We start from the raw sequence: 124,651 nt of genomic DNA on the forward strand, positions 1-124,651 counted from the left end.
CACAAATACGGTTAAGGTACATGAACCATGAATTTTTACTTTCAAAATCTTTTCTTAAAGAATTTACTTTATTTACTAACGATTCACCAAGAACATTAACACATTTAATCACACTAGGTGTCCGCAGCTCTTGGTCATGCAGTAGCACTCTCGCTTCCCACGCCCGGGTTCCCGGGTTCGATTCCCGGCGGGGTCAGGGATTTTCTCTGCCTCGTGATGACTGGGTGTTGTGTGATGTCCTTAGGTTAGTTAGGTTTAAGTAGTTCTAAGTTCTAGGGGACTGATCAACTGATGACCATAGATGTTAAGTCCCATAGTGCTCAGAGCCATTTGAATCACACTAGGTGAGCATGGAAATAGTTGCCAGGAAGTAACTGATGGAAAATAAAATGACCTTTAACAAATGTGAATTTTATTCCTAAAAGCCTTTTCAAAACAGATTTAAAATTACAATCAGAAAGCACCCTCTAAATATCAATTATTCAGAGGCAGAATAACAATTTTTTTTTTTACAGGTGGAGCCTTCAGGCTGAGAAGCTTCCGCTCCCTTTCAACGTGGCCATAGTCACGACCGCCCACAACGACCTCTGAAAAACTACATTGGTGCAAATCTGCAACACACCAGATTACTTTAAACTAAAAATTTTAACAACTCACACAAACGCATTAACTATGCACCCTGTAACAGGGATGGAAATGATACAAACACTCACACTAAGAAATTATTTGCCACCAAAAGTGTAATTTGTTTTTACAAGGGCTATTATGGTAGAAGGGTGGCAACTTTATAAAAATGACTATTTAAATAAAACCCATGAAATTCAGACTTACATAAAATGTACAACATGCTCTACATTACACATATACCGTCTCGCAAGATGATAGGCAAGATAAAAACATATTTCAGGAATTCGGCCTTTACCTTAATTCTATAAATTCGTTAACTAAAAGGGATTAATTAGGGGAGAATTAATATAGCTTCCACCCCAATGTATGCTTTGCTTATCAAACTCCGTGCTGAGCCATGGTAAAATTTCCTTAATCCCTCTACAAATTCGCAGCTATTAACGTACGGCACACCGACAGACAGACAGACAGCCACTAACTGCCTAACCATTGTGGACGAGAGACAGACGAGCAAGCTGGGGACGAGACACTGACCAAGAACACAAGTAGAATTTAACAAGTAACTGAAACAACATATCACTAATCACTTAACTTCTAATAACTGCGATTTCTGGCAAAGACCTGGCGCAGCACCCCCAACACGCTCTCCCGAACCGACCGCTGCCAGCCGCTTCAATGGACGCAGGAAGGCTCGCCGATCTCCCGCCTCACGGCGTCGCAGCTCGCCCGGGCCAGACCAATGTCGTGGGTTGACTCCTGTTGCTCTCGTGTTGGCCGCGAAGCCACTACACCTCGCTATACGGCGCGCCCACTGGATTCACGTGGCGACCTCACATGCGCCGACGCTGCAGGCGGACAAGTCATCTTTTTCCCCAGTGCACGACCCACCAACCGATCGATCCAACCGTCAATGCGCATTGCCTGAGCAAACTCGAGCAGACTGGCGTCCTAACACATACTAGCACTCTGGACGACCGACAGACACTAACCGCCTCACCAGGCGCAGACGAGAGACAGACCCAGACTAACTTGGCTGACCAACTGATCAGACTCGCCCAGACTGACAGACTGCCCTGGCTGACCAACTGCCTCCGACTGACTGACCCTTTCACACCAGAGGGAGACACCAAACTGCGATTGCAACAATGGCGTCACCGCCAGAAACGAAGGGCGACTGCTTTACATTACGTGCTGTAGCGCGCTCTTCAAAAGAGGAAATTTTACCATGGCTCAGCACGGAGTTTGATAAGCAAAGCATACATTGGGGTGGAAGCTATACTAATTCTCCCCTAATTAATCCCTTTTACAATGCAATCTGACATTTTCACGTGATTCCACTGTGAGGCCCAACTCTATTCAAATGAAATAACTACGATTGGGTATACCACAAACACTGGTTCACCTGAGAACAGGGAGCTGTGAATATCATTTAACAGCCCTATGCCTTTGTAGTGATGATTTACCCTTTCACCTTGATTAAGCAGCGGCGTGAAACAGTGTGCGGTGGGCGAGGAGCAGTGCACTGTGGCAGCTGTATGTTGTGACGCATCCAGGAAAATACGCAAACTATGCGGCCTGGCGTTCTCATTATCAGAACTCAGGAAACTTCCCTATCAGAACCCTGAAATCCTGGCGTATTTCAGTGTGAGTTGCTTCCCTTCACTGATATGGGCAAACCCATTTGATACATAGGAACGACAATGCGTGCTGGAATTGTCAATCGTCAGACTACCAGTTCAGGGTGAATAATTTCACCCTCGTGACACACAATATATCAGAGATGATACGCAGTTCCACTGTCAGTACAGTTGGAAACTGACATTGACTCATAGTCCACCACAAGATACAGACCACAAGTCTTATGCACTAGGGAAAGACCTGTAGTTCTCCACCAGGGGAGAACCAGAACATGATGAAGGCAAAGAATCGCAACCGCTTTCCACCAAGCATCGGTAAGGGAGCCGAATTACAGAAACGAAACCGCCTCCGCATTGCACATACCAATCAAACTACCCTCCACTCATTGAATCTCCTCTCTTGACTGTTCTGTTGGCCTGGTAGCCAATCCAGACAGAGCACCAGGGTTCACACGCTGGGGGAGCAAGCCTCTACTTTGCATATCCTGAGAGGAGCCAATCAGTAACTGAAAATCTGTCTTTCCTGTAAAAAGAAGATTTTAGACTACGGAGGCATTGTTCTCAAGATGCACAGGAGCATTTATGGAGTGATCTAATCTTTCTGGGTCAACCATTTCCAGTTTCTGAAATAAAGCTGTGAAGCTTCCCAGATAGTCATGAAATATATGTTTTTGCCGCTCGCTGAGAGACTTCCTGTCATGGGCGGGGGGGTGGGGGGGGGGGGAGTTTACAGTCCTGCCTCCACTAAACACATACACGAGAAGCTCTGTCTGTATTGTCACAGCTTCAAACATGAGAATGCACAGAGTTTTATGACATCCCTTTACAGCAGTCATTCTTAAATGGCTTCCTCCACCCCCTTTCAGCCACCCAGCCACCTTTGCGACGGACTGTCGCCTGGCCCAGGTAAAATGTTTTATGAACTGACGCCCTTTTGTCCGACCCTAAGCGGAAGGAGGAAGAACTTTTGCCAGAAGTCCCTCTACAGGTAAGATCTACTGAGTGCTGCTTCCCAAAATCACTCACACCGCCAGGTCGCTGCATTCAGCACATCGCTCCCTATTCATCTCTCTTCATGTTCTCCATCACTTCCACTATGGCCCCTCAGGTACAAGTTCTCTACAGACTACACAGGCGGTTATAAGAACACACTGTCCACAATTTCCCAATGTAGAAAAAGTCATAAACCACACATAGCAAATGTAGTATTCGAGAACACCAAGATCATGACGTAAAATATGTATGTTAATCTGAATGAGAACGTTATTAAAGTGAGAGAGTGGCGAGTTCACTCCTTAGTTTAACTGTGGCAACCTTCCATTGCTGTAACGAGTTTGAGTTTGCTGTACCCCATAGGCGTAGTCTATTGGAAACATAAAATCTCCACTTTTTAAGTTTTTCTCCTGAAACAACCGGATGCCCCACTTTCCGCTCATTTCCCTAGCTGACCAAGTCCCACACATACAGATCGTTTCACCTCTGGTAAAAAGTCATGGTGCACTATACAGTTAAAATGGAAGAACACTGTGAGAAGCACAAAACTGGCATTTGACCGCTCTTGTCAAACATTTATCGGTCTTGGCGATACAGAATGGTACCAATGGGACCACTGAACCTTAGTTTCAACGTTAACTCATGTTTCATCTCCTATTATGACCCATTTCTTCATCTTCACCTTCTTCAAAACGTCTATACGAGTTGCAAACCCTTGTTTTACTCATACTGGACCCACCAAAGGCGGCATTTAACGTCTAATCGGCGATACTACTAACAACAGACTAAATATCCAAGATGCCTAACCTTATATAATTCTTTTCAGACATGTTTACCAACACAACGACAAAAATGTCGTGCGAATCGGACTAATAAAATACGTCACCTTTATTAATTCCCCATTACTTCTGAACAGTTTTCACATATCTAAAATTGTTACGTTTCAACACAGCCCCTGCAAAGAAAACTTCTACCCCTTAGCAGGAAAACCACATATGTGTAAGCCTTAAATTGTACAGTATAATTGCAATATATGGTATTCAAAATCCTATTGGAATATATCCATCTGTTTAGCAGGAGGTACTAGGTAAACATACATACAGATGAATAGGCATTCAATTCTATATTTGTAATAGATATAGGGAACCTGCCTTATGCCTTATGCTACTTCGTTAATTTAATTTATTCTGTAATATTGTGTTTTGGAAGAGACCAAACATCTTCTGTATATTCCAGCAATGTTGAGCTGTTTATCTAAAAATAAATGCTGCCCATGGTATCAGCACACTGTGTAGCCACTGATTTAAAACATGCACCATGGGAGGATCAGTACAACATTATGAAATACCATGTAGAAGCACCTTGTGACATAACTGGATAGTCAGAGTGGGGACTCACTCACTCAGACTATACCAGGTCTGCTGCATTGGTCCATATATACCTTACAATAATCGGAATAAAAATACATTCATGGTTAAAACAGTTATTGTGAAGTTTTAAGTTAGAAATTGATTAGGTTTCTAAAAGGAGCTGCAGAACTTGAATTTACAATTTTTAAGATATTTTCAGAACAATAAACATGCTAAAATAACTCACTTATCATTTACAAAATATATGAATTACCTTTCCACAATAATGTTTGATTCAGAGAAGCTAATAGCTCCTTAAATGCAGGTTTGATTTTGATACTAACATGAATCCTGGATCTTTACACATAGCTTAACTAAAATTACAAGTAGGTTTCTCTGTAAGAATTTTGTTAGTACAAGTTTTAACAATTGTTTGTATTTGATATAATGTTTTCGAATAGAAACTATATTTCATCATAATTGTACTATATTTCATCATTGTTATGTTCTAGGAACCTTAATTTAATTAATTCTGTCAACTAATGTCATTAAAACAAGTGCACATTTAGTTACATAGCTTTACATATTCATCACAAAATAGTATCCTGTACTGCAATATGGTCTATATCACACTCTTCTGTAAGTGTCGACCCATTTTGTTATTTTACACCCTAACCCCTTCGCCATGCACACACATAAGAACTATGGGCCAAACTTTGCTGTAGTATGCATGCACCAGAGCAGGAGCATACTATACTCTGATTTAGACATCTACATCTGCTTGTGTCTAGTTGGTGGGGAGTGTTATCAACCAAGTATATAACACAAGCATATAAAGCAAAGAACAGTTTAAACAAATGTATACTCATTGTCTTTACATAAGTTTTTAAATATTACTTCATTTTACAAATGTGTTTTCTCCATGTCCTTTCTCTTCTCCATAGAATCATTAGTACTCAACGTTCATCAGTAGGCATCTTACTTCTCATTGAGTCAAAACACAGCTGTAGATAATTTATAATGATTTTTTACATGATCGCTGCATGAATAAAACCTTACAAGTTTGAGTAGCATACAATTAAAATCTGTAGTCTCAGACAAGCTTACTGTCTACTAATACTGACATAAGACAAATGGTATCATATGTACATTCTTAACAACTAGATTATTTGTTCTAGCAATGGGGATTCATATGGGTATTTGTAAATAAAGTTTACAAAATTAGTTAATCATTAAATGTAATACTAACTACATACAATTCTGGTGTTTTGTCAACTTATCCACTAGTAAGTACTGTGTGGGTAAACTTATATTAGAATTTTCCATTTAATCTGAATTTCATATCTATTACATGGTAACATTTTCCACATCATAACCATCATTAGGAAAATCTTGTATTCGTATTTTTAATAACCATTTCATCATCTTGAAAAGGTGTAAATTGCATTTACCCTTAATGACATTTACTGAACTTCAGCGTTATGCAATATTTTCCAAAATTGTATTTTATAGAAATAAGTATTAATGTATAAGTTCCTCTGTATATCTTCACAAGTGTAAAAAAAATGTTTGATCCAAGCCTAAAATTTTTTTAGATTTATTTCATTTTTTTCACATTGGAATTAGCGAGGGTGGGGAGAATTTATTTGGAGATCGATGTAGTTCACATCAAGACTGACATATAATAACTTGACAATAATTAATAACATGAGTAATGGTGAATCTTTATGATAATGTAAACCTTTCTGTTTTGCAAAATAAGTGAATCGTTGTTCATATGGAGGCACATTAGTGGAACCGTCGGACCCGAACGTGAACCCATCACCCACACAGAGGAGAGTTTTGATGAACAGGTTGGTGGACCAGTCAGTCTATGTTTGGGAGTGTTTACTAGCAGACCTTGGTGCACCCTGTCTCAGTGGATACTTGTCTTGTTTCAAGTAAGTACATTTCCTGACTTAAAATATGTGATGTAGTTGAGCGACACACTGCAGGTGAGTGAACAATATATCTGTAATGTATGGTTTATTTTTAACACAATCACTTATTTGTATTACATGATCATAACTGGTTTCATCCCATAATGGGCATATTCAGATGCTGCATAAGTCATTTGGACAACAAAGTTCATTGTTGAATTTTGTCCACACATGATCATTTGTCCCACATGCCACACATAGCATATGGAGATGGCCATTGTGGGCCAAAACCAGTTATGATTGTATTGTAAAAAAAGGTAATTTTAAAATAACACATCTCCTTAAGGGGACATTGTACGTGAAATTCGTTGAAATTTGACATTCTCTGTTTTCTACTGTAGGTTAGTTAGGTACCTGTTCTTTTGAAAATGATGATGATGTTTGGATTATGGGGCGCTCAACTGCGCGTATATCAGCGCCTGTGCAAATGCCCAACTCTTTCTCAGTCCAGTTCTGCCACTTGCATGAATGATGATGAAAGGGGACAACACAAACACCCAATCATCTCGGGGCAGGTGAAAATACCTGATCCCGCCCAGAATCGAACCAGGGACCATGTGCTCGGGAAGCGAGAACGTGACTGCGATACCACGAGCTGCAGACTCTTTTGAAAATCACTCCACAATTTTGTTTTGTTGTCAGCTGTGACGAGATTAGTTACAAACGCTAGACGATCTATAATCTGCTGTCCTCATTCGTCGCATCGACGATTTGGCACTTCAAGAATCGTTTCCTTTGCACCCAGTGAGTGCACTTGGTGCACATTACTCATTATTCCTTCGTTATTGAGGCAGTTTCTTTTAGTGCTCGATAAATTCCTCAGTGATATTATCTCCACAGAGGAAACAAATATTTTGGGGGTCCATGGATCCTCTTGATAACACTGAAGACGATAGTTCAGGAACTGTATTGCCTCCACGACATACAGTCGCCGCAACGTTACTTTCAGTACCTCTTCCTGCACGCATCATGCACAATAACTTCATCTAACGCTTGTTGACTCTTCTTAAGGCCATGCTGCACACTCTGTTCAATTAGCGAAATTACACTATGTGATCAAAAGTATCCGGATACCACCAAAAACATTCGTTTTCCATATTAGATGCATTGTGCTGCCACCTGATGCCAGGTACTCCCTATCAGAGACCTCAGTAGTCATTAGACATCGTGAGTGAGCAGAATGGGTCGCTCTGCAGAACTCACAGACTTCGAACACTGTCAGGTGATTGGGTGTCACTTGTGTCATAAGTCTGTACGCGAGATTTCCACACTCCTAAACATCCCTAGGTCCACTGTCTCCGATGTGATAGTGAAGTGGAAACGTAAAGGGACACGTACAGCACAAAAGCGTACAGGCCGACCTCGTCTGTTGACTACTAGAGACCGCTGACAGTTGATGAGGGTCGTAATGTGTAATAGGCAGACATCTGTCAAGACCATCACACAGGAATTTCAAACTGCATCAGGATCCACAGCAAGGACTGTGAGAGTTAGGGGGGATGTGAGAAAACTTGGATTTCCTGCTCTAGCGGCTGCTCACACACACATCACGTCGGTAAATGCCAAATGACGCTTCGCTTGGTGTAAGGAGCGTAAACATTGGACGATTGAACAGCGGAAAAACGTTGTGTGGAGTGACGAATCACGGTACACAATGTGGAGATATGATGGTGGGGTGTGGGTATGACGGATACCTGGTGAACGTCATCTGCCAGCGTGTGTAGTGCCAACAGTAAAATTCGGAGGCGTTGATGTTATGATGTGGTCGTGATTTTTGCGGAGGGGGTTGCACCCATTGTTGTTTTGCGTGACACTGTCACAGCACAGGCCTACATTGATGTTTTAAGCACTGTTGAAGAGCAATTCGGGGATGGCGATTGCTATTTCAACACGATCGAGCCCCTGGTCATAATGCACGGCCTGTGGTGGAGTGGTTACACGACAATAACATCCCTCTAATGGACTGGTCTGCACCGAGTCCTGACCTGACTCCTATAGAACACCTTTGGAACGCCGACTTCCTGCCAGGCCTCACCGACCGACATCGATTCCTCTCCTCAGTGCAGCACTACATCAACAATGGGCTGCCATTCCCCAAGAAACCTTCCAGCAACTGGCTGAACGCATGTCTTTGAAAGTGGAAGTTGTCATCAAGGCTAAGGGCTGGCCAACACCATACTGAATTCCAGCCTTACCGATGGAGGGCGCCACGAACTTTTAATTCATTTTCAGCCAGGTGTCCGGATATTTTTGATCTCATTTGTTAGGTCATTTCACATTTTTCACCACTGTTACATGATCTCCCTTCAGTGCTCTTCAGCAAAGAAAACAAACACCTGACGCAATCGATATTTTACAAAACTCGCTGAGGAACTTACAGCGCTCAGAACTGAATGCCACTAAAAGTTGAAGATGCAGGGAATGGGCAACAGAACTTTAATAAGGAACCTTTTGTTGCAGTAGACAGGGCAGCATTACAACATTATAAAGAAGCGAAGATTTACTTTATTTGTTCAAACTTGTGTGGGTCCACAAAACTTACCAGTTTTTATAACATGCGTAATTCATGTAAACATACAATACATACTTGAAACACCATGCTAAGCATTTTACTTTTGTTGAATGCCCACAATTTCTTATTAGATGTGTTTAGGCTCATTTCTTCAAATAATTCACTTATCTGACATTTTATTATTGTACTACTTCAAGAGAACTACTAGGTATGGAGACTTAATTTTCTGCTTAAATGAAAGTCAATAAAATTTTCTACAACCTCAGTTCTCCTGACGTTTCTCGCAGGATGAACGGGTATGACGATACTCGGCCAGAAACAAGAGCAAAACTTAAATATTTTGGTAAAAAATAGCCGATATTCTCAGAAATTACAGAGTTGCAGTTGGACTTAAAATGTTGCATATTTAGTGAACATTAGAAATCGCAATAACGATTAATATATTAAAATGCATTGTTTATGAGTAATAAAGCAACAACTGAAAAAGACCAAAAATTTTGCAGTTTCTCATGTGTTACTTAGGAAGCACACGTTTTTCTAAGTTGCATATGTGGATTACCTTACTGTAACTGATCCTAATAACATATCAAAAAATCAGAACTACATCATTCTTTGCTAATTGAGCCTTTTTTGCCTATGTTTTGTCTGGCCTATCACAGCAGCTCCAAATTCCGATTACAAATATGTCCTTCTAGACATTATTGTTACATTTACCTTATTACTTTTCGGAAAATTGCTGTATGGCAACAAAATTGTTTGTTATATTATCAGACAATACAACCCTCGACATCTTTTATACATCAGTAATAGTTTTCATTTTTGATTACAGAATGAACATCTCCCAGTTCGCTCACAAACATTAATCTGTTCAGATAGTTCAGGTTTGCTGCAAAAATTGCTCAGTTGGTGTAAAATACTAGTCAACAATATCACTTCATCTCAGGCATTTTCCAAAAACCACTTTTGTATAACTTTTCTATACCTCAAGATGTGTTCTGTCACGAATTCACCAATTGTTGTTAGTGTGCAGTACAGACCTTCATCTTATTACCAGGTAAAATAATTTACTACGTGATGTAACTGATCATCACATACCACATTACACAGTAAAATTCCCTAGCACACAGCAATCTAATCACCATCATCATCTCCAAAATACTATAACATATACTGTATCTCATCATATTGTGAAGAAATTCGCTACATATCATCACAGCATATACATAATTCTACCTCACCTTACTGTCACAATACTCATAATCAACTTCTGATATATAATCAAAAATGCACAACTTACTTCAAATGGCTCTGAGCACTATGGCACTTAACTTCCGAGGTCATCAGTCCCCTAGAACTTAGAACCACTTAAACCTAACTAACCTAAGAACAACACACACATCCAAGCCCGAGGCAGGATTCGAACAGGCAACCATAGTGGTCGCGCGGTTCCAGACTGCAGTGCCTAGAACCACTCAGCCACTCCAGCTGGCGCACTACTTACTGTCTCCTTATTATAACATATTCTGACCACAGTGTATCAACTCTCAAATCATTGTCATGCAGCACATGTTCAATACTGTCAAAAATGACAAAACATATTTGATGTACTTCCAACATTATTCCAGTTCACACTTAACTTAATCATATATAACGTATTTCTCACCTGTTACAGCTTTCCAATATTACATATGTTGTCTAAAAAAAATATTTTCACCCTAATCATCACTCATAATAAAAAGTACTTGAGATAATAGACACATTTTCTTTTGGTTTGAAATTTTCAGTGTAGTATTCACTTCTCATAACAAATTTTTATAAATCCACTCAATACAATAGTTATATTCAATCTTTAAAATGACAACAGTAAACTAACATCTTTCTTTACTTTAGATTTACAAATAAAGTAGAAATGTTTCCTAAGGTATTGTGAGATATGAACATCCTCCCCCTCTACACCATGGAAATTGCTTTATAGACATATGGTACATCAGGTACCGTTACAGGTAATATAATATTATGAGACAGAGTTTGAATTGTCAACTACACACTAACAATAGAAACTATTTGGGGTAACTATCATTTCAACACACCACAGATTCGGAGTGCTGACTTCAAGCTAGCTGTATGTCCAACAAGACAATTTTATCATACACGTATTATTTAACTGGAATTACAGCTAATGAACAGAAGAGTCACATGAGGTAACATTATGCTCATATATGAACTATGGTAAGTAAACAGTCACATTTATCGAACCATAATTTGTATTAGGGTGTTCAGTAAATAATGATCCCGTCTATTTATAGGCATTAACTCTATATATGAAAATTTCCTGCCAGGTGCTTCAGATTTGATATTTCTTCTGCACATGTGCAAAGTTTCGATTAATTCGTATCTGCAGTGAACAATCAAAATGGCGTCTATGTAAGTCAGTCATTACAAGAAACATCCAGAAATTAAATTCGTGGTTGAGGAAATGAGTCTGTCGCAACAAAAAACGTCTTGCTATCCTACCCACTCGTATAGTAAATGGTTGTGAAAACACACTTGACCTCTTAACAACAAATAACCTTGGGCTAATTAAGGGCATCAAAACAGACACTGAGATTAGTGAACATGGGGTTGTCGTAGCGAGACTGAATATTGTAACTCCAAAATCCTTAAAAAATAAACGAAAAATGTACCTATTCAAAAAAGCAGATAAAAATTCGCTGAACACCTTCCTGAGAGACGATGTTCGCTCCTCCTAAATTAACAATGTACCTGTAAGCGTAGGCCGGATGTACTTGAATTCGAAGAAATAGTACCGACAGAAATCGAGGGACTTATACCAAATAAATTTACAAATGACGGAGCTGATACACAAAACAGGCCAAAAGGCTGATGCAGAAACAACGAAAAAAGCATGCAAAATTTAAGCTAACGGGAAATCTCCAAGATTGGTGATTTTTTACAGAAACTCGAAATTTAGTGCGAACTTCAAAGCGAGGTGCTTCTAATGATTCCCACAACGAAACATTGTCTCGAAGCCTGGCAGGATCTCCAAAGAGATCTTCGAACAAGCAACGTGAAATAGTAATTAGACAGTAGATTACTATCTCACAGGAAATGAGTAGCTATCCAAACATATTGCTTTATGTTTTCTACAATTTCCTAGGCCTCTCCCGACGAACGGGTGTACTGGTCGTTGAGTATCGCTTCCTGCTTTTTTTTTTGCCAAGCTCACTTGTGAACTAATTCTCTGCCTTTAACAATCTTTACATCGTAAGAAGCTTGAATTAGGGCATATACGGGTGCTCCTGTAAAATATTACTACCTATAATCGGTGTTTATATAGGTGATGTTGGCCTTCTTAATTGGTTGTAAGCATGTGTTTGCCGATTTAAAAAAACCGCGTTTCGCAGCTGAGAGCATATGCATGTCATGATATAATCTTTGTATTTGTTTTGGAAGTCAGTTGAATGCTGTAAAAGAAAATTTACTGTTCTTACCTTCACTTTCCAATGATTAAAAAGTAAATAAATGTATTTATGTTTTTCCGTATGTGAACCACTGTCCACTAACATTTTTTTAAAAAAGGGAATTTCTTTTGACTAATGTAAAAAACACACTTGGTAGAATCTGTTCCCACGTGCGGGAGATTAAGGCTGTATTTGTCATTGTCATGTAATTTTGATCGACTCGTTAGTTTACAAACATGGTTCAGGTATGGGTTTTAATAAACTACTTCAGTTTGAAGTTTCTGAACACCTGATTTGTTTCCTGAATGAGAGGAATGCTGTAATTTTTTAGTAGTGTTTCTGCCATGTTAGTAAAATGGCAGGTTTTTTAACATGAAATAAACAACAAAATGACATGTGTACATTATAGTGCCTGGAAAAATACGTGTGCATGCATGGCTTATTTCGCCCAGTTATATTATCTTGAAGGAGAAGGCTTGTGTAACCGGTGTTTTAATACAATTGAAACATTTTCATGTTTAGGCAACAGATGACATCGTACCCCAGGATTTGCCGCAGGCATTTCAGTTATTGAAGGAAATGAATGAAAATGTGCAGCAAGTTGCAAAACTTGTTGACAATATGCTAGACAGAGTAAAGAGGGGAGAAATGTCAACGGATAAGGTAAGCTCTAATCCAGATCACAGTAAATTCCCACTTGTTTACGATAGCCGTTTACCGGCGTACGGTGTGTGTGTGTGTGCGTGTGTAATAATAAATATGCCCGAAAGTAGCATTTACAAGCCTTGCGTTGTACAGAAATTTAATGTGAGCCTTGAGGAGTGCACTTTAGTTATATTTCATTCCATTCGCGGCGATATGTTTACTGTGGAACGTAATTTCTTTATGATTAGGATACTTCTTGGAGACTTTATAACAATGCCAAGAAATCGTTAGATAGGTTGGTTAATCTACAGATAACTGCCTGGTAGTGATAAGAATAGTTTGTAGATTGTGACCAAAACATTATACTTGAGGTTAATTAGCGTCGGTACAAATTCCCAATCCTAAGGAGACATTGTAATCACAAAATATGGCTGTTTTATGGGCAGCTGCGTCTGTAGAGACTAGTGTGTTGTAAAATACCATGGATTTGTTTCACATTTCGTGATTTATGCCAGACACATCACGGTTTTTCTACAGTAAATGATACAATTCGGCGCTAACGTCTCTAATATGTAACCGGTATTCCGATGCGTGAAAGCGTAAGGGCGATAAAGAAGAAATATCTAACAGGCGCTACTAAAACACTGTGCTAGTAAATTAGTGTATTGTATGAACTACCCCAAACTGTTTTGGCTTGCCTGGTTCAGAAGTTAGAATCTGGACAGTTTAATGTCGTTAATGGAACAGTGGATGAGCTACAAGAGAGCAGTTACACGAAAACCTAATACAAATGAGATTGCTAGCTTGTATTCTGAAAAATTTTGATAGGCTGTCAAATATAATATAAGTGATAATTTGAAAGCTATTGTTTTTAGATTGTATTCTACCTCATTATTTCAAATATGAACAAAGTTAGACTTTCTGACAAGAAGGCTGCCTGCTTGTATTAGATTTTGTTGGTTTCTGTAAACTTTCGCTGCCGCCAGCTTCTCAACTTCCATCGACACCAAGAGCCCTTAAAATATCTGAATACAGAATTGAAAATGGCCCTTGTTATGTATGAGCTTCTCTAAGAAGGCCGTGGACAATCATTGGTATAAAGTAAAGAAAATATTTAATTTTCATTGTTTTTCGCTTATATTGGTTAAGAGGAATGCCACTACCCCAATATTATCAAGTGGAATACAGGGACATTCATATATTTCTGCTGCTTCTCATAGATGTCTGTCAGAATGCAAAACCCCTCCGTTATTCAGTTATGTGTCACCTGCATAACCCTGATTGTATTCATTCATTTTATGTTGCCCTCTTAGAAAGTGCATTCCTTGGTTTGCCATCTTCTGATAAAGCTAAAAAAATCTATTACTATTTGTAAAGTTTCAAGAACCAACATTAAATTATGAATGGGAATATACACAACCACTTATGTATTGCTCCTATGTGAGTCTGTAGGACAAGATCAGAAGATTAATTACAACATTCTTCCTTCACTCCATACATGAACATAGCAGGAAAAAGTCCAAATAGTGGATACAATGGGGCATATCCTCTGGAACACTGTTAAAAGTGGTTTGCAGAAAATGGATGATGATGATGATGATGAAGATTTAATTATAACACTTTCTTGATTATGTTATTAATGATGCAAGGGTTATATAATGGGCAGTCTATGAAAAAACAACTATTTTGGGACTTAAGTACAGATGTCTATCTTGCAAACAATGGAAAATCCAGGATGGAATGTAACATTATTATGAAAAGGGTAGTTGCTACTCATCATATAAGGGAGCTGCTGAGTCACAGATAGGCACAACAAAAAGACTGTCACAAAATGAGCTTTCGGCCAACAAGCCCTTGGTCGAAAACACACGCTTCTACACACGCATGCAAACGCATCTCACTCGCACATGAGCACAGTCTCTGGCAGCCAAAGCCAGTTTCTGGCTTCAGCTGTCAGAGACTGTCGTCGTGTGTGTGTGTGTGTGTGTGTGTGTGTGTGTGTGTGTGTGTGTGTGTCATCTTTCATAATGTCTGGCTTTCAGTAGCAGTTAATCTGATTGAGCCCTGCAAGCACAACTAAATCAAATATTCAGCTGATATTTGTTTTAATATTCTTTTTGCTTTCTTTTAATGTCTGGTCACTTTTTGAAAATGAAGACAGTGTCCAAAAAACAGCTGAATGTTGCCTTAAACCATTTCTTCCCCTTTATTCTCTCTTCATGGATTTCATTCCTAGGAAGTACACTACACATTCAATGTAGTGATGGGAGGGATATGTTGTCACATTTAAGTTAATTTTAGAGTCTCGGGTATCTCAGTTGAAAGTCATTTATCTACGTTCTATATTCCAATTAAACATACTAGATGTTTCATCAAGTCAAATGATACAGCCCAGACTCCATTTACTCGTAGTTCATTTTCGAGCACTACGTGCTATCTGTCTTTCTTGTTTTGTAGGTTACATTCAGCACTCTGTGAAGTGTTGCTGACTGCATGCTGGCAACACTGGCCCCCACCACTACAATCTGTAATCACTAAGTAATTTTGATTGCAGTATAGTCATATTCCAAAACTGAATATAACCTTCTAACTAATTTTCAGAATTCAATCCATTCACATTTATTTCCAGTCTCATTGTGGTTAGAATTGCAGTAACTTATATACCTCCAATGCCTTGTATTCCTCCAATTAAGAAAAGAGTATTCCAACCACAAACTCTCAGAATCAAGGAAGTCGTATATGTTTCTAATGCCTTACTAACATAGTTTACAGAAAATTGTCAACAATTTCAGCACTTGCCTAATCGCTCTTGCTTATAGGGACTTCAGGATGAAGGGATTTGTAATTGATACCATTTTGTTAAACTTCTGTTGGCATACAAAGTGCGAGTGGGGTGTGGAGGGTACAAGTTTTGCCCCACCCAGAGATTTCCAGTGTTGGCAATGAAGTGATGTGTAGGGGACAAGCTGTGCCTATCTTATTTAATGCAGACATTACACATGCTTGTGGTGTGCCTTTTGCCAAGTGTCAGCGTACAAAAGTAGAAAATGCACAGAAAAAATAATATTTATATGATTTGTGAAAGTGCAATATTGACATATTTGTCCTAATACTGATACTTATTTATTGCAATAAGTTGTTTGTCAGTTCTAGGAAGGTGTGTTCATCAACACTGGTAGTTATTTTCCTTACTTCATTCTCTTGGTTATTCCAACAATACTTTTCCATGGAGTTGTAGGTGGCTCCCAAGATGGATCTAAAATTGCTTCATTTTGAAAGAAACAAGTCTATGTGTGCAACATGGCAGTCACTACTATGTGGAATGTCTACTGCAATGCTACACATAATGTTATTAACTTGACATCTGCAACACTGGCAGTAATTGAACACAAACTCTAGCACCACAAAGTTTTGTAACTACTGTCGCATCAACAGAGTAGAATCTGTTATAGCTTAGCTTCCACTGATATCAGTACATGTTTATTTTCATAAATTTTAACAGAGTCATCACCCTTTTTATATGTCTGAATTTCTTGTCTCACCATCACCACCATTTGTTTGGGAATATTTATTGTGTATTTATATGGCACCCCATGAACCATGGACTTAGCTGTTGGTGGGGAAGCTTTCATGTTCCAGCAATACAGATAGCCGTACCATAGGCGCAACCACAAAGGAGGGGTACCTGTTGAGAGGCCAGACAAATATGTGGTACAGGAATAGAGGCAGCAGCCTTTTCAATATTTGCAGGGGCAACAGTCTGGATGATTGACTGATCTGACCTTGTGACATTAATCAAAATGGCCTTGCTGCACTGGTTTTGTGAATGGCTGAAAGCAATGGGAAACTACAGTCATAATTTTTCCCAAGGGCATGCAGCTTTCCTCTATGGTTAATTGATGATGATGTCCTCTTGTAAAATAGTCCCCCATTCGGAACTCCAGGCGGGGACTGCTCAGGAAGACGTCATTATCAGAAGAAACAAAACTGGCGTTCTGCAGATCAGGGAGTGGAATGGGCAGGTAGGTTAGAAAACTTAAAAAGAGAAATTGATTTAGTTAACGTTAGATATAGTGGGAATTCATGCAGTTCGGTGGCAGGAGGAACAAGGTCAGGTGAATACAGGATTATAAACACAAAATCTAATAGGGGTAATGCAGGAGTAGGTTTAATAATGAATTAAAAAAGTAGGAGTGCGGATAAGCTACTATGAACAGCATAGTGAATGCATTATTATAGCCAGAATAGACGTGAAGCCCACGCCTACCACAGTAGTACAAGTTTATATGCCAACTAGCTCCGCAGATGATGAAGATATTGAAGAAATGTATGGTGCAATAAAAGAAATTATTCAGATAGTGAAGTGAAGTGATAGTGAGTGATGGGAATTTGATAGTAGGAAAAAGGAAGAGAAGGAAAAGTAGTAGGTGAATATGGAATGGGGGTAAGGAATGAAAGAGGAAGCCACCTGGTTGAATTTTGCGCAGAGCATAACTTAATCATAGCTAACACTCGGTTTAAGAATCATGAAAGAAGGCTGTATACATGGAAAAGGCCTGGAGACACTGGAAGATAATGGTAAGACAGATATTTCAGAACCGGGTTTTAAACTGTAAGACATTCCAGGGGCAGATGTGGACTCTTACCAAAATTTATTGGTTATGAACTGTAGACTAATACTGAAGAAACAGCAAAAAGTTAGGAATCTAAGGAGATGGGTCCTGGATAAACTGAAAGAATCGGAGGTTGTAAAGAATTTCAGAGAGAGCATTAGCGAACAATTGACAAATACAGGGGGAAAGAAATACAGTAGAGAAAAATGGATAGCTTTGAGAAATGAAATAGTGAAGGCAGCAGAGGATCAAGTAGGTAAAAAGACGAGGGCTAGTAGAAATCATTGAGTAACAGGAGAGATATTGGATTTAATTGATGGAAGGGGAGAATATAAAAATACAGTAAATGAAGCAGGAGAAAAGGAATACATATGTCTCAAAATGAGATTGACAGGAAGTGCAAAATGATTAGAGGACAAATATAACCATGTAGAGCCATATATCACTAGGAGTAAGATAGCTACTGCCTACAGGAAAATTGAAGAGACCCTTGGAGAAAAGAGAACCACCTGTGTGAATATTAAGAGCGCATATGGAAAACCAGTCCTAAGCTAAGAAGGGAAAGCAGAAAGGTAGGAGTATATAGAGGGTCTATACAAGGGCTATGTACTTGAGGACAATATTATGGGAATGGAAGAGGACGTAGATGAAATTTAAATGGGAGATACAATACTGCATGAAGAATTTGAGAGAGCACTGAAAGACTTAAGTCAAAAAAGGCCCAGGGCGTAGACAGCATTTCATTAGAACTTCTGATAGCATAGGGACAGCTGTACATGACAAAACTGTACCACCTGGTGAGCAAGATGTGTAAGACAGGTGAAATACCCTCAGACTTCAAGATGAATACAATAATTCCAATCCCAAAGAAAGCAGGTGTCGACATTTGTGAAAATTACCGACCTATCAGTTTAATAAGTCAGGACTGCAAAATACTAACACGAATTCTTTACAGACAAATGGAAAAACTGGTAGAAGCTGATCTTGGGGAAGAAATTCGACTTGACGTATATAGCTCAAGTGAAGTCAATGATACCACAAACACACATGTAGCTCCAGAACCCCAGTACTGGAAATTTCACTTGGCCTGTATAGCTCAAAAGACATCCACAATATCGTGAACCCGCACACAGCTCTAAAATTCAGTACCATAAATTTCATTTGGCCCATATAGGTAAAGCAAAGTCCATGATACCACAAAACCACACACTGCTCGACAGTTCCAATATCTAACAGTTTGCCTGATGTATATAGCTAAAAGAAGTCCACAATACCACAAAACTAAAAGACTCTCAATGCTCAGTGCCATCCAAATAAAATAATAAGATGTCCATTGATCTTCTTCAGGCATTGGTCAGATAGCAGTAGTATTTTCCTCAATAAAAGCAGTTGTTGGGTGTCCTCCACAAAATTCATCACTAAGGAAAAAACTTCTCTCTTTTTGAATTCACTACTGATTGTAAGTTGTTGCTGTAAGGGACTTCTTCGCCAAATGCATTTCTAAACCGATTTTCACGTATCATTGTTTAGGCATAAACGATGATTTAAAATCATAGCTCAATAATGTGTTACACAAATTCATTTGTTGGTGCCCAAAGAATATTTAAATGATAACTTACAAACTATCTGTGGAATTTCAATCTTTGCTGCATTAGTCCATTGTGAAATCCAGCTGTTGCTTTAAATTTTGTTTTTCATAAAGGAAGTGTGAAATGTGACGGTTATGGAGTCAATCATTTTCGTTACACAAGCTATTGGACACATCTAGGTATTACAATTTAAGAACCACAAAAAAATATCATTAATTCAAGTCTGCAGGCAGTTACATATTTATATGTCTAGTTTGATTAGAATTAGTCAGTCAGTGCTTTACATCTACATCACTAGTCTGCGAACCACCAGGAAGTGCATGGCAGAGGGTACATCCCACTGCAACAGTTATTAGGGTTTCTTCCTGTTCCATTCACATATGGAGCCGAAGAAGAATAATTATTTGAATGCCTCTGTGCGTGCTGTAATTATTCTAATCTTGTCCTCACAATCCCTATGGGAGCAGTATGTAGGCGGTTGTAATATATTCCTACAGTCATCATTAAACCCGGTTCTTGAAAATATGTTTGCAGACTTTATTGGGGTACTTTACATCTATTTTCAAGAGTCTACCAGTTCAGTATCTTCAGCATCACTGTAACACACTCCCACGGGTCAAATAAACCTGTGACCATTTGTGCTGCACTTCTCTGTATACATTCAGTATCCCCTGTCAGTCCTATTTGATACAGGTCGACTCACTAGAGCAGTATTCTCTGCTGGTGGTAAGAAATCTCCACACTGATTGCACTTTCCTAGTGTTCTACCAATACACTGAAATCTACCACCTGCTTTACCCACGACTGAGCCTATGTGATCATTCCGTTTCATATCCTCACAAAGGTATTTGTAGGCATTAGCCAATTCCATCTGTGACTCATTGATATTGTAGTCATACGACACTGTGTTTTTTCCTTTTTGTGAGGGGCACAATTTTACATTTCTGAACATTTACAACAAATTGCCAGTCTTTGCGCCACTTTGAAATCTTATCAAGATGTGACTGGATATACATGCAGCTTCTTTCAGATAGTACTTCATTATAGGTAACTGGATCATCTGCAAAAAGTATGAGGTTACTATCAATGTTGCCTGCAAGATCATTAATATACAGCATGAACAGCAAGGGTCCCAGCACACTTCCTGAGGCACACCTGAAGTGACTTCTATATCTTACGATGACTCTCCATTCAAGATAACATGCTGTGCCCTCCCTACCAAAAAGTCCTCAATCCAGTCACAAATTTCACTTGATAGCTCATATGGTCGAACTTTTAACAATAATGCTTTTCAGAAATCAATAAATACAGTGTCTACCTGATTGCCTTGATCCAAAGCTTTCAGTATGTCATGTGAGAAAAGTGCAAGTTGGGTTTCACATGATCGATGTTTCTGGAATCCTGCTGGTTGGCATTGAGGAGGTCATTCTGTTCAAGATACCTCATTATGTTTGAGCTCAGAATATGTTATAAGATCGTACAACAAATTGATGTCAGAGATATTGGGTAGTAGTTTCATGGATTTACTTCTACTATCCTTCTAGTAGATGGGTGTTACCTATGCTTTCTTCCAACTATTGGGCATGCTCTTTTGTTCGAGGGATCTACAAGAAATTATAGTCAGAAGAGAGGTCAGCCACAAATTCAATATAATACCTGATAGGGATTCTGTCGGGCCCTGGAGCTTTGTTCAGTTTTAACAGTTTCAGCTGTTTCTCAACACCATTGACATTAATACTGATTTCACTAAAATCTTTTCAGAGGTACAGGGATTATATTGGGACAATTCTCATAGGTTTTCCTTTGTAAAGGAACAGAGCCATGCTTTCAGCTTTTGTTTTGCTACACTCAATTTCATTTCATGTCTCATTCAGTAGGGACGGGGGTCATGACTTTGGTGCCACTAACAGTCTTTACAGATGACCAGGATTTCTTTAGGTTTTATGAAATATCATTTGACAATATTCTGCTTTGGTAGTCATTGAAGGCTTCATGCATCGCGCTCTTGACAGCCAAATGTGTTTCATTCAGCATCTCGATCTACAGTCCTATGCTTTGTTTTATACCTATTATGCAGTAGACTATTTCTTTAGTCCGCAGCTCGTGGTCTCGCGGTAGCGTTCTCGCTTCCCGAGCGTGGGGTCCCGGGTTTGATTCCCGGCGGGGTCAGGAATTTTTCCTGCCTCGAGATGACTGGGTGTTGTGTCGTTTTCATCATCATCATTCATCCCTACTAGGACTTGCCTAGTAAGGCGGCGCGTCTCTCCCACGTTGTTCCCCTACGCTTTGTAAAGAAGTATGGGACTTCATCATCATCACTATTTCTTTAAAGGTTTCTTTACAGTGACTGTATACCTTGGAGGATCTGTCCTGTTGTGAACTGTTCTGCTGGGTACATATATATGCAGTGCATTGTCAACTACAGTATAACCTCGTTAGCGCAAACTCGCGGTTAACGCGAAAAAAATATTGGTCCCAGGAGGAATAGATTAGTTCTTATGGTATGTTTTATCAGTTAACACTAATTTTGGTTAAGGCGAATTACGAACTCTGTTTCATTTCCTAGCGTAATTAAATTTCACTGTAACACAAATTTCCGACCTTAGAGTATTCTACAGCTTAATTTTTTTTCCGAAATGAATGTAGGAAATGTAGCTACAAAGCTAATTATACTTATTGTTGACTCGTTTTTAATGTATTGTAGGTCGGTAGCTGCGATTTATCACCTCAACAATCAGCGTATGCTGTACATTGTAAGACATTCAGTAATGTGTGCTGCAGCATTTAGGAACGTACTAGAGATGGGCAAACTGAAACAATGTAACTGCTTCGAAACAAATGAAACAGTACAATGTAATGTTTCGATATGCTGTTTCGAAACAGTGAAACAGTTTGTGTTTTGTAATCTAATAAACCTACACATTTTATCATCTTATCTGTCTACTGTATAAGTGTGTCCACATAAACACAAATGAGTTGCGAGAGTGCTAATCATATCGCAGAAATTATGAAATTATCACTTAGGCGTCTTGGCAGTTTCGTATTTCTGCAGCAAATGCGCTGCTTTCGTGTCGTGTGACTTTCATACTTTTCAATTGGCTGAGGACAGCCATAGCTGAAGACAGAAAGGCCACCACAAACGGAACTGGAGGTGGGAGCAAACTGCAGAAACAACGGACATGCTGCTGGAATTCCCACATTCCGTTAGTATGGGTAATATACCCATCCTGCTAATTTCCATGCACACAAAGGGAATCATTGAGGATAATAGGCACAGTGACTAAAGACTCACAAATAACGCCAAATAATTCAAATAAATAACAAATTATAACAGAAAAAAATTTTGTCTTTCAAGGTGTTTCGAACCGTTACTATAAATTCACCATGCTTCCTAGTCCTTCCCGTTCACCATTACACTATCAGTGATATGTCAAACAGATTGCTTGCAATTATACCTACATCAAATTTATGTATATGTCTAATAACTGTCACGCTAAGCCTTTTTTTATTCAAAATGTTGTAGGCTTACTTACGTTTCTTAATACGATTACTGTACATGAACAGAGAAGCGTATGTTATCAAAAAGTGTAATTTAACTGAATGATTTTCACATATTTATTATTTTGAATGTGAATAGTATGCGTTGTTTTATTGCTTGGTTAGTGTTTATAAAGCAGATGTTACGCCATTTCGGAATATGACAGTCAGCTAGAAACGAAGCTTTATTTTCGGATATCCTAAGCTTCATGCTATTGCTTGTCAAAAAGATTTTGACACTCTTGGAAGTGTTTCATGAAGTGGTATGTTAAATGTGTTTCAGTACCTGTGCCAAGCCCGAATCTTGTCCGACACAGAGGGGAATGAAACATCACTGTTTTGATACAATTAGCCCATTCCAAGCTCTGGTGGACTGAAACAGCCTTATTTTGAAACAATGATACCGTTTCTGTGTCTGGCTCGAGACCGAATCCGGTCCAGTTATCCGAGACGGGTGGAATGAAACACCACTGTTTCGAAACAGTGAACCGTAGCCGTTCCGAAACACTGAAACAGTTCCACGTATCGATACACTGTATCGAAACATAGAAACAGCGGCCAAGTCTAGAACGTACTCAGTGCCAGATTTGAGAGGTGTTCTGTCAGTCGTAGCCGTATCGAGTTGGAATACTGAATAAAAACTACAGTTACAACCGGTATCGTAGCACGCGAAAATGTCAAAGAGGAAACAGACAGCTCTAAATGTACACTTAAAGCTTAAGATTCTAGATGAAGTGGACCATGGTACCAAGAAAACAGCAATTGCAGAGCAGTTTGGGATACCTAAATCTGCTTTATCTATGATTATTAATTGTTGGGTGATTAAAGTCTCCACTTATGATTACAGCATGATTGGGGAACTTACGTACAAGTGAACTGAGGTTTTCTTAAAGTTTTTGGTTACTTCAGGAGATGTGTCTGGTGGACAATAGAAAGATTCAACTGTCATTTTATGCTCACCCGTGACACTGAGTCTCGCCCAACCAATCTCACATGCAGCTTCAGTTTCTGTCTCGATAAAATGAGTTTCTTATCTACTGTGACAAGTACACCACCTCTATTTCCCATTTGCCTATCCTTTCAATGAACACTTAAATTTTCCCCAGAAATCTCACTGCTATCAGTTTCAGGTTACAACCAGCTTTCTGTACTTAGTATTATGTGACCATCACTACTTTTCAGGAGAGCTTCAAATTGTTCCACTTTATAATGAAAGCTTTGGGAGTTAACCATTAGGATCGCAATATTCTCAACCAAGGGAGGCATTTCTTTCAATCTTACACTGACAATTCTGGGTTTCCTACAGCTGTCGTTTTTCTGGATAGGATGGATAGACACACAACTTTCGAAGTCTCTGGTTCCAATGCTTCAAATTATGAAATTCGTTGAAACTCCATGCGCAAGGCTACTGTTCTCAACATTCTCTGCCACTTGCAGGAATAATCCAAGTATGTCATCGGAGCCCAGACAACAGGCATCATTTGTTCCAATGTGTGCCACTATCTGCAGTTGCTTGCACCCTCTACCCTCAGTGGCTGTTGGAATAGCCTCTTCAACATGTTGAATCAGGCCTTCAGACATACACACTGGGTGCACCTGGTGCCTTTCCTGTCCCTTGGTGCTATTTTCTGAAAGGGTATCTTCATTCACCATATGTTTGAACTGCCAATGATTAATAGACCCATATCCTTTTGTTTCCCTCCTTACATTATACAAAACAGATTTTCCCAAGAAAGGTGAAGTGAGTCGTACTGGCTCAGTCTCAGTGAATGACAGCACCTCAGACTTGGCGGGGGAATCAGTATAACACCCTGTCCACACTGTACAGGACACCTTGATCTACCATTGAAATGGCACCATCATTTATTTTGTATGGTTTCACTCTGTTTGTACACAGCTCTGTGAGCAGATGTTAGTGACACACCATCGTGCACAGTGATTTTCTCGGACTGCTTTCCAAGGCCATTCCTAACTCATCTAGTTCAACTGAAACCCATATAGGCTACGTGGAATTAAAGTGGCCTACGGTGGCTGCTTCCACATTTTAATGTGTACATTCACTCAGTCCATGTCCCTGAAGGCTCTACAGGTGAAATTTATGGAACACAATGCGTGAATGAATGAATGTGAATGTGTCCACACACTGTTGGCTATAAATTGTATGCATGAAATTAAAAATCTTCAAGGCTTTATCTTTTAGGTAACATTTCTGCCACCTCGAATTATCAGAAGTATTTAGAAAAAAAAATTATGTTGAGAGAGGTCTGCAAAATAAAATCTTCTTAAAAGAGCGTGTAACCTGTTGTTAAGAAAGTGCTTCATATATTCTAAAATCATATTAGCAAGCGATAATGGCTACTGACTTGCAACTTGTCAGTAGCATTGAGAGTTGACTTTAATTACTCTGTAGACTAGAAGATTTTAGATCATAGAAGAATTTTCCAATAAAGTAACAATGTTTAAGGCTGCAGAAGGATAAATGTAGCTAAAATGTGGAATAGTAACAATATGCGTAATTATATGACATTTGAATATCTAAGATAAGTGTGTTGGTGTGTAGGTCTGTTTATTGAATTGGACAACTGCTCTTTTATTTTTAAGCTTCTCTTTGTTTTAAGGAAGAGATTTATTTTAACTGGTGACTTCTGATCCATTTGTGTATTAGTTACTGTCCTTGTACTCATCCGTTTAATGACTTCATTGCAATGGCACAGTCATCCTAATATTCCTTCTTTCTCTTAAGTCCTTATTCTTTCTTTACTTTTGTTTACGAATTCAGAATGGAAGCAATAATATCTGTTTCAGGGCCTGAGTTTCTTGGAAATGAAGTATCATATGTTGTTAAGCTACTTAATTAACTTGACATATGTTGTTCTGCGTAAGTGCTCTGGAAGAAAGATTGAAGGAGATCCAGCGATAGGTAAGTAATGTATTCTTTACCATTACTACGCCACTGTATATTTTACTCTGTGTAGAAATAATTAGTATCTTCTGTTTTTTCTGTAAGAAGAAAATGGCTTTGGCGAGTCATGTGTCTGGTCATAGACCTCCCTAAGATTAACAAGAACATAGAAAAATATCAGGAATTGCTTGAAAAAACTTTCGACCATATCTGAGTGTGCAAGAACTGAATAAAAAATGAGAAAGGAAATGAGTATTGGGGAAAATGTTGTAACAGACAAAAAAAATATGTTTTCAGATTATGAATTGGAGTGCCTTGTCAGCACCCCCCTTCAGGATATGAAATTCTTAGTACTGCTGACACACACACACACACACACACACACACACACACACACACACACACACAAAAGTAAAAGAAAACCATCCTAGTTTGTGGAACTATTAATTCCTTTGTCAGTGAGGAAAGAGGAATAAGTTAGTGAAAGAGGTATAGGTTGGGGAAGGTCTCTCAGATCCCAGAATGAGAATAACTCACCTGTGTAAATACAGGAGGTGGTCTTAGATAGTATATTGGTAAGTGCTGTGCCAGCTTCAGTCTAGAAGTGACGACTATATGAGAAATAGAGATGAATTAAGAGGAAAAGAAATGAAATTAATAGTGCAATTAAGAGCTAGAAAGAAGGTGGGGGGGGGTTAGAACAAAATAAGAAAAATACAATAAATAAAAAATAGATTATTAAATATTATTTAATTATTTTCTTCATTGCTTTTTATTTTTTCACTTTATTCTCATTCAACTTTCCCTCTCTCCTCTCCCTCCCACCAATCTCTCTTCTTTTTATGCATCTCATTTCTTCTAGCTTTTAATTGCAGTGTTGATTTTCATTGCAATATTCATATCCATCTTCACTTTTCACATGGTCTCCTTCACCCCTAGGATGAAAGACTGAAGGTCACACAGCGCTTACCAGTGTACTATCTTTGACCACCTCCTCTTTCTGGCATCTTTGTCTCCTCTCTTCATCACAACACGTGGGCACCTCACATTCTGGGCTCCGAGTGACCTGCCCTACCTTTTCAACCTCCTCAACCTGTCCTCCTTGCCTCCCCAAGGAAGGGGAGACATGTCTAAAAAGTAACCTGTTCCTCAAAAATCTATACAGTCAGTGACAGCATATTTTCACAGTATCAGCAAAACGAGAGAGAGAGAGAGAGAGAGAGAGAGAGAGAGAGAGAGAGAGATTATTGAAGGATTCCACAAATAGCAATAAATCCTTTGAATTTATTTATTTATTTATTTATTTATTTTTTGTTCATCCTTTCTTCCTTCTTTCTTTCCTTGACAGAGAAATTAGATGTTATTGAAGGATTTCACAAATAATAATAATAAGCCCTTTGGATTTTTTTCTTTCTTTTGGTCTTTCTATCTTCCTTCCTTCCTTCCTTCCTCACCCCTCCCCCTTTTCCCACTACCATGACTAATTTCAGATAACAATAATGGAAATTCCTGGCCAAGACAACATGTAAAATAATTTAAAGTCAACTGCTCCCCTATAACGGACTGGTGTGTGGAGCATAGAAAAATGTAACAGAAAGCAGTATTCACACAATCTTTCAATCTCTTGCTCTTTTTTCTGTAAAATTACACATATTCTACACAAGACACCCAAGCATACACTCTCACGGTTACAGCAAGACTGATTATTGATTATACTGCAATAATTAGTCTTGCCGTCGCTTGTTAATTGTATGGAAATCAAAATACTGACACCTCAAATATTCACTGTTCGCAGATGGATTTGGTGCATGGTAATATGTGCGTATTGGGTTCAGTATGCTTGCTATGCGGTGAGACGCTTGGCAAGCACTTTTTTTTATTCATTGAGGACGAGGTCAGTGCTTGTTGAATAGTGTGTGTCTGACTCCACCTTAGTGCTCCGATTGTATCATTAATTTGATAATTATGTGGATGTAGGAGATGGCTGTCCAGTAACTTATAAATACCTCTTTCATTTTATTTCCTTCATAGCATTTAAAAATTCTGGCTTCTCATCTTCTGTATTACTTTTGCATTTAGCATTCAGATTCCGTATATGATTTTTACAATGAAATTGTGGTGGTCTAGCCAGAGCTTACGTTTGGGCATTACAGCACAGAATTCAGCACTGTCATGGGTCACTGTGTTGGTTACATGGTGAGAATAAATTGAGGAAATATTTCCAGACCCATGAATGCAGATACAGCTGAGTCGAAACAAGATTCAGTCAAATTATTGGCAGGAGTGCATTAGTTGTGTAAATGCAACTGTAATTTACTCGGAAAGTTAAGGAAAAACAAATTGAAATTGAGGTTTAATGTCCCATAGATCAAGAAATCTCCAACTTTTCCCATCTTGTCCCCCTTCTGAAACATTATTTTGCACTCCCCTCCCCACCATTTTTCTTTCCTCCTTCACCAGCGCTCATACTTGGCGCAAAAACAGCCCACGATACTGTTTACTTCTAATTATATGCAACTGTCAGTTACAACAACAACAGTAATAATAATTAGTGTCCTTACGAGTACATAAGAGTTAAATGTTTTTTCAACCCTCAAGTGGGCACGCCAGTTTTCATATCATGAGCAGCCGCACAGCTTATTTTGTACACATGTAAAGAATAGCGCTTTTATGTTACCGAGATAGATATGTAAGAGCAAAATTGTAGTTTAATCTTAGTTTAATTAAACAATAATGAAATAAACTTACATAATATGAGCTAAATCACAGTTCAGTTAAGCAATAATGAACTAAACTTTCATGATATCACACTGTTGCCATGGAGAGGTGCTATCCCACAGTAAATGACCCTCTTAAAGCATAAGAGTATAGTTGCATCAGATCCCAGCCTACTGCTTCTTTTATTACCAATTATCTCATAAACAACAGCCTCATTGTGGGATTGTGCTGCTAGCTCGTAATCTGGGCCATTTTCTTGCACAAATCGTAAAGCTTTTGTGACCTAACTTCCTGTCTATTTTATATTACTGTTGCGCATTTGAATCTTTGACAACACAATTTATCACCATGTTAACTGAAGCAATGGTGAAGGAATAAGTATGGGCTCACAATTGTGAAACAATAATGGAATGGTGAAAAACAATTTTATTTGTATTTGGTGCACATTATACATAAATGTGCCAGCTCGAGGATTAAAATTGTCATACATTTATATTATTGAAAGGTAGTGAAAGTTAACAGTTACAACTAGTTCATAAATAACCACAGGTGTGTGTGTGTGTGTGTGTGTGTGTGTGTGTGTGTGTGTGTGTGTGTGCAGTTATTGGAACTGAGTAATTATGTGTGTTTCACTAAATAATTTTTTTTTACAAATTAGTTAGTTAAAGTTCAACTGTTTCCATGTATATAGCTTTTAATTCGTTTAGAATGTTTTAATATTTGAAATATTGCAATGTACAAATGGCAGTAGAACAATAGTTAACATTTAAATGCCAATTTAAAAATGGTTATAATAGAATTGTTTATCTAAGAAGGAAATAAATGCGAGTAAAAAGGCAGAAATTCAGAAATTTTCTGACATTGGCACATTTAGTGTGATATGTGTACTTGAATTTGTCAAGAAAACCAATCCAGTCTCCAGTCCTGGTTGAATCTTTGAAACAGCAACTCAAAGATCTCCTTCCAGCTGCAGTCATGACCGACGTTTTGTCTTGAGTGATACACTTAAGTTGATGTGAAGAGTAATAACATGTCCACTGCCTTTCTTGCTAAACTGGGATATTCGTTCAGAGTCTGCCAAAAGTTTTCAAAAGATTTAGATTTAAATTCATTTCAGAGTGTCCCATCACTTGAGAATTCTATTAACTCCTGCTGTTCTACTGTTAACAAGTGGTCTGTTGTGATCACGTCAAACTAATTGTAGATCCAGGGTTCTGGAATTTGTCCCAGAATTGTTGATGAAAGTTTTCTAGAAACACTATGCCACTTGTACAAATTTTACCTACATCCAACTCATTTCCCATTATGGAATCATTCAGACAAGAAAACATCTCGCAGGTACCCTTCTACACCTGAGTTTTCCAAAGTGTAAGTTTTCTCGTAAACTTTTTCTCTCTTAGAAAGATGATATTACAATTTCGGTCTTGAAGTGATACTGATGTATCATTCAGTTTCTCGAGAATGATGGCCAAGTGTCACAATATTAAGAAGCCTTTTCATCCAGAAATAGAGCCACAAGTGTAAGGCTGCTGTTCTATAGGAAAAGACAAAAATCGTCCTTCAGCTTCATGACCTGATGAAGAACTTTACGACGAGACAACCAACATACCTCCTTGTGCAACGGAAGTGAATCATGAGTAGAACCCATCTTCTCACAAAGAACGTAAACAGCCTACTGTTCAAAGCTTGTATGATCTCACAAAATTTACAACACTGCCTGCATCATTCAGCACTTTACTGACTTCTGGTTGTACTACTTTAGGAAGCCAATGCCTTTCCTGTTGCCATGAACCCTGCTTTACTTCCACTAAATGCTGTCGCACCATTGGTACTTATACCAAAACAGTTTGTACATGATACATAGTTGTCAACAAAAAAGGAATTCACAAGAAAGAAAATATCTTTGCTTTAGTCCTCTCTTTCAAACCTTTACAAATTAGAAACTCCTCATGCATCCATTTTCATAACAGCAAGATACAAAAACAAGAAGCTGGGAAAGATTGCTGATACCAGTACTGTCATAAAGTTGCAGGGTGAATTTTGGGCTATCAAGAAGCAGGTGCGGTGTTGGTGTTCCCCCACCCCCTCCAGTGGCTATTGCATCAATATGATGAGCCACAGTATCAACTGAGAGTGGTATTGTCTTTAGACTCTAGCCCAACTTTTGTCCACGCGTTATGTCACACATTTTGATTCCTGCGGAAAGGAGTAATGTCTCACCAGTAATGTGTGGGAATTTATATTCTGCCATTAAGTAGAGATACTCCTAAGGCTCTCTTAGGAGCTCATACCTCCATGTGAAGAATCTGACATTTCCTTTTAGTTGCTTAAAAGTTTGAAGGAGTCTCTGTAGTTTTATAGGCTTCAAGTCATCATTGGTAAAATCTACAAACAAGGAACACTTTGTGGTAGTTCCTCTTTATTCAAAAGAATGCTGGGAAATACTCATGTCCGATTACCTACATGATATTGATGCTCTTTTGTTTTGTGTTTAGAACTAATTTTGCTAATAGGAACAGAGGAAGATATGAAAGAACATCGTACTTTGATTAAATTCAGATCGTTTTCATTATGAGAACTGCATACTTTTGAAGGAGAAGAGAGACTCTGTGAATCACATCTATTTGATCTCTTGTTACCACTGCGAATCCGCCACTTATCTATGGAATGGCGAAATTTCTATCACTTTATTTTAAATCTGGTAAACTACTTCAACTCAACACATAATGAAATTCAAGTTCTGGCCAACTCCAAACCTTTGAATTGAGTACCGAAGTGTGGGTGAAATCGAGTGGACAGTTGCAGCAACTGTGATTAACAATCTATTCTTGTGCTTAAATGTTTGATAAGTGGCTAACCCTGTGGATGATGGGTGACAGGGGCTGTGCGATGAAATATTGCTCGTGACTTTTCTCAGCATTCCTGTTGTTTAGAGTCTGAGCACAAGTTTGGATAGTGTAAGGTTGTGAAGAGAAACTGGATAGTGTAAGGTTGTGAAGAGAAACTGAGTTTGTCCTATTGAAAGAAACCTCTCCAGCATTATTGAGAGTTTATGATACACCTTTGATGCGATATCATGCAGAATTGTACAATGAAGTATCAGTTTATACACTTACTGACTAATATAAAAAGTATATAAGACAGTGGAAGCATATATAAGTGACAGATGCTGCCACTGGTAATGATTATGTTCTTGACATCAACAAGAACCTTCATTTATTCTGATGTAATAACATTCTGGACATGAAGATGATCACTTGACTGAAACTGATTGTCAATACATAAATACACATTACTGCGGCTTTTTTGGTGATTTCATGATGCTGTTCTTGAAGTATGTTGAAGCTGTGCAGCATTGTTTACAGAAAATAGTTAGCTTTATTTGATTTAGCAGAAACATAGGAAACAAAAATATGTACAGATGGACAAGGACTACAATAACAATCCTTTGAAATTTGATTCCTGTGCTGCCGACACACTTATTATTGTTTGGTAGAATATTGATGATACAATAAATGCCAAAGATGTAAGAAGCTATTGTTTATATTTGAAGGACAGATCTAGCTACCACCATAATACTTCTGTATATCACAAAGAATGTGTATATCAATTGTTAGAGTTGTCAGATTGGTTTTGGCCAGTGGCAGCACTCCTCTGGTTCGTTCCAGATTATTGCATATTTGTTAAGAGGTAATGTGTATTCTTGCTACAGTGTCATTCCATGTTTTTAATACCAGCATTTATGTCTGCAGATCGCCTTGTTGAAATTCGTACAGTTTTGGAGAAGATCAGACCTATTGGTCATAAGTTGAAGTACCAGATTGACAAATTGGTTAAGACTGCTGTCACTGGTTCTGGAAGTGGTGAAGATGCAACAAATTTCAGAGCTAATCCTGATAACATGATAACAAAGGTATGTTCAGCATAAAATTATGCAATCGATGGAAATTAAATAATATTGATATTAGTGCTATTTCTTGACACACTCTTTTGTAATTTCTCATAATGGCAGTTGAGGAATGGAGGAGGGGAAATGGTTTATGGTAGAATTAAAAGCTGTGTCAGAGGAAACGATGCACAGCAAAAACATGTCAAATAAGTTGTATGTGTATTTGTGTATTCATATACACATTTTGTTACTGTTTGTAATATTTTGGGGGAGGAGAATTAAAATACTTGTCTTGCCAGCCAGATAACAGTTTTTATTGATTTCACTCAATTGACTATGATTTAAAATGAATATGGCACATTTCCTTCCCTGTTCTTTCTGTATTAACCATGTCATCAACAAAGTATTGCCCCCAATCTTCTTTCCTTTCCTTTGCATTTATAGAGTGGTTCAGCTTTGTGATTAAATTGCATGGCAAAAGTTATAATAAAAATTTAGAAAATAATTCAAGTAACATGCTTATTTTTTTAAGTGTACCTCACCACAAATCAAATACCATGAGTTTTATTGGTACTGAAAGTTAACACTTGCAGAAATTTAACTTCTTCTTACAGTTGGATGATGAAGATGAAAGTGATTCTGGTAGTGAAAAAGAAGAACAAGCAGAAAAAGCCGAGAAGAAAGGCATATATGTTCCTCCAAAATTGGCTGCTGTGCACTATGGTAATTAGCCTTTTGTTTGTATCTTGTAGAAGTTTGAAATGTGTGTTTGCTAAGCATGGTGGGTTATTGTAGAATGTTTAGCAAGTTGCAATGTTGGCTGCCTTTGCTAGCTACACGAAAAGACGGAAAAGCATAAAGAGACTGCAAAGGAAAGCCAGTATCATAGAGATTGCCAGAACATTAGCTGATACAAATATGAAAAGTAATATAATGGGGTATGCAAGGGTTGGCTGCCAGATATCTTAATTGCTTGCAACAGCATAACAAGGACCAATTAAAAAGTACAAAAAAGGAGTGAGTGAGAAGTAGCAAACATCATGAGGGAAAAATAGGGTTGTCACTAAAACAAATAACTAAATAGATTAATAAAAAATAAGTATGTATTGTTAGGATGATGATTTAGATGCACTGGTGATAGCTATTACAGTTCTTCTAACAATAATTCTTTAATATCTTACAATCAGAATTTAAAACTGCAAAAAAGAAGATGCTTTCTTTAGAAGTGAACACCTTACATAATGAATGTCAGTTAGATTAGTTATTAAGGCAGTTACATTATGGCATTACTGAAGAGTTGCAATGAGAGTTGAATTTTACTACCGTATTTACTCGATTTTAAGCCGCACTTTTTTTCTGGTTTTTGTAATCCAAAAAACTACCTACGGCTTAGAATCGAGTGCAAAGTAAGCTGACGTTCTGAAAAATGTTGGTAGATGCCGCCACAACTAACTTCTGCCGTCAAATATATGTAGCGCTACAAAGGCATGCTTTGCAGGCACAAAGATAAATACTGGCGCCAAAACCTCTGCGTCAGTAAATAAATTAAAAAAAAAATACATTATCCAACGAAGTAAATACAGAATGATTCCAGAATACAAATTCCATATTGTTCATCTTCGAATGTAGCAGCATTTCAGTGTACTACGAAAATCCGACAGGCAAGACTGTTTGGGATGTTTGGCAATATGGCCAACTCTACGTTCTGAATTTTTTCCTACCTGTGAGAAGAAATGGTTGCTAATAGAAACTATTATGAATTGTGAATCACATGCAGTATTCTCTTCACATAAGAATAATACGAATATAAACATTTTGCCACGTATTCTTTTGTGTTTGCTGCTATCTCATTTAAATCCTGTCTGCCTAATAAACTACGAAACTAGAGTGAGACAACAGCAAATGGGGAAAAATATACATATCATGTCATGTTTATATTCATATTATTCTTATGCCTAATAGTGATAGTCAGAAATGAAGCATGGCAGTTGACTAGATTTTTAAATCTATGATGCCTCTAATTTCTGTGCAGATTGTAATGTACTAAAGAGGCGTCTGCAAAGATTTTCAAACGGAGAAAAATTTTCGCTACAGTCTCGTTCAGAACATCTTTTATCATACGCAGTGTATTATTTGGTTCTTGTTGATCATTATCAAAGAAAGCAGCAGTGTAAGTAACAACAAATAGCAGTCTATTGCCATTGTTTCACTAATGAGATGATTCCTCTCCTTTTTTTTTTTTTTTAATTGTGAGCGGCGGTAGCCTGCACAAAAGCAAGCCATGCTGCGAGCAGCGACAGGCCGTAAACACTCATTATCAGAATGCGACAAGCAATGCATGACACAGTACAGCAATGCATTTTCAGCTTAGAGTGACGTAAACACCTATAACAAAGAGAAAGGCACTTATCAGATCAAAGAAAAATAAGCAATCAATTCAAACCAGATGAAGCACATGAAAAAGGAAGGGTACCCATATAAATACGGACGGAGCGCCTGACGCATAGCAATGGCTGCCTGGTAAAGCTTAGCTGCTAAGCTTACGACTCGAACCAAACTACTGTAGCTGTATCTTCATTCATTAGACCTAAATTGTGTCTCATATTACAATGGACCAACTTTGTTTCGATTTGGAGGTGCGGCCTAAAACTTTTCTCTCCCCTTGAATTTCGAGTCTCAAATTTCAGGTGCGGCTTAGATTTGGGAAAATTTTTTTCCTTGATTTCGAGTCTCATTTCTCAGGTGCGGCTTAGATTCGAGAAAATACGGTAATCTTTTTTTGATCAGGAGCACTTTAAGTCAATAGGAAGACGATAAATATATGGAAAGATGGCAGTGATCTCGAAAAAATATGTACAAGGGGTGTTCAATAAGTAATGCAACACATTTTTTTCTGAAAGCAGGTTGGTTTTATTGAGAATTCCAATACACCATATTATTCTCCATTCTTCTGGCTACAAAATCCTATTTTTCAACATACTCTCCATTCAAAATAACAATGTTACTCCACCTAACTGGGAGGGCCTGTAGTCTCACATGGTACCACTCTACTGGTTGATGTCAGAGCCAACATCTTGCTGCATCATCCAAGAACTGCTTCTCATGGAATGCATCCTTTGTCAGACTGAACAGATGGGAGACAGAAGGTTCGAGAACTGGGCTGTAGGGGTGGATGAGGAAGAACAGTCCATTGAAGTTTTGTGAGTTGCTCTCATTTGCGCAGACTTGGGTGAGGCCTTGCAGTGTCATGAAGAGGTAGAAGTTTGTTTGATTTTTGTGGGGACGGACATGTTGAAGTCATTTCTTCAGTTTCCTGAGATCAGAAAGATTTGCATGACCTTGTTACGATGATGAAACACACCTCTCCTGACGAATCACTGTGCTTTTGTTCGCTGCCAGGTCTACGTAGACATTCTGCAAGTGTCTGTGAATATCTGCAACACTCTTGTTTTCCGCCAAAAGAAACTCAATGATACCTCTCTGCTTGGAGTGCACTTCTGTTGCAGACATCATTTTGAAGGCTGTGGTCAGTTCCACCACCTATCTGAACTTCATGAAATTATAGCGGCTGAAGTGGGAATACTCCATAGTTCCACAACAAATTTGACATTTTTTCAACTGAAATTGGCTGAGAAAAAAAAAGTGTTGCATTCCTTATTGAATGCCCCTCATATACAGGGTGGTCCATTGATAGTGACTGGGCCAAATATCTCACGAAATAAGCATCAACGAAAAAACTACAAAGAATGAAACTCATCTAGCTTGAAGGGAGAAACCAGATGGCGCTATGGTTGGCCGCTAGATGGCGCTGCCATAGGTCAAATGGATATCAACTGCGTTTTTTTAAATAGGATCCCCCATTTTTTATTACATGTTCGTGTAGTACGTAAAGAAATATGAATGTTTTAGTTGGACCTCTTTTTTCGCTTTGTGATAGATGGCGCTGTAATAGTCACAAACATATAAGTACGTAGTATCACGTAACATTCTGCCAGCGCGGATGGTACTTGCTTCGTGATACATTACCCGTGTTAAAATGGACCGTTCACCAATTGCGGAAAAGGTCGATATCGTGTTTATATATTGCTATTGTGATCAAAATGCCCAACGGGCGTGTGCTGTGTATGCTGCTCGGTATCCGGGATGACATCATCCAAGTGTCCAGATCGTTCGCCAGATAGTTACGTTATTGAAGGAAACAGGAAGTGTTCAGCCACATCTGAAATGTCAGCCACAACTTGCAACAAATGATGATGCCCAAGTAGGTGTTTTAGCTGCTGTCGCAGCTAATCCGCACATCAGTAGCAGACAAATTGTGCGAGAATCGGGAACCTCAAAAATGTCGGTGTTGAGAATGCTACATCAACATCGATTGCACCCGTACCATATTTCTATGCACCAGGAATTGCATGGCGATAACTTTGAACGTCGTGTACAGTTCTGCCACTGGGCACAAGAGAAATTACGGGATGATGACAGATTTTTTTGCACGCTTTCTATTTAGCGACGAAGTGTCAGTCACCAACAGCGGTAACGTAAACCAGCATAATATGCATTATTGGGCATATGTCATTCAATATTAATTTCTGTTCAGTTCAGTAACCGTGATGCTGATGACAACTTTTGACTAATCGGTGTACTTGTCTTTCTTCGTGTCTTTGTTTTATTGTGTCCTACTCAAGACTGTGAATTGTTTTTCTGTCATTGATCCATTGCTCTCAAGATTTGTAACTGTTCATCAGTACGAAGGCTAAGTTCGACAAACCAATATCACTCAATCGAAGTCTAACACTCTTCTTACTATACCGTTGCGTTGAGATTAACTTTCATCAGTCGAATGACTGAGCAATACTTCAACCTCTACCTCATGAATTATCAAACTTCCAAAACTGAAACAATCTAATAATGTTTGCATCTAGACAACTATCACAAAAGTACTCTAGAGCGACTCAAGAGCAACCAACTAACTGAACATTTCCATGTCCGAGTTGCATTGTAGTCGCATTGAATTTCCTTTTCGATGCAGCTACAACTCTCTTCCATGGTAAATGTTATTTTTGACTGAATTATTTTCTTGGATTTAACCTTCGTTCATATGATTTTGAATTTATTCTGTAGATGTTTGATAAAGAATCTATGATAATCCTTTCCTTTTATCTCCACTTTTTGTATGCAATTCTCAGTATTTGAATAATATAGAGGTTAATCAAAAGATTACCAGTGTAGATTTTATCATCAGTAGTTGCCGCCACTGTCAAGATGACTCACTCCCCTACTTTAATTGGGATTTTCTGTCCTTGGGGCATTACAGTGTCCACCAATTGTGACTAATGAGGGGGTGAACAAGATCATAGAAATGATTCATGCTGATCTGACCACAATGTTTCCAGAATCTCCACATTCTTTTCTGTGAAGTTGTTAAACTGAAACACTTGGTGAATGATTCCTGGACTCTTGTTGCAACTGGTGCTGAAACATACGTGGCTTATTACGCTCAAGAAATGAAAATAAATAAATAAAAGCAAACAAATTCAAAACCGTTTCTTTGGTGAGAAAAATTGTGATCTTCGTATTTTGGGACTGTAAAGGGATTCTCCTCACTGAATTTTTGCTCCAGGGGTAAACAATTAAAGCTGTGTGGTTCTGTGAAACCAAAAAAAAACTACAGAGTGTGATACAGAACAAAACAGTGAAATGTTAACAGAGGGACAGTGAATGCACATTGGTGCGTGACTTTGCACTTCTCCATGCAATCAACACCACAAATCAGATTTTGTAGTGTGAAACTTAAGTTTATCCCAGTGTATAAAATGTTCAAATAACTTAGGGGCATGTAACCAGGTGTCATTTTGGACAACCCCCCATATTTCAACAGATGAACACCCTGTCATTTTCTAGGCACAAATACAGTGACAGCACTGTACAAGGAAATTTAAAACCTTGGTTTGCAGAACATATGTCGAAATGTAAAACACTCTCTCTCTCCCCCTCTCTCCCTCCCTCCCCTCCCCTCCCCCACTCCCTCCCTCCCCCTCGCGCACGCATTGTGTGCACTAGTGCTACCACACAATCAAAGATGACTGTCAGACATTATCAGTAGTGAATATTGATAACCAACGGGTGAGGTAGCATTAGTTCAATTTCTCTGTTGTTTGAGGTGAAAGAGAGTGTAATTCCACACAGAATTGAGCAAAAACCTTCATCTCTATTTATAAGGTCATTTACTAACTTAGTCTCAACTGCTTCCTTGATAACACTGTCCCAGTAGCTGGAAGTGAAAGCCAGAATCTACACGTTGTTATATTACATAAAATGACTAGTGACGGGGTGATGTTCTGCAATAACAGATTTGCGTGGCTGTTGTAAACTTGTTCGACACTTGGTGCTCAATACACCAGTCCTCCAGGGTCTGATGGTCTGATCGGTGTATGATATGCCACAACTGCAAGGAATATGATAGACATCTGCCTTAGGCAGCCCAAGATCATCCATTTTGGATCCTAAAGGTGCCCTAATCTTAGATGGTGTTTGAAAACACATTTCATGTCGTGTTTCTGCAGTATTGACCAGTCATGTTGAGACTGTTTCCTGCGGAAGAAAAAAAGGCAGTAGATGTTGGTGCCACCTCACTATCATCATTAATCTACCTGATTCACAGTTGATCGACAGCCCAAAACGTGTGTGATCTTTCACTATAACCATTCTGACAAAAGGTGACTTTGTCTTGGGCTAACTCAGCTGACAAACTTTCAGGGTCTAAGATAATATGGGCCCTATGGGCCAAGGTATGAAGTCAGACAGTAACAGCTATCAGCCAGTAGACACACATTAGTGTGAGGTGGCTTCCCGTAAATGACATGCCCTATGTACCATCAACCTTCCTCCTGACTATCACTTCAAGGAAGGGAAGGCACCCATCTTTTTCCACCTGCATTGTGAAGCAAATATTCAGGTAGATCGAATGCAGGTGTTCTAAAAGGTTGCTCAAATTATCACTGCCATGAGGCCAAACGACAAAATTATCATCAACATATCTGAAAAATCACACAGGTTTCAAAGCCACCAACTCCAAGTCATATTCCTAGAAGTCTTCCATAAATAAATTGACTATAACAGGTGACAATGGGCCTCCTGTCACAACTCAGTTTGTCTAAAAATGGTACTAACCACTGAACAAAAAGTAAATGGAAGATAACATGTGTCAAAACAGGTTTGTTAATTCAACACCAAACTTAAATCACAATTAACAGTAATGAGTCAGAGTAACACGAGTGAAGAGAGAGACCACACCAAAGTTTACTTAACTATCAGAGTCATTTATATGTATTAACTTTAATTGATATAAGAAATCCACCGAATTCTTAATGTGTTGCTCACATCAACGTGCTAGTGGCCAAGGTGTTTTGCTACATGTGGGCCGGGAAGGCCACATAACCTTGGAGGAACAGCACAATAAGAATTAAGATTGTAGATAGTCTCCTGCACCAAGGAACTTTCCTGCAGGAGGTTTTAGCTTTTCTGTCAACACTTTTTGCATGATCAGCACTGATCCTGCCATATACTGATTCAGGCAGTAAACACTGTATCTTTTAAATGTAATTATGCTTGTCGAAAACAGCTGTAGCATTGCCCTTGCCTACAGATAAAAAACAATGTCAGATCAACTCTTAAGTGAACATAAAGTAGCCCTCTCAGCTGTTGTTGTATTACTCTTTGATGAACATGTCCCAGTTACATGACATGTTAACATAGCCAGCATGATAAGATATTTTAAAACATCCTGCTAGGCAACTTATAAAATCAACAACATGTAAACACTTAGGCACTGATATAAAATTTAAACCTTCCCTAGCCCAGATAAAACTGAGTCGTGCAAAATTCCTCTGTGAGATTGACTCAGAACATCTAAATGTAGTATTATGCCCCAAGCTATGGAAACATTCAAGCATCAGAAAATGACGACAGTTACAGAGTGAAATTCTCAATCAGATTCCAACCAAAAAGCACTCACCAGCCAGTCCCAAGAAAATGCTGAAATTTTCAAAGTGATCAGTGAGTATAATGGATCCTTTCAGAGCTAAAACAGCATGTTGCTCGATGTAGTTAGTGGCAGGAGAATTAAAATGATGCACAACTTTGGGATCTGTTGGGACACCATTATAGTCTTGACACCATAACAAAAATGACAATGAATATTTTAATCACTCTCTACTTACATGAATTTCCTCCAACCTCCACAAGCAATAATACATTTCCTCTTCATAGAGATGAACAGTGTGAAACTTAAGTCTCTCGGCATATGAAATGTTCAAATAACGGGAATGCAGACGGGTGGCATCTTTGATGATCGCCAATGTTTCAAAAGGAGCACACCCTGTCATTTTCAAAGCACAAATTATTTCAGCTTCATGTAATGATGGCTTCAAAAATTTTAGCATTGGTCACAGTCTGACTGGGAATTTTGTTCTATAGCTGCCATCGTTTGAAGAAGTTTGAATGTTTCCATGTCTTGGAGTGTAATACTCGAAGTGAGCCCACAAAGAGTGTTGACGGAAAGACTAACAGCCTCCTGCAGGAAAGTTCCTTGTTGCATGAGAGTATCAAGAGTCTCAATTCATTTTTGCTATTCCCCCGAGGTTATATGACAAGGGGTTCCTTGTAGGCTGATTGTTAGTAATGTTAGTTCTCTGACATATTGTGTAGAAACACACTTTGTTCACAAATCGGTCAGTGTAAGGATCACGTTAAGAACTCAGTGGATTTCTTATGTTAATTAGACAAAATGCATCAGACTCCAATATTCTAGTAAATTTTGATGTGGTCTCTCTCTTTACTTGTGATACTCTAATTCATTACGGTTAATTGAGGTTAAGTTTGGTATTGAATCAACAAACTTATTTCAATGTGTGTTGACATCCTCTTACTTTTTATTCAGTATGAAGTACTGTGAAAAGACAAAATCAAACGATGGAAAATCCAGAATGGAATGTAACAATATTATGAAAAGGAAAGTTGCTACTCACCATATAACAGATATGCTAAGTCGCAGATAGGAACATTAAGAACACACACACACACAACTACTGTCTTTAGTGTTGTTTCAGTTGCCTGAGACTGCAATTGTGTGTGTGTGTGTGTGTGTGTGTGTGTGTGTGTGTGGGCGGGCGCGAGCGCGTGCACGTGCATGTGTGTTCTATTTTTGACAAAGGCCTTACTGGACGAAAGCCTTATTTGTGACAGTCTTCTTATTGTGCCTATCTGCAACTCAGCATCTCTATGGAATTGCGATGGGGTGCCTATTGATACTCATTATTGCCAGTTTGTTTATGGAACATTTCAAGGAATGTGTCCTGAAGTTGACACCATTGAAACCTGTGTATTTTTCAAATATTTGGATGATTCTTCTGTTGTTTGGCCTCGTGGTGATGGGAATTTAAACAGTTTTTTAGAACATCTGAATTCAATCCATCCACATATTCACTTCATGATGGAGGTGAAAAAGGATAGCTGCATTCCGTTTCATGATGTGCTGCTCAGGAGGAAAGTTAATGGTGCATTGGTACATGTCATTTATAGAAAGCTGACTGAAACTGATTTTTATTGCAGGCTAATAGCTGTCACCATAGGCTCAGTGTGAAGGAATAATTTGACCTCGGTTCATCAGGCTTACAGCATCTCAAGCCCCTGAAAGTTTGTGAGCTGAGTTAGCCCAACTCAAAATCACATTTCATCAGAATGGTTATAGTGAAAGACAGAGCGACATGCGTTGAGGTATCAATCAACAAAGATAGCACCGAGGTGGCACCAAAGTCTACAGCACTTTTGCCTTATGCAGGAACCCTTTCATATAGGATTGCTTGTATTCTGCAGAAATATGAAGTGAAATGTCTTTTTCGACTACTATCTAAGATTTGGGCCCCTTTGGCTTCTTTAAGGGATGATCTTGGTTTGTATAAGGCAGGTGTCTATTGATTCCTTGCAGTTGCGAGCATGTCATATATTGATCAGAGTGTCAGGATCCTGGACCACTGGTGTGTTGAGCATGTTGATGTTGTTGTTGTTGTTGTTGTTGTTGTTGTGGTCTTCAGTCCTTAGACTGGTTTGACGCAGCTCTCCATGCTACTCTATCCTGTGCAATCTTCTTCATCTCCCAGTACCTACTGCAGCCTACATCCTTCTGAATCTTCTTAGTGTATTCATCTCTTGGTCTCCCTCTACGATTTTTACCCTCCACACTGCCCTCCAATGCTAAATTGGTGATCCCTTGCTAAATTGGTGATCCCTCAATGTCTCAGAACATGTCCTACCAACCGATCCCTTCTTCTAGTCAAGTTGTGCCGCAAGCTCCTCTTCTCCCCAATTCCATTCAATACCTCCTCATTAGTTATGTGATCTACCCATCTAATCTGCAGCATTTTTCTGTAGCACCACATTTCGAAAGCTTCTATTCTCTTCTTGTCTAAACTATTTATCGTCCACGTTTCACTTCCATACATGGCTACGCTCCATACAAATACTTTCAGAAGCGACTTCCTGACATTTAAATCTATACTCGATGTTAACAAATTTTTCTTCTTCAGAAATGCGTTCCTTGCCATTGCCAGTCTACATTTTATATCCTCTCTACTTCGACCATCGTCACTTATTTTGCTCCCCAAATAGCAAAACTCCTTAACTACTTTAAGTGTCTCATTTCCTAATCTAATTCCCTCAGCATCACTCGACTTAATTCTACTACATTCCATTATCCTCATTTTGCTTTTGTTGATTTTCATCTTATATCTTCCCTTCAAGACACTGTCCATTTCGTTCAACTGTTCTTCCAAGTCCTTTGCTGTCTCTGACAGAATTACAATGTCATCGGCGAACCTCAAAGTTTTTATTTCTTCTCCATGGATTTTAATACCTACTCCGAATTTTTCTTTTGTTTACTTTACTGCTTGCTCAATATACAGATTGAATAACATCGGGGATAGGCTACAACCCTGTCTCACTCCCTTCCCAACCACTGCTTCCCTTTCATACCCCTCGACTCTTATAACTGCCATCTGGTTTCTGTACAAATTGTAAATAGCCTTTCGCTCCCTGTATTTTACCCCTGCCACCTTCAGAATTTGATAGAGAGTATTCCAGTCAACATTGTCATAAGCTTTCTCTAAGTCTACAAATGCTAGAAACGTAGGTTTGCCTTTCCTTAATCTTTCTTCTAAGATAAGTCGTAGGTCAGTGTTGAGCATAGATGTCACCTACGCTTGAAACAGCCAAACAAATTTCCTATTGCAGGAACATTGCCTTGGCAACGGTCATCCTATGGAAAATAACAATGTTTAGGTTTTGGCATGCATTTCCATCCATTGGGATAGAGTTATTAAGGAAGCAGTTTTGTGTGTGTGTCGGGGGGGGGGGGGGGGGGGGGGGGGGGTGTAATCTTCTGATATATGCTCTGCATACTGAGATTTTATCGTTGCATTTGTACTTGAAAATGACAGGGTGTGAACTTCTCGAAATACTGGTAGTTGTTGAGGACATTGTCTGGCCACATTCTTGTGAGTTATTTGAAAACCCTTGGATTTATTCAGTTGGTACATTATTAACCATCCCACTCACAGCCCCAATCTGACATCTTCAGATTTTCATCTTTTCACCACTCTGAAGTTGTTCAATAAATTGACAACACTAGTGGATTAATCCTAGCTAAAAACCTGAATATCAACAATAGTCCAAACATATAGGGGGCCAACACTCCGTTCATAAAATTATATAGATAGTAAGAACCAGTTGGCATATCTTTTGACAGAGTCGCTTGAGTTTTGTTTAATATGCTACATGTAGGAAGTTAAACAGTAATTTGTGTTTTTATTTTATTGATTTTTCCTTTTAGATGAAGTGTTGTAATAAAAGGAAAAATATTTGAGAGCTCACTGTAAATTGCTATTAAATGGTCTTTTGAAATATTCTTGATTTTTTGTGAGTACTCTGTGTAATCGGCTTTGTTGTCAAATAGTTTTTATCCTGTGAATAAATCATTTGTAAATGAAACTGTGTTGTTTGAACTTAATACTTTTGTAATATTTCATGTGGAATTGCATGCCATCATTGCAGTCTTAATTGCATACTGCTGGTATGAAACTACACAACATCAAAGAGTTCAACCTCCTCCTCCTCCCCCCCCCCCCCCCCCCCCTTTCAGTATATGTTTATTTTTGTGGCAACCAATAGTACAGTGTAATTGAAAAATAATTTGTGTGTTTCCTTATCCATTTGTTTCAAAACATCCTCATTACATGTTGTACGAATGCCACACAAGAAATGTCTTCATGGTAAAACCTAGATAAGCGAATACATCCAACATCAATTTTTACATGTTCTCTGATCTTCCTTAGTATTAAGTATGTGCTATTTTTGCTTCAGTTATAATGAAATCAATCTTAATAATATAATTGTAAAAGTATGTGTCACCTCAGTGTGATAACAAAATGTTTATTTCGGAATTTATGAAATATATTGACACTTACAATTCAGATGGTGATGAGAGCAAGGCTGAAAAGCAGCAGAGAGTAGGAACGGGCCAGGAAGCATGCACTACATAGCTCTGTGATGCAAGAGCTACGAGATGAATATCTTGATACTCCTGCAGAAGTTTCACATGTCAGTTCAATGCAAGCTGTCCTCACTCGTCACAGGAAGGAGAAGGAAGAGTGAGTATTGCTTTGTAGGGTTAATAAAATAACAAAAACTGTTTCATGCTTATGGTTGCTTTTTTAAAGATAACACTTGCGTAAAAAAGAAAAGAAAATGGACAGTGATAATAGTCAGAGTAATTTTTATGACATGGACAAACCATACTTTTCTCCATCTGTTACACTTGATTTTTGTTGAGAATTTAAGGAGTAAAGTTAACAGTGAATTAAACGGTAGAGAATCTGAGTCGTCGATAAGCAAGTGAGAGTACTGTATTAGCATTCCGATGAATCCTTCTGAGCTGGCTTGTGCACCCAACGGCTTGCCCCCCCCCCCCCCTCCTCTCTCTCTCTCTCTCTCTCTCTCTCACTCTCACACACACACACACACACACACACACACACACACACACACACTAGCCCCCTGAGGGAAGATTTGTCCAAAAGGTAACTAAGTCCTATATCTTGTTTATGCGCCTGACGAGAACTCAGTACCTCAACTATTTAGTGAGTGGTTACCTTTACTCCTTAAATTATTTATTAGGGCTTCCCATTACCGCATTTGATTCCCCCCCCCTCCCCCCCATATTTGACTCCAAAGATTAGTCTCTTAAGATTTGTTATATTTCTTCTTAATCATACCATTTAATATTTTTTATGTGAACATGGCTTCCCCCTTGCATTTTAGTTACAGTGTTATTACACATTGTAAGAAATCATGACAGTTAGTGCTATTTTTGTTTAACAACTTGGAAACAGTCATACAAAGCGTTTTCCTGTAGTTGATCCTGAAAATGTGCTCCTTCTTCTACACTTCAAGACTTACAAAGAACTTTGTTGGGTCTGTGTGCAAAGAGTATACGTTTCTTGTATTTACAAAAATGTTTGTATAGTTGAAGACATGAATAAGGAAAACAGATAATTGATAATTAACATAAGGACATTCCAGAAGTAATGTCAGATCTGCGTAAAGCCATTGAAGACATGAAGAAAGGAAAGGCAACTGGGGATGGTATTCAAGAGGGACGATTAAAGCTGGAGAAAAAGTTAAGTGAAAGAAACTAGAAAAATTATTTACAGAATATTATCAGAAGAAGGCAATTCCCCAGAACTTGAAAAATGATATAAATGACTCCTTCAGAAGACAAGGGACAAATAAGATGTATTGTAGATCCATTGACGTCCTCCCCATAAGGTAAAACGTATTCACCGAAATGATCAAAATCTGCATAGAATTTCATTTGATTTCAATCAGGCAAAGGAAAATGAGAATAAATTTCCGCTTTCTTTCAAATTTGTAGATTTGTTTTGACACAGTTTCAACAAAATCTATACTGATGGGCTTTTAGAAACAAAGTGTTGATGATCCAGCCTATGCTGGTATACTGTAGAATACATACGTGGTGTATTCACAAAGTTTCAAGACTGGTCTCGGAATAAAACATATACTAAATATTTGTGTACAGTGAACTAAAAGTCTTCAAAATATAACCCTTGGGCATCAACGTACCACTGCAGCAATTTTTCCATTGTTCGTAAGCTCCCAGGAACTCTTTGCACAGAATGCTGTCAAGGGACTTTGTCGAAGCTGCCTGGACTGCTGGAATTGTATCGAATACCATCCGTTTCAGGTCTCTCTTGATTCAGGGGGACAAAAAGAAGCCACTGGGAGTTAGTTCAGGGCTGCAGGTTGGCTGCAGCAGTGCTGCCATGTTGAACTTGGGCAAAACTTCACCAGCATCAAGCGGTGTGAGAGAGGTCGCATTGTCATCGTGAAGAACTAAATCATCTTTGATCTGTGGGCAGACACATTGGATCGATCCTTCCAACGGCGGTGCACTGCAGTGTAAAACTGACCTGTGACAGTCTGCCAGACAGGAACACTCTTTCCCCAAATTTCCATCAGTTCAGCTTGTTGAAGGTATCCCAGTGTGGTCATCATCTTGAAAATCCTCACTGCCATCTTGCAATCTTTGAACTTATTATGTCACATAAAAATCATTGGACACAATATGTCTTTTTCTTTGTAGACCTCTCGCATTATACCAGAAGTATCTCTAGTGGTTTTGTTCAGTTATGCACAGAATTTTATCAAATAACACTGCGACACTGCTTCAAATGACACATTTTCCATTATCCGATTTTTGAGGGGGGGGTCTCTTACACACACATGCCATTAGCGATCTGCTCACACTGACGACTCAGACACAACTGCTGCTGGTATGGTCAGTTACCTGACATACCCTACTACTCCATCCTGTTGGCGGAACCAGTCTGTGCACCCCACTTTCCGTATGCACCGAACATGTCAGTGATACAGTTTTTCATAAACTTATTCAGGATAGTGAGAAATTAAAAACTAAATGAGGAATCAAATAGGGATTCCATACCCCTGAAACTCATCTCGGCAACCTTAGTGAAAATCGAGAGATCCTTGGAGCATTGATTTGAAGTACAAAAACATTAATGGAACATATCTGAACCTTACCCACCTTGTGGATGAAATTGTACTGTCTGCATCTTGTGCAGATGAATTTCAGCATTGAAAGGAAGAACTTAATAGAACAAGCTTGAAAGTAAGCCCGAAAAATCTTGTAGATTAAGACTGCATTCAGGTGACAAAATCCATGGGATACCTCCTAATATGATGTCAGACCTCCTTTTGCCCAACATAACGCAGTAGCTCGATGTGGCATAGACTCAACAAGTCCCCTTTAGAAATATGGAGCTGTTCATAATTGCAAAAGTGTTGCCGGTGCAATATTTTATGCACAAACTGACCTCACAATTTTGTCCCATAAATGTTTTATGAGATTCATATTGGGCAATTTGTGTGTCCATATAATTTGCTTGAATTGCCCAGAACGTTCTTCAAACCAGTCACGAACAATTGTAGCGTGGTGACATGGCGCATTGTCAGCCAAAAAATTCCATCATTCTCTGGGAACATAAAGTCCGTGAATGGCTGCAAATGGTTTCCAAGCACTCTTACCAGAGGACCCAGTCCATTCCATATAAACGCAGCCCATGCTATTGTGGAGACATCACCAGCTTGCAAAGTGCCTTATCGACAACTTGCATCCATGGCTGCGTGGGGTCTGTGCCACACACAAACCTTGTTATCAGCTCTTACCAACTGAAATTGGGATTCATCTTACCAGGCCATGGTTTTCTAGACTAGGGTACAACCAACATGGTGAGGAGCTGAGGAGAGGCATTGCAGCCGATGTGCTGTTAGCAAAGGTACTTGCGTCAGTCTTCTGCTGTTGTAGTCCATTGACACCAAATTTCGCTGCACTGTGCTAACTGATATGTTTGTTGTACAGTCCGCATTGATGTCTGTGGTTATTTCATTCGGTGTTGCTTGTCTGTTAGCACTAACAACTCTACGCAAATGCTGCTGTTCTTGGTCAAGTGCAGGCCATCAGCCACAGTATTGTCCATGGTGAGAGGTAATGCCTGAAATTTGTTATTCTCAGCACACTCTTGACACTGTGGATCTCGAATTCCGTAAAGATATCTGAAATGGAATGTCCTATGTGTTTAGCTCCAGCTACCATCCCGCATTCAGTGTGTGTTAATTCCTGTTATGCGGCCTTAGTCACATTCGACACAGTTTCATGTAAATCACCTGAGTACAAATGACAGCTCCACCAATGCACTACTCTTTTATACTTTTTGTACACAATACCAATGTCAAGTGTATATATAGATATAAGTATCCCATTACTTTTGTCACCTTAGTATATAATAATAACCAGCTTAACAAAAAAAATTCATGTGCATTAACAGTGAAGCCATAGGCACAGTTGATGGGTTCTTGTATGTAAGGCAGTTGAACACAGCGATTGAATGGACAGCAAAAGAACTTAAGAGAAAAATGGCTTAGGTTGCTTGTGTGAAATTAAATAGGGTTTTCAGAAGTGAACTTCCAATGACTCTGAAAACGAAAGCTTACAATCGTGTGTATTGTCAGTAATGACTTAAGACAGAAATTCATGAACTTTAAATGTAAAGAACATTGAAAAACTGAGGGTTGCCCACTGAGCACGCCTATTTGGAATTACTAGGACAGACAGAAAAACAAACATGTAGACTGGAATGGAAGACATAATTATGACCATAATCAAACAATGGAAAACGCAACTTGGAATAATGACAATATTATGAAAAGGATAGTCACAAGACCAGACTGTGAGCAACTGTGCATGTTGGGAGAAGCAACTTGGTTGGTGGGAGTAAGGAGGAGGGGGAGGGACAGCAGGGACATTAGCCACGAGGTAATGGGTGGGGTAGGGATGGACGAGGTTACTGTAAATGTTCGGTGGTTGGCAGACTACCACTGTGGGAAGAAAAGTGAGTAGGATATTCCTCATTTCACGGCACACTGAGAGGTAGATGAACCCTGGTGGAGAATGTGATTCAGTTGCTCCAGTCCTGGATTGTACTGAGACACAAGAGGAATGGTCCTTTGTTGCTGGACAGTGGAACTTTGGGATGTGGTGGATGCCTTGGAAAGGGACAGATAAACCGAATAGTCCCACAAATGCCTTCATAGACCACAGTTGCGCTCCCAAGCTTGTACAGAAACAGATCTCCCAAGCCTTATCCCCCCTCCCGTCTAACCTCCCAACTACACCAACTACCCTACCCTGCCCCCACCACATTCCTGTATGCTCCTAGCATCTATTTTGCACAGTTCACTATTAGTTTTGGTCAATGACAATTATCAGGCCTAGGTGGCATGTGGTTTTGCTCCTTGACAAAAATTATCATACACAGTTATCATTGTAAGAAATTTTTTACGTACTATGGTGGGCTTAAAAGAGCAAATGACAGTATAACCTCGCTTTTACATTCCCGGAATTAACATTCTCTCACTGTTAACAGTAGTGTTTACGGGTATTACGCGATTAAGTTTCTTGACACCAGGGCACCGTACTCAGCGGATTTGAACCGGTAAACGTGTTAAAGTTGGAACAAGTTGTGTCATATCTCCCACCACTGCCAAGCTCTATTTAGCATGGTAGCTGATGGGAGTAACTAGGTTCGTTCGAATGAAGGTATCATGACCAATCACAACCATTTCCAAACTGCTTCTACTGTGCAAACCCAGTTTTGTGATTGTTGTGATCGTCGTGACACCTTTGTCAAACCATATTTAGCATGTGTCGGTGTATGGCCACTTGGAGCGCTAGTTGACACAGTCATTCACTTTGAGTTGCTCAAAGTTTTTAGTGTAGACACAGTGCTGGTTACATATTTTATTCATGCTGAGCAAAATGTGTTTCGAGAATTTAATCTCATTGTCAAGTGCAGTATTTACGTACGTATTTTTTGTGATGTTACGCAAACAAACAATGTGAGTGATAGTTTGCATGTGAGTGTGGTTTTCTGCATAACTGATGAGGCACAGTACCTGATAACCTCAAAAAGATGACTACAGTGCAAGAGATGCAGAATCACACATATTCAAACCCTGCACAAAAGACTATGTACATATTTGCACTTGAAAATGAGAAGAAATTCTCGAAATGCATAATGTTAAGCATGAAAAAATACCTAACTAGTGCTGTATTTCATTATTTAAATAATGAATGACAGCTGCAGGCTTTCAAAAACATTGATTATGGTATATGAAATTGAGTCAAACATTCCTACTTCCCAGACAGTTATCAGTTCCAGTTACATTGACGGTTTTCATTACACTACTGGCCATTAAAATTGCTACATCAAGAAGAGAAATGCAGATGATAAATGGGTATTCATTGGACAAATGTATTATACTAGAACTGACAAGTGATTACATTTTCAGGCAATTTGGGTGCATAGATCCTGAGAAATCAGTATCCAGAACAACCACCTCTGGCCATAATAATGGCCTTGATACGCCTAGGCATTGAGTCAAACAGAGCTTGGATGGCATGTACAGGTACAGCTGCCCATGCAGCTTCAACACGACACCACAGTTCATCAAGAGTAGTGACTGGCACATTGTGACGAGCCAGTTGCTCGTTTTCAGTTGGTGTGAGATCTGGAGAATGTGCTGACCAGGGCAGCAGTTGAACATTTTCTGTACCCAGAAAGGCCCGTACAGGGCCTGCAACATGCGGTCGTGCATTATCCTGCTGAAATGTAGGATTTCGCAGGGATCGAATGAAGGGTAGAGCCACGGGTCGTAACATGTCTGATATGTAACATCCACAGTTAAAAGTGCCGTCAATGCGAACAAGAGGTGACCGAGAAGTGTAACCAATGGCAGCCCATACCATCACGCCGGGTGATACGCCAGTATGGCGATGACGAATACACGCTTCGAATGTGCATTCACCGCGATGTCGCCAAACACAGAGGCGACCATCATGAAGCTGTAAACAGAGCCTGGATTCATCCGAAAAAATGATGTTTTTCCATTCATGCACCCAGGTTCATCGTTGAATACACCATCGCAGGCACTCCTGTCTGTGATGCAGCGTCAAGGGTAACAGCAGCCATGATCTCAGAGGTGATAGTCCATGCTGCTGCAAACGTCGTCGAACTGTTCGTGCAGATGGTTGTTGTCTTGCAAGCGTCCCCATCTGTTGACTCAGGGGTAGAGACGTGGCTGCACGATCCGTTACAGCCATGCGGATAAGATGCCTGTCATCTCGACTGCTAGTGATATGAGGCCGTTGGGATCCAGCACGGCGTTACATATTACCCTCCTGAACCCACCGATTCCATATTCTGCTAACAGTGATTGGACCTCGACAACGCGAGCGGCAATGTCGCGATACAATAAACCGCATTATCAATAGGCTACAATCCGACCTTTATCAAAGTCGGAAACGTGATGGTACGCATTTCTCCTCCTTACACGAGGCATCACAATAACGTTTCACAAGGCAACGCTGGTCATTTGTGTATGAGAAATCGGTTGGAAACTTTCCTCGTGTCAGCACGTTGTAGGTGTCGCCACCGGGGCCAACCTTGTGTGAATGCCCTGAAAAGCTAATCATTTGCATGTCACAGCATCTTCTTCTTGTCGGTTAAATTTTGTGTCTGTAGCACGTCATCTTCGTGGTGTAGCAATTTTAATGGCCAGTAGTGTAGATAATAAACAAGTCCCTGACAAGTCTTTTGATGGTTCAAACAAATTTCGGGCTTGCAGCCGGTCATCGTTCAATACTTAGCACGATATTTCAACTGGGCACCTGCCAGTTATCTTCAGGTGAGCCGTCGCAGACTGGCGAAAACGTTGTCCGTTCCGCAGTATATAGCGTACTGTAACTATTCTGCGCATGCGTCGAAAACTTGATAGTTGAACCACACGGCCCGCCGGCAGCGCCCTCGCTGGTGGAATAGCGGAACTCAGTCGCCCTCTGCATTGCTGTTTGCCACGGCGGTCGACGCAATCTGTCGTCTTCGATTTGAGCAAATCGTGGAGATGATGGGATTCCATGCACTGTCCAGCTAGTAGCCGCTGTCACGGTTTAACAGATTTTCCGTCAGTCGTATTTCTACGGATTCTTTAATAATGGAGTCCCAGAAAGACGTTGCTGTGGATAAAATCATTGTTTTCTCATACTCCATTGAATGTCCAGTAAAAATACAATGTTCAGCAATAGCGGACTTGCTTGGCTGCAAAAGGCGGGTGTAATGTTGATGTTCAGTGCAGCGTTCTTTCACGGTGCGTGTGGTTTGGCCTATGTAAGCCATACCACATTGGCATGGTATCTTGTAAATTCCGGCCTTTCGTAGTAACAGATTGTCCTTAACTGATCCCACAAGGTCCGCAATCTTCGATAGTGGGCGGAAAACCACTTTTACCTGAAATTTTCGGAGGATTCTTGCTATTTTAAACGAAGTGTTGCCAATGAAAGGAAGAAAAGCTAAAGATTGTTCCAGCATGTTCTCCTCATTATTCACTTCCTGCTTCTTAGTTTTAACTGTTAGTGTCCTGTTAAACTACCGGATGGAATACCCATTTTCGCTGAATACTGTCTTTAGATGGGCGAGTTCTTGAGGTAAGCTATCTAGATCTGAGACAGTATGAGCTCTATGAACAAGTGTTTTAAGCAAACTCATGGTTTGCGATGGGTGATGGCAACTCGATGCTTGCAGGTACAAATCAGTATGAGTGGGTTTCCGGTAAACTGAATGCCCTAGAGAACCATCATTCTTCCTTCGAACCAGGACATCCAAGAAAGGCAAACAACCATCTTTCTCTATTTCCATGGTGAACAGGATGTTGCTAGGAATGGAGTTGAGGTGATGTGGAAACTCCATTAATTTATCTTCTCCATGAGGCCACACTATGAAAGTGTCATCCACATACCGCCAAAAAACTGTTGGCTTCAGGGCAGCTGATTCAAGCGCTCTTTCTTCAAAATCCTCCACAAAAAGGTTGACCGCCAAAGGAGACAGGGGACTACCCATGGCAACACTGTCGGTCTGTTCAAAATATTCTTGATTAAACATAAAATAAGTTGAGGAAAGAGCGTGCCTGAACAAAGCAGTGATATCAACAGGAAACATGTTACCAATCAGTGTCAAAGAATCTGCAAGAGGAACTTTTGTAAAAAGTGAGACCACATCTAAACTTACTACTAGAAGGTCTACACTGCTAAGACGAAGAGCCCCCAGTCGATTGATAAAATCAGCTGAGTTTCGTATGTGATGTGAGCACTTGCCTACGAAAGGCCTCAGTAAGGAAGCGAGATGTTTAGCTAAATCATATGTAGGAGCTCCAATGTTGCTCACTATTGGACGCAAAGGAAGACCCTCTTTATGAATCTTTGGAAGGCCATACAATCTTGGAGGTACACAACCATGTGGTCTTAACCTCTTGATGGTCTCTTGCAGTAAGGAGAAGGAATTTAATAGTGCTGAAGTTTTTCGTTGCACACGTCCTGTAGGATCGTAATCAATCCTCCTATAGGTAGAGTCACTTAGCAGACCATACATCTTATCTTTATACACACCACGAGGTAACAAAACAGTTGCATTCTCTTTGTCAGCTTTCAATACCACTACGTCAGGGTCCTCTCTCAGATTTCGTAATGTAGCCCTTTCTGCAGAGGTTAAATTACTGCGTTCAGTAGGAGCCTTCAACAGAGCACGGCAAGTTTCCCTTCATATTTCATCTGCAGCATCCAAAGGAAGACATCGTACAGCTTCTTCAACACCACTCAAAATACTTATTAATAGCGGTGCTGTAGGTGTAGGTGCAAAATTAAGTCCCTTGCTTAATACAGACAGCGTAGCGTCGTCCAAATTCTTCTCCGTGAGATTGACAATGGAACGTCGTACCATTATCCCTTCTGGTGACGGCTCCTGTGGCAACAGTCAATCAAATTTTGATATCTGCCGACAATTAGCATCATTGTGGATCCACTCGAACTTGGCCGAAGTCACTCCATCAACCCAGTCCCATGATACAGGAGAAAGATACCTTGCAACCTTCAGATATAACTGGTAAAGTTCTGCTGAAATAGCATGTAACCTTCGTCTTGTATAGCAAATCCTCTCCTTGACAATAGCATGACTAGCCTTCTCAGTAATCTTCCGTGCAGTAGCGGTCTTAATGAAATGAGTCACTCTAGCAAATTTTGGTATAATGCCATGGTCCCGACATCTCAATAAAAAGTTTAATGAACTTAAAAACTTTACTCTTTTACCACGTAGCTTCTCGAAACTTCGGATATGTGAGGCCATCTCCTCCCTGTAAAGGCGTCTGATGTGAAAATTCACACAAGTCTTTTGATGTCTGTTATGTATACATATCGTACATAAAGTACCAGGGGTATCCTGTACGTAACTTTTACAGCTTAAAACATTATTTCCCACATTTTACATTTTTCCGTGTTTTACACCATTTTTTGAAGTCCTTTGAAAAGTGTAAAAGTGGGGTTTCACTGTATTTTCGTTCAAATTATGGTATAACTTTCCGGCCATTTATGCCAGCTAAGCATGATAATGGTCATTGACCAAAACTAGTAGCGAATTGTGTAAAATAAATGATAGCTGAAGGTTTCACCAAGAATTTTAACAGTTATTTGGCAGTTGAATATCCCCACCTGCAAACATACCTAAAGTCTATTCACTGAGAGGTGGGACGAAACATAAACAGTGTCACGTGAGCAACTACGCTCGTTTCTAGAGAAAGCATTCGGTGTTCACGTGATACGTAGGGGTGTGGAAAATCCTTGGCGCACGCTTTGCAGCTGGCGGTGTTTGGCTGGCTGCCGAGCTGTCACAGCGGACTGTGAGAAACCTGGGCAACAATGTACGAAATAAATTTAGAAGCAGATTTATTTTCATTCAGGTTTCTAACGAAACGCTCGATTAAAACACAATTAGTTGTTAATTTTAATAACAATACCAGTAATAATAATGAGAAATGACAAAACAAGGTTCACTCTGTCGAACTTGAACTGTTTTCATTGAAGTTTATAATAAACCGCTCCTCTCTCTCCTCTATAATGCAATCTAATTTCCACATTTGAGTTTCCACTTTTTCTACGACATGGAGGACGCATTTGTTCCAATCCTCTCCAGTCACTGTTCTTACTGCTTCTTCTAGCAGTACTTTAACTTCCGGCATTCTGTATGTTTTCTTTTTCGCTGCAACATAGCCTTTGATTCTGGCCCACACTAACTCAATGGCGTTTAATTCACAGTGGTACGGAGCAATTCTGAGAACAGTTTTCCCTGCATTCTTCGCCATTTCATCTATTGCGTATTAGTTGTGCGCTGTTCTGTGATTTTTAACTATATCTAAAAGTTCTTTCTTCAACATACCGTCTTCGAAATCGATGTTTTTAGATTTTATCCACTCTGATATTTCGTGCTTATTGGAATTCGCATTGGGAACTTTCTCTTTTCTCCGAGAATGGTACGGCGCATTATCAAGAACAATAACTGCATTTTCCTGAAGCCGAGGAAGAACATCTCGAAACCACTTCTCGAAGGTTTCGGCGCACGTCTCCTCATGATAATCTCCACTTTTCTTGGATTCGAAAGTCCACAAACATCCTTCAACGAACCCTGCTTTGCTGCCAATGTGTGCGATAATCAGACGATTCCCTTTACCTGATGGGCCCTTGCTTCCGGTGGATAACCCTGACAGAAACGCTCGTTTTGAGGAATTTATAGTGTCATCTACCCAGACGTAACTTCGGGTATGTCCTGCGTTCATCCACGTCTCGTCCAAATAGTAAATGGGTCTGCCTTCATCTCTCAACCGTTTAATGGTTCAAAGATAACGCCGCCTCCATAAAAAGATGTCATCCCTGTCTATTAGCATGCTATCGTGCCCACGCCGGACATATTTGAAATTCATTTCTCTCAATAACTTATAAAATGTAGTTCTCCAAAAATTGCCCAGATCTGCATCTTCGTTCACGACTCTAAGCACTTTGTCATTTGATGGCAATTCGTTATGAAAAAAGAAATTCGTGTACTTTCCTTCGTATCGCATTTCTATCGAAGTCATCAACATTTTCAGAAAGTTTGTCGTACTTTTCCTTTCTTGGGAGACTTCAAAGAGTGTGTGGCCTTGTACTCACTTATCACACAATGCACTGAAGAACGTCCAACACCTGTAGCTGCAGCTGTTTTCGAAACAATGTCACTCATCGACTGCTCTGGATGTAAGAGTTCCGTTTTATATACATTAAGCACCATGTGCTTCTCAGAAGAGCTTAATGATTTCTTCTTTGCTCGCTTCTTTGGTAGACTTAGAACTGAAACGTCGACCTCGCTCGCTGAATCCGTGGATGACATAATGAGGACAGCCGTATGTGACGCTAATGAAATAAGTGAATATATAAAATAAGAAACCATGCGATGCTATTGGATGCGCACATAAATAGTGAATGCTCAGCGTGACTACAAACACATATACTTACTCTAATAATCAACAACGAGTCTTTCAAGCGTCTTTACAGATGAACTTAAGATATCCTGAAATCGCCGCTGTACAACACCCACTAAGGAGCTCACACCTGCAACTGAGACGGCCACACTTACTGAGCGCCGCGCCTGCGAGCCGCACAATGCATCGCTCATAAAGGACAAACAGTTGCACCCATCGCATTCGAGCAAACTACAAAATTAAATTCAAACCTTTCTGAAACTTTTCTCGCTTACACCCCCACAAAAGAATGTAAAGGGAAAAAGTTTGTCGCTTACTATATTTCGGACGATGATTTGGTAACAGTTCTATATCAGACGTGAGATTTTAATTCACTGATTCACTATTACTGACTCTATTGAGCAGAAAATTTGCAGACGTCATCAACATATTGTACTGAAGGCAATTATAAAATTATTTTGCTGTGTGACACACAGTTTAGGAGATAAATATAGAGTAACGCGAAAAAACGAACTTTTCCTGAAAGCTTAAATATTTCTCTTTTTGAGTGACAATAAATTTTAATGTAATGTAAATAAAGGTGTCGGAAGGTAGTTCTCGGATCATGTTCAGGTGCCAGATTATAAAAAACACGACTTTCATTTTTTAATTTCTGACGCCCCTGCCTTGTACATCCCTCGACGGCAGCGCTGTGGTCATGCGCCTTGCCGTGTTTACAGTACGTCTCTTGTTTCGGTGAATCGAGTATAAATGCCTGTGTGCTTTCACAGGCAGCACTTTACTGTCCCCCACTCCTAACTGCTATCCCTTTCCACGCCCAGCCCAGCCGCCTCCTCACTCCCCACCCCACACCCCCAAACTCAGATTGCTTCTCCCAAGCACAGTTGCTTGCAGTCCAGCCTCTGCAGCCAGAGACTGTGTGTGTGTGTGTGTGTGTGTCTGTGTGTGTGTGTTGTGTTGTGTTGTGTTTGCTTTAGAAGGTCTTTTGGCCAAAAGCTCATTTGTTTAGCAATCTTTTTGTTATGCCTGTCTGCTACTCAGCATCTCCACTACATACTGAGCAGGAATCTATCATTTCCATAATAGATAAACTGCTGCAAGAAACTCCAGTTTGCAGTGAATTTGCGTTGGTGCATGGTATGTCTTGTGTTGCTGCATATGAAATACTGAATTATTCATTAAACTTGGAGAGAGATTGCTATCTGTCACCAGTCTTGAAAAAATGAATTGTATGTAAACTGCTCCGTCCCAAACACATGCGCCAGCATAAATGCCAGAAAGAAATAGTCATAAACCCTTTGCGGTATCAAAACAAGATTTTGGCAAATGATAGTATACAAACAGCAAAGTATTTTGCCATATAATCAATAAGTGAAACAATCATTTGCAGCACAATATTCAAACAACTACAGATTTTTTCAATGAAATAATGCAATTTTGAAGGACCATCGATAGCTGTGAAATGAGAATTGCTGTGTGTTTTGTAACAATAAAAGTGAAGAATTTACATGTTTATTTTTTTCCGAGTATGGTCTTTTTCATAAACTATTGACCTGACTTTCCCTCTGTCAATAGTTTAATAAAACACTGTTTCAGGAGCCTGTGACAATTTCAACTGCATTAGACTGTTAGTGAGATGAGTATTTGTAAACCCTGGTGCGTTTTGACAAACTAAGCACAGTATCACATAGCAACAAGAGAAGTTACTTATTATTCAAAATTCGTCATAGTCCTCCATGAATCCGTCTCTCCCCTCGATATCTTCTTGATATGGCTGACAACTGGAGATCTGTCCAGTGGTGTAACATTTGCAGTGGCTTCTTTTTCAGCATTTGTAGCTCACTTGAGCGTATTATCAGTCACATTTAAATGAGCATGATAGAGGGGAAGCCTGATCAAACTACACTAGACTCTCGCTGATCCGGCCATTCCTGTCACATTTGGGTGCTGGATTATTGAGTGTCTGAAATTTATTTCATTCATTTATTTTGTTTTTTTTTATTTATTTTGAAAACATAGGGGATATAGTGTACTGTACTTTATTAACCGAAGGATACAATTTTAAAACATAGAACTTTATTAAATGCAAAAATACATTGATTTTTAAAGAAAATTTAGTTCTTGAGTGTACAAAATACTGTACATAATTATACAGTCATATCATTCACTATGAAACTTATTCCTAATTTTTAACTGTCGCAATGATGATACACAACGGCGGCATGCTTTATCATGCAACCGCTTTGCAAGCATTACATCGGTACTGCATGTATCTCATTGTTGCATAATGTACTCCAGGAAGACCTCGGCAGCTTCAGCACCAGCAGTGTGAGAGATCTTCATGTTCTCCCCTCCTGAGTCCTCTTCTTAATCTCTTTCATCATTACTTTCTTGCACACTTTTGATTATTTCGTCATAATGGTAAAATTTGTTCCATATCGCAGTTTTCCTCATTCAGCCACTTAGTAACAACTTCATCATCAATTTCTTCTTCTCCTGGAAGGTTGTGGAACATGTCAGTGTAGAAGGTAATTGATAATTCCGAATTGACTACCTCATCGCTGTCACTCACTACTGGTTCCAACTTGCCATCAATGGATGGCCACAGTTTTCTCAAGCTCTTCATTATGGTAGCGCTCTCTAATTTATCCCATGCTTGGCTGCTTGGAAAACATCATCACATATGTTAATTGCTTTGCACGCCTTCAGCATAGTCTCGATAGAGTTGTTTTCACTTTCGTTCAGCAAGGAGCCAAGAAGTGAATGTCGATAATGATGTTTAATTGTTTCCAAAATTCCCTGGTCCATAGGCTGAATTAGAGCTGTCGCGTTGGGTGAGAGAAAGAGTGCTTGTATACCATTGGACTCTAAACATCTGAAGGATGACTGGGAGCAATGTCAATTATAAGGATAGCTTTCAGTGGAAGCTGTTTTTCTTTAGTTCTTTTCTCACTGCTGGTACAAACGTTTTATGGAACCACGGAGAGAATATTTGTCTGTTCATCCACGCTTTCTTCTGAGCACAGTACTGCACTGATAGGAAAACAACGTGGATGTTGGGATTTTCCAATCACCATAAGCGGTAGTTTATGACTCTCATTTGCATTACAACATGCTATTAATGTTACAAGCTGTTTCTGTTGCTTGTAACCATGAGCTTCCTTTTCATTTTTGGCAGCTAATGTTTTTGAAGGAAGCATCTTGTGAAAGAGTCCTGTTTCATCAGCATTACGCAAGGCATCAACAGTTAAATCTTCTTCCTCTGTTATCTTCCATATCTTGCTTACAAACTCATCAGAATTTTTATCGTTAGCTGAGCGACTTTCCCCAGTGACTGTCAGTGTCATTTATTCCAATTTGATATCCAACCTTCGCTCGCTGCAAACGAGTTACTACCGCCAAGTTGTTTGTTAAATGCAGCTGCTTTTTCCTTTATAATCAGGCCACTGACTGGAATTCCTTTATTGCTTTGTTGTATGAACTATCTATAAACAGCTATGTCCAGTTCTTCATTCTCACTCTTTTGCATAACCTTCCGTTTTCCCAACTCACTATCCATTTGTGTTGAGTACTGTTGAATAACATCTTCTTTCTTTTTGATGTCATAAATAGTTGCTCGTCCAACATTGAACTCGGCAACAATGGCTTTCTGTGAAGACCCTCGATTTAACTTATCTAGAATTTTGAGTTTCTGCTTGAGGTCTAGCATAACGTGTTTGCTTTGAAAAGACATGATTGCGAACTGTAAAGAAAGCTAGTTTCAAATACAATATATAAAGCATTGTTCAACTAAACATTGTTGCACACGATAATTCATAGTGCACGTGTTTTCAGATGTGCACCAGATTACTGAGAGGCGAGACTACTGAGGGCCGGATTAGCGAGAGTGTAGTGTATGTTCTCTCGCAACTGCCAGTTTGTTGGCCTGCTACTGTGGGTTTTTCGCTTGTACAACACTACAAGCTCCATTAACTTCATCTTATACTTGTTATGTTCAACTTCTCCAGTGGAACATTTGTTTGTATCCATAGCAAAATACCTGCTTTCATCCACTGCATTGTTGTAGCTTTATCCATCACAACAGAGTGATGTGGCACTTGTCCATTATTATTATCAATTTTGGAGGAATATTTTGCAGCAGAACATTATCTTCACAGGCAGTGAATGTCTTCCTTAACATCCACTTTTATTGCGAATCTTGCGTGTACAGATGTGGTGCACTGTTTTTTATTAATGCAACACCAACACAAAACAGTTGTTCACAATACCTGGCAATGGCAGAACACTTCAGCACCACAAAATACCACTCTACACCGAGAGATGATGGAACATAGATGCGACTACTGCATGACACCACATGTTAATGTTTATCAATGGCGTGTTAACAGGGGCACTTTACCAACAGAAGTGCTGGTGGCATTGTAGGGAAAGCCGACTCACCATTGCTGTTACCTGCGCGATGGCATGACATCCCCTCTGCTGACCCAAACGTCAAATGTCGCAACTAGTTTTAAATGCACTGTATGCTTTAGGGAGCTTCTTAACAAAAGGAATTGATTTTGGGAGAACTACTGTTAGCATTTGTCAATGCAACCTAGAAGTCTTGTGAACATAATTTCCTTTTCTGCAGGTAAAAATATTTGGAATTTGGAAAATAAGTACATGAACAAAACATTAGATTTTGTGCAGATTTTCTCAGTGATTTAGATTGCCCTATGCAATAAATTATTAAGGTGAAAAGCTAAGATTGTTTGTCATCATGGAAATGCTCCAGGAATTGAAATGGGAATTCCTGGAGGAAAGATGATTCTCTTTTGGCGGAACACTATTGAGAAAGTTCAGTGAACTGGCGTATGCAGAATGATTCTACTGCCACCAGTTTACATCATGCATATGAACAGCAAAGACAAGATAGAGAAATTAGGGCTTGTACAAAGGCATATAGATAGTCATTGTTGCCTCACTCCATTTGTGAGCAGATCCAAAAACGGAATCATTAGTAGGGGCACAAGATACCTTCAACCATGTACCATATGGTGGCTTACAGAGCATGTATGTAGATGTAGATTTAGTCTGTTTTCAAAGTAATGTTCTAAATACATGCTCTTTTTTCCTTTTTTGTTGTAGGTATGAAGAAAAATATTTTACTCGTTTGCCTGTAACGAAACAAGAGCGCCATAGACGACGCAAGATCCTCACCCTTGGAAGCTTGGGGGATGAACTGACACGATTTGGAGACATTGGTGCCCTCGAGGGTGGAGAGGGGAGTTCCGGAGTTCCAGGACCTTCGAAGAAACGAAAAATTGGTAAAGCAAAAGGCAAGAAAAGTAAGTAGATTGCAGAGCATCCTATTACTTTATTACAAAAAAACCTGAAAACCTGTTGTTGTTGTTGTTGTTGTTGTTGTTAGGCATCTGACAAGTAATTGCATGAGTAGTAATACTGGGAAATGATGCATTTGTGTAAAATGACAACGGAAGCGTTATTCAGTGTACTATGTCTCTTTTAATTGGACCATATGTTAATTGTTCATTAACTTCTCTATAACCACTATTGTTTTGTGTGAAAAAATATGGAAAAACAATATAATGAAAAGAATAGCTGCTACTCACCATAAAACAGAGATGCTGAGTCTCAGAAAGGCACAACAAAAAGACTGTTGGAAAGTTAGCTTTTGGCCAACAAGGCCTTTGTTAAAAATTGACAACATACACACATGCACACACTCAAGCAAATACAACTCTCACACACATGACCACAGTCTGGCAGGTGGAGCCAGGCCATTTATTTTTGACAAAGGCCTTGCTGGCCAAAAGCTAACTTGCCCGGCAGTCTTTTTGTTGCACCTTTCTGCGACTCGGCATATCCGCTTTATGGTGAATGGCTACTATCCTTTTCATTATATTGTTACATTACATCATGGATTTTCCATTGTCTAAAATATGGAAAAATACGTTGTCTGGTTTCCCCCATACTCCGGTTACCTCTCATTACCAACTTTTCTGAATTCTATAGATGGGAATTGAGATGCCTCTTGTGGCCTATATTTCATAATCTTGTGTAATGCCTCCACACAATGTATTATTAGTGAAAAAAATTCACGCACTGAGCAATAGCAGACAAGACGTGTATGAAAGTGAAAGTGTAAAATTGCTATCTCTCAGAACCAGGGGCTCCTCTTGGTATAAAAAAGGAAAATAGTAAAGGAAAATACTTGTAAAGATTTCGATATAGTGAAAGTCATTTGGGGGTAATGGATCTGTACCTGCCCCATGCAGGATGAAAGAGTAAACAGGATTGTACTGTGATACCAGTAGTTAATTTTTGGTAACTCTCCTCTTATAATGGTTTTTGGTGAATATCTTAACCATTATCTAAACCTCAGTTCCACAAAACTTTCAGTCGTTTGCAAAAGCTGTACCTTTAGTTCCAGCTGGTGTATTCGAAGATCGATCCGCACCTCTCCTAACCTGTACAGTGGAAACACTTTTCTGCCGTATCCTCCCCTACTTCCACCCTGCCACCCCTTGGTAACCTCAATTTGCCCCCCTCCCCCCATGACCCCCACCTCCCCCTCACACAACCACACCAGGGCTGTTGTAATTTAACTCGACTTATATTTATGAAAATTTAATGAACATACAAAATTTTAAAAAGTTAGCCGTATGTCCTTACACTAATTACAAGGAGCCATCATATTTATTGAAGGCAACTATTTACTGTCTCAAGAATTTATTTTATTGATATTGTGTCTTAATTTCTCTTGCAGTGTAAGAAACACAGTTAAATAACTTTTTCACTTCCAGAAAAAAATTTGGTAGAATCGTAATGACTGTAAAGTACAATTTGTTCCTGTTCGGGAATAAGCAGAAATTTACAGATCTTAACTGATTCTCAGCTCTCCTAAATCATTTCTTAATTTTGACCAAACAAGCAAGCCCCATAGGTGGAGAATATTCTCTCAATGAATGCTGTGCTTCCAGGGCAAGAAATGAGGCTTTTCCCAAAGTAATAAATCCTGTTGACAGTTTTCTTTTTTTTGTTTTTTGTATCAAAATCAATCAGCAATCCTAAAAGACATAACACTTGCAATACACACGGGATGTATATCTGTGAGCACAAAAGTGCTCGACATCTACCTCTATACTCTGCAAACCACTGTGAAGTGCATGGCAGAGGCCACATCCTATTGTACCAGTTATTAGGATTTTTCCCATTCCATTCATGCATGGAGCATGGGAAGAATGATTGTTTGAATGCTTCTGTGCATTTTAACCGTATCCTCATTACCCCTATGTGAACGATATGTAGGGGATTGTAGTGTATTCCTAGAATCATAATATAAAGCCATTTCTTGAAACTTTGTTAATAGACTTTCTCCGGAAAGTTTATGTCTATCTTCAAGAGTCTTCAAATTCAGTTTCTTCAGTATCTCTGCAACACTCTTCTAAGGATCAAACACACACATGCCCATTTGTGCTGCCCCTCTCGTGTACGTTCAGTATCCCCTGTTAGTCCTATTTGGTACAGGTCCCACACACTTCAGCGACATTCTAAAACCTGTCACATGAGTGATTTGTAAGCAATCTCTTTTGTAAACTGATTGCACTTCCCCAGTATTCTACCAATAAATCGAAGTGTACCACTTGCTTTACCCGTGACTGAGCCTCTGTGATCATTCCATTTCATATCTGTACATAGTGCTACACCTGGGTATTTGTACAAGTTGGCTGATTCCAGCATTGACTCATTAGTGTTATAGTTATGAGATACAGTGAAACCTCTATATAACGTTTTTCAAGGGACCACAAATTCTGAATACTGTATAGAGGAAAACACTATAAAGAGGAAGGCTTCCAAATAATAATTATAGGGCATTACTGAAGATCAGGATACTACTAATCAGCTTTGACAAATGGTGCCATAGATGTCATTTTAAATTTTCACAATATATGATATTCATTGCAAATGATCAATGTATCAACTGATTAATATTTTTAATTAAAACATGGGGCTCGGTAGGTGGATGGGTGAAAGTAAATGGATCAGTTTGTACTGTAAAAAGTTATAACAGATTCTTCAGATTGACATCATTGTCCAAAGCTGACAGGTGGTATCCTGTTCTTCAGTTGACCCACTTATAGAATATGAGCCAAATTTTGTTTATGATATACTGAACATATTACATAAAAACACAGTAAATGGTACAGATTAAAAAAGAATTAGTTACAAAAAATTAATTTAATAATTAAATTATGAAATGGAACTTAAATTTGCCCAAAACTCTAGGAACCTATGCAATCTGAAAATCACATACCTATGATTTTTTTTAAATATTCAAGAAAGCATACTTGTTTTCTATTTCTCCTAGACTCTATGGCAGTCATTTCTTGCTCCAAATGAGCAAGTTGAACCACTGTTCTGTCCTCAAGTCTGTGGGCCATCATATATCTCCTGAATGTTTCAAAGGCTTCAGCTGCCATAGCATATGAGGGCACAGGGTCATCTTCCTTGTCACTGTCACTTTCACTACCACTATTATTCTCCAAGCTTCTCTCTGCAGTCAGCTCCTCAATACTTTATACATCTGTGGTTGCCACGTTGTCATCCACAGCCACAAAGTCTTCAAAAGTAACAGAGTCACTGCCTATTAATTCATGAAACTCCTGCAAATCACTTGCAACATTTTCCACAGGAGCTGTCATCTCATTCTCACAGAATCCCACTTTTGTGAAGCAGTTTTTAATAGTTTCAGCACTGACTTCCCTCCACGAGTACATAATTAAATTCATTGCCTGTAAAATATCCAGCTTCAGTTGTGAGCTTTGCTGGCTTCCCTGTTTTCTTTGGTCCATCAAATTCAAGGCCTTTTTTACAACCACTGTCCTATATTTAACCTTAAGGGCATGTATTGTTGCCAAGTCCAAAGGTTGCAGATGGCTGGTGCAGTTGGGTGGCAGGAAAATTACTTTCACATTTCTCAGAAAGGGTACGTCTGGTGGATGTGCCGCACATGTATCGACAAACAGCGGCACTTTTCTTGCAGCACTCCTCATTTTGGCACCAAATTCTCTGAGAAAACGTAAAAATATATCACTCGTCATCCGTGCCTTGGCATTGTTTGTATATTTGCATGGAAACGTGGATACGTTTTTGAAGCAATTCGGATTTTTTGGCTTCCCGATAACCAAAGGTTTCAGTTTTTCACTGCCATCGGCGTTTGTACAAAACAAAACGGTGAGACGTTCCTTGCTCTTCTTACCGCCATGGCAATTTTCTCCACGAAAAGTAAATGTCTTATCCGGCTTTAAATTGAAAAACATGCCGTTTTCATCAGCGTTATAAATGTCACACAGTTTGAATCCATGTATCAGATTAGGGAGAATCTGCACCCACTGAGCTACAGTTGGTTCGTCCACACTTTTGCTTTCTCCACATTCCGCTTTGTATACAACACCATGATGCTGTCGAAATTTATCAATCCATCCATTGGATGCCTAAAATTTTCCATTCCTAACTGCAGTGATATTTGAAGCGCCTTCTCCTTCAAAATAGTTCCGTTTATAGGAATGTTTGCAGCACGTGCTTGTTGAAACCAAGTTAATAAAACTTTCTCTATTTCGTTGTAAGTCGATGGTTTCAAATGCATACGTTTCAAATTTCCACAATTCTCAAACCCTTCCATTATCGACGATCTGTTTTTCATAATAGTGTTGAAGGGGCCAGTTCCAATTGCTTCGCTAGCTCCACATGTCTGGCACCAGGAGATGCCTCCACTTTTTTAATAATAGAAACCTTATCTTCCAGAGAAATGTTCTTCCACTTTTCACTCATTTCCACTGATGAAAGCTTAAAAAACGCGTTATATCGAAGACATACACTTACTAGGCACACGAACTGTTTGCTGCTCAGCTCACACAACACGCTACGAATACAAAGCATTGACTGAAATAGCACAGAAAAGATCGCAAGCAGAACGTGCGTCACATGTCACGTGACTGGGTTCTGCCGCTGACATACGAAACACGGTGAGCGCGGGCTTTCCGAGCTGGTGCAAACTATGAATCCACAGAATGGAAAACGATGTGTCTACATCCAGTTACTTAAATGTTATAAAGAGGTAAATAATTGACCAGGGTTCAATGAGCATTACATGGAGGAAACTGTAATGTAGAGGAAATGCAGTAAAGAGGAAAAATTAACATTGTTTATATAGGCTTTTAGTCAGGATCGAAAAAATACGGACGTTACATAAGAGGAAAACATTATATGGAGGAACGTTATAAAGAGGTTTCACTGTATTACATTTATTTCATTTTGTGAAGTGCACAATTTTCCTCTTTTGAACACTTAAAGTAAGTTGCCAATCTTTGAACCACTGTAAAATCTTGTCAAGATATGACTGAAAAATTTTTATAGCTTCCTTCAGACAGTATTTCATTATAGATAAGCTTTGTTCCACTGTTAATCTCCATTTTGTGACTCAGCTTATTTACTGTGTGTGTGCAAGAATTCTTACGCCATTGTTCTATACAATCCAATCTCCTCCATCATCTCCTCCTCCTCCTCCTCCTCCCCCCCCCCTGCCCCCCCTCTCTCCCTCCCTGCCCCCCCTCTCTCCCTCCCTCTCCCTCTTTCTCTCTCCCTCTCTCTCCCCCCTACCCCTCTTCTCTCTTTGTGTGTGTGTGTGTGTGTGTGTGTGTGTGTGTGTGTGTGTGTGTGTGTGTGTGTGTTTTGTTTTTAAGAGAGGAGCAGTTAGTTAAGTTTATAATACAGTGTTATCAGAAGATTGAGTTGAACAGTCTTAACTTCATCTTGGGAACTAAAGAACAAAATGGGAAGTTGGCTTTAGTTAGGCATGGAATCTGATGTCGGTGGCCCAACATGAAAGAAGTCATCAGCGTGCATGAATACACATTAATAGTGGCATCTTTTCACTCTTTTCCAGAATTGGACTTCCCTTTCCTGAAACATTTTTCAATACAACCATAAACAAACAAATGTTTGTATTAAAGCTCTCTCATAACAAATTCCTAATTTGAGTTCATCAAATTTTAACATTGTGCAAATTTTTCTCAACACATGTGTATTACAAGTGAAAGATTACAGCATTTAATGAGACAAAAAATAGCAATTATATTTAAAGTTATCGAATACTGTTCAGTGAGAAAAACTATAAATGAAAACTTTGGAATAGACATTCAAGAGTCAGTTTGGTATAGTCCTTATGACTTTATAGCAAGAAGCAACTGAGATTCAACTATGAGGTTCTGTATCTGGTTTATTAAATTTAATGGTGATAAATTAAGCTGGCCTGTAAGAATGACAGATATTTAAAAGAAACAATATTACCATCCCAAGAAGATCCTCAGAACACCATTAAAGCAACAGTTATCACACAAGGTACATCAGTGGGCTTAATTAAGGGAAATAGCATGCAATTCCTTGTTCAATGTCCTTGTTTCTAATCTTCCTTCCTTTTTCCAATTGTTGTAACCAAACCAAATGGCAAGACATAAAATGTACATAGTGGTGGCCCATAAGTTAAACTAACAGTAGATTGAATGAAGATTTTTTTCTGTGGATTTTCTGTTGCTGATATTCTATGATGATTATTAATTAGAACATGCCTCTGTGGTGACACCCTGTCATGGAAATTTCTTTACATTGTGACATGAAATGCAGTGAACATAGAAAACCTTCAGAGTAGGAAAAAAAAGCTCTTAGCAGTCAAACAATTGTAGTAAAGGGTAGTAAATCAGCAAAACTTTGTTCTACACAATACTTTGTGAATTGCTACTGACAGCAGAGAGTTAAGTAAATTGGGTGGCACACTAAGTGAAACACAAATTTTCCACTATAACATAAGCCAAAAAAGCTTAAATTAGGAACTATGGAAGAAATGAAACATTTATGTTGTGAAATGGAAAATACTTTAAATATAATGTCCAACTGATTGTAATTTGACTGGTAGCTTTCTTTGCCAAGGAAACAGTGAAATCATTTCATTTTAGTTGCTGGAGAAAATTCCATAGCCATTCGACAGATTTCTGATTCTCGTATTTTCCCTAAAGTCACAGGTTCTTACTGTCTGCACAATTAACCGTAAGAAAATAAGGCTATCCCCTTTCCAGATCCAAACAGTTGATATCTTTTAGATACAGGCTGTATAAATGGTTTGGATATAAGAGGTCTGTCTAAAAAGCATCCGATCTTTGATTTTCCCATGTGAAATAGAGACAATAGCGCGGCACCACTGTACACAGTAAAGGAAGAGATCTTCATGCGCATGTGTGAACTTTGTCCCTGTCTTCCAGCAAGTCAGTCGCTGCCTGTCGGTCACTGAGTGAGGGGCTACACAACATGTTCATTACCGATTCTCTCAAGATGACTGAACTTGCCGAGCAAAGATACTGCATCATATTTTATCAAGAGCTTGGTGATTTTCAAAGTGAAACAATTCGTAAGATTCAGCAGGTGTTTAGAGAAGATGCAATGGGTGTAACACAAATTAAAGAGTGGTTCAACCTATTCAAAAATGGCGGCCCATCAGCGGAGAGTGACCAGCATTCTAGCAGACCCCAAACTGCTCGGAGTGCAGCTGTTGTCGAGTGGGTGCAAAATTTGGTGATGGCAGATTGTCATTTGACCATGCGAGAGATTGTCCAAGAGGTTGGAGTGAGTTATTCTGCACATGCAGTTTTGCGTGATGGTTTGAACATGCACCGAGTAACTACGGAATTCGTGCCCAAGTTGTTGTCACCAGAACAAAAAGACTCCGTTTTGATGTTGCATTGGACCTTCTGAACACGGATCATGGGTTTTGAACACCGTGATAACTGGAGATGAGTTTTGGGTGTACGGGTACGATCCAGAAACAAAAAGATAGTCATCGCAATGGATGCATCCCGAGTCTCCAAGGCCGCGAAAGTGCGGCAGGTGTGAAGCAAAGTCAAAGTGATGCTGACTGTCTTCTTTGATGTCCGTGGAATTGTGCATCATGAATATGCACCGGAAGGACAAACAGTGACAAAGGAGTATTATCAAGATGTTCTCCGTGACGCAGTTTGGCACAAAGAACCACACGTGGACGGTGAAAAGCTGGCAACTGCATCACGACAACACCCCCGCACATTCATCCCACTTGATCCAAACTTTCTTGGCCAAACATGGAATTAAACCCGTTCACCAAACTCACTACTCTTCAGACATGGTTCCTTGTGACTTCTGGTTGTTTCCAAAATTGAAGACACCACTGAAAGGATCCCGTTTTGAGAAGAGAGAATGCGGAACACGATGACGGAGCTGAACACCATTCCAAAAGAAGACTTACAGAGGTGTTTCCGGCAGTGGAATGATCGGTGGGCTAAGTGTGTGCAAGCACAAGGGGCCTACTTTGAAAGGGATTAGGGTCTCAACCCTGTCTGGTATTCGAAATATTTTTTCTGGCCAAAGGTCGGATACTTTTTAGACAGGCCTCGTATGTGATACATAGTTTGTTTAAATTGTAGTAGTTTCATAGGCATCCCTGATTGACACAGCTAATCAAATTGCTGCAGTTGTTATTTTCTGTCACGCCTTTCAGGCTTCTGCAGTAAAAGGAGGATGTTCTGTTACAATAAACTATTAAGCATTAGTATTAGAGACTAAAGAAGTCAGTGAAAACACTACATCTCATGTAGTGCAAATAGTCTGCCATTAACTTAGTGAAAGAGATTCATGCAAATCACTTGCACATGCATTTGGAAAAACTGTGAAATCCCTTACTCCAGTCAGTCAGTGACACAAGGTGCAGCTGTAGGCTTAGTGCCCATGTTAATAAAAAGACGCTCATCACAATAGGCCTTGCAAGCAAATAGGTTCCCATGAACAGCATGTTTCTGCACTGGGTGGAGACAGTTTATCATTAATCTTCCATTACCAATTTCAGTTACTGATTCCATCTGGAGAGCAACTTAGCCTACTCTGAGTATGCCATGCATACTGCAATTGAGTTTTGTATGTGCAGTTAATGTTACAGTGTGTTTAGTGGGAAGGATGAGGAAATTATCAGGAGAGGAACATCATTTTTATAAAATATCATTACAGTGTGTTTAGTCAGAAGTATGAGCAAATTATTAGGGGAGGAACATCATTTTTATAAAATATCATTACAATGTGTTTAGTGGGAAGGATGAGGAAATTATCAGGGTAGGAACATAATATTTATAAAATTTCATGTAATAGGAGACACTGCAGTGTAAATGTACTACTGTGCTTTTTGTTTTGTAGGGATGTCATAATATAATTTTTATTCTTTTAACAGGTTTCAAGAAGCGGAAGTTTCACTGAATACATCGCTTCTGTGTGTTGAAGAAAACACACACTTGAAAAAAAGTGACAGAATTGGGTTAAATATGTAACTTAAGTTGGAGAAAATATGTGGAGTGGTCTCGATGAAGGTTTGCTGGGACCATAATTATAAAAAGTCAGGGGGAGCAATTATAATTGATTTGTGAAACAGTGTAAGCAGAAATGTTTAGAATCTTCATTATCAGACACGAGCCTGATTTAACTGCCATTATATATGAAAAGGGACAGTAATACCCACCTGCCTTGAAAGCAAATTGCACAGTGATCTTGCAAGTATGATTTGTGTTTGTAGATATTTTATTGGAAGTGTTTGTTAACAAAAATGTTACTTTTTGTGTGCATGTAATACTTTGTTGTCGTATGTTACTGTTTGGCTATGCTTTGTTTGTCAATTGTTTGATGTTGATGTGTGTTTTTATAGTATTTCTTTGTTTTGCTATGTGAAACTGCAAAGTGCAAGTTGGTACAAAGTTCTCTTTTTTACACTGTTTTGAATGCAGGCATCCTGAATTGACAATTGCAAGTTCTGAGATCTTAAATTTCTGAAGGAAGCAGTAGCAAGTTACGATGTGAAAGCAGGGAGGAACGTGCAGATTTCTGCTGTAGTTATTTCATTCAATCTCCTTTTTGGTGCTGTATTCTACAGTTTGCATTTTCTGTGGATGCTGCACATCTATATAACTTTCTGGAACCATATGCACTCACATAATTCTAATAATGCACATCTCACGTAATACCTGTTACATTAAAAGTTATTCCAAGTAGTTTTGAAAATAAAGCAGGATTGTAAAATTATTAGGATAGACTCTTGGAAGTAGCTCTAGCTAATGTGACCAGTAGAATATTTTTGATAATTAGTATCTGTGACTGTAGAGGAATGTTTAAGTAATGGAAGAATTCTGTATTCCCATGCATGTATTTGTATGAGCCATCACTCAGTTTTCAAATTTGGTTCTTGTTGGCAGTGAACGTTGTATGTCAGTGATGTTGATGTATTATATAATGTTAATGATATTGATAATCAAAGGCGTCACTTACAGTGTTCTTTATTAATCTGTTGTAACAGTGGTCGACCACAGGTCCTGCTCACTACCTCATTACTCAGATCAATTTATATACTAATTATATTTACAAAAAAGGAGAGAAATTTATGCACAGAAATAAAACATAGTTTTGATTACATATGAATGTTGTGTGTCGTAGGTATATTTAGATGTCTTTTGTGTAATGATTGTTGGAAATAATTGACATAATATGAATTACATCATGGTGCTGAAATACGTAATTTGTGGGCATTATTAAGTGACATTAGGTTTAAACTATATTTAAGTAGATCTGATAAATTTTCACAATGAGCAAATGTGATAATTAAGATTCCTACATTAATAATTCAATGTATTACAGACTGCATCTGCTGTGATTACAAATGTACTGAAAAACACATTAATAATGAAATTACTCATTTACGTGCAGCCTTTTTTTTTTTCTTAAGTGGCACAGAATAAATCTTTATTGTAATATACATTTTGCACAACCGTGCTGCAGTTTGAAGGATGTGTTTGTATTTACAAAAGACAGTGTGCCAAATGGCCTGAAAACATAATGTTCAGTGGCAAGATGTTGTGTTTCTGATAGGTTGTCTATTGAAATTTTGTAGTTCAGATATTTGTGTATTCCTGTTGTTTATACATATTGTTAACTGGAAATGCAGTATTTGATTTTCAGAAAAGAAAAATAATGTGCAGAGAACATATCGGTTCCAGAAAGCCATCCTGATTTGAGACATTGTTTTCATTTGTTTAGGATGTTAAATGTTGCTCATTTCTTCCATGTCAAAGTGTATATACTGTTGCATTCTTTGACACTGTTGTGGCAGCATCATCCACAGAACAATATTTTTGGTGACCATAGGGATGATGCTGTCCAGCACTTACTACGAGACTTACAGGTCCTAGAATAATGAGCTTAAACTGTATCTATTGTACTACAAGAATCAGTATCACAATAGGTAAAATTTGTATTATGAAATGCTCTGACAAAAGCATATTGTCATATTAAAAGTATAAGAGTAATAATGCATTGGAAGGAGCATGTGAAGATAATTATTTAAGCTATACCATATCTTGTGAGATTATGTTACTGTTGTGAATATGAGCACAAAAGTCACAGAAATTGTTTCCTATAGCTCTAAGGAAGCCTTGTTTTTCTTTAATTTTGAAAAAGGTGAGACTTTTATGAAACAACTGACACACTTCAAATAAATTATTACATTTTATGATACTTGGTCATTTGTGAATTACTCGATGGCCCTTCCCCCATTTTTCCCAAATTAGTCTTCTTTCATATGTGTATAATCATCTCAGCAAATCTGCTTTTTAAGGTATAGATTATGAAGTGTCTACTTGACTAATCCCATATATGGGATAGTACAAAGGCTGTCAGCACACACATCTAGCTTGTTTGTTATTCATCCTTGAATACAAGACGTCATGATCGAGACAGTGCGACAGAAATCATGCCGATGATCTGCCGTGAAAACTGCACCCATGGTAAGTTTCATATTTAAATCATTATTTCATCATAATACAGGGTGTATACAACCCGGGACAACTGGGAGATCTGGGAAAAACCCGGAAATTTTTTCATCTGGGGGAAAACCGGTAAAAACCCAGGAATTTTTTAGAATTTCGGGAATTTTTCATTGTGTTAGTTTTCAGTTAAATTTTTGTAATTTTGACCAGTAAGAATCGATACTCTAACAAATGATATTACTGTATCACGCTATTGCAGAATAATACTGCAACAATAAAACGTGAATGAGAAGGGGGGGGGGGGCGAAAATGAAACATTAATTGCAAAGCAAATGTGCCATATACAACAAAACACAGTGCTCATACAAGCATTTGCCAACAGCAAATTGTGTCAAAGGCTTTAGCAAGACTATGCAATGCTTCATAACAACAGATTGCCTCCTATGAGCGTGAAGTCACAACTGTGTACATTAGATTCATTTTAGCAGTTACAAGCGGGCTCATGCGCATGCGCTATTGAGTGGCGTATGAGTAGTACCTTCTCCCGCTTCTGGCTACAGAAATGTGGCTGTTGGCTGTGTAAACAGTCGCAGCAAGCTGCTAAATGCAACCGGGAAAATTTTACTGTTGTGCCCAAGATGCCAGATTCACGCATGCGCAGCAGGCCCGGATCTATGAGGGAGGGAGACAGGTCCCAAATTCATATTCTTTAGGAGGAAAAACCTTGTTTCACAAAGCGCCTAGCATCCAGCGCACATTGGTCTATCAATTACTCATATGATTTTGAAACACATCCCTGTTAGTTTTTGAACACTCTCTGTAAGTTGATTTCTGAATGAATCATAAGTTGATTTTTGAATGCGTGCATAGTGTACGTGATGTCTCTGTCAGGGGAATCCTTGTCGCATCTAGAAATAAACTTTCCTGCAGGCAAAAGGGGACCGGGCTATACAAGCTGAGCGGAGTAAAGCCGAACGAGTGAACGCCAATCGCTGTCTGTTATGTTCTTGATTGCGTTTGCGAATGATCAGCGTTGTTATACTTACTAGGGAAATCCATAGATTCAGTCTTCCAGAATGGAAATAAACGAATAACAGGTAAGATAGATTATGTGTTATCTTCTCGGTGTATTCAGGAAAATGAAATTGTGTCAGAAATTTTTTGGCCAGATCGCTACACTAGTAAGGGCCAGTTGTACAGTCCCCATCTAGCAGCCGCTTAAGTTCTATTCTGGAAGTAGCGCGAAAAATGGTTTGTACAAAAATAACAACACCTAACCATAGAATAATCAGAGATGACTAAACCTGTGATTCTGGCAGGGTTAGTGAAGTTAACCGGCGAATAAGTTTTGACAAAGGCTGGAATAGTTCCAGAATTAGTGATGACGAGATTGATTGTTAGAACGAGGAAGGAGAAGAAACAGGGACATCACACAAATTAGGTAAGAATATGACGATTCCAAATTTATATAAAAATCTCGTGCTACTACTTTTCGATCTCATGCTTGAGAAACAGGAGCATATGAATGAAATGTGAAACTATTTTCTAACCTAAAGCTTTTTGCTTGTAGTAGGCCTAATAGGCATTTTATGTTGGTCTTCATGAATTATATTCTGTCATGTTACAAAACCAAAACTAGTCTCGTTTATTTGGTGTGTGTTACAACTTCTGCAGTGTTAGAAAAGCCTATTTTGTTTTATCTAGCAGACAGTGACAAAATAGACTTAATCAGATAGTGAAACCACGCCAGTCTTGGGTACTATTTGTATTAATAACTTACACAGTATTAGACAACAATATTTCGATTTTTCATGTAGCAAAATGTTTGACGAACTTTGGTGAGGTAATAGATTCTTTCGCAGAAAGGAAAGCACGCCATGTAAAGCTGTAGCAAGATTAGAGAAAAAATAATGCTATGAGCTAAGGATTGAAGATATGTGTACTGAAGAACCTTCAACATCGCAGCGTGTCAGCAACCATTGGTTAATATATTAACAAAATAGAAACCCTCCTCGATTGCAAAAAAAAAAAAAAAAAAAAGAAAAAAAAGAAAAAGCACCTAGTGTTAAGCGTTAACCCAGGTTTCGGCGTAGATAACTACACCTTCCTCAGAACAACAATAAAACCCACAAGTGCCTAAGAAGATCTTTGTCAATGATTAAAAGAACACCATAGCTATACATTTATAAATGAAAAAGAAAAGGAAAACACCATCAAGTAAAGTGTTGGTTTTGACTTTGTACATATGTACTGTTTGTGTTTTCTTTTTCGTTTATAAATGTATAGCTATGGTGTTCTTTTAATCATTGACAAAGGTCTTCTTAGGCACTTGTGGGTTTTATTGTTGTTCTGAAGAAGGTGTCGTTACCTATGCCGAAACCTGGGTTAATGCTTAACACTAGGTGCTTTTTTGCAATCGAGGCGGGTTTTTATTTTGTTAATATATGTGTACTGTCTTGTTTGTCTCTTGTCTTTACTGGTTTTATGTATCCTATATTTAATTTTATGTCACCCAAAATGGAAAGTTATTAGCTAACAGGCAATAAAGAATGCAAATTTTCTGAAGAGTTCTTGTTCTCTTGATTGCAAATAGTCCCATCCAGTATTAATTGCGAGGTTCTTTTAAAAAAAAAGAGGGGCAGGATGTCAAACGCTGTGACTGGGAGCAGGAGAGGGACCACAGGACATTTTAATTTCCACTGTCCTGAATATAGTTTGATGGCATCCAGTACAAAATATACACATTACAATTCCACAGAGCGAAATACAGTGACAGGCGATAGAAGAATGCTGTGTGAAAAGGGGTGGCACTGCACTCTGCCACACTTAAGCCCAAATAACATTTCTTACATCTCCTCGAACATACATGTTTTATGCATCAGACTCTTCAGAAAGATGTCCTTACAAAAGTAACATATTTTTGAAAATTCAATTTTTTATAATTTTTGACTTCGTATCTCAGACGCTCGAGGGAGGGGGCTGGGAGGGGGGGGGGGGGGCGGCGCCATTATTGCAGTATTGCCCCGGTTCGGAATTATCATAGAACCGGGGCTGATGCGCAGAGCAGTATGAGTTGTAGTGGGGAATTGTGTAGTCTCCACGTGACCCGTGTTTCCACTTTAGTAAGTTTGCTGTTTCCTCTTCATTTACTGCTCTCACGTCAAATGAAAACAAAACGGATTTATGTGGCTAGGAGCTATCAAGTAAATTAAAAAACATTCACATAATCACAGAAGGCTACAATATGTTGTTAGTTTCAAATTTTTTTTTTATTTCCACTTTTCTGACAGTCATGCATTAATCGCCTTTTAGAACAATGAAGTTATTTTTTTCGGTTGACTAAAGAAATTTGGTTTTTATTAATCTTTTACGCTGAGGCAGTCAATGTGTTTGAAACAAAGTGTTTAGTTCCACACTGCAGCTCGCTGCGTTTCAAGTGCACGTTTTCATCTTCTAGCACGTATGGCATTATGCCATAATATAGAATCATAAATGAGTTAATACAGTACTGGTACTCCAAGAAAATTAACATCCCGGAACCCACACTGAAAAGCTTAATATCAGGTCGAGGCCTACTTCATCGGGAATCTGGACCTACGAATGTGCTCTTTAAGTATGCACTTTAAATGTGCCATTTATTTCGATTCACGGAATTCCAATGCTCTTGGAGTATCCTCTTATGTCTTTTTTTCTTTTATGACATAACGTAAGATCTTTGGATGTTTTATGCGTGTGAACATACGGGCTTCCTGCGTCACAGTAGCTGCCAAAGCGCAGCGGCGCCTGTCATCTAGCACTCTCTGACAACTACTGAAACAAATCTATTTCTAACAGGTCGCGGGAAAATATTGCGAATGGTGATTTGAAAAGCGTTACTTTCAAAGTAAATTTCCTTTTACGCAAGTTGAACTATGTGCGACAATGTACGATGAACTTCTTAAACCACAGAGCGTTTGACAAGCCATTTAGAAATATTTTTTGCCCAGACATTCATGTCGTTATCATGAGCAAATTGATGCAGTGCTATAGGAAACTATCTCTCTTCTGCGGCAGCTAATTTATTTGTGGAAAACTTTGAGGACAAGTCACTGGACTCGGCTCAAAATTTTACTGGCGCATTTGTGTGGTATATCTTAAAATGTAACACACGCAAAAAAAGTCAACATTATTTTTGAAAGTTTAGCCTCTCTTGCAGTTTATTAACCTTAGAGACCAATATTATATGTGAAAGCTTTGCTTTTCTTGTAGCAACACAACGTATATTAATTAAAAACATTACCTTTCCAGTTTGTGTATCCGCGCTACTTAACAGTGATGTTGTTATTAGCTGACGACATCACATGCCCTGTGGTCTGAGTATCCGCTGTCATCAGGAGGTGGGATCACGTGACATGAGGTATGACTGGCTTACAAAAGCGCATCGCAATCTCGATTACAATGGTTGGGAAAGTAACGTGCGGTGTTTGGTGGAATTCTAATTTATACTTTCGTAATACAAAAATACACAGCGTACATGTTGCTGCACATCAAAATTCTTTCCAAAAGGGGTTTTCTTCCCTGAGTTTCGTTTTCTAAAGTGCTGGGAAATTCTACACCCGTGTATAAAAACATAACCATTCAAAAGATTGATAAATTTTACAGTTCTGAGGTAAAATATACTGTTACTTAATAACACGGAAAACGTGTGTTTTCATCTGGGAGAAAGTGTATTTTTAACCAGAAAATCCAGGAATTTTTTTTTCCTTATCCTCGTATACACCTTGTAGTAATATTTTGATCTTTCCATTTTCTTCCCCTCTTACTTAAAAAATTATAGTATCAGAAAATAGCCACACTTTTCATTAATTGAGCATGTGTCTTAAAGCCAATTTTTTGTGTGGTATGGGCATACTCTTTTTATGATATTTCATGATAGTTTAGTGAAAGAAATTATATTGCCCGAACAGTTCACGGGTGTACTGCCGGTCTATAGTGTCTAACGGGCACAATATTTCGGCGATCAGACACGTCGCCATCGTCAGGTGCACTGACGAACTGAGCTGCTGAGGGCGGGCGGAAGTATTAAATCCCCTCCCCTCGCGAGTTGTTCGCTCCACGGTCTGCAAATGCGCGTCAGCACTTGCTGAGACGCAAGTGTCGGCATCTGTTGTGGCGTCAGTGTAATTGCCTCGTTCGCCCTAGTTGCCTGTTTGTTTCCTTTGCTGAGTGTGTTTTTAATTAGACTCACTGCTGGTTCCCATGCCCTGCTTAGGTTGTAGCTCCAATTTCAGTTGATGAGTCCATCCCTGGTACAAATTTCAACAGCCTCCCAGTATTTAGATGTCTGTGCCAAGCGTATGGAGACGGAAGAAGTCATGGAGAAAGAGATAGCCACTGGCGCACTATTGGGGAAAATAGGATGGATATTGGGGAAATACCGAGTAGGAACTGTCTTTTGCCCACCAAACAAAACACGAGCATTATTGGGAAGTATCAAAGATGATCTCGGTTTGCGGAAGACTTATATTGAACAGACAGTGCGCACCATCGAAGATCATTGCCGAGAACATCAGAGGCGCACTCGACTTGGGTACTCCAACAAGTCGGTGGTCGCAGAGCACTGTTTGTCCGAAAATCACAAAATGGACTACCAACATACTAGGGTCTTGGCACAGACATCTAAACACTGGGACAGCGTCGTTAGAGAGGCTATCGAAATTCATACCAGGGATGGACTCATCAACCGAGATTGTGGCTACAACCTTAGCAGGGCATGGGAACCAGCATTGAGTTTAATTAAAAAGACGCTCAGCGAAGGAAACGAACAGGCAACTAGGGTTAATTACACAGATGCCGATGCCAGCGTCTCAGCGACCGCTGATGCGCGGGCGCGGAGAGAACACCTCGCGAGTGGAGGGGATTTAATACAGCTGCCCGCCCTTATGAGCTCAGTTCGTCAGTGCAACTGATGATGGCAACAGCTCTGATCACCGAAATATTGTGCCCGTTGGCCACTATGAACCGTCAGTACACCCGTGCACTGTTCAAGTGAGAAATATGCCGGGAGAAACTGAAGAATCACAGAAATTATATTCTTTAAGATGTGACATAAGTAACTGCTCGCATCCCCCACTTGGGCACTGAATAGGGCTAGAAGTACTGCTTTCAGCCACTATCTGAAATTAAAAATAATATTAATGAACATTGGAGCTCTTTCTCATCCTTTCCCATTTCAAAATAATGAAGCAATTTTTTTTTTAAAGTAGATGGCAAGGAAAGAGCAAAGATGCAACTGTTGTGATGCTTATTCCTATTATGTACCCAAGATGAAACTTGGAAGAGTTCTTTCGGAAAATAAAAAATAATATCCAAATTTTTGGTGAAACTGAAAAGTTTTCGTCCCCTAAACCTGCTATAAAAATTTATTTTGTGTTCTAGCTTCTGTTTATTTTTTTATTTATTTTTTTTTAAATTTTTATTTTTAATGGTGTCTGCCAAAATATTCCTGGCCCTTTTGCCTCCATCTGAACTGTTTAGCTTTGTATGGTATGTAAAAGTGAGATAACTTAAATAAGATGATGATCAAAAGAAATCTATCAGTTTTTATAATTTCAGTACACCGCTGTAGAGGGGTGGAAATAAAATTAAGTACTCTCATTTTAAATGGTTTGTATGAGTGAACAAGGAAAACTTCAGAAAAATCCAATAATATCAGCATAGACATGATGTTCATCTGACATTAAATGATACACATTTCTAATATAATCAAACAACTAATAGCTTGAAACTATCCCAGCTAGAATTATGTGTGCTAAATGTTGTAAAACGTCCTCCCTTGCCATCACCACTCTGACAAACAAGACTCAATCGTCAACAGCCTTCCTGGGCTTGCTGCACCAGATGTTTATCACCAGCTCGTGTCCCATTGCACTTCATGGCTATGAATATAAGACACTGCAGGGACTAGCTTGTGGCTGAGTTAACTGAGTTTAGAGTGTTATTCATTCTGATACATTTTAGTGAAATGACAATTAATTTGTCTTTATTATTTGATGATTCTCAAAATGTTTCCCTCTGTAGGTGCCTCATAATACTTGTTGAGGCTATTGGCAAATTTGGCGTGCTCTTACAGTTAGCATTTTTAGTGACAAATAATCTAGCATTGATACATAATTTCTGAAAAAATTGTTGGTCATTATCTGATGAACCCATTGGCATGCCATTTTCTTTAAAATCCAAGCTAAGGTTTTAGTACTTCTGGCTGTGAATACTAAGAATATTCTGGCCATGTATTTTTTCACCGGATGATTTGAGGTATTGGCTGTTTTCACAGTCAAAGCACCTCTGTTTCTTATGTCTGGAAGGTTTTAGGGTTGGCATCAGGCAAGAAGTTTGATTTGGGCATATGTAATTTTGACAATATGAAAATTAACTGGAGTTAGGAGTAATTTGCCAGTATTGATTTTGAAATACCTAATATCAATGGTGACTTGTATTTTTATTTTTTAAGTGATGGATGTGCACAGGTAAGTGTCAAAGATGAAATACAAAGTAATTAGTGACACTTTTGCGAAAGGCAGATTTTGTTGTATAAAGGAGCTGTATACCAGATGTTTTGGATGTCATTTTTGTGGCACAGTGAGTGAAGTTTTAGGGTGTTCGTACACAGCAGCCAGACTTATGGCTGGTTGAATGCAGCCAAGTTTACATGGAAGTTTACCAACAACATGCACACAGCTGACTGCAGCGAACTGCCCCATCCAGTCATTATTTTGTCATGCAACCAGCCTCCAGTCAGTAAGCCGGTTTGGCCAGATTTGTATGCAGCTGAATGAGGCAGTGTACACACTGGACTAGCTGTGTGTGGCCAGCTGTCAATGTGATTACATCTGTGTGGATTCTTTACAGTTGATTGTTTGTTGCTGTGTTTCTGCACAAAAGGATCTTTCTGACATCATGGGCTTCAATTTGTGATAATTTAGCAAAAGTCTGCTTAGTGGGACTTGTCATCTGAAGATTATGCTGATAAAAAAACCTGAAAAAGTAAATGTGGAAGGGAATGACTATTATGTTCGCTGACATCGAATGTGCAGACCACAGAAACAAAACACACACAAGTTTTTAACTTCACTTATATTTTGTTAACATAATGTACTCATAAGTCAGAGACTGTAATCTAACTGCCATGGCAGAGCACTTTCATGTACAAAGTAATTGGTAAGTACGTTTGTGTAGTGTGAATTGGATATATAACTGTGTACACATTGTGGAATATCCTCTTGAATTGGAGCATGTCCATACACTGCCTCTATGAATTGCACACCATCTCTGTTTTGCACTTAGTTCTATAGATAGAGGTCTGCGCGAATGCGGATATCCGTGGTATTTGTTACTTGGCGGATGAAATTGCGACCGGCGCGGATATCTACGGGTCATCTGCGGATAATGAGCAAGGCATCTGCCCAGTACGTATGTTGCAATGTTAGTTGAAAACTTCAAGTCTGTTGACATTCTTGGAATCTTGCAGGGCCCGGGTAGAGTGGATGTCTGTTGTCCTTAGCCCCTGGCTACGATCGGCGTTGCTGTACCCAAGAGACCTGCGCCTAATCCGTTTCCGCGACCATGTTTTTTGTGTGGCCTGTGAAGTGCTCTCTCGGTGGCAAACCTGCCCACTGTCTACCAGACAGGTGCCCGTGGCAATTTTCCGCTGCCTTCAGTTAGCGCTTTGTAGTGACCGAGTGACAACGTGCATCATAGCAAATATCAGTGAGAGTTCTTTCTTCAAATGAACACCATATCGAAGGATACAATTTGGTGTAAGGTGGAAAAAGGTGATTTTACATTAGTGATGGAAAACAAATTGAAATCGCCAATTTGGAAAAAATTCGCATACGTATTTGATGACAACGAAAAGATAATAGATATAGTGGCTTGTTTTGCATGTAAAAAAGTATATTCCTACACTGGACACAAAAGTGGAACTTCAAATTTGCTAAAACATTCATGCATAATTACTTATATAAATACCAAGAGAGACGTGAAAGTTCCTGAAGTTCCGCCAAATTTGAAGACAGCCGTGACAGAAAAACTTATCAATCTTGTCAGCAATGACATTTTACCATTTGAAGTTGCGTGTGGATCTGGGTTTCTCGAGACGGCACAGTTTCTTATTGATGTGGGGGCCAAGTACGGTGCAGTGAGTGCTAAGGAACTGCTACCTCATCCAACCACTCCTAATTTCTATAACCACTGATTTTGTTGTCACTCTTCAGAAGACGAGTTATTTCTTCCAGACAACTTCAATTATTGCTGGCAGTTTAACTTTTTCACTGGTGCGCCAGCGTTTTGCAGTGTAGGACTAAAACTGTAAATATTTTCACCTGGAAATGACGAGGACTGAACGCGTAAGCTATAATATAATCATCAGCTGACATGAATGGCTTCAAAATTTGACACATCCAAGCAGTGAGTACAAAAAAACTGTCGGTAAATGATGCAATGTGCTAGTAACAGTTTAAAACCATCGTCATTTTCAGCTGCCTTGGCACAAGAGCAGCCAAATATAATTGTTTCTATACACGTATTTTCATCATTTAATACTATTACATTGAATTTTATTTTTTTAAATAGCGTTTCCAATCTCATGAGATCCGAGCCGCTACTGTGTGTGTTCCGGAGCATCAATGCTCCCCTGTTTGGAATGGTCTGCTTTAGAGTAGGTACAGAGCATTTCCTGTGATTTAAAAAGTCGATAGTAGTTAAGTTGTCGCAGAAATGGCACCCTAACAATAACTATGTCATTACATACCATAATTCTAAGTACTACTGTCTATTACTATTAATTACTCATTCAAAACTTAAAAATATGCGGATTAATTGCTGCGGATGCAGTTGCGGATTAGGACCTTGCGGATGCGGATTGCACTATTCTTATCCGCGCAGACCTCTATCTATAGAATACAACATCCTTAGCATTGTGTACAGGGGCTTGTGAAGATCCTCCAACTTTTTGCCACTATCCCCAACATGCACTCTGTGAAACATCTAGCTTGTGCATTATGAAAGTTTAATATCATTTATTTCATAAAAAAGTAACAAACATTCAGTTTATAGAGGGTGGGGTTGCAACATAGGATATATCTATTACTTTTTTTTTCATCTTTCATTTCATGTCATGATTCCAAAGGTAGACAGCCATAGCTATTCCCATAACCTCCTTCATGTGGCTAAGCCGTGGCCAGTCGACTGCCAGCTGCAGCCCAGGTTGTGGTAGCTGTAGCGACAGCCAGCCACTGGTTGTGGTGGCACTACTGCGCCACCGCTCTTAAGCTTCATTTTTATGATTTAGAATTTTAATGACAAAGAAACTTGAAATGTGTGTTGCGTCCCCTTTTTTACTTGCAGTGACAATGCTTTTCAGAGACATGGAATTATTTTTTCTCTTAATAAAAGTACTTTTTTTCTCTCTGATAATATCTGTTTTGATTGTGCATGTAACTTATTACTGTGGAGGGAGGTATTGCCTACAAATGAAACGAATACAAGGTTACTATGCTGAGTAATTCACATTTTATTGTAAGTTTGAGTTCTGCTGTTTAGTATAAACAGCTTGTTATTTTTCATGTGCCACCTTGAGAAACACTTGGCCACTCACTTTTACATCTGACATGGACTACTTTGAGGCAGGTAGCAGAGCTGCCACATTCCACATCCTGGTAGAAAGAACATGTCACTTCATTCAATGCATACACTAATTCAGTGTACAACAAAGAAAAAATTGGAGTCATTATGTTGTGTAATGATTCTTTGTTAGGAAGATGGGAACGTTACGAAGTTTCGAGAACCAGTCTTAAGTGAAAAATCTCAGAATAAGGTTAATATCACCCTGTAGCGGCCACAAAGACAATATTAGCCTGATTATGGCTCGCTGAGAGGCATTTAAGAAATCTTTCTTCCCTCACTCCTTAGGCAAATAGAATGAGAAGGTACCTGGATTTCTCATTATTCTGGGGTAGAGCCAAGATAAGCACAAAGCTATACTATTATTGTCTGATTGTGCATTTAAAGTGAATGGACAGTTTTGGGATTAGTGTGCATTAGAGCTTAGTTACTAGTGCCCATACAAACTTTTTACGAATTTAGTGAGATGCATCCAATGTACGGACTAAATAAAAAAGAGAATGACAAAAAGGAAATGTGGATTATTGGTGGCTCACTGATGTCAGAGTGTCAAGCAGCAGCGGTCTTATGTTAAATGTCTCCTTCCAACTGGTCTTGAGAAAATCCTATAACTTTGCAGAACTGGACTGCATAGGGCTGCAGGAGATTAATAGAAAATTAGCTGAAAAAAATACATAATGCTAGATTATAGAGTTAGTTACGAAGAAAACCTGTTATAGCATTGACCCATTTATTTTATATTTGCTGGGTTACTTCCATGTGTTGCGTTAATAAACTGTAATCCATTGTCACTTGGAGTTGGGTACCTAGAAAAGGCCATGTTCAGAGTGGCACCCTGAAGCTGTTCTGCATTCCTCAAGTAATACCCAACTGGATAGTAGCTGATTGGATGTGTGTGGTGTGGTCCAGCAAGTTGAGGTTTTTTTTTTTTTTAATAATTCTGCTGTAACCATAATAGCAGAACTGAAAATAGGGAGAATTTTTGGAAGCTTACGAATACTGTTTGTTAAGTATTTCATAGTAAATTGTTTGTGGACTATATTCTGCAAATTTTGACAGGAATATCTTATTTGGAATATCATTCCTTGTTTATTGCACTGGAGGTATTTATATGTTCAGTGCATATTTTTCTACTTATCTCTTCCCACTCCCACTCCCTCCATTGACTTGTTTATTCTGTGGAAGTGTTCAAAAATTTATGAGCCCAATGCAGACATAGCTCATAGAAAATCAATTTTTGTGGCATAATATGTTGAAACAGACCAATCATGTTACAAGATTCAGATCATTTATCGTGAAGAAATCATGTTACAATTAATTTTGTGCTTCCAACAGCACTGTATATTGTCTATATTTGTCGTAAATTATTGCTGTTTAAGTGTCTGTTGCAGTATTCTGTTAATGAATATAATAATGTCTATGAACCAAAAGTGCAAGAGACAAAGTTCCATGAAGTTTAATGGTATTAGTAATTTTCATTTGTTATGACACAAACATCTTGGACATTGTAGCTTCAGTTCTTGAATAGAAATTGTGATCCATGTAGTGTAACAGATCCCGAAATTTAGTTGCTCCTTGTAAGCAGCTGGAAATGACCCTCGCTGCTCTCAAGCATTTGTAAGCTGCTACAAATGAGTGCATTGGGTGAACTCCTGAGTTTCACACACCAGAGATATCCAAGACATCTCAAGTACTATCCTTGCAGAACCAATGATTTGACTGTGACTGGTGAGTCAGTGGTAAGTCTGGGCCCTGTAAGAGGGACCAGGGAGAACTCAAGGTTTGACACTCACCCCTCTTACCATGCCTGAAGAGCTGTCTCCCACAGAAACTAGAACTGAGCTAGTGCAACACACCCAATGCACTTGATCTGTTCAGAACCCTGCTGTTTCTTGTACGCTGAGGTGATAGAAGTCATAGGGTAGTGATACGTACGTATATGGATGGCATTAGTGTCGCATACACAAGGTATAAAATGGCAATGTATTGGTGGAGCTGTTATTTGTACTCAGGTGATTAATTTGAAAAGGTTTCCAACATAATTATGGCCGCACAACTAGAATTAATAGACTCAGTCCCTGATAGCCTTCACTCAATGACTGAGAGCAGCAGCGTTTGCATAGAGTTCCCAGTGCTAACAGACAAGCAACACTGCTTGAAATAACCACAGAAATCAATGGGGGACATACAACAAATGTATCCGTTACAACAGTGCGGCGAAATTTTGTATTAATGGGATATGGCAGCAGACGACTGACATGAGTGCCTTTACTAACAGTGCAACATCACCTGCAGTGCATCTCCTGGATTCACACGATCATATTGGTTGGATTCTAGATGATTGTCAGATGAGTCCCGATTTCAGTTGGTAAGAGCTGTTGGTAGGGCCTGAGCGTGGTGCAGACCACACAAAGCCATGGCTCAAGTTTACTACAAGGCACTGTGCAAGCTGGTGGTGGCCCCTTAATGGTGTGGACTTTGTTTACATGGAACGGACTGGATCCTCCGGCCCAATTGAACCGATCATTGTTGGAAATGATTATGTTCAGCTACTTGAAAACTAACAAGAATGGAATTTTTATGGATGACATTGTGCCCTGTCGCTGGGCAACAATTGTTTGTGACTGGTTTGGAGAACATTCTGGACAATTCGAGCAAATGATTTGGTCACCCAGACTGCCCAACATGAATCCCATCTAACATTTATGGGACATAATCAAGTGATCAGTTCATGCATGGAATCGTGCACCAGCAACAGTTTCGCAATTATGGACGGCTATAGGGACAGCATGGCTCAGTATTTCTGCAGGGGACTTCCAGTGACTTGTTGAGTCCATGCAATGTTGAGTTGCGGCATTACAATGGGCAGAAGGAGACCTGATGTGATATTAGAAGGTATCCACAACTTTTGTCTCCTCATTGTCTACATGGGAAGCAGACACTAAAGGATAAAGTTTGGTTTATCATTGGCAATTTGAATATATATGATAAATAATAGTAACCCTTACGGCAATGGCAGCAGGGGCTAAATAGGATCATGTTGTGCACTCAGTGTGTATGCCTGGGGTTGTTGTTTGACAGCTGGAAGAGGCTGTTCTGACAGTCACTGAAAGAACAACATGCAATCATCTGCAGGTTGTGGTAGACAAGGGTACAAAAGATGACTGTCATATGGGCTCCTCATTCCAGCCACAGGCAGATAAGGTCAAGATGATCAGCTATGCTCAAGGAATTTCAATGAGATTTTCAATCCAGTCCCAACATCAATTGTAACTCCTTTGTCAGAGCCAAGTGGAAGGCTTGAACCAGAGATTCTGTGACAAGGTAGGCTGAAACTCCCTGGACTTGCATGACAGGGTCCAGTGTGCATTACACATCAGAGGATGCTACCTAAGTACGTGACTCTGTGTGGGGTGCACACAAGGAATTTTGTGGCTCCATCCAGTCCAGATGATGATAGCTGGATGAGACCCCAAAATATTAGTGTAATAACCAAAGAATTCCCCACCACAGATAATACTAGTACAGTCCTAGTCATCAATAGCCAAAGAATTCACAACAAACTGATATGAAAGACTCCTACAAAGCAGTGGAGTTTGTATGGTACCAACTTGAAACTGACAGGACTGGAATTTTTGTGCCAGATATAAATTTGTATCAAAAGGATGATTATCAAAGAAGCAAGGGGCAAACAAAATTGTGTCAAGCATTCAACAACAACTTCAGCAGAGCCTTATCAAAAGATTATTATGTAGAATGGCTTGTGTTAATTATCTTATGATGCCTGTGTGTAGGTGGACAAAATATTATTAGCGCATCCATTGTTATGTTAGCTTCTGTGGCCATCATTCCTTCTTATTAGTGCAGCTGATGTTTTTATATTTTTGCAATTTTTGACAAACAATCTTTCATTCTTTGTTACTTCTTGCACCTGAAGTGCCTTCTTCTCTATTCAAGTAATGAAACTTGTTCATCCAAAGATGTAGTAAATTAATTACAGTCTGTCCAGCAGGTTACAGGCACAGTAAAACATGTTTACTAACTAGGCTAATGTTTTATTTTCCTTGCATTAATCAAGTCCCGGAGTGAGTTCAGTTACATCGAAGGTCTTCACTTGGAAAATGGAAATGTAAAGAATGGATCAAATGAATTTTTTAGCGTTCAGAAAACTGACAGAGTTAATTTTCAGTCATGGAAATATCAATGGAAATTATTTCTCATGCTAAGAAATTGCTGAACATGGGTGTTATAGACAAGACTGCCAAAATTTTAGGTGGGCTTCCGGCAAACTGTGGCTTTTTTGTCATTACTTGAAACTCCTGCGATAAAAGCAGGCAAATTTTCGAACATTTAACAGCTCACCGAAAGAGGAGCATTGTTTGTTGTGGACTGAAGAAATGGCATTTGCTTTCACTGCTATTATGGTTAATCATAAACAGGACAAACATCAGTGTTCACAAAGTAGTTTAAACAAAAACTCTATGAACAAGAAGAATGTTGATTGCTACTGCTTTCACAAGGAAGGCCTAGTGCAAAAAAAGACTGTTTAAATTTTTAAGAGAAAGTTCTGAGTGCAGAAATTAGAAACATTTTGACTGCTAATCATAATAATGTTTGGCTCGTTGATAGTTCTGCATCAAAACACACACCACCACATGCGGGATGATTTGGAACAGTTAAACCATTGGGGAAGTTCAAAGTTTCTATCCAGATTAGAGATAATTCAGTTGTTTATGCTGAAGATATTGAATCAATCAAGTCAAATTTGCTAGTAAATGGTGTAAGGGAACCCCTTACACTGGAGAATATATTATGTGTAGCTGGTTTGAAGAATATTTTGTTTTCTCTCTAAGGGGTATCAACAACCAGTAAAGGTTTAAAATGTAACAATCCATCCTGGATTTTCCATTGTTTAAAAGTTTAAAATGCATATTAAACAACAAGACAGAGGCACCTAGTGAGAAACCAGTGACAGTTAGTATAAAATCTGCAAATCAATGTTACAGAGTGTTATTTTCTATGGAGGATATTGAACAAACAAATTGTGCATCATCTTCTTAGCTCTGTTATGGTACAAGAGGAATTTGAAGTAAATGGCTGAATGTGATTTGATTCCAAATTTAAATTCACACCCTTAAATTTCTTTGTGAATGATATCAGTATGGTAAACTGCATATGAAGGGATTTAAATCAAATTTGTCAACTTGTTCCTGTACTCCAAGAGATTTTGTTCATACTAATGTATGTGAAAAAATGTCACTCTCATCATTAAGGAGAGCCAGCAGTTTTCGTTTTTCCTTGAACTACTGTATGTGGTTCTTCAGAAACTGAATCTCTAAAAGACAAATCACTTACTTCATTATCACTATTGAAAACACTATCCAAAAGCTTCTGTAAATCCCCCTCCTCATCACTATGAGCTATTCTTTTGGCCATGTTGGTTGATAGCTAAGACTAGTTATCCCATGACACACGTGGTCTGTGCTTCATTTTAGAATACGTTTAAGAGCCACCTATTAGCTAAAAATTGAACTCCATGCATTGGCTGGAACCTGAAATTGATATGAGTGAGATTTTTGGGGAAAATATAAGTGTATATTGAAAGGATAGGCAAATTGAAAAAGGGGGGGGGGGTGTATTTGCTGCAGTGGACAAGGAACTCAAATCCACCAAGGTAGAAATTGAAGCTGATGTAAGCTTGTCTGCGCAAGACTCAGTATTGGGTGGGCAAAAAATGATCATTGGGTCCTTCTATCACCCACCAGACTAATCTCCTGTTATAACCAAAAACTATAGAGAAAACCTCAGTTCACTTGTACTTACGTTCGCCAATCATATCGTAATCATCGGTGGAGTCTTTAATCACCCAACAATTAATTGGAAAAATTATAGTTTTGTTAGTGGTAGGTATGATAATGCATCCTGTGAAACTTTACTAAATGCCCCCTCTGAAGACTACATATAACAGATAGTTAGGAACCCCACTCATGATGGAAATATATTGGATCTAATGGCAACAAATAGACGTGATGTCTTTGAGAATGTCCACATCAAAACTGGTATTGTAGACCATGACACAGTTGTGGCAACAATGATTACCAAAGTACAAAGAACGACTAAAAACAAGCAGAAAGATATATATGTTCAATAAACTAGATAAAAAATCAGTAGTATCTTCTCTCTATGAGGTGCTTGAAACTTTCAGCACAGGGCAGGAGCATGTAGAGGAACTCTGGCTCAAGTTAAAAGAATAGTTGACCATGCACTGGACAGATACTTACCCAGTAGAACAGTTCATAATGGGAGGGAACGTTCATAGTATACTGCCCCTACAAAGAAACAAATATTAAAACAGAGATTCTTCATTATAGGTGTAAAACAAAATATAGAGCTATAGAAAGAGAGATGCTGAATGAAATGCATTTGTCTGTTAAGAGAGCAATGCATGATACCTTCAATAACCACTGTAGTAGAAAATTGACAAGTGATCTTTCACAGAACCCAAAGAAATTCTGGTCATATGTAAAGGCTGCTAGTGGCTCCAAAGCTAGTATCCAGTTCCCAGTGAATGAAACAGGAACTGAAATTGAGGATAGCAAAGCAAAAGCTGAAATGCGTAATTCCATTTTCAAAAGTTCCTTTGCAAAGGAAAACACAGGACTGTCCCAATATAATCCTAATACCACTGAAAAGATTAGTAAAATCAGTATTAGTGTCAGTGGTGTTGAGAACAGCTGAAATTGTTAAAATTCAACAAAGCTCTAGGGACTGTTCGAATCCCTGTGAGATTCCGTACGGAATTTGCAGCTGAGTTAGCCTCTCCTCTAACTATAATCTACCATAAATCACTCGAACAAGAAACTGTGTCCAGTTCTTGGAAAAAATCACAGGTCACACCCATCTACAAGAAGGGTAGTAGAAGTAATCCACAAAACTACCATCCAATATCCTTGACACTGATTTGTTATAGAATCTTAGAACATATTTTGAGCTCAAAATAATGAGGTATGTTGAACAGAATGACCTCCGCAATGCCAACCAGCATGGATTTCAAAAACATTGATCACGTGAAACCCAACTTGTACTTATCTCACATGACATACTGAAAGCTTTGGATCAAGGCAATCTTGATTTCCAAAAGGCATTTGATTCGGTACTACAACTATGCTTTTTGTCAAAAGTATGGTCATATGGGGATATCAAATGAAATTTGTGACTGTATTGAGGACTTTTGTTAGGGAGGATGAAGCAAGTTATCTTGGATGGAGAGTCATCATCAGATGTAGAATTAACATCAGGCATGCCCCAGGGAAGTGTGTTGGGACCCTTGTTGTTCATGTTATACATTAATGACCTTGCAGACAATATTAACAGTAAAAATCATACTTTTTGCAGATGATGCAGTTATCTATAATGAAGTACTATCTGAAAGAAGCTGCATAAATATTCGATCAGAGCTTGATAAGATTTCAAAGTGGTGCAGAGGTTGGGAACTTGCTCTTAATGTTCAGAAATGTAAAATTTTGCCCTTTACAAAAGGAAAAAATGTAGTGTTGTAAGACTATAATATTAATGAGTCACTGCTGGTATTGGCCAACTCATACAAATACCTAGGTGTAATACTTCATAGGGCTATGAAATTGAATGATCACATAGGTTCAGTTGTGGGTAAAGCAGATGGTAGACATTGGTTTATTGGTACAATACTGGGGAAGTGCAATTGGTCTACAAAGGAAGTTGCTTACAAATCACTCCTGTAATCAGTTCTAGAATATTGCTCGATTGTATGGGACCCATACCAAATAGGAATAACGGGGATATTGAATGTATACAGAGAAGAGCAGCATAAATGGTCACAGGTTTGTTTAATCTGTGGGAGAGTATCACAGAGATACTGAAGAACTGAAGTAGAAGACTCTTGTCTTGAAGTTAGTCATAAACTATCCCAAGAAATTCTACTGACGTAGTTTCAAGAACCATCTTTAAATAATTATTCTAGGAATATACCACAACCCCCTATCAAGAGGATAAGTTTAGAGTAATTACTGCATGCACAGGGGTATTCAAAAAATCATTCTTCCCATTGTAACGATTCATGTTGAATGTTACTTAACTTGAATTTCTTCTGCCTGGTCCATTGATGAATGAATGCAAAATTTTCATGCTTCACAAAATTTATTCACATTAATTGACATCCGAACTGCACACTTGTCATGTAAACAAAACACAGACTTCACTGATCTCTTTGACTTCCAAAAGTAACTTTAAAACTGACTTATCACTGTATCGCTTTACATAGAATTTTAACAATAACTTCCAAAATAAAGCATTATTAATTTTGTACAATTTTGATGTTACAATTAAAATTTACAAAACGTAAAGAAACTGATGTTACAGCCGAATAATGTATAAAATACAATACTGAATGACAATTTTTATAGTAATATCTTTAGTTTTCCATAAGAAAATCATTCTGAACTTTAATTACAACAATGTCTCTTGTATTGTTTTAGTTATGTAATTAATTACTGTTTGGATTTGGTTACTAACATTTAGTGGTAGTACAGAGCTCGTGCTTTACCTGATTACATAAATAAAATGCACAAATAAGGCCTCAAAAAGTCTGGAAATTGGAAAACTGTGAGATGTAAACAATTGGAGAGTTAATTAGAAATGTAATTACAAAGATTATTAATTGCAAAGGAAGCCATAAAAATAAATAACAAATGAAAATACATCGCTTGGTAATAACTTTTAAGCTGTTTCTCAAGATAGTGAGGTCTTCTGTTACTGTATTTTTAGATTACCATTTTGTTAATTAGAAGCATTGATTTTTCATGCTATTATCTCTGCAGTCTCTAGTTATCAATTTCTTGATTAGTTACTTAATTTAGTATATGTAAATAATTTTACCGATGACAACAATCCACCGATAATTACGACAACGCACGTTCTTCCAGAACATCCCACTTGCCTTCGCAATGAATATCAAGTTTTTTATCAAATAGGACAGAATGATACATATAAAGACACACATACAAGGCCTTAGGAAGCACCAAATTGTCTGATAACTATCTGGATGCGTATAAAAAAAGGTGGTATCGGACATTTCATATGATTCCTGGGGGAGGCTGTACTGTTATACCGTTCTCCATGCGTGAATGGAGCAGGAAGAAACCCTAATAAATGGTACAATCCTCACAGTGTTTTGCAGAGTATAGATGTAGATGCATTCATATAGTCAAGTGTGCATTTGTGAACTAAATTTGTCATACAGTTTAAATGCCATAGCATCTTCATTTGACTACAGCTTGTCATCTGACGCGATCGACTTACAGGTAAAATTCAACAACCTGTGGTAAATGGAGATACAGACCCTAAAGATCAAGGACCTTGTGGCACTGTGAAGGTTTCTCAACTTGGAATGAATCATAGAAACTGCAGTGAATTTTGACCTCCAGTTTGTTTACACAGTAATGTAGTTACATGTAGCACCCATTGATGAATCAGACATTCCAGGAGGCAATGGCATCTAGAGACTCTAAGAAATGATGCAGAGCAATGAAAGATGAAATTTACTCATTGGAAATAAATAATACCCAGGACTTAAAGGATTTTCCTCCAGATCATCAGACCATCAGTCGTAAATGGGTTTACAAACTTAAACATAAACCATAGGGCAGTATAATGAAGTACAAAGCTAGATTATGTTGCAAAAGACTCTTCTCAGAAACCTGGACTTGAATATGGAGAAACTTTTCACTTATTGTTAGGTATGAATCAATTCCTATTCTTTTAGCTTTGGCTGAAATGTATGATATGGGCACAAAGAAATTTGATGTGAGAACTGCCTTTCTCACTGGTGAATTGCAAGAAAATATTTTTGTGCAGCAGCCTGAAAGTTTTGTTAATGATAATATATCCTTAGTGTACAGATTAAAGAAGAGCCTTTATGGACTAAAGCAGTCTCCAAGATGTTGGAAACAAAAATTTGTTCAGTTTACAGAGTTTTTTGATTTCAAACAATTTTATTCAGACAGCTGTGCGTTTCATGCTCTAGTTGATGGTCATGAAGTGTTTTTACCTATTATTGTTGATGATGGAAAATTCTGAGTAAAGTAACCACAGCTATAAATAAAATGCTTGGATTCAGGATTTGTTCTGAAATTGTGGGTGATCATCCCACTTACTTTGTAGGACTGAAAATTGAGCAAGACCGTGAAACTTAAGAATTGTTCATCTGTTGAGGGCTATATTAGTCACCTCTTAGAAAAATACAACATGAACAACTGTAAGCCTTATGTAACACCTACCAATTACAGTTTAAATTTGCACTTGGCACAGTGCCCAGCTAATGAAGACAAGAAATCCATGTGAAATGTTCTACTTCACGAGACTGTGGTGGGTTGATGTTTGCTACCAAAGTGACAAGACCTGAAATAACATTTTCTGCCTGTCAAGTAAGTCAGTTTCCCAACCACCCTGGACCTGAGCATGGGACTGCTGTTAAATGTATCAGTCAAAAATGTGTTGCCAGATTTACAATAGAAGCAGAGTATGTTGCATTCTCTGACACAGCTGCTGAAATAATGTGGCTTCGCACATTCTTGCGGGTGTTCAGTGTCAACATGGAACAACCAACTTAGCCATTTGTGGACAACCAGAATGCATTGCAATTTTTAAAACATAATGAAGATCACAAGAGGACTAAAGACATAGACAAAGTTCCATTATGTTCGTGAAAAAATATATGATAGTTATATTCTTGTATCCTGTATCAAGTCAGAAGATCAGTTGGCAGATACATTTACAAAAGCAATTACCAAAGATTATCTTCAATTGTGTCTTCAAAATGTACAAACAAGAGTGGGAGTGTTATTTAGCATGGCTCGTTGTGCTGATTATCTTGTGATGTCTCTGTGCAGGTGAACAAAGTCTTATTATTGCATCTGATGCTTTTCTCTATTTGCCACTTGCAATGGACACACAATCTTTTATTCCTTTGTGTATTTTCTTTTATTGTTACCTTTGCTAATGGAATCTGTTCTGTGTCTTGTGTTTGAGTTACTTTCTTGTTTATTCGAGTAATATAACTTACTCATCCCAAACTGTAATAACTTGATTACAGTCTGCCCAACAAAGACCACTCACAAAACACAAAGTAGTTCTGCAGCATTAAAGCTTTTGCCCAGTCATGAATCAAAACTTAGGGAACAAAGAAAGGATAGAAATGCTGACTCCTATTTTTAAATATTCCATTACAATGGAAAATCCAGGAGTCCTTGCTGAAAGTGTGGAAGAATTGGTAGAGCTGCTGTATGTTTTCCTAAAGGTTGGCAACCAGAATAAGAAGCACAGTGTGAATTATCTTGGTGTGAATAAAATGTATCTGTGGTCTGTGTTATACAAAGACAGCAATAAAATAACACTAGAAGTTAAATGCTCGAATACAGCAGTACTTTCAGCATGTGGGGTGTCAAAATTAGAATGCAAGATCTATGTAATAGTGTGGATGGAACTGAAACACTTGAAAAATGCAAAGGGTAGAAAAAAGAAGAGATGGCAGCAAGGCAAAACATTGTATAATGAGGACCATTAAGAAAAAGGTAAAACCACATATGATGTGATGTGTTGTGTTGTGAAACTTCCAAGGCTATGTACAATAAACTTAAAGCAACATACAAAGGAAATGATTCTCCAAGAGCTCAGCAGTTACTTCAAGAATTTTATATTTTAAAATATGATAGAGCTAAAGACATAACAAGTAATATAAATGCACTGCAGAATATAGCATTTGAATTGCATCAACTTCAATCAGGAAAGGTGTCAGATACTATGTCTCATATCTAAAATACTATTTATTGTATATAATAGAGGGAAACATTCCACGTGGGAAAAATATATCTAAAAACAAAGATGATGAGACTTACCAAACAAAAGCGCTGGCAGGTCGATAGACACACAAACAAACACACAAAATTCTAGCTTTCGCAACCAACGGCTGCTTCTGCAATATTTGTCTGCTTGTGTCTGTGTATATGCGGATGGATATGTGTGTGTGTGCGAGTGCATACCTGTCCTTTTTTCCCCCTAAGGTAAGTCTTTCCGGTCCCGGGATTGGAATGACTCCTTACCCTCCCCCTTAAAACCCACATCCTTTCGTCTTTCCCTCTCCTTCCCTCTTTCCTGACGAAGCAGCCGTTGGTTGCGAAAGCTAGAATTTTGTGTGTATGTTTGTGTGTCTATCGACCTGCCAGCGTTTTAGTTTGGTAAGTCTCATCATCTTTGTTTTTAGATATACTATGAATTTGAGCAGGTGGTCCCCCCCCCAGCATGGAATTTGTCATCCAGTTGTGAGCAGACTGGAAAATCTAACTGCAAGATGCAAAAAATCTGAAGAATAAATAACACTGTTCTATATGCAAGAAAAATAATCACTGAGCAATGGTGCTATTTTAAAACTATCAAAAAAATTCAAGAATCAGAACCTAGATCTTTCAATCCCCCCTCCTACTTGCAGAAAGACAAATCATAAAGAAGAGGACTGTTGTTTTAAAAACAAATACAACATAAATAGAACATTAGAAAACTTCACAGTCACTCAAGAAGATATCACTGAAGAGAAGAAGGGAAAAATAATTGCTAAAGAGAATGAGAAAGAAGACATAAATGAAGGAAAGAAGAAAAAAGGCACTGTGTCTATTGTAAATGAATGTAACAAGAAAAAAAATTCAGAAGAAGCTAATGATAAAGATGAAGTAGTCATGGTTGTTCATAGTGCATGTATGAGGTCTGTTCACAACATTCTGGAACAGGATAATTTCACGCCAATGGTATGTAGGAGAAAAATGTGGTTGGCATCCCTGCACACACCTGTATTTAATGTGTAACTGTCAGAATTTCATGGTTGTATGTCTGTTAGTTATTGTTCAGTGCTGCATTGAGTAGAACATAGTGTCTCACAGTTTGCGAATTTCATTTCGAGATGGCAGAGTTAGAGAAGCAAAGTGTCTGTATTAAATTTTGCATGAAACTCAGGAAAACCTTTACAGAGAAGCTTCACAGAGACACACCAAATGACTCAGGAAGCTTTTGGCGATGAGTGCTTAAGCCATACTCAGTGTTATGAATGGTTCACATTGTTTAAAAATGGCTGAATGGAAGTTAAAGATGACGCTTGTTCACGACGCCCTTTGAAGCCTACAACAACACTCATGTCAGGAACAGCAACAAAATTTTGGATTCCAATCAAATACTAATTGACTGACTGAATGGCTGACTGAGAAATTGCACAAGAATGTAACATTTCAGTTAGGTCATGTCATGAGATCATGACACAGCAGCTTGGAATGCATTGTGTTGCAGCCAAGTTCGTCCCAAGGCTCAAGAGTCAAGACCAGAAAGATCTTTGCCTAGCAGTCTGTGAAGAGATTTTGGATCACACAAATGAAAACGAGATGTTCCTTAAGAGAATCATGTGGCTCCTGTGGACTTTTTTTATTTCTGAAGTTGAAAACCTAGTTGAAAGGACGAAAATTTGCAATGGCAGACAAGATAAAAATAAATTTGCAAATGGTGCTTTGTACAATCCAGCAAGAGGTGTACCAAGACTGCTTTCGGAAGTTGAAACAGTTTTGGGAGCTGTGTATCAATTATGGAGGAGACCATGCACAATAAGTAAAAGGTAAGTGTAGAAAAATTTTGTGTACGAAGTTTCAGAATTTTCTGAATAGACCTCACATAGGACATACGTGTTATGAGGTGGACAAGTTAATAAACATGAAAGACTGTGACAAAGTCATGAAAGTTGCCAATCAAGGTGGATCAACAAAACTAGTAGCAACAGGGAACTTTATTTGTGAAAATTAAATTCTCAAGGGTGTTATGTATGTTACTGAACTGAGTAGAAATCTGATGCCTGTAAATGCTATCACTGAAAAACACTGTACAGTAGTAAAGGTAAAATATCCATATTAAAAGTACAAAAACACAAAAATAGATTTATAAGGTGAACAATAAACCAGGAATGCAACCACTACCGATAGAAGAAAAAAAAACAAGGATGTCATAATAAGCTAGGTCATCCAGGCATTAGTTGTACTTTTAACATTAAAAGAATGTGTAATGAAGTTCCTAATATGAAACTTCCTGACAGATTAAAACTGTGTGCCGGACCGAGACTCGAACTCGGGACTTTTGCCTTTCGCAGGTAAGTGCTCTACCAACTGAGCTAACCAAGTACGACTCAAGACCCATCCTCACAGCTTCAATTCTGCCAGTACCTCGTCTCCTACCTTCCAAACTTCACAGAAGCTCTTCTGTGAACTTTGCAGAACGAGCACTCCTGGAAGAAAGGATATTGTGGTGACATGGCGAAAGACAAAGGTCCCGAGTTCAAGTCTTGGTCCGGCACACAGTTTTAATCTGTCACGAAGTTTCATATCAGCATACACTCCATTGCAGAGTGAAAATCTCATTCTGGAAGTTCCTAATAGTTTAAGCTCAGCAGAAAAATTGTGTGAAGCTTGTGTGAGAGCTAAGCTAAAAAGAAAGCCATTTTGTACTGTGAGAAAAATAGCAATAAGACCACTTGAAATAATATGTACTGATATCTGTGGAGATACTATGAAAAGGATAGTTGCTGCTCACCATATGCATGCTGAGTCGCAGATAGGTACAACAAATAGACTGTCAGAAGGTGAGTTTTCTGCCAATAAGGCTGTTGTCAGAAGCGCGCGCATACACACACACACACACACACACACACACACACACACCAGTCTCTGGCTGCAGAGGCCACGATGCAAGCACAAGGAAGAGGCTGGGGTGGGATGGAAGATGGATAGGAAGCTAGATGCTAGATGAGGGATGAGGGGGATGGTAAAGTGCTGCTTGTGGGAGTGTACAGGAATGAGGTAGAAAAAGGATAGGGCAGCTAGGTGAAGTTAGTTGGGAGGTAAGACAAAGGGTGGAATGGGGGGGGGGGGTAGCAGAAAAGGAGAGAAGTAAAAAGACTGTGGGTACATCGGTGGAACAGAGGTCTGTGGGGCTGTGTAGTACTGGAATGGGAACAGGGAAGAACTACGTGGGTAAGGACAACTAACGAAGGCTGAGGCCAGGAGAGTATGCAGGATATATTGCAGAGCAGAGGGAATTCCCACCTGTGAAATTCAGAAAAGCTGGTGTTGGTGGGAAGGATCCAGATGGCATAGGCTGTGAATCAATCATTGAAATGAAGAATATCGTGTTGGATAGTGTGCTCAGCAATGGGGTGGTCCAGCTGTTTCTTGGCTGCAGATTGCCATTCATGCAGACAGACAGCTTGTTAGTTGTCATCCCCACAGAAAAGGCAGCACATGGTTGTAGCTTAGCTTGTAGATTACATGACTGGTTTCACAGGTAGCCCTGCCATTGATGGGATAGGTGATGCTTGTAACCGGACTTGAGTAGGTGGTTGTGGGAGAATGTATGGGACAGATTTTGCATCTACATCTGTTACAGGGATATGACCCATGAGTAACGGGGTTGGGAGCAGGGGTTATGTAGGGATGTACGAGGTTATTGTGCAGGTTCGTTGGGTGGCAGTATACCACTTTGCGAGGGGTGGGAAGGATACTGGGTAGGACTTTCCTCATTTCATGGCACAATGAGAGATAGTTGAAATCCTGACAGAGAATATGATTAAGTTGCTCCAGTCATGGGTGGTTCTGTGTCATGAGGAGAATGCTTCTCTGTGGCCTGTGACTGGAGAGATAAGGCATAGGAGATTTGTTTTTGTACAAGGCATGTGAAGGCCTCAGTGAAACTCTCAGTATATTTTGAAAGGACTGCCTGTCACTACAGATATGATGGCCAAGGGTGGCTAGGCTGTATGGAAGCGACTGCTTGGTATAGAGTGTGTGGCGGCTGTCGAAGCGGAGGTATTGCTGGTGGTTGATTGGCTTGATATTGATGGAGATACTGATGTAGCTATCTTTGAGGTGCAGGTCAGCATCGAGGAAGATGGCTTGTTGGTTTGAGCAACACCAGGTGAAGCGAATGGGGGAAAAGGTATTGAGGTTCTGGAGGAAAGTGGATAGGGTGTCCTCATCCTCCATCCAGATCATGAAGATTTTGTCAATAAATCTGAACCAGGTGAGGGGTTTGGGATTTTGAGTGTTCAGCAAGGATTTCTCTAGGTGCCCAATGGATAGGTTGGCACTGGATGGTGCCATGTGGGTGGCCATGTCTGTACCCTGGATTTGTCTGTAGGTAATGCCTTCAAAGGAGTAGTAGTGGGTGAGGATATAGTTCCTCACCGATGGACACCACCTTGATGAAGCACTGTCCGTGTGGGTGGAGAGGCTTGTGTATCCACGTGAAGCTAAGGGCTATGTCGAAGGTAGAGGACTTTCTGCTGGAAAGGCCTTAGCTGATGGATCAGACTAAGAGTGTCCCACAATGTGCTGTCTTCCGTATCCACTCCTAGTCCTTATAAATTCCCTCCACAACCCAAGATGTAATATGATCTGTGCTGAGGGGTGAGTGGCACATGGGAAAATGTCTTGCAAACGGAGTCTCAGGCAAACTGGGCGACCTACCTGAGTAATTAGCCACACACTGTGCAGGGTTTTCATGGTGCAGACCATGTAGATTCCCAAATCTCGTGGGACCAAGATGGACACAACTGATGAAAATAATTTAAAATGAACTGAGGGGCAAACTGAGACCTCAGACACCCAAACATCGGAGTCAAGACCAATGGAATGCACTCCCACTACTGAATCAGGGTCTAGACCTGAGTAAGAAGTGGGAACTGTAACTGAAAAGTTGGACCAGATCAAGATTAAAGCCTTGTCTGGGGGCCATGGGAGAAAACTTCTCAGGGAACAGAAACAAAAGGAAGGGAAAGAATGGCTTCCCAAACAAAAGTGGAGGGAATTAAAAGGGCTTGAGCTCAAGACCCCCAAGAAAAAACTGTCTCAGGTTGAAGGGGACACACAGATCTCCTCAACATCAAAGACAGGTAACAAAAGGATAAGGGAGGAGTATAGGACTCCCTCCTCCGAGGGTAAGTGAGTCCAGGAAAAAGTGAGGCAAGAAATAGGGAAACAGACCCAAAGTACCGCAGTCTCAGTTTTTAGGATGGTGGTTATCCAAGAAGGCTATTCACTGGTAAGCATCAACTCGCAGCAGGAGGAGCTCGTGCAGATTACCCTTTTTGAAAAGATTGGTCCAGGACCCAAATTCAGGAGGGTCTATCTAGATCCTGGTGCCCTCATTTTTGTCTGTGAGGCAGTACTTACGGTAGAATGGCTCAAGGACAAGGTGCCCATGATATTCCTGTGGGAGGATGTGAAGCTGCTGGTCAAGACAGCAGCTGAGCTTCTTAAGACTGCAAACGTATCAATATGGGTACCAAAGATCCTTAAGGATGTCTCTCTAAAGACTCTGTTTGAGAAAATAGGGATCCAGAACCAAAAAGTCTTGACAGAGGATGGACAGTAATCAACCAGAAGGCTGTACCGGAAGGACGAACCCTGGTGATGAAAATTGGAGAAAAGTCCCTGAAGGTGATGCAAGAGCAAGACCTGAAATTGTTTTTAGGGTTCTCGCAGGTCACCATCAGGGTAATCAGAGACCTCAAAAGCAATTATGGCAGCAAGGTGAAGACTTGAGGTGCTGTCCTGAGCCATCACCTTGGGAGACAGGACGTGGACGTGGCCCTGATACAAGAACACTACTCATATAACGGGGGTGTATCAGACCTCAGTGGTACTGGAGGTAAGCTGATTTATGCTAGAAATCTAAGAAACTCCAGAACATGCATTTATGTGAGGAATGGAATTTCTTTCATGCCAATGATGGATTTCTGTTCCAGGGACCTGATGACCATCAGGATGCAGCAACGTGAGGATGGTATCACGAGAAAAATTGTTTTCGCCTTAGCATACCTTCCTTATGAAGACAGCTCTCCTCCTTCTTTGGAGATGAGGAGATTGATGGAAGCTTGCCATCAGCAAGGCAACCAACTGTTGGTTGGGTGTGATGTCAATGCCCACAACCTAGTGTGCAGCAGCAAGGGCACTAACAGCAGAGGTGAGTACCTTCTTGAATTTCTCTTGTCTAACAATTTGGGGGTCCTCAACAGGGGTGATGAACCTAGATTCAGGAACAGCAGAAGGGAAGAAGTAATTGACATAACCTTTGGTTCCATGATGATGGGCAGCTATGTCAAACAATGGCATGTGGCATAACAGCCATCCTCATCGGACCACGGGTATATTAAATTCAAGTTTCAAATGGGAATCAGACAGACCACAGCCGATAAGAATCCCAGGAAAACAGAGTGAGAGACATACAGAGGGACCTTGACTTAAGCTTATCGGAAATTAAAACCTCGATAAGGAATCCAGTAGAGTTGTAACCTCTTCCATAGTGACCTCATACCAGGACAACTGCTCAATCACCAAGAAGTGCACAAATAGGAGTGTGCCTTGGTGGAACAACAACTTGGAAATGCAAAGAAGACAGGTATGAAGATTGTTTAACCTTCCGAGACATAAAGGACAATGGGCAAAATATCGTGAAGCGCTTGTCAACTACAACCTTGCAATTAGACAAGCAAAGGAGGCACCCTGAAAAGCATTCTGTGAAGAAGTGGAGGGCATGGCTGCTCAAGCCAGACTCCACAAAATCCACACTAGAGTACCAATTAATCCAGAAGGTAACTTGAGGAAGGAGGATGGGGAATATACAAAGACAGCACATGAGATGCTGGAATTGCTCTTCAAAACTCAATTCCCTCAATATGCTCTGGTGGATAACACAGACCACAATGCGATCCCTGAGATACAATGGTTCTCAGGCATTCAAAGAGAGGACTGGTAATCGGCCAAGGAGTGTGTCGACTTCAGTAAAATCCAATGGGTGGTGGGAACATTCCAATCATTCAAGTCACCTGGCCCAGATGAAATCTTTCCACTCTCCTGCAGCAAGCAGGAGAGAATCTTATAAAAGTCCTATGCAGGTTATTCAGGGTTAACTAGCAGCAGGAATCATTCCCAATGCCTGGAGGGCAGTGAAGGTTGTCTTTATTCCAAAGCCAGTGAGAATTTATCATACCAAAGCCAAGGATATGAGACCAGTTAGTCTGTCCTACTTCATTCTTACAACATGGGAAAAACTGGTTAATGTACATCTTGGGGAGAAGAGGCTAACTAGGGCCCCTCTACATTCAAACCAACATGCATATTAACAAGGTAAATCATGAGAGACAGCTCTCCACCAACTCGTTGGGAAGGTGGAGAAAGCACTACACTTTCAGGAAATAGCCCTCTACATCTTCCTGGACATCGAGGGGGCTTTTAGTAACACAACCTTTGATTCCATGGTTAGGGCACCAGAGGTGCATGACCTAGGGACCACTATATGTAGGTGGACTAGGGCCATGCTTAGTGGAAGAAAGGTAGAGGCCACCATGATGAATGAAAAGATGGTAATTAACACCACTAGAGGTTGTCCACAAGGAGGAGTTTTGTCCCCTTTATTGTGGAATCTAGTGGTGAACGAACTCATTGAGGAACTAAATTCCAGACAATGCTTTTGCCAAGGATATGCAGATGACCTTGTCATAGTAATACTTGGCAAATTTACTGACACAGTCAGTAATATGGCTCAAGGTGTGCTGGACATTGTGCAAGATTGGTGCAGCAAACAGGATCTAAGGGTTAATGCTAAGAAGACTGTTGTGGTACCATTCATGAAGAAGCATATCCAACTCTCCAGTTGAAATGTAAAGCTTTTCGATGAAACTCTACCTGTGAAGGGGATAGTGAATTATCTAGGGGTAACATTATATGAGAAACTAACATGGACCCTTCACATTTAGAGCACTGCTCCAAGGCAAAAGGTGATCTTGTGAGTACCAGAAGAGCTTGTGGCAAAAACTGGGGCCTAAGCCGCAGAGGAATGCACTAGATATACACCACAGTGGTTAGACCTAGGATCCCCTACAGTGGCGTAGTGTGGTGGAAGAAGGTAGAACAGCAGTTTGCAGCTAAGGAGCTTGCTAAGGTGCAGAGAATGGCCTGGTTAGTCATAACAGGCGGAATTAGCAACACACCAACCGTGGGGATGGAAACCATGCTGGATATGCCTCCATTACACCTTTGGATCAAGATGGAGGCAGCAGCTGGTGCACTCGGGCTCAGAACGTAAAAACTGGGTCTCATTGGGATATCCAGAATCACACACCAAAATAGTGAGTGAGGTAAGTATAGGAATGGTTGGGAAAAGGTAGCCAAGTATATAATAACTCCCCACTGCTCCAACAAGCATTACAGTACAATAACTGGAAGCAGGGAGCAGTGGGGAAAAAACAGTTTGACACCGTACGGGGGACATTGTCTGGTTCACTGATGGGTCGAAATCAGACCAAGGCGCTGGGGCTGGGGTGTACAGGGTTCAGCCAAGACTGGAGGGCATCATCTCTCTTTGAAAACTGGCCTCAGTATTCCAAGCTTAAATCACTGCAATCATGGTGTGTGTGGAGGAGAATGTGTGTAGGTGCTACTAGAACCGTAGCATCTACATCTATTCAGACAGCTAGGCAGCCCTGAAATCATTGGCAGCTCCTGAACAAGATCTAAGGTTGTTGCAGAATGTCACAGGGTTCTGGTGGAGCTAGGGGGAAGCAATAGGGTAAACCTAGTGTGGGTCCCTGGGCACTCAGGAATCAGTGGCAATGAACAAGCCAACAGGTTGGCCAGGATGGGGGCAAAGATTCCATTCAATGGACCAGAACCTGTCCTGACAGTCACCAAGGCTATGATCAAACTAGGACTGTGGAACTGGCTCAGAAGACAGCACATAGAATACTGGACCAACGTACATAAACAAAAACATGGCAAGGTAATGATACCAAAGCCATGTTTTAAAAGAAGCTCTGTAATCATGGGCTTGAACAGGAAAGAGATTAAACTCATGGTTGGACTGATGACCGGACATGGAAATTTCAAAAAACAACTACATACAATGGGTATAAAGGAAGAAAACCCTATAGATAGGATCTGTGATGAATGTCAAGAAACTGCATCACACCTAATCTTCGAATGCACTGCATTGAAGAGCAAGAGAGACAGAACTTTTGGGGCAACTAGACCTGAAGAAATTGTGTCTAACAAAGAACTTGTAAAGAGAGTCCTTGCACTACTTAAGGGCACTGGTTGGCTTTACTAGGTATACAGGAAGTGATACCGCAAAATAAAACTCGGTTTTGGTGTGGGCAGTGGTGGGTTAGACCAAAGCTGTTTTAGCTTCCCTGCTAAAATCAAATCAAATCTAATCTAATTGAGAATATAGTTGGTCATGGCAACTAGGAAGGAGGTTGTAGGTTTGGAATCCATCGGCCATTGGGAAAGATAGTGTCCAATAGCAATAAGGCCATAGGCATCAGCGATGTAAGCGTAAAGGGAGGTGGCATGAATAGCGATGAGCAGAACACCAAATGGTAAAGGAACAGGTGGAGGAAATGGTTGGTATCTTTTATTTAGGAGGTTAGGTTGCAGGTAATAGACTGAAAGTGATGGTCTACGAGAGCAGAGAGTCTGTCTGTGGGGGCACAGTTCTGGTCACAAATGGGCGTCGTGAGTGGTTGGTTTTATGGACTTTAGGAAACATGTAGAAGGTAGATATGTGGGGAACTCTTGCCGTCCAAGAACTACAGCCACATGCACAACACTACCTCAAAAAATTCTCCACCATGTTCACTTCCTATTCCCACCTCTACAACAACCTATAAACCTCTGACACATCCCCTCACAGTTGACAAACCCTGTCTCACAGACCTACTACATAATTCCACCCTCAAAAACTCCCTCCCATGACCATACAGAATCCAGAACCTAAACAGATCCAAAATGCAGTCATGAACCTACCTACAAAAGTTTTAGCCCTGCTGAGGTAGCAATCCTTTCCAAACGCCTCATCTTTTGCCCCACTCCCAAGTGGATTTGTTAAAAATATTTTTCCTCCTTCTCATGGTCCCTACAGTGGGAACACATTTTCGCCACCAACTGTACCAATCAGACTCAACCAAGGACCAATGTTGAATCCTGCCTGAGTCAGTTCATTCCTCCATCCACCCGTGATCCACCCCCACTGCCCCGCAAATCACCCCTGGTTAACTTTCCAGAGTTTCTTAACCTTGAACTTTGCCACATCATCATTCCCCAAATCCCTCAACTTGCAAACCAATCTTACATCCACAGAAAGAACCGCAATCCACCATCTAAAAACTGATCCCAACACTATAATCCTACTTGCTGACAAAGGCTTCACCACTGTTGGATTGGATTTTTTGGGGAAGGAGACCAGATAGCATTACCTGGCAGAAGGACTCCGCCAGCTCTCAGATTCATCCACATACAAGCCCTGCTGCAGTGACCCCATTCCAGAAATCCAGCAGGTTCTCCAGTCTCTCCTAAATCCTTAGGCTCATCCCAGAACCTCTCTCTGGAGTCCATGTCTCCTCCCTCTCCCTGAACATGTACCTTCTACATGCTTCCTAAAGTAAATAAAACCAACCACCTAGGACACCCCATTGTGGCCAGGTACTGTGCTCCCACTGACAGAATCTCTGTTCTCATAGACAAAGACCTTCAGCCTATTACCCACAACCTACCCTCCTGTATAAAAGACACCAACCATTTCCTCCACAGACTCTCCACAGATCCTGTCCCTTTACCACATGGTGCCAGCTCATCACCATTAATGCCACCTTTTACACTAACATCTGTAATGCTATGGCCTTACTGCTATGGCCTTACTGCTATTGAACACTGCCTTTCCCAACATACAATGGATTCCAAACCTGCAACCTCCTTCCTAGTCACCACAACCAACTATATCTTCACCCGCAACTACTTCTCCTTTGAAGACATTACCTACAAACAAATCTAGGGTACAGCTACGGGCACCTGCACAGCACCAACCTAAGCAAACCTATTCATGGGTCACCTAGAGGAATCCTTCCTAAACACTCAGATTCCCGAGCCCCTCACCTGTTCACATTCACTGACAACATCTTCGTAATCTGTATCAAGGGTGAGGACGCCCTATCCACATTCCTCCAGAACCTCAACAACTTCTCCCCCATTCACTTCACCTGGTCCTACTCAACCCAACAAAAGTCACCTTCCTCAATGTTGACCTCCACCTCAAAGATGGCTACATCAATACCTTCATACATATTAAACCTACCAACCACCAGCAATACCACCACTTCGACAGCTGCCACCCATTCCATATGAAGAAATCCCTTCCCTGCAGCGTAGCCACACATGGACATTGCATCTGCAGTGATGAGCAGTCCCTCTTGAAATATACTGAGGGTCTCACTGAGGCCTTCATAGACCATAATTACACTCCCAAACTTGTACAAAAACAGATCTCCTGTGCCTCATCTCTCCAGTCACACACCACCTCCGAAGTCCCACTGTCGGGTCACAGAGGAGGATTCCCCTCAAGACTCAGTACCACCCATGACTAGAGCAACTTAATCACATTCACTATCTGGGTTTCAAATACCTCTTGTTGTGGCCTGAAATGAGGAATGTCTTATCCACTATCCTTCCCACCCCTCCCGCATTGGTATTCCATCGCTCACCAAATCTATACAATATCCTTGTCCGTCCCTATACACCCTCCACTCCCAACCCCTTCCATCTTGGTCCCATCCATCCTCCCACCACCATCTACCCCAGTCCGGTCACAAGCATCAGCTATCCTATCAATGGGAGGGCTACCTGTGAAGCCAGTCATGTGGTTTACAAGCTATGTTGCAACAACTGTGCTGCCTTCTATGTGGGGATGACAACCAACAAGCTGTCTGTCCACATGAATGGCCTTTGACAAACTCTGGCCAAGAAACAGCTGGATCTCCCCGTTGCTGAGCATGCTACCCAACACAACATTCTTCATTTCAATGACTGCTTCACAGCCTATGCCACCTGGATCCTTCCCACCAACACCAACTTTCCAGAATTTTGCAGGTGGGAACTCTTATGCAATATATCATATGTTCCCATAACCCTACTGGCCTCAACCTTCATTAACCATTGTCCTTATCCATCTAGCCTCTTCCTGTTTCCATTCTAGCACTACACAGCCCATTATCCAATATCTATATCTACATCAACATGGAGACTCCGCAAATCACTTTTAAGTGCCTGGCAGAGGGTTCATTGAACTTACTTCTCTCCTTTCCTGCTAACCCCTACTCTCAATCTAACCTCCCGACTCCCCCTAGCTACCCTACCATCTTTCCACCTCGTCCCTGAATGCATCCAGAAGCAGTACTTAACTGTCCTCCACCTCTACCGTGCTATCCCTTCCCCTCCCCACCCCAGTCTCCTCCTTACCCCAACCGCCCGGTTGCTTCTCACATCATGCGCTGCTGCTTGCAATGTGGCCTCTGCAGCCAGAGACTGTGGTCATGTGTATGTGTGTGTGTGTGGGGGGGGGGGGGGGGTCTATTCCCGATGAAGGCCTTGTTGGCTGAAGAAAGCTCACTTTCTGACAGTCTTTTGGCTGTGCCTATCTACAACTCAGCATCTCTGCTATATGGTGAGTAGCAACTGTCCTTTTCATAATATTGTTACATTCCTTCCTGGATTTTCCATTGTTTGATATGTATGGAGAGATAGATCACCCAAAATTTGATGGATACAGATACCACTTGACAGTGTTAGATGATTTCATTCATTTTTGTGTAATCTGTCTATTAAGATATAGGTCATAATGTGCAAGATTCAAAAGAAAATGTGGGTTAGAAAGTGAAAATCAGTTCAATCTGAAAGTGTTAAAAAGCTGATAAAGATGGTAAATACATCAATCATAAATTTAAGAATTGGTGTGAAGGAAAAGGATTTGTGCTAGACTGCAGTTTTCCTTTTCATTCTCAACTGAATGGAAAAACAGAGATACTAAATCTGGCAATAATAAACAAGGCAAGAGTTGTAATCTCCAATAGCAAACTGGAGAAACAGCTATGGGGAGAAGCAATGTTCACAGCTACATAGGCCTATTTATTCAATAGGAGCCTAACTATAAACCTGTGGAAAAGTGATTTGGGAAAACACTTGATCTACCAAGACCTCAAACTTTTGGATCGCGAGTTTTCTCCAAAAATCTAGGCCAACTGAAGAAAGTAGGTTAAAGAAGTAATTTATACTTCTTTGTTGGTTATGCTTCAAATGGCTGTACACTGCTCAATGCAGAAATAAGAACTATTGCTGTCTTGACAGATGCTGAATTTGAACAGCTAGTGACAAAAGAAACTAAACAGAAAAATCTTGTTATTGGTGAAGTATCAAATGACACTAACAATCAAGTAAATGAAATTCAAGATCAAGAAAATAAAAAAGAAGTAAACTGAGAAGGAAGAGAATGCAATAAAGAAAGAAGGAATTACGATTTTTGGGATAGAACCAATCTGAAGAAACATTTAAAATGGGAGTATTATTAAACAGCATAACTCCCATATGAAGAATTTATTACTTGTTCACATAAAAAACTGGTTAAAAGCAATATAAGAAGAAAAGAAATCACTTCAACAGAACACATGAAAGTTGGTGTATCCAGAGGAGGCAAAATGGAGAGAGATCTTGACCAGCAAATGGATCTCTAAAGTCAAAGATGATGTTCAATATAAGGCTAAGCTGGTTGTCAAAGATTGTCAACAAGAAAATGATATAGATTTCAAGGAATTATTCAGCTCTGTTGTAGATCCCTGTTCACTAAGATTGTTGTCTGATCTGTCAGCACAGAAAAATTTACACATGAGAGTGTTTTATTAATAAATGGCTTTTTTTTTAAAAAATGAAAACTGGTTGAAAAGAGTTTCATGAAGGAAGACAGATTATGGAATATTTCTACTATAAGAACAGTATATGAAAAAAGTACTGGAGAAATTCAGTATGACTGATTGTGAGGCCTGAAGACTCCATTTGTTCCAGAAGGGAGACAGATGAAGAAAATCAAGAGGATGTATGCATTAAATTTTCTTATAATGAAGCCATAGGAACAGGGCTTAATTTCAACCAGAATAGTATTCCAGCACCTCACAAGGGAATTTTTTTAACTCAATGGAGCAATTTGGCATTGGAGATTTGAAATAGTACACATGTATTAAATAGCAACGTAACTGTAATTAGCTGCTGTGCCAGCACCAAAGAATGTGACAATGGTTAATGTTTTATAGCAATGTTTGTGTTCAGATGTGTGTAATGAATATGAACTTAGATTAATGCAGCTATAATACAACTCAATGAGTAGAAGGAAAATGACATTTAAAGCATTTACTAAACATCTGAATCTGTGCCCTATGTTACATTGTGGCTGTTTTCCCCATAACTCTTTGAGAAGTTGGAATTGTACACAATCCCAATGGGCTAGGGATATCTTCATTATCATTCATCGCTAAATGCTTCATCAATTAATATTGGACCGTAGGTATCCGCAGAAATTTTCTAGTGGGGTAGGGGTGGTGGTGGTGGTGGTGGTGGTGGTGGTGGTGTGGGGGGTCGGGAGGCAGGATTTTAAAATTGCCATATCTTACATAAATTACTCAATCAATTTTGAGATGTGTTATGCCACAAGAACTAAATTTTGCAGGTGACACAAAAAATTTAATATATTCCAGAGAACTGATAGTTATCCACTCAATATTTACATTTGTTATAAAAATATTACTTTGATAATTACTCTGATAATTAAATTAATTTGATAATTAAAAGGTAAGCATGACTTGTGATCGCCTTCAAAGTAAACCCTTTTGCATTATTAAAATGATTAAGGACGTGATACATTTTGAAGTTGACAATCTAAAATTATATTGTTTTATGATTATATATTAGATGTATTCAACAAAATTATCAGTAAGCTAGGAAATAGCTGCATAATATTTAGACAAGGCATTTTTATTCATATTCTGATAATGTTCATTGATTCTGAAGTAGGAAATAATCAGAAGTGAGAATACTGTTGGTTATAAAAAAAAAACCAGGCATAAAGAGCCTTTGACTAGTCTTCCTTGAAAATAGTAATGCAGAAAACATATTTTAATGCATAGCAGTGTGCACATGGTACAAGTGACAGTCTGTTAAACTAAAAAAACGCTCCAGGAAGCGCTGCATTTAGATATTGTTGGTTACATTAAGAAGACTGTGACAGGGAATTTTGATTTCACAACAGTTGGGAAATGCCTTGTAACCAACAAGACAACAATACTTCAAAGTAGGCAATAAAGGGAGTCAGCACGGCACACGAGTGGGTTTTTTACATGAACAGGAGTGTGCTCATTGTTATGGGAAATAGAGCTACTTACAAATGAGTGAAGCCCATGCTTCAAAATGAGTAACTGCATTACACTTTTTAAACAGAAGGTGGTAATCACCACAGCATTATCTCACTGTGATTGGTCACATACTGCTACAATTGGCGAAGTGAGAGGTTTTGTGGAATCACGAGAATTATTTCTAGAAGGGTATGAGAAGTCTGTAATGAATAAGAACTCTACTCTTGATTCTGAGGGTGGGTGTTTTCCAAGTGCCCCCTCCTGTGTCACCCCCCTCCCCTCACCCGTTGCAGATGCCTATGTACTGGACACACGTTCACCGAGCAGTTACAGTGCAACTGTTTGAATGTTGTGGCTGACAGCAGCTGAAAATATGACATCATAGTCACAAAGATTGCTGACTTTGGCCAATATCTATGGAAGGGAAGCAGAGAGCAATGTGACACTGCTAGCATCTGTCATTTATATTAAATCTTGTGGTTTTATTGTTTTAATGATAAGAATTATCTCTCTCAATCTCAGTACAGTATTTTGTAAGAAAAGATGTCTCATTTTAATTTTTATCAGTTTTCAGAAATTGAAACTTGTGATTTTTATGGTTGGGGGGCAGTTGTGTGGTTGAAGAGATGTGTTCCGGCACCCAAAGGTTTAGAAATTAACCACGGCATAGCAGATCTTCTGTCTTGGATTCACAATCAGTTATCGAGAGCTGCTTCACAATAAAGAAAAGGGACAAAATGTCGAAAATATTCTGCCATACCTGCAATATTCCAATGATTTTGGCATTTCTTATAACAAGAAAGAAGATGACTTTTTCATCTAAATTCTACTGTGATCCTAATTATGTACACAAAGCGAGAGACAGGAAGGGTGCAAGTGCACATTATTCTTTATGCACTGAAGAGCCAAAGAAACTGATATACCAGCCTAATATCGCATAGGATCCCCACGAGCACTCAGAAATGCTGCTACACAACATGGCATGGACTCTTCTAATGTCTGAAGTGGTGCTGGAAGGAATTGACAGATGAATTCTGCAGGGCTGTCCATAAATCTGTAACGGGGTGAAGATCTCTTCTAAGCAGGATGTTGCGAGGCATCCAAGATATGCTGGTTGGTTGGTTTGGGGTATACAGGGATTAAACTACAGGATCATCATTCCCTCCAGACATGCTCAATAATGTTCATGTCTGGGGAGTTTGGTGGCCAGCAGAAGTGTATAAAACTCAGAAGTGTGTTTCTGGAACCACTCTACACCAATTTTGGGTGTGTTGGGTGTTGAAAGACTGTCAGAATGTACAATGGACATGAAAGGATACAGGTAATCAGACAGGATGCTTACGTATGTGTCACCTGTCAGAGTCATATCTAGACATATCAGGGGTCCCATATCACTCCAACTGCACACGCCCCACGCCATTACAGAGCCTGCACCAACTTGAACAGTCCCCTGCTCACATGCAAGGTCCATGGATTCATGAGGTTGTCTCCATATTCGTACATGTCCATCCTCTCGATCAAATTTGAAACCAGACTTGTCCGACCAGGCAACATGTTTCCAGTCATCGACAGTCCAATGTCGGTGTTGACAGCCCCAGTGAGGTGTAAAGCTTTGTGTCGTGCAGTCATCAAGGGTACACAAGTGGGCCTTCGGTTCTGAAAGCCTATACTGATGATGTTTCACTGAATGGTTCACACACTGACACTTGTTGATGGCCCAGCATTGAAATCTGCAGAAATTTGCGGAAGGGTTGTACTTCTGCCATGTTGGACGATCCTCTTCAGTCATTGTTGGTCTCGTTCTTTCAGAATCCTTTTCTGGTTGCAGCAATGTCAGAGATTTGATGTTTCACCGGATTCCTGATATTCACGGCACACCCGTGAAATGGTCGTATGGGAAAATCCTCACTTCATCACTACCTTGGAGATGCTGTGTTCCATCACTCATGCGCTGACTATAACACCACATTCAGACTCACTTAAATCTTGATAACCTGCCATTGTAGCAGCAGTACTGATCCAACAACTGTGCCAGACACTAATTGTCTTATATAGGCATTGCTGACCGCAGCACCATATTGTGCCTGTGCATGAATATGCATGCCTATACCAGTTTCTCTGATGCTTCAGTGTAATGGTTCTCCCATTCATTGGTGTTCCAAGAAATGAAGTGCAGTAGCTACTTCATCAACTGAAGCAGAATACATTTAAATAGCAAAAAGCACCAAAGAAATAAAACACATCAAAACACAACTACAAAAGCTATCCAGAAGGAAAGTGAAAGCCATTCTTCTTGTAGACAATCAAAGTGCTATCCAAATGATCAAATCAGGACAGTTAGTGATAGAAAGCAAACAGAGAGGTGTGAAATTCTAGCATGATAGAGAGTAACATAGAGGTGTTTTTGACATCAGGTATTGTGTTACAGAAGAACTATTGGCTGACATATGCACCGAAACTCTGCAAAAGTCAAAGTTTGAGGCATTTAGAAATGCTATTACAAAACAATTACCATAACTTTCTTTTTAGAAAAATTGTTTACTGTGCAATAACAAAAAATGACAACAGACGACTGACGGGAGTGCATTTTCTGATGGCACGACATGACTTTGATCTAATAAAAACAAACATTGTATTTTAACAGGGATGTTGAAAGTGTTGCAGAGCTGGTAAAACACAATGTTTGCTGTATGTTTTTTAAAGCAGTGTGTGAGTTACCTCAGAGTGTGAATGAAACATACCTGTGGTCTATGTTGTATGAAAATGACAACAAAATAACTTATGTAGCTCTAATCATTCTGTATCTCATAATATTTGTAATAAAGTGAACACACAAAACTAAAAACCCAACAATACTGCCACAGTTTAATTCTTGCACCACAGAAAAAATTATTAATACAGATATTTATCTCAGTGGCATTGAGAAACAGCTGAAATTGCTAAAACTGAACAAAGCTCCAGGACCCAATGGAATTGTTACCAGATTCTATACAGAACTTTCAGCAGTTATTCCCTTCTTAACTATAAACCATCCTAATATAAAATCGTTCCCACTGTTCAGAAGAAACCACAGGTAGCACACTTGTCTATAGAAGGGAAACAGACATGATCCACAAAACTGCAATCCAACATCATTGACATCTCTCTTTTCTACAAGCTTAGACCACATTGTAAGTTCAGACAGAATAAGATATTTCAAACACATTGATCTCTTTGATGCCTACCAGAATGGATTCTGTAAACACTGGTCACACAAAACCCGATTCATGTTTTCCACACAACATTCTGAAAGCAATGATTCAAGTCAATCAAATATATGCAGTACTTCTTGACTTCTGAAAAGCATTTGACTCACAAGGAGACCACACGGCAATCGGATTTTCATAATTTTTTATATTTATGGAACGTGAAATGCAGAACTCAAATATCAATCACCCATCAATACAACTTGGAAAAATTCTAAAGTAAATGGAGTTTGATGATATTTGTGGTCTGAACAAAAATTAAATTTCTGTGTGGTCTCCTTGTCAGTACCACACCAACACTTATTAACAAAAGTGTGGCATCGTACAGAGATCACATTGCCACACCAAAGTTGGCAATGTGAATCAATACCAGGTACCTTAGTGAGGGCTCACTGCTTTCTACAGTGACATATAGGATGTCCTCCTAAAGACCGTGCCTCCCCTCTCAGCATATGAGTGTCCCCATACTGAAGTCGATATAGCATCAAGCTAGCATGAGTTCTGCCCAGTTAGAGACCTCAGCTCCAGCAGATGTCATCAGCAAGTACGATAGTGACAGATCAAGTTTCAGATGAAATTGCAGTATTGTTAATGTTGAACAGTGTACTCTAAGAAAACTGTCTGTTAATCTGGGCATCAAGGGATGCTTTTCTAGTCCGTAACAGTTGTAAATCATCCAGTACTACTGTGGTTGTGAAGTGTCTCAAAGTTAAGTAAATCTTTTATTCATTTATTTATTAAAGTGGACTAATATTTCATGTGTCCTAGTTTGATGAGCCTTATCCTAGGGCAATCAAAGAATCCACAGTCGTAGCCAGACAAAAGTAGTTTCGCCTGGTCACAACAAATGGTGACAATGATCAGCATTTAATCGGCTCATGACTATGCCAGCTGCCTGCCTGTGGCACACATATTTTTCTAAAATTTTTTGCTCTGCTTCTAGTCAGTTGTATTATTGTGTGTTTCAGCATGTCTGAGCTATCATGGGGAATGTCTCTAAATGAACTCGTACAACTTCAGGTGCAGCAGATATAATGCCTGCTGCTCACTGTTGGCCAATTGATGCCTTACTGAACACGCAAGCAGCACTGCTGCCATTAGCTGTTCAAAAAAAACCTGTTCGAGAGAAAGTCACGTATGACAAACCTGTAAAATTGCTAGATAAAAATTTTGACAGTCAAATCCATGTAGCATGTTGGTTGTTTAATTCAGAGGTCTCACCACTCATTGCAGATTTAAATGTTCTTGTGGAATTAACTACAGTGAGGTAATGTTACCCGATGCCATTACTCAGACTGTAGCAGGTGCATGGATTGGTGCTGCAATTCTGAAACTGCCTGGCCCTGATTTAAAAACAGTACTGTCTATTGTGGAATCTCAAACAACTGTAGACTCAACCAAGATTGATTTTGAGACTTCTCTTGTTTCCGTTGTTAGTATTGCATCAGACACTCAGTCTCACGTACAGCAAAGAGTTCAATTAGCTCAGAAAAGAACTCTGACAAACAGTAAAAATGTTGTCTTGTAGTACACAGCACTTATTACAAAAATCTGGTAGAAAATTGTGTCCTCAGTGTCTTTCAAGGCAGGATTGGAGAGGTTGTCCATGTTGTACTGCTCATTGCTTTCAATGTGGATGGGAAAGTCACATTCAAACTGTATGTTTACATGGCTGGCAGAGGAAAGGTGACAGCCACCATCATGCTAGTGCACAGCAGCCATAGCTATGCTATCACCAAGAGTTCACAGTTCATGTAAAGCCAATCACACAGATGTGAGCTGAACCAAATATTGGCTTGGTGCTTACATTCGTAGCACTTTTCCATAAGTTTAATAATCACAACAGAAACACATAAAATGAACTTAAGTCATCAATAATGTTATGTCTTTCCCTGTTCACAACAGTCTGCCAGTGCTGGGTAAACTTTCCAAATACCGCAGCTATATAAATCATGTGGTTTTGAGGTGAAGAACTCATTGAACCATGTTCAAAGTGCATTTTGATGTGGAAAGGAAGTTCCTTGGTTGTTGTTCAATACGGAGTGAAAAAGGTGAAAATCTGAGGGCGTGAGATCGGGTGTATAAGGTGGGTGCAGAATGACTTCCCAACCCAATTCCTTTATAGTATTTTTTGTTAATCTAGCAGAATGCGAGCAGGCGTTATCTTGTAGTAACATCACTTTATGCAGTCTTCTTCGTTGTTGTTCTAGGATTGTGTGTGTGCAAGAAATCCAAGTAGTTGACAATAAATGTCAGCAATAATGGTTACACCTCGGGGAAGCAATTCGTAGTACACCACACCATCACTGTTCCACCAGATGCATAACATTATCTTTTGTGGATGCACGTAGGTCTTTTTACGAGGAGTTGCTGCTTCGTTTACTGCACTCAACCAATCCTTTCTTTTGCTTACATTAACATTAAGACATAATTTCTCATCACGAGTAATGATACAGGATGAGTAAGCAGAGGTGCACATAAGACCACCCGCTAGTTTTTGTGATTTTGGGTTAGAGCATGCAATTTTTGAACCTTCCCCATTGCACACAAATGTCTCATGATGGTGGACAGATCACAAATCATAACATTTGCCAGTTCTTGAGCACACTGACAAGGATCATTGTGGATTAATACATTTAAACGATCTTCATCATACGCTGAAGTTCTTCCTGAATGTGGAGACTCACTAACGGCAAAATGATCCTTCTTAAAACAAGAAAACCATTTTCTTGCCATGCTCTATCCAACGGCATTACCCCACACACGGCGCAAATATTTCTGGCTGCCTCTGCTGCTGCCACTCCTCCACTGAACTCATTCAGAAGAATGTGTCAGCAGTGTTCAGATTTCTCTTCTTTGCACTCCTTTTTGTAGTATCCACAGCTCCACTCACTATCTCCAAATGACAAAATTACAATATGTAAATGCAGATAACAATAGTGAAATACAAATAAAAAATGACAATCGTTAAATAAACCCACAGCAACTGTAATTCCAACATGCAAAACAAAAATGCACCAACATAATACTTCTGCATTGCAGATTTCTTCCGTTATGCCAGAATTGGTAGTCCACCACTACAGCAGCCTACTTCTACTTTGTCTGAACAAGAAATTCCAGTATTTGGTGTGGGCTATTGTATTGTAATTTGTTAGTAACTTTCCAGGGAGTGACAAAGTGTGTTTCTTTTTATGTACTCAATTCTGAAAACATATTTGGGTTAGATTTATTTGATTTATTCAATTTCTGCATTCAGAACAATGTGTCACAAATCAGAGTTTGTGGGTCTCACTCTAACATTTCTGACTTTTGTAGTGAGTACAAGGAACTGTTTGAACAAGGTGTAGAAAGTGCCCAAGGCTCTGAAGCTCTCATCATCGTGAGAGACAATCTGCAGCTGTGATTTTTTTGTACATACCTGTCCCCCATGCAATATAAGAGCAAGTTGCTCATGAACTGCAAAGATGGTATGAAAATAAGATTATCAAACCCATTTCTGCAAGCCAATGATCTTCACCCCTGGTCGAAGCCTTTAGATGGTTTACATTTGTGTGCTGACTTTATGGCAACAGTAAACCCAAAAATTGTAGTGGATTCTTTCCCCCTTTCACGTCTGGAGGAATTGATGGACAGAGTAGGAAAAGGCAGATACTTTTTAAAGACAGATTTGTAAGAGGTATATGCACAGTTACCGCTGGATGAACAGTCCAAGCAATACTTTGTGATAAACATTCACTTAGGTTTTTTCCTCGTTTCAACAACTACCGTTTGGAAGTGCTTCAGTTCTGGCAATTTTTTAACAGTTCCTGGAACAGTTAACAGCAAAAGGCCCTTCTTGTACTATCCGGACGATATTGTCGTCGTGGATCGTATGCCTACAGAACATTTAGTGACTGCTTGTTTCAAGTTCTTTCTGCTGATGGCTTGAAAATGGACAGGTTACACATCCAACTAAATCACACTTGGCTGCAATTAGTGACCTGCCAACACCCCATAACATTAAACAGCTCCAATTAGCCATGGGGAAACTTATCTATTACATAAAATTTATTCCTAACAGTGCGCAAACTGCTGCACCACTTACATGTCTATGCTGGAGAAAGACTACCAGTCCGCATTTTCAGCAATTGAAAGAGACATTGTTAAGTCATAGATGCTTGATTCACTTTGATCCAGCTAAGCCTGTCATCTTAGTTGTGGATGCATCTCCCCATAAGATCAAAGTGGTGCTCTCCAATGATTGGTTCTTCTGACAGACATATTGCTTTTGCCTCAAAACCTCTTAACAAAACACATTGCAACTACAGTCAGCATGAAAAAAAGGCACTCACCATTATCTATGGTGTTACAAAACTCCACCAGTATTTGTATGGTGGGAAGTTCTATTTGATGACAGATCATCGGCCTTAGGTGGCCTTATTCAATCCTGCCAGGCCTGTCCCAGCTTGGACAGCACAAAAATTACAGCATTGGGCTCTGATACTGTCTGATTATCAGTATAAGTTATTGCACAGGCCCACTTGCCAACACTAACACTGACATGTCGCCTCGGTTACTGATAGATACCAACACAGCATTTGACTAGTCTGAGGAATCATGTTGTCAAATTGACTTTCAGAATATTGAATATCTTCTAAATTTTTCTCTCAGTTTTCAGTGTGTTGTTGTTCCAACCCCTGAAGCAGCTCTTCAGGTTGTTTTGCAATACAGGCACCTTGGGTGGCAACTCAGTTTAAAAGAAATTCACCCAGTGGCGCGATGCTGTTTTTGACACTGTCACACGCTTTCTGTGCAATCAGGTGTTCTGCTCTTGCATACAGAGAACGATGATGCACATGTTGTGATTCCTCAATCCCTGCAGTGGGAAGTCTCGTCCGTATTGCACCAAGGTCATTGGGGTGTAGGTCGCACGAAGAAACTCACCCGCAGTCACTGTACTTGGCATGGCACGGTCACTCAGACTGAGCAAATGACCACTCACTGCAAAGTTTGCAGGTCCATTCTGGAACATGCCAGGGTTGTTAGCAAACAGTCGCGGTGGGCACCAACCATTGTAGTGCTCATGGGGATCATTGCCTCGCCACAACTGATGTCATCAGTGCCGCCACCTGCCAGGTTGCCTGAATCGATGTCTGTGGATGAGCAGCCCATGGAAGGTCATCATGCTGCTCCAGAAGATCTCCATGCCATCCTATCACCCACAGCATCTACGTCTCTGGATGAGGGCGTGCACCCTGTGTCTGGTTTTCCAGCTGGTGTTCGTGGATTCCCTTTTGGTGAATACCGGGGTGCACCCACAGAGGTGCCATCTGCCACAGTTTCCCTACCTGCCTCTGCATGTCTGTCCATATCCAGTCTTCCCTCCTGTGTCGTCATGTCGTCTGCCCTACACGATCATGGTGAAGACCATTGGGGTGCAGGAATATTGTATCATACAGAGATTGCCTTGACACATCAAAGTTGGCAATGCAAATCGATACCACAGGCACTAGTGAGGGCTCGCTGTAATCCACAATGATGTATGGGAGGCACTCCTGATAACCACACCTCCCCTTTCAGCATAGCAATGACCTCACACTGAGATCAATATAGTGTTGAGCCAGCAAGATCTCTGAATATTGTATTGCAAGAGAACCATTTGTTCATCTGTGCATCAAGTGATGCTTTGCTAGTCCATGATGGTTGTAAATTACCCAGTACTCCTGTGGCAAGGAAGTTAAGTAAATCATTTAATCATACATGTATTTCATTTGTTTTAGTTTGATGAACCTTCTCCCAGAACAACAAAAGAACCCACTGTTGTGGCCAGATGAAAGTGGTTTCACCTGGTCAAAACTTGAAGTATGATCACACGGAATATCAAATGAAGCATGTGACTGGATTGAAGATTTCTTGGCAGCGATTATGTACCATGTAATCTTGAATGGAAAGTTACTGACAGAAGTGACTTCACATGTGCCCCAGAGTAACTATGCCTGAACCCTTGCTGTTAACAAACTAGCTGACAATATTATTAGTAAACTTAAGACATTTTGCAGACAATAAAGTTATCTCTAATGTAGTAGTATCTGAAACTGCTGTACAAGTATGCAGTCAAATCTTAAGAGCTCAAAGTGATGAAGAGATTGACTACTTATTTTAGATAATCAGCACTGTAAAACTGTGTACTTCACAAAATGCACAAATGCTTCAATGAGTCAAAACCTGAATCAGCCAACTCTTACAAATATGTGGCTGTAATAATCTGTTGGGAGATGAAATAGAATGATCACAATGGCTCAATTGTAGGTAAAGCAGGTGGCAGACTTTGGTTCATTGGTAGGATACTGGGTAAATGTGGTCAGTCTGGAAAGGAGTGTGACCCATACCAGAAGAATGCTCAAGTGTGTGAGACCCACTCCAAATAGATACGGATCCCACTATAATATTACTAATCATTACATCCACAATGGTGAGACACATTGTTTAAATTGGATTTTGGAGATTATTTTATGTTAACATCCCTATTATATTAATTGATTTTTATATAGCAGAGCTCTGGTAATTCAAGCCCCAATATTTCAAGGTTCTATGTAATTCGAGCTGGTCTTAAGAAAATTAAAATTTTACATAAAACTAGAGTAAAAACCTGTTTTCATGTATAGTACACATGTACATTTTACACTCTTTCATACTTTCATTTTTCTGTGTACAATATAGGTACCACTGTCCCACTTAGGATTTTTCTTCATAATGCACAGAAATAATCTGGCTTCAGACTGCTAATGAATTTCTATTACAGATAAACAGGTACCATTAGGTTTCAAGGAGAGTGCTTCTCTTGCTCTGTTGACCCTTCACTAAATGGGACCACCTGACAATCAGCTGTAAAGGGTATACCATTCTTAATGTTAACTCTTCTGTTGTAGAGTTGTCATTAAGATACAGTATGCCTAAGTAACAATACAGTACACATTTTACAACACTGACCAACCATTTTTGTATGTACTGTAGTTGGTTGTATAGCAACATATGTACTGTAGCTAGCTCACCTGTGTCACATTAATTTTAAAGTGTTGTATGCATGTACAGTGTACTGTACATATGTAACTGTGTGCTTCTTAATGTTTCAATTCATACATTACAATGAGTAGCAGCAGTAAGACAGAATTTGTGTTGCTGAATGTGAATCTGGAGGCTTTGAAAAGATGAGACAAAGCAGAAACATTAAAAAATCCTGCTGCTGAATATGTAGTCAGTGAAGTGACAGTTGGAGATTGGTCTAGAAATAGAGGCAAAATTGAGAAGTTTTTGTCAAACAAGTTGTCTATTTCATAATCTGAACAGAAGTCAATGAAGAAATCTCAGTCTGAAAAAATGAGTGGAGCTTTGTTCATTTGATTTACTCAACAAAGACAAAACAGAAATTCAATTTCAGGGCCTACTATGCAATAATATGTTATATTTTTTAGAAATGAGTTAAAGGAAGGTGAGGATGATTTTACTGCAAGTTCAGGATGGTTGGATAGGTGGAAAAAGCGATATCGTGTAAGGCAGTTTGAAATTTGCGGTGAAAACTTTCTGTAGATTCTCAAAACAGTTACACAATTTTGTGAGTAATTAAGAAAAAATATACAAAAAGAAAATCTTACTCCTGATCAACTGTATAACTGTGATGAAACACAGCTAAAATATAAAATGCTTCCATCTAAAACTCTGGCCTCAAAAGAAGAAAAGGCTGCCCTGGGCTACAAAAAAGTGAGGAAAGGTTAATAGTTCTTGCTGCATCGAATGTAAATGGAGACCATAAACTAAAGCTGCTGGTAATAGGGAAGTCTGCCAAGTCTAGAGCTTTAAAAAAATATCTTGCTCCTGCACTGCCTGTTACACATGTTTACCAAAAAATCTGCTTGGATGGACAAAAATATTTTTAAGAAGTGGTTACTTGAAGATTTTGTTCCACAGACTGAAAGATACCTAAAGAAAAAGTATTCACCTTCCAAAACAGCCTTAAAGCTTCACAACGTTGGTTCACAACCTGATGAGGGAGAAGTACAATGTGATGGTATTCACACACTGTTCTCAGCACCTAACATGGCAAGTTTAATAAAACCTATGGACCAAGGCATTTTACAATGCTTTGAGAAAAGATAGTGTTGTCATTTGCTTCAGATGCTTCTGTGAACAACAGGAGGTGAAGGAACCATCAAAGAATTTCTTTAAAAAAAGCTACGATAAAAGGCGTAAATTACTGGACAGCTGATTCATGGTCTGAAATAAAGGTGGAGACACTAAAAAAGTCTTGGAACCAGATTTTACGAAGTGAACCAGATGCCTACAATTCGGACAAAGATGACCTACAGTTGGCAGAATGGATACAAAAGTTTGCTGGATGTGAAAACGCAAATGCGAGTGATATTTCAGAATGGATGAACAGTGATGAACTGTTTGAGGTACTGGTCTTGCAATTGTTGAGATGGTTAGTGAACCCTCTGAAGACAGTGATGATGAGTAATTGCCTGAAGAAAGTGTACCACTGATCACTCACACTGGGGGTTTGGCAGCGGAAAATGTAGCACAGCATTATATCGAGCAGGAAGCGGAAGTTACTCTAACTGAAACCGTGCTTCTTAGAAGACGGTGTGTTACTGCTGCTAAAAAATGTGGTTCTAATTTAAAACAAAGGACTATGAATAATTTCTTTAAAATGTAACTTATATTTTTCTGAACTGGAAATGTGTGCCCATATGTGTACATATAATACAGGTATGTACTATGTTGTTGTCTCATTTATTTTTTTAATCATCACTGTGCTCATTAAACATTTATTCATGATTTACCCATTAATTTAGTGATATTTCTGTATTATCCAGGGTTTTTCTCAAATTACCAGGGCTCTACTGTATACCTATTATACGGTCCATTGGCAATACTTACCTGTCCCAAATTACTATTTGTTCAGCATATAAATGTCCTCTTCATTATTGTTGACTGTTACACTTGATTATACTGTTATTTATACAAGGGTCTGATGACAATGTAATGTAACATATAGCCGGCCGCTGGTGGCCGAGCGGTTCTAGGCGCTTCAGTCTGGAACTGTGCAACCGCTACGGTCGCAGGTTCGAATCCTGCCTCGGGCATGGATGTGTTTGATGTCCTTAGGTTAGTTAGGTTTAAGTAGTTCTAAGTTCTAGGGGACTGATGACCTGAGATGTTAAGTCCCATAGTGCTCAGAGCCATTTGAACCTTTTTTTTTTTGTAACATAGAAACCAGTAGCTTAATAAAGATTTTAAAATTTACAGTTGAAGGAGTACTGCAGTCTACTTCAAATAGGATAGTGTCACACAAATGTTAAGAAATCTGAACTGTCATATGCTTGATCTATCTCAATAAGGGCTACATAGAAAGCTTCAAGAACCATTATTATGGGAGGAATCCAGGAATGTACTACAGTCCCCTGCCACTACCCCCGTCTGGATCATGTAGTCAATATTAGACTAATTACAGAGTTCACAGACACATTAAAGAAGTCGTTCTTCCTGAGCTTCACACACAA

General features: G+C 39.4%; 1 protein-coding gene across 1 annotated transcript; it reads left to right on the forward strand.

The window, feature by feature from the left end:
• Positions 1 to 12,694: 12,694 nt before the first annotated feature.
• LOC126191132 (neuroguidin-A) lies at positions 12,695 to 73,620 on the forward strand. The gene is given in 9 exon segments (XM_049931882.1): positions 12,695 to 12,803; positions 13,081 to 13,221; positions 25,748 to 25,862; positions 32,315 to 32,475; positions 33,066 to 33,174; positions 44,974 to 45,010; positions 45,012 to 45,149; positions 62,116 to 62,315; positions 71,294 to 73,620. Coding segments are annotated over 9 exon segments (936 nt in total). The 5' UTR covers positions 12,695 to 12,794; the 3' UTR covers positions 71,320 to 73,620.
• The last annotated feature ends 51,031 nt before the right edge of the window (positions 73,621 to 124,651 follow it).

Source organism: Schistocerca cancellata, chromosome 6 (genome assembly GCF_023864275.1).
Source record: "Schistocerca cancellata isolate TAMUIC-IGC-003103 chromosome 6, iqSchCanc2.1, whole genome shotgun sequence".
In the NCBI taxonomy this organism is placed as follows: Eukaryota; Metazoa; Arthropoda; class Insecta; order Orthoptera; family Acrididae; genus Schistocerca; species Schistocerca cancellata.